The following is a 144,179-nucleotide window of genomic DNA, read 5'->3' as shown; positions in this document are numbered from 1 at the left end:
CTAAATAACTCAATGTAAGCTAATAAAATTAAAAACATAAGTAAAAACTTACCAAAGAAGAAAATCCCAGGTCCTGATGGATTAACAGCTGAATTCTACAAGACATTTAGAGAAGATTTATTGCCAATACTCCTCAAACTCTTCAATAAAATTGAAAGGGAAGCAATTTTCCCTGACTCATTCCTGGAGGCAAGCATTACCCTGAAACCAAAACCAGAGAAAAATCCTACCAATGAGGAGAACTACAGGCCAATCTCCTTAATGAACATAGATACAAAAATCCTTAATAAAATACTAGCAAACAGAATGCAAGAAATCATAAAGAAGATTGTAAACCGTGACCCAGTGGGATTCATTCTAGGAATTCAGGGATTGATCAATATATGCAAATCAATAAATGTAATATGCCATATTGACAGAGCTAAAAAGTCACAAATCATTTCAATAGATGCAGAAAAAGCTTTTGATAAAGTTCAACACTCATTCATAATAAAAATCCTACAGAAAATTGGAATAGTCTTTACCTTAATCTGATAAAAACCATCTATGACAATCCAACAGCCAATATCATACTAAATCCACAACACTGAAAGCTTTCAACCTAAAATCAGGAACAAGGCAAGTATGTTCACTATCACCATTCAATAGAGTTCTAAAAACAGCACAATTACACAAGAGAGAGAAATTAAAGGAATAAAGATGGAAAAGGAAGAATTTAAATTAGCATTATTCATGAACGATATGATACTCTACACAGAGGACTCCAAAAACTCCACCAAATGATTCCTACAGTTAATAACCAAATTCAGTAGCATAGCTGTATATAAAATCTACATTAAAAATAACTAGCATTTTCTGTACATGAATAACAAACTCACTGAGAGAGAAATTAGGGAAACCATACCCTAACAATAACATCAAAAAAATATGAAATACTTAGGACTTAACATCATAAAAGAAGCAAAAGATCTATATTCTGAAAATTACAGTGCTCTGAAAAAAGAAATAGAAGAAGATCTCAGATAATGGAAAGCTATTTCTTGCTTATGGATAGGAAGAACCAATATTGTGAAAATGACCACACTCCCAAAACTGTTATACAGATTTAATGCAAACTCAATCAAAATACCATCAGCATTCCTCACAGATTTAGGGAAAACATTCCTAAAATTAATTTGGAAACAGAAGAGAACTAGAATAGTAAAGGTAATCCTGGGAAACAAAGGCAAAGCAGAAGGCATCACAATTCCTGAGTCGAAATTGTACTACAAAGGTATTGATATAAAATCAGCATAATACTGGCAAAAAATAGACCTGAGGATCAATGGAACAGAATAAAAGATGAAGACACAACTACAAACACACTTAGACACCTTATACATGATAAAGGAGCCAAACATGTTCACCGAAGAAAGCCTCTTTAATAAATGGTGCAGGAAAATCTGTCTCTCTACATGCCAAAAAATTAAAGTAGACCCATGTTTATCACTATGCACTGAACTAAAGTCAAAATGGATCAAAGATCTAAATGTTAAAATAGAAATGGTAAATCTGCTGGAAGACAAAGTGGGTAGAAATCTTGAAGACGTAGGAAGACATAGGAGAGTTCAAGAACATAAACCAAAGTGCAGAGGAAACACTTCAAAGAATCAATAACTGGAATCTCATCTTATTAAAAAGTTTTTTAACCTCAAAACAAATTACCAATAGAGTGAAAAGAAAACCCACAAATTGGGGAAAAAATTAGCCAACTGTCCTTCAGACAAAGGACTCCGATCTAGAACATAAAAAGAATTGAAAAAAATCAGGCCCCCTAAATTCAAAGGCCCAACCCAAACATGGGTATCTAAGATGAATATACACTTCTCAGATGAAGAAATATAAATGACACATAAATATATGAAAAATGTTCAACATCATTGATCATTCAAGAAATGCAAGTTAAAACAACACTGAGATTCCATCTCACCTGAGAAAGAATGGTTATCATCAAGAAATCAACCAATAACAAATGCTGATGGGGTTGTGGGAAAAAGGAACCCTTCTCTGCTATTGGTGGGAGTGTAGACTGGTGCGACCACTGTGGAAATCATTGTGGAGATTCCTCAAAAATGATTAAAAATAAATACAAATGGCAAATAAAAATTTTCAGCATCATTGGTCATTTGAGAAATGCAAATTAAAACAACATTGAGATTCCATCTTACTACAGAAAGAATGGCCAAGATCAAGAAATCAACCAATAACAAATGCTGGAGGAACTGTGGGAAAAAGGAAGTCTTCTCTGCTGTTGGTGGGAGTGCAGACTGATGCAACCACTGTGGAAATCAGTGTGGAGATTCCTCAAAAAGCTAGGATTAGAGGTTCCATTTGACCCATCCATCCTGCTTCTGGGCATTTTCCCAGAAGAATTGAAAACATCATACCACAGAGATATATGTGCACCCATGTTTATGGCAGCATAATTTGTAATAGCCAAGTCTTGGAAACAATGCAAGTGCCCACCAATCAAAGAATGGATAAAAAATATGTGGTATTTTTGTACAATGGAGTAATACTCAGCTATAAAGAAAGACTGCATCAAGGCTTTTATAAGTAAATGGAAATGACTTCAGACTATACTTATAAGTGAAATAAATCAATCTCACATGTATATATACCATATTGTCTCCCTAGTGTAAGAAACTGTAAGAGCAAATAAGATCCAAAATCTACAATAAATATTGGGTTAAGGTAAGAAACTTCTCAAAGAGAAAAAGTAACTGGGATAGAGGAATGGAGGAAAGAAGAAAGGGGAAAGGAAAAAGACATAAATTTGTATAAATATACATAAGATAGCTAAAGTGACTATATTACTAATTGTGTTAGTTCTTGGAAAAGAACAGATAATATTCGTATGATTAGATCAAATTTTGCATATCTATATCTGGTAATCTAAGCAACCCTTTTGAAGGTAACAATATGAAATATTATAACTATTGTTAGATTCTTATCTTATTTTGAAAACCTATACTGTTATTCTTTTGGATTTGTGGTTGTTTGTCTCTTTTGCTTTTTGTTTTTCTGTTCTCTTTTTTGTCATAAGTAAATTCTTTAAAAACTAGGATTAAAGATTCCATTTAACCCAGCTATTTCCCTTCTGGGTATTTTTCCAGAACAGCTGAAAACATCACACCATAGCAAAATATGTGCACCCATGTTTATATCAGCAGATTTTTTTAATAGCTAAATCTTGGGAACAACCCAAGTGCCCATCAGCTGAGGAATGGATAAAAAAGTGTTATTTTTATACAAGGAGGTACTATTCAGCTATAAAAAAGGGCAAAGTGGAGACTTTCATTGGGAAGTGGATACAACATGAGACCATATTAATAAGTGAAAAAAAATCAGACTCGCATGTGTAAACATTATATTGTCCCCCTAGAGTAAAAAGCTGAAATAGTAATATCTAAAATATATAATAGATATTATGAAATGAGAAGAATCTGTTCAAAAGGAAAGAAAAACTGGAATAGGGGAAAGGAGAAAAGGAGGAGAATATATATATCTTTTTAGTTAAGATATTTAGAGTACTATTTGGCATTCATTCACTGAAAAGAAAGGTTTATGCCTATTTTGTTTGATCAATTTTTATGCCTATATCTTAATGAGCAATTACTTTAAGATCACATTATGAAATGCATTAACCATTGTTATTCTCCTATCTTGTTCTGCAATTTTTTTCTTTTTTTTAAATTTTATTTTGAAGGTAGTAAAAATACAACAAAACAAGACAGAACAAAGCCAATCAAGACTATGCAGTGAAATTGGTACAGAACTTCACAGCAGGATACTGGGATAGTAGTAATAGTTACTATAGTATATCTCGTTATCTTCCCAATAGTTGTCCAGTCAATTAGGCATAAAGAAATCAAACCAAAAACAGAACACTATGAAACCAATTGAAAGAGAATATTGAATATAGCAAAAATATTAATCATAACAAAACAGTGAAAACAATATTTACCTTCACAAGGAAGATAGAAGGAAATCCTGCATATTTGCTATATTGCATATGGTCATCCTCCCAAGAGATGCTCAGACTTCTGTCCCCAGTTGCTAACTGGGGTGGGAGAGTGGGAGATGTTTGATTCTCAGACCATTCTCTGGTCGGCTATCAGGAGACACTTATGCCAAGGGCACTTACCAAGCAGGCAGGCGAATTGCTTTCTGGTGCAGCTGCCTAAGTTCCACCATGGCCGGATCTCAGGAGCCACTGGTTGTCCTCCTGGCTCACCCTAGGGGCGCTTACCAAGAGGGAAGGCCTTGTTTTGAAATTTTGTATCATTGTTTTTATTGTTTTTCTCATGCTTAATTTATTTGTATGTCAAATTCTTTATCCATATTTCAGAAGTTTTCTATTATTTCTGTGAAAAGTTTTTTTTTTATGGCATTTGTGCTCTCTCCAGCTTTGTCATTGTTATATGATTCTTATTTGCTTCATCATGTAGCTGTTGGATTGATTTTTCATGGTATGCTGCTATTTTTAAGATATCTTTCTTTTCATAATTACTAGCTGGGTATTTTCCCAGAAGAGTTAAAAACATCATATCACAGCAAAATATGTGCACCCATGTTTATAGCATCACAATTTGTAATAGCTAAATCTTGGAAACAACCCAAACCCCCATCAACTGAGGAATAGATTAAAAAGATGTGATATTTTATACAATGGAGTGTTACTCAGCTGTAAAGAAGGATAAACTTGAGACATTTATAGGGAAATGGAAGCAACTCAGGACCATTAGTGAAATAAATCACTTATATGTGTAAACATTGGATTGTCTCCTTAGTGTAAGAAACTGAAAGAGTAAATAAGATCCAAAATGTACAATAGGTATTGTGAAAGAGAAAGAAACTGTTCAAAAGGAAAGAACTGTGATGTGGGAAAGGCAAAAAGAAGGTATATATATATATATATATATATATATATATATATGCACATAAGATTGCTAATGTAAATTATACTACTCATTCTATTAGTTCATTAAAAAGATCAGTTACTGTTTATATTCTTTGGTCAGTTTTGAACATCTATATCTGGTAATCTGAGTAACTGTTTTGAAAACAATAATATGCAATATAATAATTTTAATTTCCTACCATCTTGTTTTGAAATTCTATATCATTTTCATTTTTAAATTCTCTTTAAAATAGAAAAAGACCTTATATACTGCTATATTTAATTTTGCTGCAGAAGTATTTGTGTATTGGGATTATTACGTGCTTTGCAGTCTACTTGGGTTGTGGCATAGTATGTTTTTTATATATTTGCTTAATTGTTTTTCTTAAATACAAAACATTCTGCCATTTGTCAACTAGTGACTGTCAAAATAGCCTCATCTTTTATCTCATGTTCAGGTGTTTTGTGGAATTAATCAGAATTCCTTTAAAGTATTTCACCTCCAGACTTATAATATTCAATGACATTTTTGGAGGATTTATTTATCACTTGCTGGAAAACAGAGCCAAGTACTTATTTGTTTCCATCTTTATCACCTGGCACAATGCCTGGACCTAACAAATATTCATAATCATAGATCAAAATAATAGAAAATTCAGTGATAGGAAGAGAACTATAGGATTTATAGAAGTCCTGAATTTTAATTTCCACATTATAGTTTCTGGAATAGTTTAATGTGTTTAGAACAAATACATTAAATCTGATTAAAAAGAAAAGTTTTCTTGGTTTACATCCTTATTGTAGGCACATCTATGAAGTACCCAATAATTATATTCATCATGAGGAGTTGATACATGCATACAGTACATCTTAGTTCTTCTTCTATCCTCCACCCCTCCCATCCTTCCCTTCTCCTCCTACTTTTTGGTCCCTTCCCATTTACAAAAGACTAACATTTTTTTCCTTTAATTCTTCCTTTTGCTGTATTTTCTTAAGAGAAATAGATGTAATATGTATATACCATAAAATGAAAGTAATAATAGAGCACAAATGTTACCACTTTTCTTCCAGAAATGGGATTCCAGATGGTTGATGTGCAGATATAGGTATTCAATTGCCAATTCATTCCAGTATTGATTTCCATCTCTGAAGGTTGACACCACTTCATGTCCGATCTGATTGAAAAAGACTATCTTCAATAAATGGTGTTGGGAAAATTAAGTGTCCACATGCATCAGAATGAAATTAGACCTTTGTCTTACATGACATACAAAAAGCCATTCAAAGTGGATTAAAGATGAATGTAAGACCTGATAATGGAAAAGGTCTTGCTATGCTGTAGTTTGTATCTGCAGTGATCCCCATCGGCCCATGTGTTGAAAGCTTGTTCCACATCCTGTGACACTATTGGCAGGTGGAGGGATCCCTGGATCATCAGAAAGATGCACTTGAGCAGGATCCTGGAACCCGCCCCCAAGCTCCACTTTCTTGTTTTCACTTTCAGATCATAAGGTAAATGGTTTTGCCCTGCCACACATTCCCACAATGATATGCTACCAAGGGGCTAATTGATCATGGACTCAAATCTTTTAAAATTGCAAACCAAACAAATGTCTTCTTTAAACTGACTATTTTAGGTATTCATTACAGTAACAGAAAGCTAACACACTGATGTAAAATATCATGGAGTAAAAACTACGTGACATTGACTAGGGTAATGGACTTTTAGATTTGACTCTAAAACCTCAGGCAACAATAGCAAAAACAGATAACTGAGATTACAACAAACTAAAAAGGTTCTATACAGAAAAGGGAAAAAACAGTGTAGCACCCTATGGCACATTTGCTATAGCAGGCTATTTGTATCACTGAAAGTTTGTTTTGTTTTTGGTACTAACAATCAAACTCACAACCTCCCACTTCCAAGCAAATGTTTGTGCCACTGAGCTATATTCACATCCCTGTTTTGTTTGGTTATAAAACAGGGTCTCACTATGCAGATCATTGTGATCCTCCACCATGCCCAGCTCTTCTCCAGTTTATAGCCATTAGATCAAGCCCCTTTTGCCTTATTGTATTTCTCCATAACTAGCTACTCATCATACCTGGCATAAAAATACATTGATTTAACAGTGTCTTTGTCTTAATTTTCTTATCAAGGTTTCCAAGTTATGTAGAACTTAAAGTTGTTTGTTTTCTTCTTGTAAAAAAAAAATTTTAAAGTCTTAACTATCAGGTAAATGTAAATTTTTATCTCTAGCCCTGATATTCATACTCACATGTATACCTCTTCTTCAATGTGTAATATATATCTCAAATATCTCAAATGTAAGATGTCAAAAAGAGCTCTCAATTTAACTTACTCAAATTATTTCTCCTGATTCTCATCACAGTATGCTTGCTACACCTCTGTCCTTGCAGCACCAAAATTATTCCCTCTTCTTCTCACCCTTAAATCAAATTTTCTCAGTTCTACCATTAAAATGTATCCCATATATTTTCATATATTTTCACTCTATTACTATAATGAATAAATGAGATTGGTCAACAGTTTCCTTTTTTGTTCAATATTCATGAGGTTTTGATATAAAGTTACATCATTTTATTCAGTAAGCTATAGATCTTCCACTTCCTCTTGATTTTCAAATGTTGATTCCAAGGGGTCGCATAGATTATTTTGCTAATAAATTATTTTAATCTTTATCACATTTGATAGCTCTTTTATTCCCAATATTGTATGTTTTTTGTATTTAATTGGAGGTTTTATTACCTTTTATTTAAAGATAAAACCCAATAAAACAAAATAATAAATTGGATCAGAACAAAGCAGTGAAACTGGTACAGAACTTCAAAGTAGGATAAAAGGAAAACCACAATGGCTACCACAGTATATCTTGTTATGTTCATAATAGTTGTCCATTCCATCAGATATAGAAAATCAAACCAAAACAAAGCAGAATATTGAATAAAGCAAAACAATAGAACGATATTGGACTTCAGAAACAAGATAGAAGGAAAGGAAATCCCCCATAATTGCTATATTGCATACTGTTATTTTCTCTATAGATGATTAGACCACCAACCCCTGGACTGCAAAATCAACCAAAAAATAAAAGCATTCAGTTGCTTTTTATACTTCAGTTGCTATCAACTTGGCCTGTCTTCTGAACCAGCTGGTTGCTAACAGGGGAGTGGGGGGAGGTTGTTTTAGTGATTCTCAGCCTGTGTGCCAGTAGGCTCACCGGAGGAGGTGCTATCTGATTTTTCTCTTCTTGGGCCCAGTATGGCCTGCGCAGCTTACCAGAAAGGCTGGCTAGTTGGCTTCTTGGTCGGCTCCTCCCAGGCTCTGGGGTGGAAGAGGGGGAAAGGAGTTGTCTGACTTTTCTCTTCCAGGGCCCTGCATGATCTGCCTAATTGGAAGAACATTGACTTTACAAAGAAATAACTTTTGTATTCAGTTTTGTTTGCAATTGTATTAATTTATGATTTTATATTTCTACATTTACCCTCTAATTATTTTTGTTATTTTCCATATTGTTAAGAACTAAATTCTTTTTAAAATTTTCTCTTTTTTAACAATCAAGATGCCTAAAGCTATACATTTTTCTCTTGTGTTTAGCTTTTAGAGGGCTCCATTACCTTTGGCATAAAATTTTCTTTTTCATTAAGTTTATATAGTTAACAGTTTTTCTTTTTACTGTTTCTTCAGCAAAAGGAGTGTATTTTTAAAATTCTAAGTGGTTACAATTTTCATAGCTAACTTCTATTAATTAGTTTTAATTTTTTTGAGTTATAAGAAAATGTAGCCTGTGAAATTCTTTATTTTAGAATTCTGTTAAGGTTTTCTTTGTGGTCATGTACATTATTGCTTTGAACAAGTGAACATTCAAAGTATATGTGTTCACATTATTATGTATTTATTATGCACATTCAAAATTTTTGTCTTTATCTTTTATCTACTGGATCCATCCAACAATAACCCAATAATAATATTTATATTTTTTCACATTTCCCATGTATCTCTACTTATTTTTATTTATATATTTAGCTTAGTATTAGCACCTATATTATTATATGCTAGCCCTTCTTACCCTGAGTAGTCTCCTCATCCTGTTTTTACACTTATATGGTACATTATTAGTTGTCAGTATTGGCACTTTTACCTTGGTTTGGCTTCCACTTGCTTGGTTTCTGTTTGCTTGGCTGAAGTTTTAGGAGTTAACTCATTTAAATAACATTGGCTATCTTATGACAGTCGAGTTTCAACTAGTAATTTTATCATCTTTACTTAATAAAGTTAAAATAACCATTACTCATTTAATACTGTCTATATTACAAAGTAAGGAAAGAACCAAGAATACAACAAGCTTTGAAGAATGCCAATATTTAAGACATGCCTGGAACCCACAAGGTAAAAGTAAAAAGAGCCATATAATAGAGTAACTTTAATAGGAAATATTACTTGCATATTTGGGATCTTACATAATGACTAAATTCATTTAGTTGCTTTAATTATTTAAGGAAAGAGCCACATACTGAATCAAGTAGCCAACCCATGCCTTTCTGTGAGCCAGCCAGTGTGCAGGCTGGGAGACAAGCAGAGCAATGCTCCACCCACCCTCCCTGGTAAGCAACGAGCTGATTAGGAGGAACTCAGGCTGAGATAACAGCAACTGAAATTGAAAAAATGACTTAATACTTGTATTGTTTGGTTGACTTTGTAGGCCTAAAGCTGGTAGTCTGAGCATGTATTTGGAGGATCACAATATGCATTACAGCAACTGTGGGGATTTCTTTGTCTTGTTTTTCAAATCCAGTGTTTCATTGTGTTTATTGTTTTGTTTTATTCCTATATTTAGTAACTGGAGCAACTATTTTGAAGATAACTATATGCAATATAACAACCACTGTTAAATTCCTATCATCTCATTTTGGAAATCCTACATTGCTATTATTTGTTGTTGTTGCTGTTGTTGTCATTTTACTTTTGTTGTTTTTTTTGGGGGGGTTGTTTTATTTGAGGTTTTTTTGGTTTGTTTGCTTCTTGATTTCTCTGTTTTTTCTATTTAAAAAAGGATCCTCATATTACACATATTTATAACAAGTGATTTTTAAACTTGTTACCCTTAAGAGCTCCTTTATTAGTACTTATTTGCTGTCTTTTTAAATAATAAAAACTTACTTGTTGACCACACGTTCTCCAAAGTTAAGATCTATTTCAAAAAAACATAAATTTTATTTTATTTTGTATAACTTTTTTTTCTTTAAAATACATTAAAACATGTTTGAAATATAAATTTTCAAAATAGATGCTTACTTTCTACAAAGCAAGTGTATAGAGTATAGTGTTTGCTATAATTATTCCATCTTACTGTCTGTCTCTCACAGATTTGTGCGCCTCTGAAGGGAATGTTAATTGTGATATGTTACACAGGAGAATCAATTAGAAAATAAGCATAAACCAAACTTATGTCCATATAGTAATGATACATAGATATTCACCCATTACAAACTAACAGGAGTTCAAGTTATTTGGCAAATGAAATAATGATAACTTATGAAGTGATGTCAAATAATTCATTAAGTAAATTTTAATTGAGCACTTGTTACACACCAGACACTGTACTAGATGTAACACAGGCCAAAAATATAAATACCCATGGCTTAAGGTATTTTACATTCTACTGGGGACAGAAAAATAACCAAGAAAAATAAATTTTATTTATTTTGATTTTGTGGTGCTGGGTATCAAACCCAGGGCCTCACTTATGGAAAATAAATTTTATAATATGCTAGATAGCACTAACTGTTAATGAAAAAGACAGCAGAGATATAATATATTCTTGGAAGAGATCTGTCCAATAATGAGAAACTACCAGTATAATGGTATTCTCAATGGTATTACTAATTATATTTGGTTTACCTGTTTAGCTTAGTATATACACTAACTCAAATTTTAAAAGGGAAAGGCTCACTGTGAGAGAAATTTTTAAGTAAGGATTTGAGAGAGTGAACTACCATGATCTAGCAGAAGGAAGTAAGGAGCAAATGTGTTGAGGAAAAGAATGTGCCCAGTTTGTTTAAAGAACAATGAAGATGCCAGTGTGTCTGGATTGAGACCAAAAGGACCAGAAGACGACTGAAGGCTTGGGGAAAGCAGATCCTGAAGGCTCTTGCAAGGAAATGAAATAATTCTTCTGGCTTTTCATTCTGAGTCTTCCAACTCAGGCCAATTTCTATGAGATGAAGAAAGAAAGCCATTGGAGGGATTTGAACAGTTGAGAGACTTTGTATTTTAATGGGCTCATTCTGTTCTATAAAGAATAGATTGGCATAGTAGAAGCAGAGAGATAGCCCAAAAGTTCTTGCAGTAGCATCTGTTGAATTTTTGTTTCTCTGGCTTTCATCACTGTATTGCCAGTGCCAGGCATATAATTGGCAATCATAAGTCAGTAAAACTATGAATATTTGCTTAATAAGGAAATTATGTGCAGCTTTGCAGAGCAACAAGAATACACAAAATATACATTCAAAAATCATAACTGCATATAATGATCTAAATGCAAATATCAGTAGATCACTTTTATAATCTATTCAGTTGTAATGAATTTTTTACTGCTATAAATATAAATAATGTATCATCAATTTTCAACAGATGTCAGAACATTTATATCCAAGAAGTTTATCTTTAAATAATTATTATTTAGAATATAATTTTTTTAAAATCATTATTGTGTATAATATTTTGCTGATGTAAAATATTAACTAATATATTAAAGTTAAAAAATATCTCATATTGGAAAATATCAATCAACTGACTCTCTAAATGAACATTAAGTACTCTCTGTGCAGAACTAAAAATACAGTCAGTAACATGACTCTTGGTCTCATTTTTTTACATTAGCTGGAAATTTAAAACTTTTTGAACATCACAAAAATACAGGATAAATGTATGGAGGACATTTAACTTCATCTAGAGAGTTAATAATGACTCGACTGTGTAGAATTACAGAATCTGAGACTTACAGAATAAAATATAAATTGGACAGGCCATGGGGATTAGGGTCTGAGGAAGGAGAAAAAGGAACCTGAGAATGACTGGGAGGATATTTAAGTGAAACAACTCCAGAATACCAGAGAACTGGGTAAGAATGACACACAAAATTAAGCCTTTGGGCTTTATCTTTGGAAATGGGAGGTCTCTGAAAGATTTTGATAAAGAGAATGGCATGATTATGTTTAAGTTTCTAAATATCACTCTAGTTATAACATGGAGAAGGGATTAGAGGAGAGCAAGGATAGATATATAGGCACCTAGTAAGTGACTAGTATATTTGGAGAGAAAAGTGGCAGTGGTTTTGGTTAGTATTGTGGAGGTTTGGATGCACATAGGTATAGAAAATTGAGAGGTCATTGAAAAGTAGAATAAATAGAATTTGTTGCTGGATTGGAGTAAAGGCACAAAAAATTTTCAAAAACATTACTTGCAAATAGCAACTGAGCACCTGGTGTGGACAGGGGTGTCATTCAAAGGGACAGGATCAAGGCTTGAGAGATGGGAAGTAAACAGTTTCATTTTGGAGAAATTGAGTTTGAGATAACTATACAACATCTAAGGGGAGAAGTCCAGTGAACAGCTAACTACATATGTTTGGAGCTCTAGACAGAAATATAAACCATAATATAAACACAGCTTGTTTTATTAGCATCTTCTGTAATTAATAATAATGCCCAAACCATAGGACTCCGAAAAGTGACAGTAGTCATTCTTCTGGAAAATAAGCAAATGTCTGATGTTTGCTTTATATATGTTTTACTCAAAGGACTTAGTTTCATCATAATTTTGGTTAAAGTCACTCAGAAATGCAGAATATTTATCCAGTGAAAATATAGTCACAAAAGAAAAATAACACTTAAAATATAGTTTAAACTTTTAAGACTAAATTTAATTTAAATATATATAAACTCTATCACATCATAGCTTATTATAACATGAATTTGTGTCTAAAAGAATCAAATGCTATCATTGAAATACAGTAACCCATTAAAATATGGCTTCCTATGAGCAGTCATTTACCAGTAAATGTGTAATACCAACTCTTTAGGTAAAAAAAGGCCCTATTTCTGAGACTTGCCCATTTCTGTGCTGTAAACACACTCATAATGGCCAATTTCACGCTATCAGCAGAACATTAACCACACAGCAAAATTCCTAAAAATTTTATAATTGGTTCTTTTAAGCTGGTATGCAGCAGATTAATCTTAAGGGATTACTAAGAGTTTCCACCTAAATATTGTAAGATACCACACTGTATGTATACATATATGTGTTTGTTTGTAAATTTTACATATTGATAGGTAATCATTTATAGGATATGAAATTCAGAAATTAAAAATGGTATACAGTGGAGACTGTCCCACCCATCTCTTTCCATGAACCACCATATTCTTCTTTTATACAACCAATTTTAATACATTACTTATTATCTTTCCAGAAGTATTCTTTTAGATTTACGTAAGTATTCTTTTTCCATTTCAAAAAAAGCAAAGATGGTGGCATAGTGTAATTTGTTTTACACCTTGCCCATCTGTCATTGAGCAATACAACTTGGAGATGATTCTATATCAGTGTATAAAAACACGCCTCTTATTTCTGGCCATTTTGCAGCACCACAATGCTGCAGTGAATATCTCCACTTACATATCATTTCATAATTGTGAACATATATATATATATGCTTCAGGAAGATTTTGAGCAGTGAGAGAATTAAAAGCCCTAACTCTGTCTTCAATTATTACTGACATAATCATGTCATAATGTCGTATTACCTGTACCTGAAGGTTGGCTTGTTGAGGCTTTCACAACTGGGCCAAATGGGGTGGGTGGAATAAATTCATGCCGGAGACTAAAGAGATCACAAGAAAGACGAGGCACAGTGGAAGATAAATAAAAAGTGGAAGATTTATGTGACCTGAAACACATATATCTTACCTAGTTGAGCATACATGTCTTTGATTCACTCATCTACCAAACTATTTTACTGTGAAAAAATATAGTTAACATTAGTCAATGGATTTATTGGCTAACTTACGAATGAACAATATATGATCTTGTAGAAATACTGAAAAATACAAAAAACACAAAGAAGAAAAATGAAATCAACCATAATTATCCCACTTGGAGATAACCATTGTGAATATTTTAAGGTGATATACCTCAAATTTTGTATTATTCAATTTGTGTGTATATGCATATATACAGAAGTATATGCATGTGTGTATATATATGCATGTACATGTATAGACATGTTTTGAATGTTAGTATGTGTACTGTTATGTAAATGAAAAATTTGCCATGCCATTAAAGAATCTTATATAATACTTATTCTTATTAGAGATGTCCTTATCACAGGGAATCGAATTCCTGAAAAGAAGGTGATATTTCTATCTCAACTTCTGACTTTGAGAATTATCCATTTCAATAAAAGATACTCCTTTGGAAAGAGTGCGGAATCCCACAAAAGATTTACAAATTTGTTACATATCATTTACAATAGGTGGAGTGGATTCCATTGTAGTCACAGGCCTTTATTTAGTCATCTTTTTAAAACATTTAGGCTGAAGGAAACAATTTAGCAGGAAACAAAATTAACCAATACTAAGACATACATTAACTTACCTGTAAGGCGATAAATCGTCATTTTTCTTTTCCAAATAAGTTAAATGCTGTTTTAGTGCTTCAGTTAAACTGTGGGGTGCCTAAAATGTTATTAAAGATTTAGTCCATCAGTGGATACATTCACTCATGAAGTTAGAACCTCACAATCCAATCATTTCCAAAAAATGCATCAGCGACCAACTAAGCTACTAGCACATGGCTTTTGGGGAGAGCATTTATGTTTAAACTGTAAGATATGTTGGTCAGCTTTTTTGCTACTGTCAAAAAACATCCAAGATAATTAACTTAAAAAGAAGAAATGTTTATAATAGTTCCTCATTTCAAAGGTTTTGGTACATGCTCACTTGGTCCTTGGTACTCGTAAGAAAGGTAGTATAATTTTAAGTACATATTGACAAAATTTTCATACAAGACTCTTAGCTTCTCTCTGCTTCCTGGCTGCCATGAGGCAAGCAATTTTTCTTGTACCTTCACTTTATTCCATGATGATCATGCCTCACCATATGTATAAAAGAAACAGACCCAGCCAACCATGGACCAAAACCTCTGAAATCATGATCTAAAAGAAATATTTTAAATTGATTTTCTCAGATATTTTCTCACAGTGAAAAAATAAAAGAAAGAGGAAAGAAAGAAAGAAAGAAAGAAAGAAAGAAAGAAAGAAAGAAAGAGAACCTAAGTCAATACTCTAACTCTTAAAGGTTCCAGCACCTCTCAGTAACATTACACAGAGGACAGACCTCCAGCACAAGAACTTTGGGGGACATACTATGTCTAAACTATATCTAAATCCTAACAGTAACCTAGAATTAGACTCATTCTCTTGAATACAAACTTATGGAATGATAGTAGTAACAACAATAACAGTGATTAACATGTACTGAATTCAAAGTAATGCAGCTAATGAATGGTGGAATCAGAATCCAAACCTAAGCATCTAACTCCAGAATTTGTGGTGTGAACTATAATAGTGCAAAGTTCATGTGAACAATGTTCAATTTTGTTCATGTAACTGGAAAGTTCTATGGATTCAGTTAGGTACAACTAGGTTCAAGAATTCTAATGTTGCCCTTAGCATCTTAGGTTCCTTTTGGTTTCATCGTCAGTAAGGCTTTTATAATATAATAAAGATGGCCAGTGAAAGTTCAAGACTTGCCTTGTTACATTTACAGACAGTGATATCAGCATGGGAGGGAAGCCTCTTTCCCAGTACTTCCTGATGTTTGGTGTGGCAGATAGGGAGGACATAGCATCTGTCTTGCCTAATCCACTTAGAAAAGGGTCCTGGCCCACATGAAAGAAATCTTTTATCAGAAAGAAGAATGGAAAGTACATCCAGGATCCACAAACACAGGCTTCTATAACCAGGTCCTGAGAAAGGCAGACTTGGGCTGCTGCAGGACACCATCAGGATGAGGATGTATGCAGATATTTACTTGAAGTGTGGGTTGGGTTAGGGGTGATTCGGGGAAGATAAATAACATTTGTCAATATTTGAGTGATGTTCGTCGAGAGGGGCTCGCCTGCTCGATCTTCAGATAATTCAGTTAACGATATGCCGAAACGCTGCCAGCCCAGCAGAGCAGCAATGAACCGCAGAAACCTGCTCTGAGCTGCTCTGCCACAGACGTCCCGGGGCCAGGGATCTGGCTATCGCACCTGCCCAACCGAACCCAGTCCAGCCCAGGCGAACCCAGCCCCATCCGAGCCCATCAGAGCCCAGCCCAGCCCAGCGGCGGAAAGAGAAAGAGCCGGGCTGACCTCGCCCCACAGCGGTGGGCGTCCCCCCAACAGGGACGCGGGGAGGGCCACGGGGGAGGGGCGCACACCGCAGCTGCTCAGAGGGAGGCTCTGTCCCTCCCAGGTCAGTCACAGCCAACGCCAGGGCAGCCAGCTCAGAACAGAGTGAGGCTTCCTCCCGCGGAATGCAACCGCAGAGGGCGCGCTCAGGGGCCACGCCCTGGAGCTTTGGTTTGGAGGAGAGCACAGCTCACTGTGGTAGAGGAAGTCACCCCCAACCCCTCCCCAGCCCTTTGCCCCCAGCCCTGTTTCTATTTTTATTTCCAGACAAGGTCTCGCTAAGCCTTCCAGGCTAGGCGCCAGCTTGCAATCCTCCTGCCTCAGCCTCCTAGAGTGCTGGGCATAGGGGTGCAACGCCACCACACCTGGCTATGAAGGAGGACCAAAGCAACATCCGCCCTTTGTGAGACTGGCTCAGAAGGCTCTTTGAAACCGTGCACTGCTTTCTGCAGCGCTCGCGCTCTCTCTCTCTCTCTCTCTCTCTCTCTCTCTCTCTCTCTCTCTCTCTCTCTCTCTCTCTCTCTCTCTGTCTGTCTGTCTCTCTCACGCACGCAAGCACGCACTGCCTGAGTGCAGCAGAGGCGGGGACGACCCCTACCCCATGTGGCAAGAGCGCAGGATTCCCGAGGAAGTGCGTGGCCTCTGAGAACTTCTGCCAGGTGAAGCCCGGACCCTGTGGTAGCTGTGCTGGCTGCGAGCCAGGCCCAGCTGCGCGCTGCCAAGCGGGTTCTTCCTGGAAATGGCTGCTCTGATAGGACTACTCAGGGTACATGCGGGTCAGGTGGCTGAGTGCGCAGCGCAGGGGGGTCGCCAGGGCCCGTCTTGGCCACCTTTGCTGCACTGACACCTTCGAATGAGACCACACTCATGGCCGTGGGGAGATAGATGCCTCAGAGGACCAACTCTCAGCTCATTTGCTTTTCGCAATACTGTTAGCAAACAGGCAATAGCATCACACCCTTTCACAGCTGCACAAATGAGGAAGCAATAATGGAAACCCATTGCTTGAGATCATACAACTAAAAGGTGGAAACGGCAACCCTCAAACCTTTTAATGAATCTAAGTTTATTATTCGAAATATGCATTAACACTGACTTTTTTTTGTCCATTTTAAAAGCAGGATCTAGCTACTTTATACCATGAGACACTGTATGTGAATATGGAAAATGTTACTTATGGGGGGAAGACTATATGACAGAAGATATGGTACATGACAGATGTAGTATGACAAAAAAATGTAGGTGCATGGCAAAAAGATGGATTCTCAGGTGAAGATTAACATAATAAATACAGACACACACATACCAGAAAAAATAATTTAAATAAGTAGGACACTGACCTGAGTAAGATACGGAAGGTTGCTCTGGTAAATTCCAACTTGCTGAATTCACAAAAAAAAAAGGAGAAAAAAGATATACATTACAGCAGGGAATTATACCAAAAATATAACTGTGTGACTACTGTATACATGAAAGAGAAATACTCCAAGAATATGATGTTGTCCTGAGTTAGATCAAGAAAATATGCTAGATAAAATTATGCATTGTACATTTGAGGACCAATTTCTATTCACCCTAAGGACAGACTTTAACACTTGTCAGGAATTTACTCTTTGCTGTTTGGGGAAGAATTAAACTATATTTTAGCTGTCAGACAAATGTGTCCTAATTTTTCAAGTAGTGTAGTCAGAAGTCTATCATTATTCATATTGTTGTTCTCTTCTGGGTAAAATGTCTTTGTTCTCCTTGGTTTTCAGTGGTGTTACTACCACTTGTCTAGGAGTGGTCCTCTATCTTCTTGGGTTCCACTGAGGATAAGGAAAACATGAGGCTCATGTCAGGTATTTCTCTCACTGACTACAGACCTGATCCACCTATTGTCCACTGCCTCAAGACAAGACAGATCATGTACCTTTTAGTATAGTTTGGGAGCTGTTTCTGGTGGGAGAGGAAGCCTGATCCTGTTTATCCTCATGGCTGCAGACAGAGATTTTTGTGAGATTGCTTTTGAGCACAAGTGCATTGGATACTGCCTATGAAGTACCTTATTGTAGTTTTTAGTTTTACTGTCTGCAAAGTAGTCAAAACTACTACAAATTTCTTCTGTGTGATAATAATGTTGAAGAAAAAAGTGTAGTTACATCTGTTGCTAAATTTAAGAGAAATAGCAGAAACTCTTTGGATAGAAGTAGATTTCTTTACCTCTGCAACTTTCAGGAACTGTGTCAATTTGGTTGTTCTTCCAAGGAATTTGATGTAAATATCCAAACTTTCCTTGCATTGGCTTCGCCTCATGTTAAAATACTTGTCTAAATATAGAAAAAAACTACCATAAGATGAAAGTCAGAAAAGTCTTATTTGATTTGGTGAAAATAAGCTTTAATGCATTTTATATAAATGTGGAAATGCATGTTGATTCTCTGGTAATTCCTCAGAAATATCAGTTAGCAGTCACAAAAAATGGAAAAGGTATGTGGCTATTTTTAACTACACAAATAATGTAATATTTCATTGTTTAAAAATATATATTACCCTACAAAGATCTGTTTTGACTCTATATATAGAAATGAAAGCCTTTTACAAATATTTTTTTTACCAAAATTTTATCCTCTTACTTTTAAAGTAAGGTTGTGGTAAGCTGGAGTCATTTTGAGGTAAATGGATGCATCTCAAGACCATAATTTTTTTTGTCTTTTTCCTTTTTATCAGTACTGGGGATCGTAACTCACGACTGCCTGCTTGCAAGGCAGGCGCTTATGCCGCTGAGCTAAATCTCCAGTCCCCAAGGCCATAATTTTAAGTGAAATAAATCAGATACATCAGTTTAGATATTGCATTGTTTCTCTTATGAGTAAAACAGAGTAAATAAGGAGCAGAATGTGGACAGATATTGAGAAGTAGGAAGAATATGTTCAAATGGGGAAAGGAACAAGGGAGGAGGCAGAGGAAGGGAGGAGAGAGAAATGGGATTTTTAAAAGAGAGAACAGAAGGAAAAAATGGAAAGAAAACATTTGTAAATGAGGATAGGAAGAGGGGTTGAAGGGAGAGAAGGTGAATGGGAAGAAAAGAATTAAGATGTATTACACACTCTTACAGATTCCCTATGATGAATGAGATCATTATGTATGGCAAATATGCACCAAGAAAAAATTAAAAATTAAAAAAATAAACAGACTCCCTCTCTGAAGTAATGTTTATGCCTTATCATACCTAGCAGATTAAGGATTCCTTCATTGTAGGCTGCAAAGAGACGAAGAGAATCTTTAAAGAGCAGCATGAAAGCAGCATGTATTATACCATTACTTAGTTCATCTGGATTTGCCTGGAAATTAAAAAGGAAAGCAGTTACTCTAACAGTTAAAAATAAATCCTTCCTCCATCTATAGTTTAATCATGTCATTTATCAATATTTTTAAAAGTTTGTACAAATCTCTTACATTAAAATTAAGAAGAGCATCAAACTGAGTTTGAATAACTGGAAGTGTGTTTAGCAGTTCTTTGGTATTCATAGTTCTCATTACACCATCTGCCCTATAAAAGATGCAAGAAATTCATAAACATCAATAATTAAGGGGTTGTGAATCCCCATGACATTAGCATCTTGAAATAGAGATGTGTTTTGACAGACTATAAAGCAGAACACATGTGTCAATATTCACTTACAAACTAAAGTTTTTGCTTACCCTCTCTTGGTTTTAGTAATGTCAGATGCTATCAATCTATATGCAAGTGACTTTTCATTCAAGTACCTGCTGTATCGTCTGATGAAAGTTGACATAGTATAGCCTAAAAATGAGATGTGTTTATTATGTCCAATGCAACCAAATTAACCAGTTACAATATGTCCACAAATGCAAAGACTTAACAATCCATATTTACCAAGATACTGCTAGAAAATAAAGCACAAAAGCTAGAATGCCTTTATTAGTTACCTAGTTTTATGTCCCTCAAGTATCCAGTTAGAGATAGTTTTATTTTATATCACCTTCTGATGTAGTATTGATGGTAACACTTCTGAATAAGGAAAGCAACTGAACTTCAACAGATCCTTTCATAGGGAATTACTGTAAACTTAGCATTTTCCTTACTACCCCCAGCCCACTATACCACCCCCTCCAATCTCTCCCCATGCAACAAATGAACTTGCTTCCATAAAGCAGAGAAAGACCACAGCAGAAATTCAACATATCATTAGCAACCTTCAAGTGCACTTTGATTCGTTTATTCAATTTATTCATATACTGAACAATTACTGAGCACCTGCTCCAAGCCAGGTCATCTTGTAGGTGCTGGAATTTCAGCAGCAAATGAAGCAAAACAGGGAAAAGTCTGCCCTCGTAGGCCTTATATACCAACAGTGAGCAACAGGAAGTAATGCAAAAGAAAAAAATAAATGGTGAGAAGTGGAAAACGTAAAACTTGGACAGAGAGGTGGCATAAGGATGTGCTTTGATTTTTGATAAGCTACACAAGACCTCACTGAGTAAATACCTAGAGATCTCATTAACATTCCTGTCTCTACCGCACAGTATATTTTGCTATTCCTAATAAGCGTCCGACTATGTATTATATCAATGAATTTAGGAATTATTTCATAAAACGTACATCACACCACACCTTTCATAATTTAGAACCATTTTCTTAACTAAGCATGGTTTCTTTCTTGCCTCATAGAAATGTTCCCATCAAAAACTCATCTTACCTTCTATGACACTGTCATCCAGAAAGTTGTGTAAAGTAAACAAAGAGTTTCGAGATGCAAGGTGTTGGATAAAACGCTGTCAAACAAATGTGCCAAATTCGAAAATTAACTTTTGCATACAAAGAGAGTTCATTAATCAGCATGATCATATATCTATATATCATGGGCTTGCCAACATAAAATAAAACAACTATGGTGTCATGAACTGTCCTCTATTTATAGAAACAACATTAAACACTGAAGCTCATTCAACATGCGCTTTTCCCCCAAGACGTTTTTGGAATTTTGTTAGGTTGTTTGTTTGTTTGTTTGTTTGTTTGTTTGTTTTGAGTGAGAGTCTCATTGTACAGTTCAGGCTGTCCTTGAACTCCTGAAGATCCTTCAGCCTCACCCTCCCAAGTGCTAGTACTATAGGCAGGAACCACTATGACCAGCTCCCCCCAAGACATTTTGCTAGCCATAACCCCCTTTTGAATCACAGCATAATACAAAGTATAATATGATACATCTTTGTTCCCCTCTACCTAAAAATGACAATTGCTTAAATTTTTTACATATTTGCTTCGACTATTTTTAAAATAAAAGTAATAAAATATTACACATAATGCTAAAGACTTACCTTATCCTCAAGATCCATTTCTTCTCCTATCTAGAAGTAACTGGTATCATAATTTTAATGCATTATCTTTACAATCTATTTTCTTTACAAGTCTAAGTATATTTGTTCCATGGAAAAATATTATATTTTATTTTACATAAATGGCACTGTAGTTTAAATGTCATTCTACAATTTGCTCCGCTATCAGCATAGAGACCCAGTCTTGTTGGTACACTCACAATTGAATTTTAGCCTACATATGTCTCTTCTCCAGAGGAAAACCCGCAGCAGCTATTCATTTCTTTCACTCATTAGCTCGTTATTGCCTTTTTGCTTCCAATTATGTATTCTGGTGATTACTTGCTAGTCTGTAATATATATGTTGGAAATAAATTCTTTTAACTTTATGGTATCTTTTCTATCCAAATGTCATAAACATGACACATTTATAGCATACCTGTATTTATAGCAGCACAATTTTTAATAGCTAAATCTTAGAAACAGCCCATGTGTCCATCAACAGATGCATAGGTAAAGAAAAGGTGGTATTTACAAGAGTACTACTCTGCCATAAAGAAGGATAAGTTTGAGTCACAGAAAATTGGATGCACCGTTAGACTATAATCTTAAGTGACATAAATCAGACACACAAGTTTAAATATCACATTTTTCTCTTGAAATAAGAAGCAAAATGGAAGACAGATATGAGGAAGTAGGAAGAACTTGTTCCAATGGGAAGAGAAACGAGACAGGAGCAGGGGGAACGAAGAAAGAAAAAGGTGATTTAAAGAAAAAGAAGAACTGAAGGAAAAAATAGAAACAGTGCTTTTGTAAATGGGGAGGTGACTAAGGGTTGGAGGGGAGGGAAAGGGGACAAAAAAAGAATTAAGATGTGCTATGTACATGTACACATCCTCCATGATGAATATGATCATTATGTACTCAAACATATATGAATAAAAAAATAAAAATAAACATAGTATCTTGCATTTTCTTCAATTTCAAAATTTAGTTTTTCATATTTATGTATTTCATCCATAAGGAAATTTATTCTCATATATGGAGTAAGAAAAGGATTTCATTGTTTTTTTCTGCTGGAATGCCATTTGTGAAGGCTTTATTTTAAAATCTTTCCTCTGTATTTTCCCCATGAATTGTTAATATTACCAATCTCCCATATAAGTATGGTTTTAATTGTGAGCACTGTTACGTTCTAGCTATATGTATGCTCTGTTTTTTAATAATACATACTGTGTATTGTTGCTTTATAAGTTTCCAAATACTCCTATTTCTGCACTTTAATTTTAATGTAAATCTTACTGAGACAAAGTGTGAATTTAAATAGAAAATATTTTAATGTCAGACTATTTCAATTCTGTGAAATATGAGAAGTGTATAATACAATATACTCACCTGTCTAGTCCCCACCCCAGAAAGTAAAGCAGTTATGCAATAATGTATTTGGGGGAGGTGATATAAATTATCTAAGGAGTTATCTAACTATTCTCTGCATTATTTACCAGGGACTGCTCATGTGTAAATAGTATACCCCAAAGCATGCTGACTTCATAGATCTAATAAGTAAAACAAAAACCTTCACTTCTTCCACTTGTTGCTAATGAAACTAAAAGATGGGAAACCCTTGACAAAGCACAACTATTCTGTATTTGTTCACCTATGACCCTTTGCATTAGAAGGACAGAAACAACAGCCACAGGCGTATGCACCACCACACTCACCTCATTTCCATGCACCATAAGGTGATGTATGGTAACCAGGGCTTTGAACACCACCACCCAGCTGCTGCTCCCAGTTTTCTCAGAAAGAATATTAGCCAGGTGTTCAACACTCATATTTGTTTCATTTATGTACTGTGTTAGATCTAAATTAGAGAAAGTGACAAACATTGCGATACAGGCTGAGAATTTTCAATTCACATCATATAACCTCTCCCAAAATTAACATTCATTTAATTTCCTCATCCAACTATCTGCAACATATAAAGGATAAACTTAGGTCATTTGTGGGAAAGTAGATATACCTTGAGACCATGATGCTAATAAACCAAACATATAAGCTTAAATATTGTGAAGTTTCTCTTATATGAGAAACACTAAGTGTAAATAAAGAGCAGAATAAGAGGTGATAGAAAACAGGGAGATGGGTCTTTTGCAAATGGAAAGGAGACAAAGAGATGGAGGAAAGAAGAAATAAGGGAATGAAAAAAGAATGAAGATGTGTTACTACTGCCCCACAATGAACGTAACCATCACAAGTAGCAAACATGTACTAATAAAAAATATGAATTAAAAAAGTAATTATTCCTTATTTTTATCATTTAAAAATCCTGTTTTCAAAACTGTGTAAAGATTCTCATGACAAGATAATTTCATCTATAGCACTTATTCATTTATCAGCATTTTTGTATGCACAGCACTGAGATAAATACCAAAGAGAGTCATTAACAAATATGTTAGTGAACTAGAGCATTACGCTGACCCTAACTGTACACCCAGATTCACTTACTCACCAACAGCATATACTTGGGGTCAATCTTAGTATCTTCTAGCTGCTGTATCATGTTTAAGTGTTTGAAGAATGAAATTCCTTCCTTCATAGTCACCTATAACTCTGCCTTACTTCCTTTTCTGTAAGTTTTCTCTGAAGGCTCTTTGTGTACTTTTCCCCAATTATTTCAGCTTGTATTAAGCCTCAGACTCAAAGGCCCCTTTTCCTTCCTTGTCTCTTCAGATAGCTAATTGTTGTTTGTCCTCTGGGTCCTGAGGACCCAGTTTTGGTACATAATTACATACCTATCCAGGGGTTGGATAGTGTAAATTTTTCCCAGAATGTACTATAAAGACTGCACAGAATAATGCTCAGCATGTTGAAAATTATGAAGGAAATCAATATGTTTAACTCACTGAACTGTTGGTTGTTACAACACATGCACATTATCATAAGATAAAACTTCTGAAGTCAAATGCAGATTAAGTCACTACAAAAATTTCAAGTAAAATAAGGGTGTGATCAGAGGTGTGGCTCAATGTGGAACTCTACAGCAGTAGGATTGCTGTGTATCATTGATAAAGTTACTGTTCAATTCGAACTGGAATAAAAGTAGTCAGGTTAGACTGGAAGTCCCTCCTCTGAGCAACAGTTCACTTTAATAATCAAAAAATTTCGTCTAGAAACACACAGACAGAAATGTTGCTGTGACACTCTAAAAGCTATATAATGGGTGCCCTACTAGGAAGATCTATAAATTGTACTCAGTAGAATTTCTTTATGGTGTTTCTGGAAACTCGTTGAATGTCCCATTTTTAGAAGGGTGGGGTGGGCTTGAGACTTCTAAGCAGCCTGGATTGTTATTCCACCACCTCTGTCTTCTATCTAAATCATGTTAACAACGTCTAGCTCTTTTGGTATTTGGTGTTATAAAAAACGCCGTGCATCTGACTGCTCAATTTAGGGTTGCTTCCTTTAGTACTTCAAATTTTCCCTCTTACATGGGGGCAGTGGGCTCGGGATTGGAGGCCAAGGCGCTGTCCTTAGAGGATCTCCCCTACTCACACCACACTGGTTGTGTGATCCACGACCGGTCTTCCTACTCACCGGCCAGGTGTTTCGCCCCTGGTTCCCTGGGCTCATTGGTGGTGGCCCCAAGGGCAGCCTTGGACGCAGAGGATCCCATGTGTGCGTCGCTGACTGCCAGGCACGAGGGTGATGACTGCGACGTCAGGCCCCAGACCTGCTTCGTGCCCAATGGGGACCCGCGCCTCCAACAGTGGACCACTATTCACCCTTATTACAGATAAGGAGCCCCAGTGATGCAAGAAAGGCCTGACCTGTCAAGTGGCCTGGTGCTTCTCACTAGGCAACCTTTTCTTCATGCAGCATGACGCAGACCCCCCCGCATTGTGAGTTGGAGCCTGAACTTACAAGGTGCTGGGTCTGGTGCCAACACCGGAAAAGGTGGCTGTGAGGTGCAATGAGACCCCTGAGACGATTCTCCGGGTTCGGGTGGGGCATCTCCAGCGGAGCTCTTGCTCAATGCCAAAATTAATTTGTCAAAACAAAATAAAGAATATTAATGATATTTCCTTTTGTAGCGTCTAATCTGCTGTCAGTCCCATCTCGAACATGTGCTGTTTTCATTTCTAAAAGTTCCATTGGGATCTTTTTGTATCTTCCAGTACCCTTTTCATTAGGTTCACATTTTGCTTTAGCCCCCTTAAGATATTTATAATATAGTGGCCATTTAGAAATGTGTACTAATTTATTGTCTTTAACATTTTGTGTTATATTTCTATTGATTTTTTTTCCTTGAGTATCACTCGCATTTTTCTATTGCTTCCTGTGCCCAGAAATTTGTTTCAATGGCAGACATTTTAAATTTTGCTTTGGAAAAATTTTGATTTGGTATTCTGACATACACCTTTGAAGAATGTTGAAATTTGTTTAGAAGGGGGTATGCATTACTTTCAAATCAGTTTTATCCTTCCAACACACGTTTTAACAGCCTTACTGATATTTAATTAATATATTATACTTAATATACCACTTTCCCATTTAGTGTACAAGCACTTATTAATGCATTTATAGAATGGAGCAACCATTGTCAAGCTTAATTTATAATATTTTCATCACTTTCAAAAGAAAATCTTTCCCATTTAGCAGTCCATTTTTCTCTAAGCCTCCTAGCTCTACACAACTAACAATCTGTTCTGTCTCTCTAAATTTGTACATTCTGGGAAATAATACAAATGGAATCATACAATATGTGGCTCTTCATAACATTTTTCACTTAACATAGTATATTCAAGGATCATTCATGTTGTAACACATATCAGTACTTCATCCCTTTTTATGGCTAAATAATGTTCCACTGTATGTGTAGATCACAGTGTTTATCTATGTTTAACTTTGTGAGGAATTGCCAAACTGTTTTTGGAATGAATAACTAGTTAACCATTCGGTATTCCTATCAGCAATAAATGAGAATTGTAATTTCCCCCACATCCTTGCCAACATTTGTTTTAGATAGTAGCCATCCTAGCAGATGAGAGAATCTCAGTGTGGTTTTCATTTGCATTTCTCTGATGACTGATGATTTCAAGAACCTTTACACATGCTCATTAAAAATTTGTGTACTTTTTTGGAAAAATATCTGTTCAAATTCTTTGCTAACTTGGAATTACTTTATCTTATTTTAATTAATATTTTTCAGAGCTTAGGATCAAACCCAGGGCTTTGCACATGGTAGGCAGGCACTCTTACGACTGAGCTACATCCCCTCCCTCCCCTACCTATTTTTAAATTGGGTTCTTTTCCCTCATTCATGACTTCCAAGACTTCTATATGTTCTGAATTCATGTCCCTTATGAAATATGTAATTTGCAAAGATTTTCCTCCACTTTTACTTTTCACTTTTTGTGGTGACCATTGAAATAATTGTTTTTTATTTGACAGAATCTGACTTACCTATTTTTTGGTGTTGTTGCTTATGCTTTTAGCATCATATCTAAAGATCCATTGCCTAATCCTTGGTTATAAGTATTTACTCCGTGTTATTTTCTAAGATTTTTGTAGTTTTAGCTCTTCCATGTAAGTCTATGTCATATTTGAGTGAGTTTTTTGTGTATGATGTTAGAGTAGGGGTCCAATTTCATAGCTTTTGTGTTTGTCCTGAAATTATTTGTTGAACAGACCTTTTTTACTCCTTTGAGTGGCTGTGGCACCCCTATAGGAAACCAATTCACTAAGTCTATAGGTTTATTTCTGGACTTCCAATTTGGTCTAAATGTCTAGCTTATGCCAATATCACACTTTCCTAATTATTTTAGGTTTGTAGTAAGTTTTAAAACCAGGAAATGTTAGTCCTTTTTTTACTGTGTTCTTTTCCAGTATTGTTTTGGCTATTCAGGGGCCCTGGAATCCATATGAATTTGAGGATCAGCTTGTGAATTTCTATAAATAAGGATGCTAGGACTCTGTTAGGAATTCTATTGAACTTATTAATCAATTTGGAAAGTATTGCTATACTAACAACAAATTCTTTAACCAATAAACTTAGGCTATCTTTCTACTTATTTAGTTTTTTTAAAATTACTTTCAAAATTTTGTAGTCTTTACTATGTAAGTCATATTTCTAGAGCTAAACTTTATTCCTATTTTATTATTTTAATGCTATTATAAATAGAACTATCAATTTCATTCTCTGATCATTGCTAGTATAAAGAAATTCAACTTAATTTGTGTATAGATTGTATATTCAACTTTGATGAACTCATTTATTAGCTCTGTTTGTGTGCGCATATTCATTCTTTAGGATTCTCTCTATAATATCATACTGTATACAAATAGATATAGTTTTGCATCTCCTTTTCAATTGGGATTTTTTTTCTTTTTCCTCAACTTCTTTGCTAGAATTCTACTTTCAATAATGAACAGAAGTGACAGGAATGGGCATCCTTGTGTTGACTCTGATCTTATACCATTCAGTTTTTCATCATGAAGTATGTTAGTTGTGGAATATTTGTATATGATTTTCATCTGATTGAGGACATTCCTTTCTCTTCCTAGTGTCCTGAGTGCTTTTTTCATCAAAGGATATTGGCTTTGGTCAAATGTTTATTCTGCATCTGTTGAGTTGATCCTATGCCTTTTGTCCTTTGCTTTTTAAATATGTACATTGTAGTGCATTGTAGTACATATGTATGTACATATGTAGTACATTGTTTCTTGCAGGTTGAACTAATCTTGCACTTAGGATAATACCCACTTGCTGATGGGATATAATTCTTTGTATTTTATTGTTTTGTTTTGGTACTGGGAATCAAACTGAGGATCTTGAGCTTGCCAGGAGACACTGTGGCACTGAGCTATATCCCCACCCCTTATAATTCTTTTCATTTGCTGCGGGATTGTGTTTACTGGATTGTTGTGGAATTTTGCATCAATATTCATAAAGATATTGGTGTCTAGCTTTTCTGGTGATATCTTTGGTTTTGGTATTGGCACAGTAGTGATGAGTTCAATAAGCTGAGTGTTTTTCTGCTTTTGAAGAGTTTGTGAAGGACTACTGTTATTTTTGAATTGGTATTAATTCAAAAGTTTGGTAGAATTCACCAGCAAAGCATCTGGTCCTGGGTGTTTCCTTGTGGAAAGTTTTAAAGTCACTAATTCCACCCCTTTACTTTTAATATGTTTATTTCATGTTTCTCTTATTAGGTCAATCTCAGTGATTTGTGGTCTTATAAAAATTTATGTGCTTCATGTATGTTATCTAATTTGTAAGAATATGATGATTCATGGTTTTCTTTAATAACCTTTTGTCCTTTTTTGCAAGTGTTATCATCTGTTTTACTCCCAATTTTATAAATATGAGTTTCCTTTTGAAAAAAGTCTAGCCTGCAGGCAGGGGTTATAGCTCAGCTGCACAAGTGCCTGCCTCGTGCGTTTGAATCCGGTATCCCCCTCAAAAGAAAAAGTCTAGTTTCAAGATTGTCAATTCTGAGGATCTTTTCAGAGAATCACATTTTTTATTTTACTGCTTTTTCTTTACTGTTTTTCTACTCCGTGTCATGTATAACCACTTTAATATTATAACCTTCTCTCTTCTAACATTGTGTTGAATTTGATCTTTTTCCAGTTCCTTAAGGTGAAAAGTTGAGTTACTAACTGAAATATTTTCTCTTTTGTAATATAGACATTTACAACTATATAGTTTCCCTGGAGCACCATTTTCAATGCATATAATGTTTTTGTATGTGTTAATTTCAATTTTTCTCCAAACAATATTTTCCCTTGTGACTCTTCTTTGACCCAATAGACATTTAACATTGTGTTAATTTCTAATTTGTGAATTCTCCAAATTTCCTTTTGTTAGTTATTCTAATTTTATTCCATCACCATCAAAATATTCTATTTGTTTATGCATCTATTTCCTAAATGATGTAGGATTAAATTGGCACAGAAATAAAACATAGGATCTTTTGTATTTATTAACATAGTTACCTTTAGTATTGACCTTCATTGCCTCATGTGAATTTGTGTTACTGTCTAGTGTCTTTAATTTAAACCTGAAGGTCCTCTTCAGTACTATTTGTAAAATAGATCTACAAAGGTGAATTGTCTGTTTTTCTTTCTGGGAATGTCATTTTTGAAGAATCTTCATTTTTGAAGAATAATTTACTTGGATGCAGATTCATTCACTAACACTTTTTCTTCCAGCATTTTGAATATGTCATTTCTCTGCATTCTGGCCTCCATAGCTTCTGACACATATTCAGCTGTCTTATTGGGGGTTCCTTGTACATCAATTGTTTTTCTGGTTGCAGGATCCTTTCCTTAGCTTTAGATATTTTTACTATGGTGTCTCTAGATGGAGATCCTTTTGGGTTTATCTCATTTAAGATTCTTTTTAAAAATTTTGTTTTAAAGAGGGTAAAATTAAACAGAACAAAACAGATCATAAGAAAACAATGTAATAGACACAGATTTCAAAGCAAGACAACTGGAGATTTTCATTGTCTATCACATTTTCTCTTGTTTTCTTCCAAATAGTTGTCCATATAGTTGCATACAATGAATTCATACAAAGCAAAATAGTATAATCAGTATAGCTAAGATGATCAGAACAGGATGATGAAGGCATTTTAGACAATATGGAAGTCAACAATGGCTATCATAGTGTCTCTCTTTCTCTTCAAAATACCTGTCCATACCTTCACATATGTTGAAATTAAACAAAACAAAACAGACTAAAATCACTCTGAACAAAGGATAATAATATTGCTCGATTTCACATCATGACCCTACAGAATCAGCACTAGGTACCTTAGTGTCTCTTTTTCTTCAAAGTAGCTGTTCGTTTCATCGTGCATTATATAATCGATTTTCATAAACTGTTTAGAAGTTCTACACATGCATGAGTCTCCAAATGTATACCTATCCTTTCTGTATTAGAGAGAAAAACAAGACAAAACAAACAAAACAAAACAATCTCCTAGAAAAATACAAAATCAAAAAGACATATAAACAACAATAGCAAAAATCCCAGAACACTGAGAATATAGGCCTCCAAAACAAGGTCATATGAGCATAACCAGGATTGTTACTTTACATAATGATCTTCAAGAGTTCCCCAGATTACCAAACAATAATTTGCACAATTGTTCCAATCCTATGAATGCTATTTTGTTCCAAGAACTTACAGAATTTGTAGCACAATCATCTTAGCTATACTAAGTGTATTTATATAATTTTATATACTTATCCCTTCCTTTTCCTTTTTCCTCATTTTCCGTGAGATATTATTATTTCCCCTTTAAGCAGATTCTTGCCCTTTCACTGTGTTTATTGAGTTTTTTGTATCTTATGTATTCTTACCATTCCTTACACTAAGGAGACTATAAGGTATTTACACACATGAGTTTGATTTATTTCACTCATGAGTATGGTTTCAAGTTGCATCCATTTACTTATGAATATCTCAATATGATCAGTCTTCATAGCTGAGTAGTACTCCATTGTATAAAAATACCACAACTTTTTTATCCATTCCTCAGTTGATGGACATTTAGGTTGTTTCCAATATCTGGCTATTACAAATTGTGCTGCTACAAACATGGGTGCACATATATCACTGTGGTATGATGTTTTCAGTTCTTCTGGTAATATGCTCAGAGAATATCTGGCTCAAATGTGACTTCCAATCCCAGCTTTTTGAGGAATATCCAGACTGACCTCCACAGTGGTTCAGCCAGTCTACACTCCCACCAATAATGCAAGAGAGTTCCTTTTTCCCCACAGCCTCTCCAGCATTTGTTGTTGGTAGTTTTCTTGATCCTGGCCATTCTTTCTGGAGTGAGATGGAACCTCAGTGCTGTTTCAATTTGCATTGCTCTAATGACCACAGACATTTTTTCATGTATTTATTTGCCATTTGTATTTCTTCATCTGAGAATTGTGTATTCATCTCAGATGCCCATTTTTGGATTCGGTCTTTGAATTTTGGGGATCTGATTTTTTAAAAATTCTTTATATGCTCAGGGAAGAAGTCCTTTGTTTGAGGAACTATTCACTAAGAGTTTTTCCAAGTTTGTGGGTTTTCTTTTCACTATGCAGGAGATTTCTTTTGACATGCAAAACTCTTTAATAAGACTTGATCACAGTTATTGACTCTGGGAAGTATTTTGCGTGCAGTTTGAATTTTGTTCATGAACTTTTTACCTATCCCTATGTCTTCAAGATTTCTATCTACTTTGTCTTCCACAAATTTAGTGTTTCTATTTTAATATTTTGATCTTTGATTCATTTAGACTTTAGTTCAGCACACAGTGATAGGCATGGGTCTAATTTTAATTTTCAGCATATAGAGAGCCAATTTTTCCAACACCATTTATTGAAGACACTATCTTTCTTCCAATGGAGGTGTTTGACCACTTTATCAAAGATAAGGTGGCTGAGTGTGTTTGTTTGTTTCTTGTTTATTGATTTTTTTAAAATTTTATTTAAGGAGAAAAAGAAAAAAAACAGAGAAAGGATACAAGTTACACAGAATTTCAGAAAAATAATAAACAGTAGAAAATCACTAGTTAATGGATTACATACTGTCATCTTAGAAATATTTGTTCAAGTTACAAAATTAAAGCTTATATAGTGGACATTCAAACAGTGAGACCAAACAGTTCTGTTCAATGATCCAACAAAACTCAGTAATATCATTGTCTATCTTATACACTTAAATATACATGCAGTTATATCCTTTAGAGCACTTTCTTTTCCTCTCTTTTGTACAATGACTATTACACATTTTGGGTTTTATTGCTCCCACAGTTCTTATTACTTTTTTTGGAAGAGAGTAAAACCAAATGTAACATAACAGAACAGAGTCGGTCAAATCAAAAAGGTGGGCATAATAGATAATGTAAAACCATAATACAAGGTGATCAACAATGGTTACCATAATGCCTCCCGCTATCTCTAATAGAATTGCCTATATCATCAGTTATAATGAAACTGAACAAAACAGTAAAGAACGAAACCAACAAAACCAAAACATTGGAGACATTACAGGTCTTCAAAAGTAGAGAACAGTCAAGCAGAATGGGCATCATAATGAATCCCACTATCTTCACAGCTGTTGCCTATACTTTCGAACCTGGTACTATCAAGCAAAACAGAATAGAGGAACATCAGTCAAAACAAGATGGTGAGAGCAATACAGGGCTTCAAATCAAGTTAATAGTAAATCAAAGTGGGTTACTATAATACATCCTGTTATTTTTTAAATTTATTTTTCCCTTAATTAAAAGGATAAAAATAAAAAAGTAAATAATAAAATGGAGATTGAGATAAAAGAGGGCATAACAACAAAACAGCACAGAAAAAAACATTGCCATTTAAACAAAAGTGTTTTACCACAAGATAATCCCGACATAAAAGTAGTTACCATATTGTCTCTTTCCTTGAAATCTTTGAGTATAACTTCGTATACTGTAGCATCAAATATATCAAAACAATGTAAAACCATTCAAGAGAATGGCAGTATTACAGGGTATTTAGAATCAACTAACAGAAAATGAACAATGGTTTCTGCATAATCTCCTTGTCTATAAAAGATTTTGTTTATACTATCACATATAATAAAATCCAATAAGATACAACATGCTAAGACCAATGGCGACAGAAGAGCAAAAGCTTGATGAGACTTCAAAACAAGATGATACTAAATCAGCATTACCTATTATGATGTCATTTTCTCCAAAATAGCTGTTCCTATCATCCAGTCTTCTCTGCCTCATTTCTGTTGAGCTCTTTTTCTGTCGTTAGTTGTCAGTTTGTCTTCTTCATTTTGTTTTCTGCTCCATTCATTGGGGCCTCTCTGCCACTATTTCTGGATTCTTCGTATTTTTCTTTTTTTGAATATCCTGCAGTATTCTCTGTAGAGTTGAACTGGTGGTTGCATATTCCCCTAGTTCCTCTTTATCCTGGAAACACCTTGTTTTTCCATCGATTTCCAGGGATAGTTGTGCAGGATATTTCAATCTTGGCTGGAGGTTATTATCTTTCAAAGCTTGAATTATTTCCCCCCACACTCTTCATGATTTGATGGTTTGTGCCGAGAAGTCTGCTGTAATTCTGATGGGTGTTCCCTTGTAAGTGATCTGTGTCTTGTCTCTGACGGCTTTTAATATTCTGTTCTTATATTGGATTTCTGGTACTTTGATTATTATATGTCTGGGTGTAGCTCTGTTTGGGTTGTAGGTGGCTGGGGTCCTGAATGCTTCATACATCTAAGTATCTTTACCTTTTGCTAAATTAGGAAAATTCTCCTGGATTATTTCTGCAAGTAGCTTTTGTAGTTCATTTGTGTGTGTCCCTACTTCTTCTTTTATGTTCTTAATTCTTAAGTTATAGATCCTCTTATCATCTTCTAGTCTTTGTATTATTGCTGTTTGTTTCTTTGTTATTTTTAAGAAGTTTTTCATTTCATGCTCCCATATTACAAATCTGGCCTCCAGTTCAGATAATCTATCCTTAGTTTCTTTCAAGCTGTTATGCCAGTTTTCGATAGTTTTTAGTTTCCTGGTAATCTCTTTGAACCTGCTTCATGTATTCTATGCTTTCTCTATTTTCTTTTTCTTTTTTTTTTTTTATTTAGGAGGAAAAAGAGAAAAACACAAAACAAACCAAAGCGGCGTAAGGGTACACGCAATACAGAACTACAAAACAAAACAAAACAAAACAAAACAAAAAACCATAACAGTAAGAAATTACCTGCTAGTAGATTACACACTATTTTCTTTAAAATAGTTCCTCAAATCACAGTATCAAAGAACACAAGGTGGACATTCAAACAGGGAGACTGCAAACAGCTGTGTTCAATGTTCCAAAAACATTGATAAAGTCAGCTATTTAACACCCCCAAACACACTTGCTGTTATATCCGTTAGAGCTCCTTTTCTTTTTTTTTTTCCCTCTCTTTTTTACAACAAAATTTACACATCTTGGATTTTATTACTCCTTAGTGCTTATTACTTTCTTTGGGGGGGGGAAGAATACAGTCAAATATGGCAAAACAAAGCTGTCAGTCAATACCAAGGATAGACGTAGCACATGGTGTAGAACAGAGTACAAGTTTATCAACAATGGTTATCAACGTTGTCCCTTGTTTCCTTAAAAAGAATTGTCTATCTTATTAGATATTATAAAGTTGGACAAAACAGTAGAGAACAAGACCAATAAAACTTAGGCATTGTAAACATTACAGGACTTCCAAAGAAGACAATAGTCAAACCAGAATGGGTATCTTAGTGAATCTTATTGTCTTCAAAGTAGTTGCCTATGTCTTCAAACTTGATACTATCATATAGAATGGAACAGAGTCTAATCAGTCAAAACAAGATCGTGGGAGTACTACAGGACTTCAAAACAAGTTAATAGGAAATCGAAAAGAGTTACTATTTATATATCCTAATTTTTTTGAATTTTTTCTTTAATTAAGACAAACATAAGAAATGACTAAATAATTTTTTTTGAAACAATAAGGGGGAGATTGAGATAAAACAGGACATAACAATATAACAATAGAGGTCACAGCATGACTGTTTCAATAACCTAGTACTTCACCACCTTATAACCTGACTTAATAGTAGTTACCATAGTGTCTTTACCAGCTTTCTCTATTTTCTCCACCAAACAATTCTCCCCTCTTTTTCTGTTCTTCCATTCCACCATCTGTTTTTTCTTGGGTGGTGCTTAGCATTTCTCTGATCCGGCCTGCAGATCAACATATCCAGAACTCCTGGAGGGGGAATGGGGATTAAATAAAAGACATGGGGGAGACAAAAGAGACGAAGGCAAGTTGAGATAATCCAATCAAGCCTCCAGTTTATTCAGAAAATGATCACACCTTTTATAGGCTAAGGGCGGGAGCTGGGACAGGAAGAAGTTAAACAGATGAATACAACAGGGTCACCATCACACCCGGATATGTGACGTAAGCAGGAGAGGATTATAATTAATATAGGCAGATGCAGTGCCCATAGAAGAGGCATGGAGGCAGCAATGCCTGTCACTCGGCTCCCTACATCTCCTCCCTTTTTATATTATTTAATTAAGAGTATGGCAGGCCCTGTGAGGACACCATCTGTCTTAGGTCAAGGACCTCATTGCATGAACCCAACCAGGCCTTACCCGTCATGGGCTTGCAGAACAGCAGTTGGTCCTGTGCCTGTCTTAGGTGGCCGTTGGAATTAACATGCATGTCCTAGTTGCCCGTCTCTGACTGCCTGTCCATTGCCCCAGGGCAGTTAGGCTGCATCATCATATGGGCCACTCGTGGGAATTACTTCCCTGTAGGTTTGTTGATCTGCCATCTCCAGCTGATGATAGTGTACCTGAATGGGCTTTGCCATAAATGCGTCTATCCTGTTATTAATGAACATCATAATCCTCTGAAAAATACAAGGACTCACAGAAATGAGAACCAATAGGTCAGCTAGGGGACCCAAAAGGGGCATTAGGTAAGGGAAAAACTCCCCCCCCCAAATCGAGGAGAAGGGGTTGACCGCCATTTGTTGGTGTCTCTGTATGAAGTCATTCTCCTATGTCTTGGAGCATGCCTTGCATAACACTGGATGCAGTCTATTTGGCTGGTGTATGTTCCTCCAGACCGAGAAGAGCCTCTTCCGCAGTCATGGGGTTCTGTGCATGGCTGTCAGTAATTGTAGTCAGTTTGGCAGAGGTCAAAATTCACCATGGGTGTGGTGTGGCTCAAGAAGGCTGACTAAGCAGCATAAGGCTCCAGGGAGATGTGTCACCTGTAAGAGAACACAGGGGATTGTGCCTCAGGAAATAACATTATTCCTGGGCGTTACATGGGGTCTTTGAAGAACTGTCTACTTGTTTTATGAGGCGTTCAGGTAGCCATCTAACTTCTCTATCTTGTTGAGAGTAAACACACACTGAATCTCGTCCCCAGATAAGGACTGGGTCAGGGCCATTCCACACATTGGTTAGTGGGTCTCTCCATAAAACAGACGCAAACCGTGTTTGAGTCTGAGTATGCCAAAATCGAGATGCTGCGGAGCAGCCTGAAGCATCCAGGGTCAGAAAATTTAAAATAAAAAGAGCATGTGAAAGGACATTTCTAGGGGACCCCCGGGTGGGGTACCATGTCTCCCTTTTTATTTTATCTATGGTGAATTTAAGGGAACGATGCGCACATTCAACAATGCCTTGTCCCTGAGGATTATAAGGTATACGTGTGGTGTGGAGGATATTAAGGCTCTTGCAAAATTGAGCAAAGGAGGTACTGGTATAGCCAGGGCCATTATCGGTCTTGAGCTGTTGAGGACATCCCAGAACTGAGAAGGCTGACAGCATATGGGCTATAATGTGTTTAGCAGCTTCTCCAGTCTGGAGAGTGGCAAAAATGAAGCCACTATATGTGTCAATAATGACATGTACATATTTTAGATTGCCAAACTCATTGAAATGGGTAACGTCCATTTGCCATAAGGTGTTAGGAATTAAACCTCTAGGGTTGACTCCTAGGTGTTGAACAGGTAAGTGGATAGCACAAGAGGGGCAATTTTTTACAATTTGTCTGGCTTGCTTACGGGTAATTTTGTAGAGGAGGCGGAGGGTGTGAGCATTGAGGTGGTGTAGCTGATGGGCTTGTTGGGCCTTAGACACCTTGGAGTCCTGAGCCATAAAAACCTGTGCTCATACAGCAACATCAGCCAAATGATTTCCTTGGGCAAGAGGCCCTGGGAGGTTGGAATGAGCTCGCAGATGACCGATAAATAACTTATGATGGCGAAGCTGTATGAAGCAATGTAATTGTTTGAACAGATTTGCAGCTGGGGAAGCATGACATATGGTAGCAACAGTCTCTAATAATGGAACAGACTGAGCAAGGTAAGCACTGTCAGTATACAAATTAAATGGTTGGTCAGAGTAAGCAGCAAAGGCTGCAAGAATAGCTTCTAACTCTCCTAATTGTGCAGAGGAAGTGTCTGCCTGGAGGGTAGAAACATTGTCTTGGGATACATAAGCAGCCCTTCCGGAGGATGAGCCATCAGTGAATAACACCAGGGCACCTGGAAGGGGTTGTGAAGCTGTGACTTTAGGGAATATAAATGAGTGATGATTAGCAAAGTCAACTAGCTTATTTGGAGGGTAATGATTGTCAATAGTCCCTGAAAAGGAAGCTAAGGCAATAGGCCACACTTCCGTACTCTGAAGTAGCCAATGTATTTGGTCTTTTGTAAAAGGTTGAATGATAATGTCTGGTTCTTTGCCAAAGTAACAATTTCCTTGCTTTCTACCCTGAATTATTAGGTCTGAGACAGCTTGGAAATAAGGCAAAAGTGTTCTTTTTGGGGAGACTGATAAATGGACCCACATGAGGGGAGCTTGTTGCCAGAACACTGCTGTGAGGCAAAGCTTTGTATTAAAAATGAGAAACTGTAAAGGCTCATTGTAGTCCATAAAGGAAACAGTTTGATGAGCAATAGCCTCTTCTACTTTACTGAGCGCTCTCCTGGCATCAGGTGTAAGCTCTCGGGGGGAAGTTGGATCTATGTCTCCCTGAAGCAGCGCATAAAGGGGCTGTAAATCATGTTTAGTTAGTTTTAAAAATGGTATTGTTAGGTCTGAGAAGAAGGGGGAAGAGGATGGGAGGATGGGAAGAGGGAGAGGAAGAGGTCCGTGGAAGGAGTGGAGTGGACGGCCGTGAAAGTAGTGGGCGGCAGTGGCTTTATTTCAGGAATGCGGGGAGAGACCCCCCCCCCCCGGCCCCGGGGCGCAGCATCTCCGCTGCACCCGGGGCCGTGGTTATTCTGGGAACACGGGGAGAGGAGACTGGCGCACTGGCTGCTGGAATCTGGCGATCTCTCTCTCGGACATGTGGCGGGGGGGGGGGGGGGCGCGGAATATAAATAGCCTAAGCTTAGGGCAGTGCCCTAAGGCCATTAGAGATGTACAGGTATTTCATTGGCACACCTTTTGGCGTGGCGCAGCGACTCTAGATGTGAGCCGCGGCCCTTCCTGTAGATCACCCCCGCCCGTGCCCGGCTCCTCTCCCTCCCCCTTCCCACCGCATTATAGCTCTCTTTGTTTCCCAGCACGGCTCTCTCCTCCCTCTGTCCCCATCCCGCGTGCCCTTCGTTCCAGCTCCCGCGCACAGCCTCAGCACCCATCAGGGGCAGGGGCCACTGGCGGTCTGGCAGTCACAAGTCAATCTCCCGTGGGGCCGGTGATGCCCGGACACCCCAGGGGGGCCGGCGCAGCGACTCTAGATGTGAGCCGCGGCCCTTCCCGCAGATCACCCCGTCCGCGCCCGGCTCCTCTCCCTCCCCCCTCCCACCGCGTTATAGCTCCCTTTGTTTCCCACTTTATGCCAGCCCATCCACCACCGCCGTTCTGCCGAGCTTTAAATGAGACCAGACAATAAGAGATTCACATAAAACTGCTTTAGATTTTAAACAGCTTTTTTTTCTTTTCGCTCTCACATCGTGTTCCAATTCTGTGGGCCCCACAGTTTCGGCCTCTCGCCCAGCCTGTTCCATGTTGCACCGACCCGTGCAGCCGCCCCGGCCCCGCGCCGGCCGCAGCGTCCCTGTGCCGTACCCCACCCGCCGTTGCCGCCCAGGAGCCCCCCGCTTTCACAGCGCGCCCGGGTCTGGAGCGGCCCATGAGCCTTCAGAGCAGAGCCCGCTTAACTTCACGCTGTGCGTCTCCCCCGGCCACAGCATAGTCCTCGCCCCGCCCCTCATGCGGGGTCCCGCGCACAGCAAGCCATGCCCCTGACTGCCCCTGCCACCGCCTCGGCCGCCGCCCCGCCCCTCCGGGGGACCATCAATCTGATGCCAGGCGTCACCTCTGATCACCACTTCAGGCCTCCAAGCCCCACCCCCTTACGCGGTCGCAGCAAAACGACGTCATTTCCCTGCGCCGCTTAGCGTGTCATAGTAAGCCTCTGGTTCTCTGCTTACTGTGCCAGCGTTTGCCCCGCCCACACTACATGTTCCTTGCCAGCCCGCCCCTCCGCGGCACCGGGCACACAGGCTGCCACTGCTGCCCCACGGCACCGGGCACGCGCCGGGCGCATGCCATGGATCTCAGTGTTTCAAGTTGCCTTTAACACTGCACGTTCCCAAAGTCTCACGGCCCTGCCCAAACTTTTTTTGCAGTTCAGTTCCACTCGAGAGAGGCTATATTTTTTCCTTTTTTTCTTACAGTTTTTCTACCATTTGTTCACTATTGCTGGCCACCTGATAATTTTACCAACCTGCCTGCCTTATAATCTTAAATGCCAATATTAAGCTCCTACATACTTACTTAATTCTACAGATAACTTTTACTATAGTCCAGATTTCAAACAACAAGGCAAAACTTGACCTTCAAGCTCCACAGAGACCTTGCTATGGTTGTTCATATTTTAAAATAACACCTACACTTCTGAGACAGACAAATCTACACAAGATTTAGCTACCTGCCCCCCCCCACCATGGGCCTCACTCTAATTCATCAGACATTCTTTGAGACCTTACTCCAGGACTATTTAGGCTATCCTGGCCACCAGAGAGTGGCCTGGCCATCCTACCTGGTAGCCCTCATAGGTCACTGCCAAAATACCTTATTCCACGGCTGTTGGGTTATCCTGGCCACCAGAGAGTGGCCTGGCCACCCTAGCTTGTCACCATCAAAGGTCACAGGGGCCAAGCACCTTGGTAGTGTCTGTCTCAGAATCCAAATCACATTAAAACTCAAGGTAAGACATTCTCTATATTCGTGGACATAAGAGACCACATATACAGAGTTCTTACTGAGTTGTTAACATAATAAATCCTCAATGTCTCATGGAGTATTAAAGGTCAACCTATGCCAGTTACAAATAGGGCCCATTTTTATACAGGTCCCAGTCCTAAATACTAAAATGATTTTATTCCCTTTTAAAGTGCCATTCTGGTTTTACATCACTCAGGCCCTAGATCTAACCATCCTTTTGATACTCATCTCTGCCTTATGACTCACAGGTTGTCATGTTTTGTTGTCCAGTTTGGTTCTTAATTTCTTACATTCTATTAATGATCATTTCTATAGCAGGACCTCTAACACGATTGCCTACAGACTCCAACGTCATATATACCAGAGACAAGCCTTACCTACCTACCTTTTAACTTTTATGCTTTCATATGGGGGAGTAAACACCTCTCATAATTTCACTCCTCCTAATCCCACGTTTAATTTTTCAGAATTCTGCCTTGCCACCTCAACATCATCCTGATAAAATAACAGGTCTAAATCAAAGACACCTTTCCCTCTACCTCACTTGGGTCCATAAATATGACAGTGCCATGTCTCCTCATAACATCTTGTCTCTTTGTTTTTTCCAGTCTAACATACGTGCATTCACCAGTGAAGTTGTCCTGGCTAAAACACCTAACATCAGCGTCTACCTGGGCATCAACCTTCATCCCGTCGACTCCCCTAGACCCCAATACAGCGCCCTCAGCCAGCAGGAAGTAGTTACAGAGAGAAATCTTCGCCCCTTTTCCTAATAATCATAAGACGGGATATGAAGAGTTGCTGGCCCAGACCGGACACTTTAACCAGGAAAAAGCCACAGCCGCTGCCTCCCCCGCCCCTATAGACTTGCCTGTAACCCTATACTCCCATCCCTGTAACTCTGGCACCAAAACGTGTGCCAATGAAATACCTGTACATCTCTAATGGCCTTAGGGCACTGCCCTAGGCTTAGGCTATTTATATTCCCCCACGCCACGTGTCCGAGAGAGAGATCGCCAGATTCCAGTGGCCAGTGTGCCAGTCTCCTCTCTCCCTGTTCCTGGAATAACCACGGCCCCGGGGTGCAGCAGAGATGCTGCACCCCGGGGCCGGGGGGAGGTCTCTCCCCGCATTCCCGAAACAAAGCCACTGCCGCCCACTACTTTCACGGCCATCCACTCCACTCCTTCCACATACCTCTTCCTCTCCCTCTTCCCATCCTCCCATCGTCTTCCCCCTTCTTCTCAGACCTAACAGGTATGAGCCAATTAATGTCTCCCAATAGTTTTTGGAAGTGTTCTGAGGCCATCAAGCCACAGTTGGGGCCTTGAAGAGAGTATTTTAGTGCCACATAATTGAAAACCCAAGTATGTATATGGATCAGTAAGCTGTACTTTATCAGGGGCTATTTGAAGTCCAGCCTCTTGTAAGGCAACCTGTAAGTCCTGGTAGCACCTTAGGGTTTGGTTTTGATCATCTCCTGCCAAGAGGATATCGTCCATATAATGAATAATATAGATATGTGGCCAATGATATCTGACTGGCTGTATTGCAGTGGCTACAAAAGACTGGCATAGTGTGGGAGAATTAGCCATACCTTGCGGCAAAACTCACCATTGAAATCTCTACATAGGGACTTTAAAATTAATTGATGGGAGACTGAAGGCAAAACGCTTTTGGTCCTTTGGATGTAAAGGAATAGAGAAAAAGCAATCTTTGAGATCTATGACAATTTTAAAAAATCCCAAGGGAATGGCACTGGGTGAGGGGAGGCCTGGCTGTAGGGGCCCCATTAAGACCATTGTCTTATTTATGGCCCTAAGGTCTTGTAGCAGCCTCCATTTCCCTGACCTTTTCCGGATAACAAAGATAGGTGTGTTCCAAGGGGAATTACTAGGGACAATGTGGCCTGCATCTAACTGGTCCTGCACCAGTTGCTGTGTGGCTGCAAGCTTTTCAGAGCTAAGGCCACTGATCGACCCATACCGGCTCTTCTGATAGCCATGTAATTTGTTTAGCATGGATCGCAGGAGCGTCAATGGCCCCTAAGAAAAATGGCCTAACCCAACTTTAGCATTGTTAGGGATGGGAATGATGGGATCAGTAATGCCCATGTTATTTTTTCCTAAGCCCTGTTTTGGCAGGTAGCCCTTATTAAGCATTTGCATTGTGACAACATTATTAGGGCTTCCCATAATTAATCCCATTTGGGAGAGTAAGTCCCTACCCCATAAATTAAGAGGCAGACTCTCTATGACATAAGGCTGTAAGTGTCCCTGATTACCTTCTTGATCTCTCCAAACCAGTTGTTTGGAACTGCGTTGTGGATTTTTTGAGTGTCCAATCCCTTGGAGGTGTGTTAAGGTTGTTTCTAAAGGCCAGGCAGTAGGCCACTCCTTCTTTTTGATAATGGAAACATCTGCGCCTGTATCAATGAGGCCTGAGAAACCTTTTCCATCTAAAGATAGAGTCATGAGGGGCTTTTGTTTGGAGATACGTTGGGCTCAATATACATCCGAAGCTCCAGGAAAGGAGTTCCCCCTATAGGGAGTTATGGATTTGTTAGATGTTTGAGCCAACGGCAATAGCAGCAATTGAGCAAAGCGTTGCCCTGTCCTAACTGGTATGACACTGACAAGGGGAGAAACCATGACTTTTATTTCTCCTGTGTAATCACTATCTACTATCCCGGGCAGAACTTGTAATCCTTTAAGCATAGTGCTACTACGTCCAATAATAAGTCCAAAAGTCCCGGGGGGAGGGGGCCCATAGATTCCTGAGGGTATGATCTGAACACCCATGTCAGGGGTTAATACTGTGCTGGAGGTGGAACAGTGGTCCAACCCCGCACTCCCTGGGGTTGCCCTGAAGAGGTCTGAAATGGATGGTGTTTTGCTGGGACAAACCTTGGAGCCCCACGGGTTTGTCCGGAATTGGGGGCCTGGGGCCGGCCCCATAACCCGTTTCCCTGTGGGGGAAGAGGGTTACCGTGAACATCTCTTTTGGATTTGCACTCATTAGCCCAGTGGTCTCCTCACTTACATCTAGGACATAGCCCTGGTTTTTTTGTAGAGGACTGATTTTGATTTTTTCTTTTGCACTCATGAGCCATGTGGCCACTTTGGCCACATTTGAAACAAATGGCATCTTTTTTAGAACAAGAAAGGGGTTGTGTAACTATGCAACCTTGTTGTGTTGCAGCCATGGCTAGGCCTTGATAAACTGGCCCAATATCTGTACATAAGCGGATATAACCAGATAGGTCCTCTTTTTTGAGATGTGGTCGAATTGCAGCCTGACAATCTGAGGTTGCATTTTCATAAGCAAATTGTTTAACCAGGGCAGAATTTGTTTCTGTGGAGCTGAAAAGACGCTCTGTCGCCTGTAAGAGGCGATCAAAAAAGTCTGAAAAGGGCTCCTCAGGCTTTTGTTTTATTTGGGTGAGAGATAAGGTAGGCTCGCCTCCTGAGGGGAGCAGTTTCCATGCTCTAATGGCTGCCATATTAATCTGGGCAAAGAGGCCCGAATCGAACTGCATTTGGGTCTCTTTTGTGGCAAAACATCCTGTTCCTGTAAGCATAGCGAGGGTCCAGGGGTTTGGCTGTGTGGCGTTGTCTCTGGCTATGTCCTCGCATTGATAAAAAAATTCAGATCTCCATAATAGATAATTGCCTCCGGAGAGGGTGACTTTTGCTAAGTCTTTCCACTCATTAGGAATAATCCAACCCTGAGTCAAAGAATCTAGAACTGCAATGGTGTAGGCGGCAGTCGGGCCATATTGAGAGACTGCGGCCTTTAACTCTTTTAAGGCTGCCACGGTGAGAGGTGTGTGTATCCTAACAGCTTGTGGTTCAGTGCCCTCTTCAACATCCCGTGGGGGAGTAAAGGCCTCTGTGACTGGGAAAGCCATTTTAGGCTGGCTGCCAGAGGCAGGCACCATTTTAAGCGCACTACAAGGCATGCTGGAGGCAGACTCCATCTCAGGGACACTATAAAACTGTGTAGCTCGGAGGGCCTGCAATTGAATTGAAAGATTTTGGCATTCTTTTTCTAGCTGTATCTGTTTCAAAAGGTGTGTTTTTCTTTGCTCTAATTCCACTAATGTGCTAGAAGGTTGAGAGCAGATGCTGAGTGCATCATCATAGTCAGGGGACGGCCTAATAGTGGCTGGTGCTGCAACAGGGTTAGGGTGATATGTAGAGGCTTGTTGTGTTGGTTGTTCCCAGTTGACCTCCTGAGAATCAGAAAGGCTGGGGTCTAAAGGCTTATATGATCCCCAATTGGCCATGGAGGCACGGGGAGTGGCAGGCTGCCATCCTGGGACCTGCTGGTCATGTCAACAGGTGGAAGTGGTGGCAGATCACCATGTACGAGGACCTCTAACAGGCCATCATTCTCTGCATCTGAGAAATTAGAGGCTTCAGATTTTTCTGAGGATGGTTTTGAGGTAGATTTAACGGATTCACGCAGGGCAGCCTCACCTAGTGTAACTGTCTCCTCAACCTGAGGGTCTGCATGCCTCTGGGCAAGCAGCTCAGAGATTAAATTCCAGTATGTAAAGGTGGTCACAGGAACCTTTACTGGACCGAAAACTCTATAATAATCTTTTAAAGCATCTCTTACTCTATTCCACTTCTTGGTATCTATAGAACCCTTTAGGGCAAACCTTATGAATAAATTGAAAATACTGCAATAATTTTTTTGTTCCAACCCTTACCCCTCTTGTCTTTAATGCCTTTATAAGACCTCCCACGAACACTTCGTGTTCGCTCAATACTTGACCCATATCTGGGAAGGGAAATGGGGTTGCCGTTCACTCACCGTGACTCGGGCAGGACGTCGGGTAGTCGTCTGCGCAGGTCTCGGCACTTAATTTAATGTCCTGTTGCTTTAAGCTTTAATCCTTGATTCAGTTTACTCACTCCTCGGCCGAGGTCTCTGGTTCAATTTGCTTTCACTTTCAGTTTAAGCCGGCTGTCTCTCTAACGGCTCCCTCATTAACTCCTCCATGCCAGGAGCTCCCACGCTGAGCGCCACTTGATCCGGCCTGCAGATCAACATATCCAGAACTCCTGGAGGGGGAACGGGGATTAAATAAAAGACATGGGGGAGACAAAAGAGACGAAGGCAAGTTGAGATAATCCAATCAAGCCTCTGGTTTATTCAGAAAATGATCACACCTTTTATAGGCTAAGGGCAGGAGCTGGGACAGGAAGAGGTTAAACAGATGAATACAACAGGGTCACCGTCACATCCAGATACGTGACCTAAGCAGGAGAGGATTATGGTTAATGTAGGCAGACGCAGTGCCCATAGGAGAGGCATGGAGGCAGCAATGCCTGTCACTCGGCTCCCTACGTTTCTCTAACTATTCTGCTTATTTCTAGCTTCAGGTCATTAATAACTTCATTTCTGAACTTGTCTATGAGGCTCTGGAGATAGCGCTTTATGTCTATTGGTGCTGTGTCCGCTATTGCCTGTTTCTCAGGATTGGGGGCCGAGGGGCCTTTCTTGTTGCTCCCTCTTCCCATATTCTTTGTTCCTTATATATGCAAGCGTATATAGGAGGCCCAGCTTCCTTCCCTGTTGGCCACAGTCTGATTGAATTGCGCTGGCTAGGTGTTCCCACCCACCGCAGTGCACCAGGGAGTTACGGACCATGCAGGCTATGCGGGGCCTGCCCCTCCAGGTCAACCTACTGAAGGCTTCACCAGCAGGGTTCACCTCCTGGCACTGGGACCTGAGCTGTGCTAGCCTACTGGGTCTCAGCCAGCAGTGTCACGTAGGCTAAGCACTGCTCACCAATCCCGCTTGAGAGGGGGGATATGTGACTGAGGTCACTACAGCGCCCTGTTCTGGCAAGTCTGCCTGGTCCCAGAATGTCCTCTGTTGGAGCCTCCTAGACCTTGGAAGAGTCCCAGTTTCCCTCACTCACCACAGGTTGATGCACAACTCCCCGCCCATCCCGCTCTCAACTCCATTCAACAATTCCCATTCTCAGAGCTTTTGCGTGTCTGTCTCCCTGCCGAGCCGATGCAGACGTAGCTGTGGCAGTAGGAAACCCAAATCGCGGTTTCCAATGGCGCCGGCTCTGCTTCCACGCTGAGGCTTTATGTGTTCCTCTTATAACACCAGGATTGCATTCCCAGTTGGTTTCTCTCAGCCCAGTTCATTCTTGCATCAGCAGGGCATATCTCCTCTCTTGCTTAGGATTCCTCACTCCACACCATTCCTGGATTCTAAGCTGGTCTTTCAGAGAGCTTCCGTAGCTGCTGCTATCTGTCCGCCATGTTCTCCCACAGCTGAGTGTGTTTGTAGTTGTAGTTGTATCTCTTAATCTATTCCATTGAACTTCAGGTCTGTTTCTATTCCACTACCATGCTGATTTTATTACAGCAACTTTGTAGTATGTCTTCAAATCAGGGATTGTGTTGCCTCCTGCCTTGCCTTTGCTGCTTAGAATTGCCTTTGCTACTCTAGGTCTCTTCTGGTTTGAGAAGAATTTTAGGAATTATTTCTCTAGATCTGTGAGGTATGCTAGTGGTATTTTGATTGGGATTGCATTAAATCTGTATAACAATTTTGGGAGAATGGCCATTTTCACAATGTTTGTTCTTCCAATCCATGAACAAGGGATGTGTTTCCACTTTCTGGGATCTTCTTCAATTTCTTTTTTCAGGGTATTATAAGTTTCCCTGAATAGATCTCTTCTTTCTTTTGTTAGTTTAATTCCTAAGTATGTCATCATCTTGGATGCTATTGTAAAGGTTGTGGCTTCTCTTATTTCTCTCTCTGTGGTTTTGTTTTTAGTATATAGGAATACTATTGATTTTTGAGTGTTGACTTTGTATTCAGCTACATTATTGAATTAATTTGTTATGCCTAGGAGTCTTTCAATAGAGTTTTGGGGGTCTTCTATGTACAGTATCATGTCATCTGCAAATAATGATAATTTAACTTCTTTTTTTCCTATCCTTACTCCTTTTATTTCTCTCTCTTGTCTAATTGTTCTAGCTAGTATTTCCAGCACTATATTAAATATGAGTCATCATAATGGACATCCTTGTCTTGTTCTTGATTTTAGGGTAAAGGCTTTTAGTTTTTAGCCATTTAATATGGTGCTGATTGTTAGTTTGTCATAAATGTCTTTTATCATATTGAAGTAAAGACCATCTATTCAAATTTTCTATAAGTTTTCTATCATGAATAAGTGTTGGGCCTTATCAAAAGCTTTTTCTGGATCTATAGAGATGATCATGTGGTTCTTATTTTTGGCTCTATTAACATGGTAGATTACATTTATTGATTTGCATATAGTGAACCATCCTTACACTCCTGGAATGAATCCCACTTGGTCATGATGTATAATCTTCTTGATGATTTGCTGCATCCTGTTTGCCAATATTTTATTGAATTTTTTTGCATCTATGTTCATTAGGGAGATTGGCTTATATTTCTCTTTTTTAGTTGGGTGTTTCTCAGGTTTTGGTATTAGAGTAATGTTTGCTTCCAGGAACGAGGTAAGGAGGATTGTTTCCCTTTCAATTTCACTGAAGAGTTTGAGGAGTGTCAGCATTAAATGTTCTTTGAATTTCTTTTACAATTCTGCAGTGAATCCATCTGGATCTGGTCTATACTTTGTTGGTAGGCATTTAATTACATTTTCAATTTCATTAATTGAAATTGGGTTATTTAGCCATTTTACATCTTCTTGACCCCACTTTGTTACTTCATATATTTCTAGTAATCTGTCCATTTCTTCTGTGTTATCAAGCCTATGAGATTTTCAAAATAGACATGGATGATCTTCTGTATTTCTCAGGGTATGTAGTGTTTTCACCCTTTTAATTCTTTATTGCATGAATTGGAGTTTTTTCTTTCCTTTTTTAAAATAAGGTTGGCTAGAGGCCTGTCAATTTTATTTATACTTTCAAAGAACCAACTGATTCATTGATTCATTGATTATTTGTTTTGTTTTCTTAGTCTCCATTGCATTGATTTCTGTTCTAACCGCTATAATTTCCTCCCTTCTTTTGGGTTTGGACTTGACTTGCTCTTCTTTTTATAGACGTTTGAGGTGTAGCACCAGGTTGTTTATTTGTGTTCATTCTGTTTTCCTGATGTGGAAGCTCACTGCAATAAATTTTCCTCTGAGGACTGCTTTCATTGCATCCCATTGTTTTCCAGTAAGATGTATTTGTATTTTCGTTTGCCTGTAAATGTTAATTTCTTCTTTAATTTCCTCTTTGACCACTGATTGCTCAGGAGTATATTATTCAATTTCCATGTGTTTGTGGGGGTTTTGCAGTTTCTTTTGTCATTAATTTCTAGTTTCATGGCACTATGATCCAATAACAAGCATGGGATAATTTGAATTCTTTTGCATTTACTTAAGCATGTTTTGAGTGCTAGTATATGGTCTATTTTAGAGAAAATTCCATGTCCTACTGAGAAGAATGTATATTTTTATGTTGTTGGGTGGAGCACTCCGTATATGTCTTTGAAGTCCATTTGTTCCCAGGTTTGATTCAGCTCTATCATTTCTTTGCTGATTTCCTGTCTTGTTGATTTGTTCCTTTGTGTCAATGGCATGTTGAGGTCTTCTGTTATAATTGTGTTATTGCTTATTTGATTTTTCATTTCTTTTAATATTTGTTTTGTATAGCTGGGTACTCCCAAATTTGGTGCATATATATTTAAGATTGTCATCTCTTCCTCTTGAAGTTTTCCCCTAACTAGTATGTAGTGGCCCTTTTTATCCCTCTCGGGATCGTTTTTGGTTTGAAGTTCACATTGTCTGCAAACAAAATAGCTACTCCTGCCTTTTTTTGGGGTCCTGTTGCATGGAGTATTGCTTTTTAGCCTTTGACTTTCAGTCTATGAGTTTCCTTTTGGGTTAGATGCGTTATCTGTACACAGCATATGGTTGGGTGTTGTTTCTTGATCCATTCTTCCAGTCTGTTCCTTTTAATTGGTGAATTGAGTCCATTTACCTTAATGGTTATAACTGATATATATTGGTTTATTTTGACATGTTATTTTCTGCTGTTGATTCTTTATCTTTCCACTCTTTAATTGTTTGCCTTGCTTAGTGGTTTTTCCTATGTCTGTCTAGAATGTCTTTAAATATTCTTTGCAGGGTTGGTTTGGTGATCATGAAATTCTTCAGCTGTTCTTTGTTGTGGAAGTATCTTATTTCTCCATCGATTTTGAAGGACAGTTTTTCAGGGTACATCAGTCTGAGTTGGAAGTTGTTTTCCTTTAGGATCTGAAATACTTCACTCCATGCTCTTCTTGACTTCATTGTTTGTGTTGAGAAGCCTGCTGTGACTCTGATAGGTTTTCCTTTATAGGTGATCTTTTCTCTCTAGCAGCTTTTAATATTCTGCTCTTATGTTGGATTTCTGGGATGTTTATTATTATATGTCTGGGTGTACTTTTATTTTGGTTATGGCTATGTGGAGTTCTATCTGCTTCACTGATCTGTATGTCAGTTTCCATTCTCGTGTTTGGGAAATTTTCAGCTATTAACTCTGTAAATAGCCTCTTCATATTGTTTGTGTTGCCAACTTCCTTTTCAAAATACCTATCAATCTTATGTTGTTTTTGTTTGCATCATCTTGTAGTTACTGAATTGTTATTTCGTGGTTCCTTATTATTTTTTAAAAGATCTTTCCTTTCCTGTTCACTAGCTGTAGTCTTATCTTCGAGATCTGAAATTCTATCTTCGTTTTCATTGAGGCAGTTTTGCCAGCTTTTGATGGAATTTTTGACTTCCTATATATCTCTTTGAATCTGCTTCATGCATTCTGTTTGTTTCTTATATTGCTCATTCAGTTTCCATCTTTTTGAATTATTCCTCTTATTTTTTAACTATGTCTTCTTTAGATGTGTTTAGCATTTTTTTCATTACATTTATCATTTCCTCTTTTACCAGCAAGACTATTTCTGATTTGAGTTCTTTTATGGCTTCCTGGAGTTGTTTCTTTACTTCAGTTGGTCTCATTTCAGGAATTTCAGGTGTATGGCTCATATTTTCTTCTGTGTCCATGCCTCCTATGATTGCTTGGGTTGGGCTGGAAATTTAAGAATGCATTTTGCTCTTTTGTTTTTTCATTTTTCTATATTTACAGGTTTTGAGTGATGTTACAAAGCTTTCCCCATGTACTGGGAATCACCTGGGCCACTTTTGGCCTCTGGGGCCGACTGCTGGCAACTGCTAGCCACTTGGAGCTTGCTGGGTATGGGCCAGTTGGTCCAGTGGGGACTCCTCTGTGTCCTCCGGTGATTTCAGATGTGAGGCATAGTCTTACACCCTGGGAGTGAAGTTCCAAGGTTTCCCTGTGTGCTGGGATCCAATCCATGCATGGTCAGGGCCAGGGCTCATTTAAAATTCTTAAAGCTTCTTGAATATTATAAATGCATACCTTTTGTCACATTTGGAATATTTTCCACTATTACTTTTTTTCCCCTTCCTTTCTCATCCTTATGGGTGGAACTACTATTACGTATATGTTGTTATGCTTGGCAATGTTCTGCAGCTCTCTAAAGTTGTGTTCATTTTTATTCTTTTTTCTTTCTGATTTTCAGACCATAACTGACCTATCATGAAGTTCACTGATTTTTTCTCTTTTGCCTGCTCTTCAATTTCTCATACGAACTTTTCATTTCAGTTATACTTTTCATCTGTGAAATCTCCAATTTTGTTCCTTTTGAAACTTTTTGCCTTGTGGTTATTCTCCATTTTGGTGAGACATCATTCTCTTGATTTGCTGTATTTTTTATTCAGGATTTCGTTTTGCTCTTTAAGCACATTTACAACTGTTGATTTAAATTTTGTAGTGAGCTCAAGAGCTAGACTTGTGTGTGACAATTTCTATTAATTTCCTCTTTTTTGTCAGCAAGCCACACTTTCTTTTTCCCTTGAATACATCATAGTTGTTTGTTGAATACTAGACATTTGGAGTGTCCCACGGTAGTGACATTCCAAAGTTCCTCTTCCCAGGGTTTACTAAGTATTTAATGAATGATTGAATACTGCCAACTGATAGAATAGTAACCTACTACTTAAAATGATAACTGTGAAACTCGTAAACAATGTGGATTTTTAAAGATTATGTCCAATGAGTCACATAAAACTGGTAGATGCACTAATGCTAGAACTGAATAAAAATAGCAGCAAAGGGAGAGGAAGGACACATAAAAAGAATTAAGATGTGTTATTTGCATGTATCAGCTCCCCATGATAAATGGAATCATTATTAATAAAATTATAAATAGCAGTAAAGAGAAAATTGGAAGGACTATAAAATTGTAGTTATTATATTACCATAATGATAGCATAGATGAGGTTTCCATTGTTTTTGCCAAATTTCCTTTGTTATGTTAGTTTTGTACCTTTACAAATTGAACATTTTAATTTTGTGTTCAGAAAGTAATACATGTTCATTGTAGAACTTCAAGAACAGCTTAGAGAAGAGTCCAAAATGATAAGACTCTTTCCTCAGCCTCAATCTCAAGAACCACAGGTAGTCAGTTATAATTGCATCATGTCACATTCCTAGATAAATGGGTGCACCTTGACACCATACTCTTAAGTGAAATAAATAGGACACACATGTAATTACCACATTGTTCCTCTGGTGTGAGCAACCAAAAGTGTAAATAATGGCCAAAATATATAATAGGTATTGTGAAAATGAAGAAACATATTCAAATGGGAAAGGGAACTAGAGAGGAGGAGAGGGAAAGGAAGGGAAAAAAATGAGAAAAGAAGGAAACAATGGAAAGAAAACTGTTATAAACAAGGAGGGGAAGTGGAGTTAAAGGAATGGTAGAGAAATGGAGGGAAAAAATCAAGGTATGTCATGTACAGATACAAATTCCCTATGAGGAATGTGATCATTATGTGTACCTAAAGTGTACCAGTAAACTTAAATAATTTTAAAAAAGAATTGTCTCTTGTAGCCTTCCAGATGTCTTATATATATACATCATATTAATTTTTTTAAAATTTTATTTAAGGAGAAAAAGAAAAAAAAAGCAGAAAAAGGATACAAGTTATACAGAATTTCAGAAAAACAATAAACAGTAGAAAATCACTAGTTAATGGATTACATACTGTCATCTTAGAAATATTTGTTCAAGTTACAAAATTAAAGCTTATATAGTGGACATTCAAACAGTGAGACCAAACAGTTCTGTTCAATGATCCAACAAAACTCAGTAATATCATTGTCTATCTTATACACTTAAATATACATGCAGTTATATCCTTTAGAGCACTTTCTTTTCCTCTCTTTTGTACAATGACTATTACACATTTTGGGTTTTATTGCTCCCACAGTTCTTATTACTTTTTTTGGAAGAGAGTAAAACCAAATGTAACATAACAGAACAGAGTCGGTCAAATCAAAAAGGTGGGCATAATAGATAATGTAAAACCATAATACAAGGTGATCAACAATGGTTACCATAATGCCTCCCGCTATCTCTAATAGAATTGCCTATATCATCAGTTATAATGAAACTGAACAAAACAGTAAAGAACGAAACCAACAAAACCAAAACATTGGAGACATTACAGGTCTTCAAAAGTAGAGAACAGTCAAGCAGAATGGGCATCATAATGAATCCCACTATCTTCACAGCTGTTGCCTATACTTTCAAACCTGGTACTATCAAGCAAAACAGAATAGAGGAACATCAGTCAAAACAAGATGGTGAGAGCAATACAGGGCTTCAAATCAAGTTAATAGTAAATCAAAGTGGGTTACTATAATACATCCTGTTATTTTTAAATTTATTTTTCCCTTAATTAAAAGGATAAAAATAAAAAAGTAAATAATAAAATGGAGATTGAGATAAAAGAGGGCATAACAACAAAACAGTGCAGAAAAAATCATTACCATTTAAACAAAATAGTGTTTTACCACAAGATAATCCCGACATAAAAGTAGTTACCATATTGTCTCTTTCCTTGAAATCTTTGAGTATAACTTCGTATACTGTAGCATCAAATATATCAAAACAATGTAAAACCATTCAAGAGAATGGCAGTATTACAGGGTATTTAGAATCAACTAACAGAAAATGAACAATGGTTTCTGCATAATCTCCTTGTCTATAAAAGATTTTGTTTATACTATCACATATAATAAAATCCAATAAGATACAACATGCTAAGACCAATGGCGACAGAAGAGCAAAAGCTTGATGAGACTTCAAAACAAGATGATACTAAATCAGCATTACCTATTATGATGTCATTTTCTCCAAAATAGCTATTCCTATCATCCAGTCTTCTCTGCCTCATTTCTGTTGAGCTCTTTTTCTGTCGTTAGTTGTCAGTTTGTCTTCTTCATTTTGTTTTCTGCTCCATTCATTGGGGCCTCTCTGCCACTATTTCTGGATTCTTCGTATTTTTCTTTTTTTGAATATCCTGCAGTATTCTCTGTAGAGTTGAATTGGTGGTTGCATATTCCCCTAGTTCCTCTTTATCCTGGAAACACCTTGTTTTTCCATCGATTTCCAGGGATAGTTGTGCAGGATATTTCAATCTTGGCTGGAGGTTATTATCTTTCAAAGCTTGAATTATTTCCCCCCACACTCTTCATGATTTGATGGTTTGTGCCGAGAAGTCTGCTGTAATTCTGATGGGTGTTCCCTTGTAAGTGATCTGTGTCTTGTCTCTGATGGCTTTTAATATTGTGTTCTTATATTGGATTTCTTGTATTTTGACTATTATGTGTCTGGGTGTAGCTCTGTTTGGGTTGTAGGTGGCTGGGGTCCGGAAAGCTTCATAAATCTGAGTCTTTACCTTTTGCTAAATTAGGAAAATTCTCCTGGATTATTTCTGCGAGTAGCTTTTGCAGTTCATTTGTTTGGGTCCCTACTTCTTCTTTTATGTTCTTAATTCTTAAGTTATAGATCCTCTTATCATTTTCTTTGTATTATTGCTGTTTGTTTCTTTGTTATTTTTAAGAAGTTTTTCATTTCATGCTCCCATATTACAAATCTGGCCTCCAGTTCAGATAATCTATCCTTAGTTTCTTTCAAGCTGTTATGCCAGTTTTCGATAGTTTTTAGTTTCCTGGTAATCTCTTTGAACCTGCTTCACGTATTCTATGCTTTCTCTATTTTCTCCATCAAACAATTCTCCCCTCTTTTTTCTGTTCTTCCATTCCACCATCTGTTTTTTCTTGGGTGGTGCTTAGCATTTCTCTAACTATTCTGCTTATTTCTAGCTTCAGGTCATTAATAACTTAATTCTGAACTTGTCTATGAGGCTCTGGAGATAGTGCTTTATGTCTATTGGTGCTGTGTCCGCTACTGCCTGTTTCTCGGGATTGGGGGCTGAGGGGCCTTTCTTGTTGCTCCCTCTTCCCATATTCTTTGTTCCTTATATATGCAAGAGTATATAGGAGGCCCAGCTTCCTTCCCTGTTGGCCACAGTCTGATTGAATTGCGCTGGCTAGGTGTTCCCACCCACTGCAGCGCACCAGGGAGTTACGGACCATGCAGGCTATGCGGGGTCTGCCCCTCCAGGTCAACCTACTGAAGGCTTCACCAGCAGGGTGCACCTCGTGGCACTGGAACCTGAGCTGTGCTAGCCTACTGGGTCTCAGCCAGCAGTGTCACGTAGGCTAAGCACTGCTCACCAATCCCGCTTGAGAGGGGGATATGTGGCTGAGGTCACTACAGCGCCCTGTCCTGGCAAGTCTGCCTGGTCCCAGAATGTCCTCTGTTGGAGCCTCCTAGACCTTGGAAGAGTCCCAGTTTCCCTCACTCACCACAGGTCGATGCATAGCTCCTCGCCCGTTCCACCCTCAACTCCGTTCACCGATTCGCATTCTCAGAGCCTTTGCGCGTCTCTCTCCCTGCCGAGCTGATTCAGACACAGCAGTGGCAGTAGGAAACCCAAATCACGTCTTCCAATGGCGCTGGCTCCAGCTTCCACGCTGAGGCTTTATCTGTTCCTGTTACAGCACCAGGATTGCATTCCTAGTTGGTTTCTCTCAGCCCAGTTCGTTCTTGGGTCAGCAGGGTATATCTCCTCTTGCTTAGGATTCTCACTCTGCACCATTCCTGGATTCTAAACTGGGTCTTTCATAGAGCCTCCATAGCTGCTGCTATCTGTCCGCCATCTTCTCCCAGAAGTCCACATCATATTAATTTGACAGTCATTTGCTATAAGTTTATCAAAAAGTTGGAAGTACAGGACACAATGTCAGACTGTTCAGTTGTTACATTTCAATGTGTTTTGTGTGTGTGTGTGTGTGTGTGTGTGTGTGTGTAGCACCATTATCCTTAGGCTTATTCTAAATTATTTAAGAACCAGCTTCAAACATCATATCCCATCACCCATAAGTACTCCGGAGCACCATTCCTAAAAATAAGAATACTCTTTTTTCTGATTACCACACTGTCAAGCAAAAGCAAAACACAAGAGTGACTAGTTCAGTTTATTACCTACACAAAAATCTAGAGGGAAAAGAGCCAAAAGTTGCAATTCCCTGTGTCCTTGTCCCATACACCAGACAAGAAACACTGAAGTAAGAAGGGCTAGATGACTACAGTACCAGGTGTGTAACACTGCATTGCTGAGGAGCTCCTTCAAGACTGCAGTTAGCAGTTTTACACTCTGTAGCTATACTTTGAGTAGGGCAAGGTAAACCTCATAGTTCATAAGAATCCTAAAAGACATAGCCTTCAAGCAGTACTTCATGAACTTCCCATCCTTCTGCATTCCAAGAGGATTACAAGCCATCCTACCAAGAGTCAGGTAAGTTACATCTCAAGCTTTGTTCGCATGGATACATGCATACAAGGTGGCAAGTGCACCATGGCAGACTCATTGTCTTAGTTTTTAAAGTTGAGGTAATTCTCAGCAACATAGGCTGTTCCATCAAATGTACTCTAGTTAAGTGCTTATAGAGGCTTGTACTAAATATTTCCTATTTCTTTAGGTAACATAGGACAAGAATGGTTGTGCCAGTGCCCTGACTTTTGAGGTGCCACCTAGTGTAACATAGACAGTACTGTGAGGACTTCTGTTGTCCTTGGCTTGAAAACTGTCTGAATTTGTCACACAGGAATTTCAAATAATTTTCAATTTTTAGATGCTTTCAAATCTTCTTTTAAAAATACAGTAAAATATTTTAATAAGCTAAAGCCATGTGAAAGTTTTTAAAATGCCTTAACTGTGCCCTCTCTCCAAATGTTATTTTGGTTGACATTGTATTTCACAGAATTTTTAGTTTTTTTTTTAAGAGAATAAAACCAAGCAAAACAAAACAGAACAAAGCCAACCAAAACAAACCAGTGTGACACAAAGACTTCAAAACAATAGGAAATCAACAAAGGTTACTATAATGCCTCCTGCTATCTTCAAAATTGCTGCAGATACCTTCAGACTTGGTAAAAATCAAAACAAAACAGAACAGAAATAGAACCAATAAAAACAAAACAATGAATGCCATAAAGGACCTCAAAACAAGATAACAGTAAATCCAAAGTGACTACCAAAATATATCTGATTACCTTTGAAATAGTTGCTCATGCTATTGGATACAACAAAATCAAACAAAACATACTAGAACAAAACCCAACCCAACAAAACAATGAAAATGATACAGAACCCCAAAGCAAGACAATAGGGAATCACGTATGACCACCACCCTCAGAAGGAGATCCTCCATAGGTGCTAACCTGAGTACTGCCATCCTCTGAATAGATGGTCAGATCACTGGCTTTAGACCTGCAAAGTCAGTGAAGTAGTAAACACTACAAGCATTAAGTTTTATTTCACCTCAAAAGTCATTATCACAACCTGTATTCCTCCAGATCCATTGGTTGCTTACAGCCCACAGGGATGGCACTGGCTCTTCTTGTTTCCCAGACCGTGCGCCAGAAGGAACTGGCATCTGGTTGTTCTCCCCACTGGCCCACACATGGCACCAATTCACAAGGAGGACTTGCTTCCTGGTGACTTTTTGTTCTCTTCCCCCGCAGTTCGTGAGCGGCACTGACTCATGGGAAAAGACTGGCATCTGGCTGACTCCTCAGTGGCCCGTGCATGTGGCCAATTTGCAGGGAGGGTTCTGAAGTTTTAGTTTTGTCCTTATAATTAATCTTGCTTATTTTTCAGATCAAATTACTTAATGAGTATGTTCCCCCTAATTATTTTCTCATTTGCACCATTATTTTATTCAATAAATCTAGTGGGAATTTAAAAATTTTAATATTAAAATCCACCCATCACAGAACTTATTTCATGAGATCATGACTTTTAAGTCACAAATTGCAGATTCAAGCCATTTCTGTATTGTCTTCTGTTTTGACAAAGAATCTCAATTTGTTATTCTGGGAATTTTTCAACTTATTCTTCTGAATTTTTACAATATGTATTATGTCACTATCAACTGGATATGGTTATTTCCCCTAAAAGTCACTAGTAGTTTAAAGTGAAATATAACTACATAGAGTTATTAATTTTTAGGGAAATATTGTTAGCAAAATGCAGGTAGTACATTGTCAAGAAATCTGTACTTCATGGCAATTATTTAGCATGCTCAGTTGCCAATTCTTTTGTCTATAATCTCTCTTCACATGTAATATTTTAGAAACACATTTTCTTCAGTGTATTTTTCTCTTGAAATATACTTTCAGTTTTTAGATTTAGATTTAACCTGTTCAGTTAAACTTCAGTTACCAGTAATCACAAGAGTCATGTTTAACCTTCAACACCAGCCAGTAATGGCTACAGTATAGTGCAGTAGAATGGCCTTCTTGCCATTTGGCTGACATGGGCTTAAGATTGTTAGGGCACTGGAATATACCTGAATTCAAATGTCTCGTCTTTACTCAACAGTCAGCAAGTATTGCTTGTCATGTAACTTTTGGCGCACTGGAATATACCTGATTAAGAGTGATTTCTCAAGCATTCTATCAAAAGCATGTATAAATTCTGTCTGAAACTCCCATACTTCCCCAGTGAGGTCAGAGATGAGGGAGGAAAAAAAACTTTGTAAGACACAGGTTTGGCAGAGTGAAAAAATGCTTTAATGTACACATTAGACTTTTGTAAATATTAAAACTGGCAAGTACAAAGTAGGAAAAAGTATGGTTAAAACATTTGCTCTATAAATTGTCAACCTTTAGGAATATAACAGCTGCTAAAAATAGAGTCCTTACACTAAAGGAAAATTTATGCCATTTTGAAAATGAGATCTTGTTCCATAAATGCAAGTAAACTAAATACAAATGTTATTTCACAAATCAATGCTGTCAGTAGAATAAAACAGAAAAACTTTCAAATAGTTACTTTTCATTCTAAATTACGTAGTATAACCAAATATGATCTACCAGAGACACCTGCAATGGGCTCCAATCTCTAGGTGTTATGGCACATGGTGTGAAAAGCAAGATACAAAACACCGGTGTGGCAGGGATCTGGGATAACCAGTTGTTCACAGGTAACAAAGGGCCATGAGGCAGCCAGAATATCCATATCCATGTAATGATCACTGGGGAAAATGGTATCTAGGTGCACTAGATTAAGTGGCAATGCGGGTAACAGAGGGAACAAAACATTCTTGCAAAAGGGAGGAACAGCCCTATCAAGGTTATGGTTAACAAGTAACCTGCTTTGTAGCCAATTCTGGGGAGGAATTTTCCTCAGGAGTCATGCAGGCCTCAGTGGAATTGCTATCTTATGCTTTCTATCATGAAGACATACACAGCCTCAGCCAGACTCACTACTTAAACTGAATGTCAATTTAGGGCAGTCACTTCTATATGGCCTGTACTGTATTCAAGTAAGCACAGTGACACTTGGGTCCAGGGCAGGGTGACATGATGGTCCTTCACAAAGATCACACATAATTTTTATAATCAACATACTCATATGCTCATATATAACCCAGGTTATATATTCTGGTTGTGTTTTTGAAAAGAAATATTTTAAATTCCACTAATCAACATTTTTTACCAATCATAAATGGACTAAGATTTTCTCATCTCTGAAATTTCTTTATATACTTATTAACAGAGAAACTGCATTGTCTTTGTATATAAATCTACTTCCACCTGAAACGTCACAAGACCTTAGGGATTTTCTTTTATACATATTCTTAGTGGTAATAATGCATGAACTTACTTTATAAACTAAGACTATGTATTTGGCATGCAAAATGTACAGTTTGTCAGTTGTCTCTGTTTTGTTAGCTGTGTCTGAGTTTTCTGGTGCAATAAAGGAGCAGAATATAAGAAAAAATAAAAGTGGTCTTTGCATTTAAAGGACGTGGAGAGGAGCCCACAACCAGCAAGGGTTTGGTTTTTGCTTCTGCCTAGATATAGGAGTGTGGGGTATATATGACCTTTAATCAGACGTGGTGCTTGAGGCGGGCATTGATGACATGAGTAAAGCTGATTGGAATTTTCTTCACATGCACTGGGAAAGGAAGGAGGAAGCTGTAATGGGGGGAGGAAGTGGGCATCAGGGTAAGCATCCCCAATTTGGCCTTCCACCATGTTAAACTACCCCCATAATGTCCTGCAATTTATTCTAGGGCAGAACACTTTCAGTCTCTTAATTTAGCCTATAAATATTTTTGTATAATTTTCTTTAGTCAGAAATACTTGGACTAAGTCATGCCACTTGGGTCAGGGTTTTCTTCAGTGCCATTTATTCAGCAAACTCAGCTGTCTTTTGTTGATGCAATTAATGAAAATTTGTATAATATTACAGAATAAGGTTTGTGCTCTTAACTGCCATGAGTTCTTCTGGAACCCAGTATAGCAAGATTAGATGTAAAGTTATAGATGATTTAAGAGAAAAGGCCAACATTTTGAGGCCAAATAGCTGAATCTACTAAAGGCAGCAAGTAATACCTGCTCTCTCAACTCTCCAAAGTTTGCTATGTTGATAATTCCCTTTGTGCGCATTTGTAGGGTAGCTAAATGAAATTGGGCAGCTAATTTTCAGTTCCATGTGCCTACTATATAGACAAAACTAAGCAGTTACCGTAAATTGACCTGCAGGAAAGTAGGAACTTCCTTGCATGTTGTTTCTGTAAAGAGATGACATTTTCCTGCCAAGCATATGACAGTTTTCTGTCAGTCACACCACTGTATAAAGCAGAAAAACTGAAGGGAAGAAATGGTTGTTGAATGAATTGCTTTGAGTGGTCCCATTTGAGATAACTTACCTAAGAATCTTTACTCATACTTGGAAACAAATAAAAATGGATATATGAAATTTGCACATGAATCTGCCTACATTTTCTCCTGACCTGAGACTCTGCAGGAGTTGGAGAGTTAAGGAAGTAGACTAATTAATCTGACCAACAAAATTTTAAGGCATTCCAACATTCAGGCTGCGGCATGGGTACATTGGGGACTTTTAATCATCTCTGCATTGAAAATCAAGAGTAAATAACACAGCTGACTGACTTAAAAATTTTGAGTTTGGCCAGAAAGCTGCAGTTGGGACATGCAAAGATGGTTGCTGAAAAGATTAGAATTAAAAGGAAACCAGGTACTTTGGATCAGGACAATAGGAAAGGTGACTTGAGGGCTAGAAAGTAACAAAGTTCCGACATTTTCACAGCACATCATTGCAAAAGTTAAAGAACAGCTTTGAGACAAGAGATCCAGAACACTATGCTCAAGAATGGCTGCCTAGGGAATTTATTCCCTGGGATTCAGTTCACAGTGCTCAGCCATTCAAAACCATGACCCAATAGGGTACGGCTACTGCTCAAACTGGTAGCAGACCTTGGCATTATCCATATGATGCTGGTTTTACAGGACTGCAGAATGTAAAAATTGTGGGGGTCAAATCTTCCACACAGATTTCAGAAGTCCTGGAAGGCCAGCCAGTGTACCCCTAAAAGGGCAGTGTGTGAAGCTGTGAGAATAAGATCAAAAGTGCAGTAAAGATCCTAAAAAGTTGGAGAAGCCAGAAATGTGGAATATCTAAGAAAAGCTGCAACGAGTGAGGAGCAAAGCCAGCCCAAGACAGAGGTCCTGAGGGCTACAGGACAATGCTACAGAGGCAGGGTTGCCCAAGTTCACATCTTATCACCATGACTTGCCCCAGGTGCTGGGGATGGACCTAATTTAAATGCTTTCTGTGCTGGGTTTTGGTCTTGTTTTGGTCCCATTCATTTCTATTCCCGTTTCTCACTTTTGGAATTGGAATGTTTACCCTGGGCCATTGTATACTGGCAATATTTAACTTTTTTTCCCCACAGGGGCTCAGTTAACTTTGCTCTAAGTCTTAGAGGAGACTTTGGACTTAGACTTTTCAGCAATGTTGGAACAAATGTATTTTGCATAAAGAGATGGCCGTGAATCTTGGGGGCAGGGACAGAATTTTATAATTTCTATCTAGATACCCTTAAAGCCTCATATGCTCAAAAATGTGACTTTTGAAAGTGATTGAATCATGGGGGTGGTATAACTGAGTTGTTAAAAGGTGGGTCCCTGACAGAGGTAGGTCATGGTCAGTATGACCTGGAAGGGTGTATCTCTCTTCCTGGCTCCTCCCTTGGCTCTCGGCCTCCTGAATGTCATGCTGTGAGAAGCTATGGTCTGCCATGCCTTTCTCCCATGATGTTTCTTCTCTGAAGCCTACCAATCTCAAAATGAAACATGAGCCAAAATCAATCACTCGTTCCTTAAATTGTAGATGTCATGTATTGTGTCCTAGCAATAAGGGAAGTAGGTAAGAAACCCACTCTTATTCTTAAATACAGTAGCCCAGGATCAAAGGTAGAGATGTGTTAAGCATATAGTTTGGATCTCGTTTAGCAAATGTTTCCTCCTTCTCCACTTTATAATGAAATATTCCATCTTAATAGGAAGTATCCTTCTACAGAATTGTAACATTTTCAGTCCAAACTGCTTGTCATAAGAGTAGGCTCTATGGACACTGGCTGTCCAATTGTCTTTTTCCTTTAAGCCCTTGCTGCCTTTTCAAAAGTACCTGTTTCCTGTCCATGAATTCTCTACCTACCTCTATGTCTAAGATTTTTACCTAATTCATTTTCCAACAGACTTAGTGTTTCTGTTTTAATATTCATATCTTTGATCCATTTAGATTTTAGTTTAGTACATGGTGATAGGCATGCGTCTAGTTTTAGTTTTCAGCATACAGAGAGCCAGTTTTTCCAGCACTATTTATTAAAGAGACCGTCATTCTTCCAGGAAACATATTTGACCCCTTTATCAAAGATAAGGTGGTTGAGTGTGTTTGTAGTTGTGGTTGTATCTTCTAATCTATTTCACTTACCTTCAGATCTGTTTTTATTCCAGTACCACGTTGATTTTATTACAGCAGCTTTGTAGTATACCTTCAAGTCAGGGATTGTGATACTTCCTGTCTTGCCTTTGCTATTCTAGGTCTCTTCTGGTTCCAGATGAATTTTAGGAGTGATTTCTCTAGATCTATGAGGTATGTTGATGGTATTTTCATTGGGATTGTATTTAATTTGTATAACAATTTTGGAAGGTTGACCATTTTCTCAATATTTATTCTTCCTATTTGTGAATAAGGGTTGTGTTTACGTTTTCTGAGATCTTCTTCAATTTTTTTCAGGGTATTATAAGTTTCCCTGGATAGAACTTTTACTTTTTTTGTTAGATTAATTCCTAAGTATTTCATTTTTTTTTTTTTTTTGGATACTAGTGTGAAGGATATAGCTTCTCTTATTTCTCTCTCAGTGAAATCAAAACAGAAGCAAGTTTTCCTATGTCATTCGGGAAAGCAAATATTATTTTACTAACAAAACCTGAGAAAGACCCAACTAAAAAAGAGAACTATAGGCCAATCTCCCTAATGAACATAGATGCAAAATTTCTCAATAAAATACTGACATACAGGATGCAGCAAATCATCAAGAAGATTATACACCATGACCAAGTAGGACTCATCCCAGGAATGTAGGGATGGTTCAACATACATAAATCAATAAATGTAACCCACCATATCAATAGAGCCAAAAATAAGAATTGCATGATCATTTCTGTAAATGAAGAAAAAGCCTTTGACAAGGCCCAATACTCATTCATGATAAGAACCTTACAGAAAATTGGAATAGATGGTCTTTACCTCAATATAATAAAGGCCATCTACGACAAACCAACAGCCAGTATCATACTAAATGGCCAAAAATTGAAGGCCTTTACTTTAAAATCAGGCACAAGACAAGGATGTCCTTTATCACCACTCCTATTTAATATAGTACTGGAAGTACTAGCCAGAGCAATTAGACAAGAGAGACAAATAAAAGGGGTAAGGGTAGGAAGAGTAGTTAAATTACCATTGTTTGCAGATGACATGATACTCTACATAGAAGACCCCCAAAACTCCATTGAAAGACTCCTAGATATAATAAATAAATTCAGCAATGTAGCTGGATACAAAATCAATACTCAAAAATCAATAGCATTCCTGTACATTAACAAAATCACTGGGAGAGAAATAAGAGAAGCCACATCCTTCACAATAGCATCCAAAAAAATGAAACACTTAGGAATTAGTATAATGAAAGAAGGAAAAGATCTATAAAGGGAAAATTATAATGCCCTGAAAAAGAAATTGAAGAGGAGCTCAGAAAATGGAAAGACATTCCTTGCTCATGGATAAGAAGAATAAGTTTTGTGAAAATGGCCATTCTCGGGGCTGGGGATTTAGCTCAGCGGCATAAGCGCCTGCCTTGCAAGCAGGCAGTCGTGAGTTCGATCCCTGGTACCGATAAAAACGAAAAAGACCAAAAAAAGAAAGAAAAAAAGAAATGGCCATTCTCCCAAAACTGTTATACAGATTGAATGCAGTCCCAATAAAAATACCATCAACATAGCTCATAGATCTAGAGAAATCACTCCTAAAATTCATCTGGAAACAGAGGAGACTTAGCATAGCAAAGGCAATTCTAAGCAACAAAGGCAAGGCAGGAGGCATCACAATCCCTGACTTGAAGACATAATACAAAGTTGCTGTAATAAAATCAGCATGGTAGTGGAATAGAAACAGACCTGAAGTTCAATGGAATAGATTAAGAGATACAACTACAACTACAAACACACTCAGCCACTTTATCTTTGATAAAGGGGCCAAACATGTTCACTGGAAGAACAGACTCTTTAATAAATGGTGCAGGATAAATTGGCTCTCCATATGCTGAAAACTAAAACTAGCCCCATGCCTATCACCATGTACTAAACTAAAATCTAAATGGATCAAAGATATGAATATTAAAACAGAAACACTAAATCTGTTGAAAGACAAATTAGGTGAAAATCTTGAAGCCATAGGAGTAGGTAGAGAATTCATGAACAGGAATCAACCCGCACGGGAAATAATTCCCAGAATCAATAACTGGGATCACATCTTATTAAAAAGTTTCTGCATGTCAAAAGAAATCTCCAGTATAGTGAAAAGAAAACCCACAAACTGGGAAAAAAATATTAGTGAACTGCCCCTCAGACAAAGGACTTCATATGTCTCAGATGAAGAAATACAAATCGCAAATAAATACATGAAAAAATGTTCATCATCATTCGTCATGAGAGAAATGCAAACTAAAACAACACTGAGATTCCATCTCACTCCAGAAAGCATGGCCAGGATCAAGAAAACTACCAACAACAAATGCTGGAGAGGCTGTGGGGAAAAAGGAACTCCTGCACTGTTGGTTGGTGCAACCACTTTGGAGGTCAGTCTGGAGATTTCTCAAAAAGCTGGGATTGGAAGTCCCATTTGACCCAGATATTCCACTTCTACGCATATTCCCAGAAGAACTGAAAACATCGTACCACAGTGATATATGTGCACCCGTGTTTCTAGCAGCACAATTTGTAATAGCAGATCTTGGAAACAACCTAAGTGTCCATCAATTTAGGAATGAATAAAAAGGTTGTGGTACTTTTATTCAATGGTGTACTACTCAGCTATAAAGAATGATCACATTGAGATATTTATAAATGAATGGATGCAACTTGAGACCATACTCATAAGCAAAATAAATCAAACTCACGTGTATAAATACCGTATAGTCTCCCTAGTGTAAGAAATGGTAAGAGTACATAAGAGTTTATGGTAACCATGATTTCCCATTACATTGCTTTGACGCCTTATCATGATTTTATTCATTAGTTGGAATGGTTTTATTGTTTTGTTTGATTGTATTATCTGTGAATGATATGAACAGCTATTTTGAAGAAAACAAGACATTATGATAGCGATTGTTGATTTAATATCATCTTGCTTTGAGGTCCTACCATGCTTTTGTTCTTCTGTTTCCACTGGCCCTATCGTGCTGTATCTTATTGGATTTTAATATGTGATAGTATAAACAAATTTTTATGGAAAAGGAGATAATATAGTATCCATTGCTTGTTTTCTGTTATTTGGTTCTGAATACCCTTCAATACTAATACTTTCATTCTCTTAAATGGTTTTATACTATTTTATGTTTGATACTATTGTATGTGAAGGTATGCTCAACTATTTCAAAGAAAGGGACATTATGGTAGCTACTGTTGATATCAGGTTGTCTTGTGATGAAGTACTGTGTTGCTTACATTGTTCTGTTCTGATCTGCTTTTTTCTGTCCTCCTTTGTCTTAATCTCTTTAAATAAAAAAAATAAAAAAGTGGTTGTTGCCTGCACTTTTCAACACCTGCTACACTTTTTCACAATACATAAAATTAATTATCTGAAACTCCATTCACAATTTTTAGATTTTAAATCTTCCCTGAAAGTTTTGTCCAAATTCTATAAGGAACTGGGTCATGTTTTATTTTTATTTATTTGTGGTGTTAGGGATTGAACTTAAATCTTCATAGATTTCTCATACTTAAAATGCACTACAACAACTGCTGCCAGCAAGTAAGGAGCCCATCTTATCTCCTTGGCTAGGAGCTAAAAGAGTACTGGGAAAAGTGCAAGAGGCAGCCTGCAGGGTTGCCTAGAGTTGCAGCGAACTTTAGTGATCTATTTCCTTACTTCTTATTTTTTTAAAAAAATTTATTTTAAAGAGAATAAAATGAAACAAAATAAAAGAGAATAAAGCCAACCAAAACAGAGCAGTGAAAATGATACATGACTTCAAATCAAGATAACAGGAAATTAACAATGGCTACTGTAATACACTTGTTTTCTTCAAAATAACTTCCTATACCATCAGACATAATAAAAACAAACAAAACAGAACAGAATAAAATCAATTAAAACAAAAGAATGGAAGTGTTACAGTACTTCAAACCCCAATAATAAGAAATCAACAATGGCTATCATAGTACACCATGTTACCTTCAAAATAGCTGCCCATGTCATCAGACATAATAAAATCAAACAAAACAAGACAGAATAAAACCAAACCTAAAAAACAATGAAAATGATACAGGAATTCAAAACAAGATAACAGAAAATTATCAGTGGTTACCACCTTCCCTTTTTTGATGTCCCCCCCCCCCGCCATTACTGTCATGGTATCTATTGTACATTTTGAATTCCACTAACTCCTTCAGTTTTTTATGCTAGGGAGATAACACAATATTCACTTTTATGAGACAGAACCATTTCACCCATGAGCAAGATCTCAAATTGCATCCATTTACCTACAAGAGCCTCCAGACTATCCTTCTCTATAGCTGAGTAGCTTTCCATTGTATAAAAGTACTGTATCTTTCTTATCCATTCTGTAGTCAATGGAAAAACTACTGCTTTTTTCTGGTTTCCTGTCATATAGAACATGGTTTTCTCCTTTGACTTTTGGTCTACAAATTCCTTTACAAGTTAAATATATTTATTGTACACAGCATGTTAATGGATCTTGTTTCTTGATCCACTCTCCCTGTGTTTCATTTCATTGATGAATTGAGGCCATCTACATTAATGATTATAACTGGAATGCATTAGCTCATCTCTGTATGTTCTCGTCCTATTGTTGGCCACCTAGTTTTCCCCTCTGTTCACCTGTCTGTGCTATTTGGTAATCCCCCTCTGCTGCTGTTCCTGGAATGATGGTCATCTTTATCTCTCTTTAGACTATCCTTTAGGACTCCTTGTAGGGTTGGTTTGGTGGTCATGAATTCCTTCAGTTGTTATCATGGAAGTATCTTACTTTTTCATCAATTTTAAAAGATAGTTTTGCACAGTACATCAATCTGGATTAGAAGTTGTTTTCTTTCAGGATTTGAAACACTTCACTCCAAAGTCTTCTTGACTTGATGGTTTGTGTTGAGAAGTCTGCGTGATCCTGATAGGTTTTCTTTTATAGGTGACCTGTTTCTTTTTTCTAACAGCATTTAATAGTCTGTTCTTGTGCTGAATTTCCAGGATCTTGATTATTATATGTCTGGGTGTAGATTTGTTATGGCTATTTGGAGTTCTATATGCCTTGCTTATCTGTATGCCAGGTCCTTTTACCACATTTGGGAAGTTTTCTGCTATTACTTCTGTAAATAGCCTTTTTATGTCATCTATGTTGACCCCTGCTTTTTCACTGACAACTATCACTATTTTTCTGAGTCATCTTGCAGCCATTCAATTGTTATTTCCTGGTTCCTGTTATTTTTAAGACTTCCTTTCATGATTGCTAACCACAATCCTGTTTTCAAGGTCTGAAAGTTTGTCTTCAGTCTCTTTCAATTTGTTGACTTTTGATGAAGTTTTTAATTTCCTGGATATCTCTCTGAATCTGTTTCACACATTATATAATTCCTTCTTATATTGTTCATTCAAGGTTTCCATCATTTTCCTACGTTTTTTTATCTTTATCTTCTTTAGATATGCTCAGCAATTCTTCCATTACATTTGTAATTTCTTTTACCTGATATTTCTGATCTGATTACTTTTACAGCCTCATGAAGTTGCTTTTTTACTTTGCTATCCTTTGAGAGATTTCAAGTGTGCAACTTCCAGTTTCTGCTGTCTATATCTCCCAGACTTGTTCTGTGTGGGCTGAGGCCTGAGACTGCCTTTTGCTCCTTCATCTTGACGTTTTCTTGAGTCCTTCCTGACAAGCCAGTTGTGGGGTCCCAGGTGCTTCTCATGTTGGCTGTCACCTTCACAATGTAGGGGAATGGGGCAGGGTTCTCCAGACCCACACAGCTTCACTGAGGCTTCTGCAATGGCCATGAGAATGTGGTGGCAGGGCTGCTTCTTCTCTTGCCCTACGTGACTACAATGGGACTCCTCCAATGGTGGAAGTGCACAAGGGCATGTTTGTCTGATTCTCCTGGCTTGTGCTGGCTGCCATGGGAATCCAGAATCTCCAGTGGTGGCCTGAGGGCACATGGGCTTATGTGATTGTTCCTCCTCATCCACACAGATTGCCTACTAGAGGCAAGTATCCTGAAGGCAGTAAACACAGGGGCAGATCTGGCTCTCATTGTGGACATTATCTTAATATCTGCCTCTAAAAGTTTTTGACACATAAAAAACTGTACCTGTTGATGAGGAACCATGTGATGCTTTTATACATTTACATTGTATAATTTTCATATCTGGGCAAGAGTATCTCTTCCAATATGTATTATTTCTTTGTGATAGAAACTTTCAACTTTTGTGTTAATCAATTTTTTAAAAAAATCACTGTCACCAAATGCCTTTGTTTTGCTAACATAAATGCCTTTCGCAAACAGGACAACGTGAATGTGTTGCTAAGGTTCCTTCCACAGCCACAGAAGGAACCCGGGTGAGTCAATGGTGATGCCAAGTAGTGTGGGTGCAGGCTCTGCGGCCCAGCCAGTGGGGTGACACCGTTTTGCAGAAGGCTCTGCTAAGCTGCTGGGCTTCACTCTCCTCCAGAAGCTCCGAGGAGGAAGAATGGCCTCACCATACTGAATGCCAGTACATGGCCAGGAAAAGGTACCAGGGGACTCCTGGCCAATCTCTATGTGGAAGTCCCCATAGGCCCAGTTCTGCCCCCACTTCTCTCTCAGAAGACAAAGGGTTCCAACCCAGCCCTAAGCCCTGCAGGGGATTTCCTTGTTTTAAGAAAATCTTTATTGATACATTATTTTATATATAACATGATTCATCCATTGAAAGTGAAAAATTCAATGTTTTTTAAGAACAGTTACATCACCATGATCGATTTAAAAAGAAACTTTTTAATGTTTTAACCATCATTTTTCTATATTCCCTCCTCCTAAGCCCTGGCAACTGCTGATCACTATGGATTGGTTTATTCTGGACATTTTACATAAATAGAATCATGTATTGTGTAGCATTTTATGTCTAGCTTTTTTGACTGAGCATAATGTTTTTAAGATTCATCCATGTTGAAAAAACATCTCAGGGAAAACAAGGAGAAAGAAAAAGGAAGGGAAAAGAAAAAATATCTGAAATTATATAAACACATATAATCTGAAATTAGTATAGCTCAGATGATTGTGCTACAAATTCTATAAATTTTTGTAACAAAATAGTTAACACTCATAGGATTGGAACAACTGTGCATATTATTGTATGGTGATCTGAGGAACTCTTGAAGATTATTATGTAAAATAACAACCCTAGTTATGTTTACACCACCTTGTTTGGAAGGCCTATATATTCATTGTTCTGCACTCTTTGCCATTGTTGTTTATATGTCTTTTTCGTTTCGTGTTTTTCTAGGAATTTGCTTTGTTTTGTCTTGTTTTTCCCTCTAATATGGAAAGGATAGGTAATCATGTAGAGACTCATGCATGCATAGAACTTCTCCTAAACATTTTATGAGAATCGATTATATAATGCATGACAAAGTGAACAGCTACTTTGAAGAAAAAGAGACACTAAGGTACCCATTTCTGATTCCATAGCATCATGATGTGAAATCCAGCAATACTATTATTATTATACTATTATTCTTTGTTTGGAGTGATTTTGGTGTTTTAACTTCAACATACATGAAGGCATGGACAGCTATTTTGATGAGAACAAGAGACATTATGGCAGCCATTGTTGGTTTTGAAGACCTAAAAATCCTTCATCATCCTGTTCTGTTAAGTTTTATACTATTTTGTTTTATATGAATCCACTGTATATAAGTATATGGACAACCATTTGGAAGAAAACAAGAGACAATATGATAGACAGTGATCTGCAGTTGTCTTGCTTTGAAATCTGTGTCTCTTACATTGTTTTCTTCTGATCTGCTTTGTTCTGTTTTATTTAATTTTATCCTCTTTAAAATAAAATCAAAAAGATTCATCCATACTGTAGTATGAATCAGTACTTCATTTTTATTTATACCTGAATACTATTCCATTATATGCCATACCCCCATATTGTGTTACCAGTTCATCGGCTGATGGTCATGAGGTTGTTTCCCACCTTTTGAGCATCATGTACAAGTTTTTGTCTGAATTTCTATTTTCAGTTTTGTGATCTACACCCCTATAAATGCAACTGCTGCATCCTATCATAATCCTATGTTTAATTCTAGTAAGAACAACCAGTGTACTTTCCAAATTAACTGCACCACTTGATACCCCAACAATTTACAAGAGCTTTGACTTCTCCACATGCCCACCAGCACTTATTATCTTACTTAAGAAACAAACAAACAAACAGTGGGATACCATGTTTCCAGGGCTGGTCTCAAACCACTCAAATCAACAGATCCTCCTACCTCAGAGTCACAAATATCTGTAATTGCAAGTAGGTACTACCACGCTGGAATTTTTTATTATGAGTTGTGAAGTAGTATCTTATGCTTTGGATTTGTATTTCTCCAATGACTAATGATGCTCAGCAAATTTTCATGTGCTACTTGAAAACCAGACACACTCCTCAGAATTGTCTATTCAGACCCCGTCTAATTTCAAATTTTATTTGGTTTTTGTTCTTTTCGGTGTTCTTTGTATAATATGGATACTAGAATCTTAGATATATGATTTGCAAATATTTTGTCTCGTTTTCTGAGTTTTTAATTTTTTGGTGATGTATTTTGATGCGCAAAACTTTTTAAATTAAATGAAATCTAATTTATCTACTCTTTTCTTTGTTGATTGTACTTTCAGTGTTGTATCTAAGAATTTACTTCCAAAAAGCAGGATCATAAAAATTTACTGCCATGTTTTCTTCTAAGGTTTTTGTAGTTTTAAATTCTAATATTTAAGTCTTTGATACATTTTGAATTAATACTCATATATGTTGGGAGGTGAGGGTCCAGTTTCGTTCTTTTGTATGTGGATACTCAATTGTCCAATCAGCAGTTGTTGACAGAACATTTTTTCCTCATTCAATAGTCTTGGCAATTTTATTGACAGTTTACTGTACATTTGGGTTTATTTATGGGCTCCCTTTTTACATGTTTGTAAATAATGTCTGACACTGAAAAACTTATCTCATGGGACTCTACTAGTTTTGCAACTTTTTCAAAGTCTATAATTACTGCGGAATAAACATTTATAAATTTTAAGTAAATAGGGAATAGGGTACTATTTTATGAAATAAAAGGTTGATAAAAAGAACATCTGAGAGGAAATAAATTGATGCATTTTATAGGCCACTCTTGAACACAAGTCCCTTTTTCTTTCTATGCTCTATTATCTTTGTGTAATAAAATGAGATTAGGGTAGATGACAACCAAGATTCCTTTTAGCTCAGTGTTCAGCCTTTTAAAAATGTTGATCATTATGAGGAATGGTAACTGCAACAAGCTGTATTGTTACTCTTGCTCCTTTACCAATTTGTCTTACCTCTATGTAGAGTCCCATGTATTTTTGCCCAGTTTCTTCCAATGATAAGCTCTTCCACAAATGTAGTAAAACTTTCAAGTCAACCAGTGACAATGGTAGAATACTGTTTAGCAGGCTACACACTTTATTCAGTTTCACTGGATTCTACATGCATGCATTTATGTATGTACAGATCATACAGCTTTAGCATAAGTAGAAAATCATGTGTTAACACCATAATTAAGATTAAAAAACTGCTCCATCAGCACAAAGGAACTCCTTGTATTATCTCTGTAGAGTCACACAGAAGCCATGTTCCACCTACTCCCCATCTCTGTCAATCATTAGTCTGGTCTTCATTCCTATAATTTTGATATTTCAAGAATGTTGTAAAAAATGCAGTCATATAATGTGATCTTTTAATATTGTTTTTAAAATAACCATTAATACCCCCAAGGTTTATCTAAGTTGTGTGTAATAATAGTCTGTTCCGCTGGGCTTGTTGGCTCATGCCTGTAATCCCAGCACTCGGGAGGTTGAGGCAGGAAAATCGTTGCAAGTTCAAGACCAGCCTGGGCTACAAAGTGAGCTCAAGTCCGGCCTGAACTGCATAGAGAGATCTTGTCTCAAAAAAAAATAATAGTCTGTTCTTTTCCATTGCAGCATAGTATCTGAGGGTAGAGATGACTTGTTTAGCAAGTATAAATTCATGTGGTCAACACCACAATTAAGACCAAAAAAACCCTACTCCATTAGCTCACAGGAACTCCTTGTGTCACCTGCTGCAGGACATCTGCATTGTTTCCAGGTTTTGAATAAAGCTACTATGAAAACTTTTGTACAAGTTACTATGCCAACAAAGTTTTTCATTTCTCTGGGATAAATGTCCAGAAGTACATTTTCTCGGTTATATAGTATGTTTAATTTTAGAAGACATTTCCCAACTCTTTTCCAGACTAGTTATACCATTTTACATTCTTATCAACACCTCAATCTAGCTTGTATCCTTAACAGCATTTGACATTTCCTCTATTTTTGCATTAACCATTCTGATAAGTCATACTGCATTGTAGATTTATTCTGCAATTCTTGATGGCTTATAAAGTTTAATATCTTTTTAAGTGATTATCTACCATCCATATATCCTCTTCTGTGAAATGCCCTTTCATGCCTTTTGCTCATCTTCTAATTGGATAACATTTTATTGTTGAGTTTGATTTCATTTATTTCCACATTGATCAGATACTCTATGGTTTGCAAATAATTTCATACTGTAGCTTGTCCTTTCCTCTTCTTACATTTTTCTTTAGAGCAATTTTTAAAATTTTGATGAAGCCCAATATATTACCTATTTTCTCATATGAATCATACTTTTGAGTTGAAATCCAATAACTTATCTCCTGAAGATTTTTCTGCTGACTTTTTTCACTAAAAGTTTTATAGCTTTACATCTTACATTTAAGTAAGTGATATATCTTGTAAGTTTTATAGCATGTGTGAGGTTTGAATTTTGTTTTGTTTTTTTGCCTATGCATATTTGATTTCTGCAGCATGATTTTTTGAAAAGTGTATCTTTGCATTAAACTGCTTTTGAATTCTGTCAAAATTAGTTGGGCATATTTATGTGAATCTATTTCTGGGTTCCATCTTCTGTTCCACTGATCTTTGTATCTATCCTTCTGCCAATATCAAGCCATCTTGATTACTGTAGCTTTACAGTAAAAGTGGTGAAGTCAAGTAATGTGAATTCTCCAATTTTTTCTTCATCTAAATTGGCTTATCTTAATTTTACATGAGGTATTTTCATCTGTCCTCTAGGGAGAAAAAATAGAGAACTGTGGCACTGGGAAATTAGGAACAAAACCCACTATTTATATTCCATATGCCCTGGGGCAGTTTTCAAATGGTAAGTGTGCCTCAGAATTGGCATGCAATTCATGCAGATTTCTAGATTACAACAACCCACGGGCCTGAATTTTTTTCTGAAAACACATATTTATTAATTATGACTACGCACACTAGGAATAATGTCATTGAAATTTTAAAGCATGAGTTTTATTACATTCTAAATCCTAAATGTTTTAGAAAACACATTTATATTATAATGGAATTTTCTAGGTAGCTATCTGCTCAATAGGAATTTGCTTCACAGTCAAATAGCTAGAATTCATTTGGTTGGTTAAAAAGGGAACACACTGGGATTTAAGACTGATACTGTCTCAGACTATATACTGAAGAGATCAAGAAGGACCCATGAGACATATGCTTCTCAATAAGAGCAAAAAATAGAGGGGAGGTGTCGAAGAGCCCTCTACACTTCCTTACACTAAACCTCATGTCCTTAATTTGTCTAATATAAGCATCATAACTACAAGTAGAAACATAAAATATGCTTATTTCTTTAGTTTCATGTGGAGGGTGGATACAACTGAAAATGGAAATAAAGACTTACAAGTTTAAGAAGGGAAAATAGCATTTAGAATATACTTCAGAGACATTTCATTACAAGACAGACTTGTCAATGTACCTTTGATAGCCTTTAAAAAATAAATTTTATATACTACTTAATGCATCTGCTGTGGTAGGTATAGTAGTAGAAGGGTTCAATAATCTCTTGAGTAATTTTTAGGAAGAGCATCTTGTGTATTTGCATATATAAAGCAATATAAAATTACTGCCCTACTGCCTGCCTTACACCAAAGTTGTGTGCAATTGTGAGCCATATTTGGTATATAAATTTTTTAAAATACCCTCTTTTGTCAGGTGCTTCAGTCTAAGGAAGAAAGTTCTTGCAGAAGCTCTTCCTTTTCTTGTTGTAACTCCTGCAAATGCTGTTGATTTTGCTCCAGTCTGTCTTCCAACCACTGCAGGAGAGGCCCGCTGACTGCCGACATTTGACTGCACAGATTCTTGGTAAACACTTCAAAGGGAGAAACATAGATGAGCTCACCACCAATAGTGCCTCAATTGTGAGCACAGACAAAGGGGTTGGAGTAGGAAGTAGAAAAAGTGCAACAAATATGTCTGGTAAGTGATTTTCTGTGGCCAGCTAGGGGAAAGACAGAAAAGCTGAGCAAAGAAGACACCTGTTCTGAGGCATCTGAATTCCTTCTAAGTCCATGAGATAGAGAAGAGCGTTTGGCTATGTGGAAAGCAAAAAGACAGCTTTTTATTCCTTTTGGTAAAAGGACTAAAAGAAGAATAAAGAAGTGCTGCCTTCCCAGCCCTTCAGACATTCCTACACTGTAAATGACTCCTAAAGAGCTATAACTCTGCCTTTGAAAGTTCGATTTCAGAAACACTATGGGAAACATTAATTCTACTCACCTGAGAAGTTCTCTTTTCCCCTACATAACAGTGTATCATAGACATCTTTCTGTGTCAATGAAAAAAATCTAGCTCTCTCTTTTGCTTTTTTTTGCACTTATACTAAGGATTGAGCCCAGGACCTTCACACTGAACTATGTCTCCACACTTTTCTATATTTTATTCTGAGACAGGATCACATTAAATCACTAAGCCCTACAGACAGGGCCCAAACTTGCAATCTTCTTGCCTCAGCCTCCCATAGTACGAAGATTACAAACATTCACCACTACAGCTGGGTTCCAGAGTTCCTTCTTAAAGGCTGCAAAATATTCATCTGAATGGCTGTACCAATTTAATAAGTCCCTTATTGACTGATTCTCAGTGATATTTAACTGTGTGCTAATATGTGGATTGTGTTTAAGTGGAATTGCTATATATAAATCAGAATGTATTTTAAAACTTAAGTATTTTCCATATCATACCAAATTGTATACCTCCAGGGATAGGATTCCTGGAACAGGTATAGGGTTCACTCTAACCCTAACCCTTATTTCCTTATCTGATTATTTCTCTATTTAATCTTTGCCAAAGGACAAAAAACTGCTAACTTTATCTTAATCTATACTTCTTTTAAAGATTGTAATTAATCTTTTAATTTTTCTGCAGGAGTTTATAAAAGCTTTTACTATTTAGTCAATGTTTTATGAGTATGTAATTTCAGATTATCCTTAAGTGTTAGTCTCCCTAGAGTTTGAAAAACATACTCATATTTTCTCCTGTTTTTTCACTTTATGATGAGCTTTACTGGGTTCTAATTTACAGGCAATAAAATAAGTCAATTTAAAGCATACAGTACAATGAATTTTGACAACTTTATAGCCCATGTCACCACCCTTAGTCAAAACGTCTTTTTTCCTCCCCTACTCTAGGTTGTATTTCCAAGATTTGATGACCTACAGGGTTAAAAGAAATGCCAAGAGTAAAGACAACTTGTACTCTTCACTTCAACTAAATTTGCTTCTGTTGGGAGAGTATTTCAGAGGTCAAGAAAAAAATCTTACCTGAGCCATTATGGATTTTGGTTACTGAGTCCAGGTGTGTAAGGCTAAAAGGATAAAACAGCTTAGGTTAGTAGCAAAGCAGCACTGAAAGGAAAACCGAATGGTCATGGTCTGTAACAAAAATGATAAACTACATTAGACAAAATTGTATGATTTAATTCCCCTTAATATTATTTTTTAAATTTTAAGACAGGGTCTTAATTTGTTGTCAGGTTGACTACCAATCTGTAATCTTTTTGCCTCAGCCTCCCAAGTAGCTGGGATTATAAGTGTGTGCCACTATGCCTAGTTTCCATTATTGTGAATTTTTAAAAAATTTTCTCTAAAAATTCAAGAGGCAATTCAAAGATGTAATTTTGAAATTACTGTCTCTTACTGAAACCTTGATACAGTACAGTTTTATTGGGCAATACCTAGGGTTTGGTAACTGGGCTACTAAGATGTTATGGTTTATCTTATTTTCATAATCTAAAAAAAAATATCCTCTCCCTTGAAGTACAGAACCTGTATCAAGAGAGAAAAATATATTAAAGAGACTGTTATCAAGTGTAAAAAAAAGTCACAATTAAAGACTGCAATAATGCTTTCTTGCAGATGAAAGGAAAGGGGGCTCCAGACGTGAGCCGCTACAGACAAAAGTACTGGGCTCTGAGAAATAGAGAAGAGGACAATAGGGTCTCCACCTGTGAATCCTCCGATAGGCATCTTGCTCCTCCTGGCACAGGATCTTGGGAAGCTCTACTGCTGATTCAAGACACACTTTCCCAATGGTGACATGAGGTATGATATGGATTGGAATTTCAATTCTCTCATATCTGCAAGGCAACCAGGACAGAGGTCAGCTTGGAGTCTTTAGTTGTAATCAGGAATTGCCTATAATTTTAACTGGAACTCCAGGGTATGGCATACTTCAAAAACCAAACATTCCTGTAATTCATTAACTGATTAAAATTCAAAGTGGCTAGAGTTCAAACTGTGTTCATCTAGGCAACAAATTGGGAGCCCATTTGCAGAGTAGTATTGACTAGTTCCATACACAATATGAATCCACTTCTGAAAACTTGACACAAGCCTTTAGGAATTCAAGGTCCTTATTGCCTATTACCCAGAAAAAGGAAATAACTGAACATTATTCTCAGCCAGGAGCACTGCCAGTGAGGTTGAACAAATTGATCACAAAGCCTGGGGAAGAGGAAGTGAAGACTTTTCAGTGACTCCATCAAATTCATTATACAGAACTTGATCACCAGTAGCCCTTATTTCCCATTCTCTCCCTTGAGAAGAAATTCTCATAAATTTGCACTTTCATGCGAGAGTGGGAGAAACAGATGTCCTTATAACTGAAGCTATACACTTCTCATTCAGAGACACCTAAACTCCACCTGGAGTGGGTCCACTGAAAAATCCAAGTTCAGGATCCTTGGCACCATGATGTCTCATTGGCACATGACAGTAAAACAAAATAAGGTCTGGTTCCCTGTTCTCTCTTCTCTACCCAGCAGAGTACTGTCTAGGCCCCCTGGTAAAGCCTAGATGGAATACAAATGATGGTGAATTATAACCACCCCTCCCTTCAGCCTACCTAAGATCCCAAAGAAGGACTCACGAAAGAATGTACCATAAATGCTAGGTTGCTTGAAGAAAGCCCTTTTGAGTAATACACAATAACTATTATTACTGATGGTCCCACATACATTGAAAAAGTCAATCTGCTGCTACTGGTTTACTTACCAAGGTTTGTCATGAGCAGAAATGGTTCCATGGTCTACTGTATTGGGGTTGGACATGTATCTCTACAAATTCTTAGCAGGAATTCCTAGAGCTTCTGTCAGTTTATTCAAAAACTACAATTGTAGGACAAAAGTAGACAGAGATATAATACTTAGGAAGAGATTCTGCTTCTGTTAATGAAATAGATAGTCAAAACCAATGATGTAACTAGAATAGCTGGGGGTAAGAGGGAGTGAGAGAAGGAGAGAAAGGAAAGGAAAGGAAAGGAAAGGGACAAACAGGGACAGAGAGGGAAAGAGGGAGAGAAATAGAGGGAAGCAGAGAGAGAAAAAGAGAGAGAAAATTGCTAAGAACTCACTGGAGAGCTACTCATATGAGTAATTACAGGGTCAACAACTGGGAAAGGAGAAAAAATCCAAAGAGATGAGCCTAACAGGGACAATTTTTTCTGGAAAGAACTCTTCTGATTCCAGAGGAGGAAACATATAGGATAAAAAATTGAAGAGAGTTTTCAAAGGACTTACGGGTCTAGGTTCAGGAAGAGCAGGCAGAGATACCCTGGTAAATTGTTCAATAGTATACACACACACACACACACACACACACACACACACACGCACACACACACACATATTAGGAGTAAAAACAGATTAGACTATACAAGGACTGAAAGCTCAACTCTGAATAATCTCAGTGCTTAACTAAATTACGGTGATCTTAGGTAATTCTATTACAAGAATCTCACCAACAATCATTTCTTTAATCATAAAACAAGAACAGATTTTTTTAAAAAAATGAACCATCAGAGAATACAAAGGTTAAGTTTAAATGAATTATATTCTAGAGAGGAATAAGCAGATGAGTTACAGACCAGTGGCCATTCTTCTCCCCAAAAGTATCTGTCTTATCTAGGGGGATAGACAGATACAGGATTGTGCTTGCCATACTAGTTGAACTTTGCTGGGATAAAGAGAAACTAATAGCACTTATAACAATCATGTGAGACTATGTGACAGAATGTAATTTGCAGGTGCCTTAAAAATAGACATAATTCCCCTCTCCTGCCAATTTTAATCCACAGAACTTGCTAAGACTATGAAAGCACAGGAAGCTGAGATTTGAGCTAGAAACTAGAAAGAGAGCTCTTCACTATGTCATGTATTTGCTAGGAGGCAGGAAATGGAATAATCATAAGGCAAGACATTTCCAATACCATTATCCCTGTAAACAAGAGTAAACCAGAAAATAAATAAAATAGCAGCAGTTCTAATGTATATGCTTCTGATGGGATGGAAGCCTCCTATGCCAGCAGGCTGATTCATGAAAGGGCATGCTCTCTCTGGAGAATAATACTGAGCCTGATGTCTACAATTCACTCTATAACTCTGCCACACAAGAAAAAGTATAACAGATGATCAAGAGAAAAACTCAGTAGAAAAACACTTACAGATGACACAAATACTGGAATTAGTAAGAAATTTGCACTATTAAAATGATTTTTATGAATCTCGGCTATTATAAAACTTTTGCACATCAAAAGAAACCACCAAACAGCGTGAAAAGACAACTCACAAAGAGGGAAAATATTTTAGGCAAGTATCCCTCGGACAAAGGACTTCTATCTAGAGGATATAAACAACTGAAAAAAATCATACACCCCAAATTCAAAGATGCAACTGAGATGACTATACATTTCTCAGATGAAGAAATACAAATGGTAAATAAATATATGAGAGTCAGTGGCAGCCATGCAGACCAGGAAAAGAATCAAGAAGCCAACCTGCTTCTGTGAACCAGAGACAGGCATATATATATGAAAAAAAGTTCAACATTGTTCATTCGAGAGATGCAAACTAAAACAATACTGAGATTCTGTTTCGCTTCAAAAAAGAACAGCTAGCATCAAGAAATTAACCAATAACAAATGCTGGTGGGGCTCTGGGAAAAAGGAATCCTTCTGCAATGTTGGTGAGAGTGTAGACTGGTGCAACCACTGTGGAAATCAGTGTAGAGATTTCTCAAAAACTAGGGTTTGAGGTTCTGTTTGACCAAGCTATTCTCCTTCTACGTATCTTCTCCTAAGAGTTAAAAATGTCATGCCTCAGTGATATATGTGCAACCATGTTTACAACAGCACAATTTGTAATAGCTAAATCTTGGAAACAACACAAATGTCCATCAATGGAGGAATGGATAAAAAAAGATGTGGTATTTTTATATAATGGAACACCCTCAGCTATAAAGCATAAACTTGAGACTTTTATTGGGAAATGCATACAACTTGAGACCATACTCTTAAGTGAAATCAAATTCATGTATAAACAATGTATTGTCTCCCAGTGTAAGAAACTGAAAGGGTAAATAAGATCCAAAATGTACAATAGATATTGTGAAATAGGAAGAAATTGTTCAAAAGGAAAAGGTATTAGGAAAGGGGAAAGGATGAAGGGGAAAAGGAAAAAATGCAAGTAAATTATACTATTAATATCTCTGAGCTCACTGAAAATGAAGGTTTGTACTAATATCAACTAAAGAAATTTTTATGTCTATATCTTATATTCTGAACAACTACTTTAAAGATAACATGCAATGTATTATTTTCCTACTATTCTTATGAAATTTAAAAATTAAATAAAATCATTAAAAAGTTGAGTAAAGATAGACAAAATGGATGAAAACATGGAGAATTACTATAATTAACAGTTATATAATCTCTCCAAAATGAACCAAATAAGGTAACTTAAGCAAGATGGCAGGCTAAAAGGTTTTAGGACCTTGGTCTTTCAAAGACACTGAGTTACTAACAAAAGCATACAGACTGGAATATCTTTGTAAGAATATTTGTAGAAGGCAGGTACAAATTTCTAACACCCTGTCTTGGTTACTTTTTCTCATTGCTGAGACAAAACACTTAACACTAAAGTAAAAGGTTTCTTTGGCTCACACTTTGTAGAGGTTTTAATCCATAGTTGGCTAGCTCCAGCCCGGGGTAGCATGGTAGAGGGGCACTGCAAAAGACAAACAGTTGACGGTTGGCAGAAGGCAGCAAAATGGCAAAGTAGGAAGCAACAAGCAATACTCACGAAAAACAGCTGCCCTCTTTAGGTCTTGACATTCTATCCTCTTTCTGTGTCTTACATTCTCTCCAAGCTACACGACCTTAGGGCAGATAGCATTCACACCCAGGGTGGGGCTCCCTTAGTCCTAGCACCATGTACTCTACTTGCAGCCACCTTCTAAAAGCTCCAACTATGACCACATGAGGCTATGGAGGAACATTTAGATATAAGCCATAACATACCCAGATCAATATAAAACCAAAAAGTGATTCTAGTGAAAGTGGTAGAAAAATTTGCAGCACTCTGTGTGCCTGTCTACTTCCCTCCTTACTTGACCCTATCATAATAATAATGGGGAGACACCCTAGCACACTAGGGGTCCTGCCTTGGGCTGCAAAAAGAATATACTGAGAGTCTAAAATTCTTGGTATTCTAGTGACTGCCTGAGGGTCTAGATTTGTCTCACCTGACTTGGGAGTGCTGACAGTAATGGGAGCCTGGTTTGAAAACTGATAGCAGATAAACTCACATATTAAAGACTCGGTTTTGTGGACAGCCACCAGAGTAAAAGATTATGGGCTTCTGGGAAGAAACAGGGACAAATTGCTTAGAGAAAATGCAATAATTAAAAGCACATGCACATTCTCAGAAAAGGTTTAAGAGGTCTTAGAATATCTATTTGCACTGATCAGCAAAACTCTCTAAAGATTTGTAGAGGTTGTTTTTTCAAATGTTCAAGTCTCAACAAGAACAACAACAAAAAATCACAAGGCATACAAAGAAACAAACACAACCCATCAAAACACAAAATATAATTCCAGAAACCAACCCTATCAAAACACAGATCTATGATTGTTTAACAAAGAATTTAAAATAATTGCCATAAAAATGCTCAGTAGACTAGAAATAGACATACAATAAGTAAAATCAGGCAAATGATATATAAACAGATGGTACGAACAAAACTAAAAAGGAACCAAGTAGAAATTCTGGGGCTAAAAAACACAATAACCCAACTGAAAATGGTACTATGAAGTTTACCAGAGATTTTGTCAAGCAGAAGAAAGAATAATCAAGCTTCAAGGCCAGTCATTTGAAAGCAAAGCAGAGGAGCAAAATGAAAAAAGAAAGAACAACAACAACAACAACAACAAAAGATTTATGGGATATTAGCAAGTGGATCAATTTATACATTGTAGAAATTCAAGAAAAAAAAGAGACCAAAAAAGGAGCAGAAAATGTATGTGGAGACACAATGATAAAAAACATCTCAAATCTGAAAAAACAAATGGATACACAAATTTGAGAAGGCCAAAAACTCCAATTAGAATAAGTACAAAGACATTTAACACCAAAGCACATTATACTTCTGGAAACATTACCTAGAGCAATTAGATAAGAAAAAGAAATGAAATGAATAAAGATATGGAAAGAATAACTTAAATTATCTTCACTTGCAAAAACTCCACCAATAGACTTCTAGATTTAATAACCAGATTTATTCATGTAGATGGATAAAAAGTTGACATTCAAAAATCAATTACATTTCTGTACATAAATAACAAACTCATTGTGAGACAAATTAGGGAAACCACATCTTTCACAATAGCATCAAAAGAAGTATTCAGTAATCAATTTAACAAAGGATGTAAAGAACTCTACATTGAAAACTACAGCACTCTGAAAAAGGAGAGACTATCAGAAAATGGAAAGATTTCTTGCTCTTGGGTAGGAAAAATCAATATAGTAAAAATGGCTTGACTCCCAAATTTGCCATACAGATTCAATGCAATCCCAATCAAAATGTGATCAGCATACCTCACAGTACTAGAGCAAACATTCTGAAAATTCATTTGGAACCAGAAGAGAACTAGAATAGCAAAGAATAATTCTGGGCAACAAAGGCAAAGCAGGGGGCATCACAATCCCTGACTTGAAATTATACTACAAAGTTACTGTGATTTAAAAAAAAAAAAAAAAAAACCACAGTAATGGCAAAACAAACAAACAAAAAACCCAAATAAGACAAAACAAAAAACACACACCTGAAGATCAGTGGAACAGATTAGAAGATGCAGAAATAACTTCAAACATACTCAGCCACCTTATTTTGACAAAGGTGCCAAACACATTTACTGGAAGAAGATAACCTCTTTAATAAAATGGTGCTGGAAAAACTGGCTCTACACATGCTAAAAATTAAAACTAGCCCCATCTATATGACAAGCACTAAACTAAAATACAAATGAATCAAAGATCTAAATATTAAAAACACTAAATCTGTTGGAAGATAGACTACATAGAACTTTTGAAGATACAGATGTAACCAAAGACTTCACGAAGAAAACACTGATGGCATGGGAAATACTACAAAGAATGAACAAGTAGAACTTCATCTTATTAAAAAGCTTTTGCACAGCAAAAGAAATCACCACAGAGTGAAAAGACAATCCACAGAGTGGGAAAAAAATCTTAGCCAGTTGTTCTTCAGTTAAAGACTAATATCTAGAAATATGAAGAACTAAAAAAAATCAGACCCTCCAATATAAAAATTCAGTCCAAAAATGGCATCTGAAATAAACAGACACTTCTCAGAAACACAAGCTGCAAATAAATACATAAAAACATGCTCAACATCAGTAAGCATCCGAGAGATACAAATTAAAAACAATGCTGAGAATCCATCTCACTCAAGAAAGAATAGCTATTATCAGCAAATGAACCTATAACAAATGCTGGCAGGGTTGTGGGAAAAAGGAACCCTTCTCCGTTGTTGGTGCAACCAACAGTGACAGGTGAGCTACCATGGAAATCAGTGTAGACATTCCTCAAAAAACTAGGACTAGAGGTTCCATTTGACTCAGCTATTCTACTTTTTGGTATATTCTCAAAAGACTTTAAACACCATACCACAGCAATTCATGTTTACTCAAGTGTATAGCAGCATAGCTTACACTATATAAATCTTGGAAACAACATAAATGCCCATCACCTGAAGAATAGATAAAAAGATGAGGTTCTAAAAATTACAGTAGAGTACTACACAGGCATAAAAAGGACAAACTTGAAGCATTTATAGCTAAATGGATGGACCTTGAAACCACACTCTTTATGTGAAATAAATTGGACACACATATGTAAATATCACATTGTCTCTGCAGTATATAAAACAAAGTGTAAATAAAAGCAAACATGTATAATAGATATTATGAAATAGGAAGTAATTATTCAAGGGAAAGCGGAACTGGAGTAGGGGTGGGAAAAAAAGATAAAATGTAAAAGCTTTGTAAAGAAGGAGGGCAAGAAGGGTTAAAGACTGGAGGAAAATCGGAGGAAAACAAGGAACTAAGATATATTCTGTACAGGTATAGTGATGAATGTGATCATTACGTATATCTAAATTATACCAATAAACTTAATTTAAAAAAGAAATTAAGGGAAAGTGTTTCCTTATGGACAAAGGAGCACAAGTTTATCAGTGGATTTCTCAGCAGAAAACTTGTGGGCTACAAAGAATTGAGATAACAGATTCAAAGTTCTGAAAAAAATAATAATTACGCCAGAAAAGAATACTATATCTGGCAAAACTGTCCTCGAAAAACAAAGTTAGTCAGGTGTTGTAGTGCACATCTGTAATTCCAGCATTCTTTTTTTTTTTTTTTTTTTTTAATTTTATTTAAGGAGAAAAGAAAAAAAACAGAGAAAGGGTACAAGTTATACAGATTTGCAGAAAAAAAAATGAACAGTAGGAAATTACTAGTTAATGGATTACATATTGTCATCTTAGAAATAATTGTTCAAGTCACAAAATTAAAGCTTGTAAAGTGGACATTCCATCAATGATACTGCAAACAGTTCTGTTCAATGATCCAATAAAACTCTGTGATATCATTTTCTATCTTATACACTTAAATATACATGCAGTTATATAGTACAGAGCACTTTCTTTTCCTCTCTTTTGTACAATGACTATTACACATTTTGGGTTTCATTGCTCCCATGGTTCTTATTACTTTTTTGGAAGAGAGTAAAACCAAATGTGACATAACAGAACAGAATCGGTCAAGTCAAAAGGGTGGACATAATAGATAATGTGAAAACATAATACAAGGTGATCAACAATGGTTACCATAATGCCTCCCGCTATCTCTAATAGAATTGCCTATATTGTTAGTTACAATACAATTGAACAAAACTGTAAAGAATAAAACCGACAAAACCAAAACATTGGAGACATTGTAGGTCTTCAAAAATAGATAAAAGTCAATGAGAATGGGCGTCATAATGAATCTCATTATCTTCACAGCTGATGCCTAAATTTTCGAACCTGATACTATCCAGCAAAACAGAATGGGGGAACATCAGTTAAAAACCAGATGGTGAGAGTAATACAGGGCTTTAAATCGAGGTAATGGAAAGTCAAAGTGGGTTACTATAATATATCCTGCTATTTTTTTCCTTTAATTAAAAGGATAAAAATAAAAAAGTAAATAATGGAGTGGAGATTGAGATAAAAGAGGGCATAACAACGAAACAGCACAGTTCAAAACATAACCATTTAAGCAGAATAGTGTTTCACCACCAGATAATCCTGACCTAAAAGTAGTTACCATATTATCTCTTTCCTTGAAATCCTTGAGTACAACTTCGTATACTGTAGCATTAAGTATATCAAAACAATGTAAAACCATTCAAGAGAATGACAGCATTACAGAGTATTTAGAATCGACTAACAGAAAATGAACAATGGTTTCTGTATAATCTCCTTGTCTTTAAAAGGTTTTTGCTTATACTATCATACATAATAAAATCCAGTAAGATACAACCTATTTGGACCATTGGAGACAGAAGGACAAAAGCTAGATGAGACTTCAAAACAAGATGATACTAAATCAGTATTACCTATTAAGATGTCATTTTCTCCAAAATAGCTGTTCCTATCATCCAATCTTCTCTGCCTCATTTCTGTTGAGCTCTTATTCTGTCAGTAGCTGTCAGTTTGTCTTCTTCACTTTGTTCTCTGCTCCATTCGTTGTGGCCTCCATTATTTCTGGATTCTTTGTATTTTTCTTTTTTTAGAATATCCTGCAATACTCTCTGTAGAGTTGAATTGGTGGTTGCAAATTCCCCCAGTTCCTCTTTATCCTGGAAGCACCTTGTTTTTCCATCAATTTCGAGGGACAGTTGTGCAGGATATCTCAATCTTGGCTGGAGATTATTATCTTTCAAAGCTTGAATTATTTCCCCCCAAGCTCTTCGTGATTTGATGGTTTGTGCAGAGAAATCTGCTGTAATTCTGATGGGTGCTCCCTTGTAAGTGGTCTGCTTCTTGTCTCTGACAGCTTTTAATATTCTGTTCTTGTATTGAATTTCTGGAATTTTTATTATTATATGCCTGGGTGTTGCTCTGTTTGGGTTGTAGGTAGCTGGGGTCCTGTATGCCTCATACATCTGAGTATCTTTACCTTTTGCTAAATTAGGAAAATTCTCCTGGATTATTTCTGTGAGTAGCTTTTGTAGTTCATTTGTTTGTGTCCCTACTTCTTCTTTTATGTTCTTAATCCTTAAGTTATGGCTCCTCTTATCATCTTCTTGTCTTTGTATTATTGCTGTTTGTTTCTTTGTTATTTTTAAGAAGTTTTTCATTTCATTCTCCCATATTACAATTCTGCCCTCCAGTTCAGATAGTCTGTCCTTAGTTTCTTTCAAGCTGTTATGCCAGTCTTCGATAGACTTCTTAGTTTCTTGGTAGTCCCTTTGAACCTGCTTCACGTATTCTATGCTTTCCCTGTTTTCTCCATCAAACACTTCTCCCCTCTTTTTCTGTTCTTCCATTCCACCATCTGTTTTTTCTTGGGTGGTGCTTAGTATTTCTCTAACTATTTTGCATACTTCTAGCTTCAGGTCGTTGATAACTTCATTCCTGAATTGGTCTATGAGGCTCTCTATATGGCGCCTTATGTGTAATGGTGCGGTGTCTGTTATTGCCTGTTTCTCAGAATTGGGGGCCGAGGAGCCTTTCTTGTTGCTGCCTCTTCCCATATTCTCTGTTCCTTATGTATGCAAGCTTATATGAGAGGCCTAGCTTCTCTCTCTGTCAGCCACAGCCTGATCGAATTGCGCCGGTTAGGTGTTTCCACTCACTGCTGCACACCAGGCAGCCTACGCGGGGGCCCGCCCCTCCCGGCCTCCGTCAGGCTCTGGGATCTGGGTTGGGCCAGCCTACGGGGTCCGCCGGCAGCGTCACGCAGGCCAGGCACTTTTCATCAATCCCGCCCGACAGGGGAATGTGTGGCTGGAGTCGCCAGCGCGCCCTGCTCCCGCAGGACTGCCCGGGCCCAGAAAGTCCGCTGGAGTCAAACTGTGGTGGAGTGTCAGTTTCTCTCACTCACCTCGCCACAAGTCAGAACATGCCTCCCTGCCTGTCCTGTTTTCGACTCCGTTCACAGACTCCCGTTCTCAGAGTTTCCGTGCGTCTCTCTCCTTGCCGAGCCGATGTAGAGGCAGCCAGCCACCGCGCGGCGGGAAACCCAAATGGTGTGGGGTCCAGCCTCAGCAGCGAGGCTTTTCTGTTCCTGTTTTAGCACCAGGACTGCATTCCGAGTTGGTTTCTCTCAGCCGAGTTCGTTCCTGAGTCAGCAGAGCATAACTCCACCTGCTTATGTCTCTTTAGTCCGCACCATACCTGGCTTCTGAGCCTAGTTTTCAGAGAGCCTCCGGTAGTTGCTGTTATCTGTCCGCCATGTTCTCCCGGAAGTCCAATTCCAGCATTCTTAAACTTAGCCTGAGCAATGTAGTGAGACTTTGTCTCAAAGATTAAACAAGCAAATAAATAAATAAAACTGGGATGCAGCTCAGTGCAAAGACCCTGAGTTCAATTTCCAATACTGATTAAGCAAGCAAGCAAACAAACAATTCATGAAGGGGCAATTAACACTTTATCGAATAACAAAAGCTGAGGTTGTTCCTTACCACTAGACAAGAAACATTAAAGGTTTAGAGGATGTTCTTCAAGTTGAAAGGGAAATTAGAAACACAAAACCACGTGAAAATAGAAAGACTTCTAAAAAGATAAACATGTAGCCAAAAATAAAGATCTATATTAAGGTAATTTTAGTTCATAAATTTATTTTAAATTGTCATATAAAATTTATGTTTGTTTTTTATCAGTATATGTTTAAATCACAAAACTTTTTAAAAATATAAACCTATGTTACTAATGCACAATACATAAAGATGCAGTTTGTGAAACTAATATGAGGAAGGAAATTATAAAGAGCAGAAATTAACACATTGCAGACTAAAAAAAAAAGAACCAATGAATTCAAGAGTTATTTCTTTGAAAGATTAAATAAAATAATAAACTCTTAGCCAGCCTTATCAAAAAAAGGAAAGAAATGACTCAAATACATGCAATTAGGAATGAAAAGAATGAAATCACATTGGACCCTGCAGAAATCCAGATTATCTACACTTGCTTTGAAAACACCTAGTAAGATGGAAAATGCAGAAGAAATGCACAGATTTCTAGACACAAGAATTACCAAACCTGAACCAAAAAGACATAAAAATCCTAAATAAATCAGTATCAACCATGAAATAAAAAATGTAATTAAAAACCTACCAACAAAGAAAATCTAGACCCTGATTGATTCACTTCAGAATTCTACATGAAATTTAGAAAAGGCCTCAACACCACTACTTCTCAAACTCTAATGAAATTGAAAGGGAAGCAATACTCCCAAGTTCATTCCTGGAAGCAAGCATTACCCTGATATCAAAACTAGAGAAGAACCCAACTAAGAAACAAAATTACAGGCCAACCTCCCTAATGAACACTGATGCAAAAATCCTCAGTAAGATACTGGCAAACAAAGTGCAGCAAGTTGTCAAAAAGATTGTACACCATGACTAAGTGGGATTTATCCCAGTGATGCAGGGATAATTCAACATCTGCAAATCCATAAACGTAATACACCATAATAACAAAGCCGGGGACAAAAATCATATGATTGTCTCAGTAGTTGCAAAAAAAGCTTTTGACAAAGTCCAGCATCCATTCATGACAAAAACCCTACAGAACATTGGAATAGATGGTCTTTATCTCATTTTGATAAAAGCCATTTATAAGAAACCAACAACCAGTATCATACTAAATGAACAAAAACTGAAAGCTTTCACGCTAAAATCAGGAACAAGACTAGGATGGTCACTGTCTCCATTCTTATTCAACATAGTCTTGGAAAGTTTAGCCAGAGCAATTAGACAAAAGAAAGAAATAAAAGGAATAATGATAGGCAAAGATGAAGTTAAACTGTCATTATTTGCAGATTGGATGATACTCTCCATGGAAACTCCACCAAAAGACTACTAGATTTAATAAGCAAATTCAGTCATGTAGCTGGTTACAAAATCAACACTCAAAAATCAACAGTCTTCTTGTACACAAATAATAAATACACTAAGAGAGAAATCAGGGAAACAATACCTTTTGCAAGAACATCCAAAAAATGAAATACCTAGCAATCAATCTAACAAAGGATTGAAAACTATAGTACATTGAAAACTATAGTACTCTGAAAAAGGACATTGAAGAGGATATTAGAAAATAGAGATATCCCATGCTCTTGTGAAGGAAGAACCAATATAGTGAAAATGGCCATACTTCCAAAATTGTCATACAGATTCAATGCAATCCCAATCAAAATTCCAATACCATACCTTAGAGAACTAGAAAAAACAATCCTAAAATTCATCTGGAACCAGAAGAGACCTAGAATAGCAAAGATGATCTTGGGCAACAAAGACAAGATAGTAGGCATCACAATCCCTGACTTGAAATTACACTGAATACTACTGTGATAAAAACAGTGTGGTACTGGCACAAAAAACAGACCTGAAGATCAATGGACTAGATTACAAGATGCAGCAACAATTGCAAATGCACTAAGCTACCTTATCTTTGACAAAGACGCCAAACACATTCACTGGAAGAAAGATAGCCTCTTTAATAAATAGTGTTGGAAAAACTGGCTTTCTACATGCCGAAGATTAAAACTGGACCCATAATCATTCACCATGCACTAAGCTAAAATCAGAATGAATTAAAGATCTTAATGTTAAAACAGAAACATTAAATCTGCTGGAAGATTGAGTAGGTAAAACTCTTGAAGATGTTGATGTAGGCAAAGATTTTACAAATAAAACCCAGATTGCACAGGGCTTATTGCAAAGAATCAACAAATGAGATCTCACTCTATCAAAAAAACTTTTGCATAGCAAGAGAAACCACCAACAGATGGAAGAGACAACCCACAATGTGGAAGAAAATGTTTACTAGCTGTTTCTCAGACAAAGGATTACTACTGAGAACATATAAAGAACTAAAAAAAAAATCAGTCCTCCTAGATTTACACATACCTGAGATGAACACACATTTCTCAAATGAAGAAGTACAAACAGCAAATAAACATGTGAATAAATGTTCAACAGCATTGGTCATTTGAGAGATGCAAATTAAAACAACACTGAGATTTCACCTCACACCAGAAAGAATGGCTATCATCAAGAAATCAACCAATAACAAATACTGGAGGGCTGTAAGGAAAAAGGAATCCTTCTCCACTGTTGGGAATGCAGACTGGTACAACCACTGTGGAAAGCAGTGTGAAGATTTCCTCAAAAAAAAACCTAGGATTGGAGTTCCATTCTACCCAGCTATTGCCCTTCTGGGTATCTTCCGAAGAGAATTAAAAACATTACACCACAGCGATATATATGCACCCATGTTTATAGCAGCTCAGTTTATAATAGCCAGATACTGGAAACAACCTAAATGGCCACTGACTGAGAAATAGATAAAAAAGATGTGGTATTTCTATACAACAGAATACTACTCAGCCATAAAGTATGATAAATTGGACACTTTTATTGGTAAATGCATGCACCTTGAGGATATACTTATTAGTGAAATAAATCAGACACATGTGTAAACATCATATTGCTTCATTAGTGTGACAAGCTAAAAGAAACATTTATCTGTTTATGTATATACAAAATAGTTAAGACAGGTAAAAAAAAAAGAATAAGAAGCATAACGGTCTCCTTTGTTACCCATATGGCCTGTTTGGAAGCAAATTCAAAGCCTCCCTTCACTGAACACCTCTGTAGGTACTGCCTTCTCTTCTATACCTTGTCCTAGTTTTTTTCTCCCAGAAAGAATGACCTCAGCCAAAGCAATGACTCAGGTCACACCTGCCTTTAACTAACCCACTATGAGTCATTTTGAGTTAACTTTTGGATGTCTTAAGAAATTTTTGATGTAGTATAAGGTTTGGGATTTTGCATGTGGATATCCCGTTGTTCCAGTATATTTATTGAGGGTACAATCCTTTCTCCACTTAATTGCTTCTGCATCCTTGCCAGAAATCAACTGTCTGTTAAGTGGGTATCTATTTTGGGACTTCATATTGGTACCTTGGGGGTTTGCCTATCTTGATATCAACGCTATTTTGTCATAATTGGTGTAACTTTGTGATAAGTTGTAGGACCGGGAAGAGTTGGAGCTCTAATTTTGTTCCTTTATTAAAGCTGTTTAGACTATTCTGAGTCTTTTGTATTTCTACAGAAATGTAAGAATCATAAAAAAAGAAAGAAATGCAAAATATAAATGCATAGAAATGTATAGAAAAGAATTGGAGTCCATATAAAAGTTCCAAACAGAAATCTAGGAGATTAAAAATGCAATTGAAAGTATATGCAGTAGAAGTGACCAATAAACAGACAGCATGTAAGATACAGAAAACCTGTTGAGGCAGCTGATCAATTAATGAGATACCCTACAAACAACAAGAGAACATGAAAAATGGATCCACAGCTGCTAGAAGACTAAGTTGAGCAATTGGAATTAGTGAAAAATCAGAAGACAGCACAAAGATCCTACAAGAATCTGTTTACAGAAGTAATAGCAAAAATCTTTCCAGACATAGAAAATAGAATTTAATATACAGATAAGTGAGGCACGGAGTAATCACCAAAAGAAGAAAAAAAAACACTCTAGGGTCTGGGATGTAGCTCAGTGGCACAATGCCTGCCTGGCAAGTGTGAAGTTGTGAGTTTGATTCCTGGTACAGAAGAAGAAGAAAGAAGAAAGAAGAAGCAGAGGCAGAAACAGAAGAAGAAGCAGAAGCAGAAAAAGAAGAAGCAGAAGCAGAAGAAGCAGTAGCAGCAGCAGAAGAAGCAGAAGCAGATGAAGAAGCAGAAGAGAAGAAATGCAAAGAAAAAACCCACTCTATGCCACATAATTAAAATACCAAAAATCCAACACAAGAACAGAATCTTAAAAATCATTAGAAAAAAGCAACAAATCACTTATAAAGGAAAATCCATCATAATTACAGGAGGTTTCACAACACAAACATTATAAGAAAGAGCTTGAAATGAAGCATTTCAGTCCTTAAAAGAAAACAACTTCCAACCCAGACAGATATATCCAGCAAAATTATCTTTCAGAGTTGATGGAGAAATAAGATATTTCCATGATAAAGAACACCAAAGAAATTCATGACCACCAAAACAGCATTCTGAAAAATTGTCAAGGATATCCTAGAAAGAGACAATGATGCTAACAATGTCAAAAAGTTCAACAGAATAAATGTACTAGTAGGTCAATTAAGCAGATGGGAAACAAAGGAAAACAATATCTAGAAATGAACACAATGACAGGAGAAAATGGATACCTATCAGTTATAACTATCAATGTGTATGGTCTTAATTAACTAATCAAAAGACACAGATTAGCAGTATGGATAAAGAAACAAAATCCCACAGTACACTAGAAACACATTTAACCCAAAAAGAAATTCATGGAGTAAAAATTAAAAGCTAGAAAACAATATTCCATGCAAAGGAAGTCCTAAAACAAGTAGGAATAGCTATCCTATTTAATATAAGATTATTTTAAGCCAAATCTGGACAAAAGACACAAAGAATTACACTATATAATAGTTAATGGAACTATTCAATAGGAAGAGATAATGATTATAAACATATATGCATCAAAACCCAAAATGTACCAAACTTCCTAAAACACACACTACTGAACATAAAAAATCAGATAAGTATCAATACAATTATAGTGGGGAACCTCAATCTATCAGAAATAGATCAAGGAGACAAAAAATCAACACAGAAATATCAGAGTTGAACCAAACCTTTCAAAAAATGGAACTAATCGGCATTTACAGTGTACCTGAGAACTGCAAAATACAGTGGGTCCTTGAGTTATGACCAGCCTGACATATGAACAACGTGGGCTATTCCAGAATTTTAGTTTTAACTGACAACCAAAGTCTTAGTTATGTCCTGAATGCCAGCTGCTTGTGCTTCCTGATGGTCTCAGTTACAGATTTAACCTTTAAAGAGTTCTGGAAGGAGCATTACAGCATCCTTTCCTATATGAGATTAATTGAGAAATCCTGGGCCAGTGTCTAAGGACACTAAGATCTGCCTGTATTCAGGAGAGAAATTCTGAAGACTGTGTAGAGAAGCCTGAGTCTTCAACTGATTACTGAAGTTACAACCAGTCCTTGGGAACCAATTGATTTCAAAAGTCAAAGGTTCCCTGTACACATCTTTTGGGCAGCACACAGAACTTTCTTCAAAATGGACCACATATTAGTTACTAAAGCATGCTTAAGTAAATGTAAAAGAATCAGAAATGTATAATACCTGTTATCGGATCACAGTGCAATGAAACTAGAATCAATGGCAAAAGAAACCAAAGATATTATGCAAATGTATGGAAATTAACACACTGCTGAATAATCAATGAGTCACAGAAGAAATTAAGGAAGAAATAAGATAGTTCCTAGAATCAAATGATAATGTGAATACATCATACTAGAATTTATAGGACACAATGAAAGCAGTTCTAAGGGAGAAGTTCATAGCTATGAATGCCCACATTCGAAAAATAGTGAGCCCAAGTAAATAATCTAATCATGTACTTTAAAGTAATAAATATAAGAGCTTGTACAATGAAGGAAATTATAATGTTCAAAGCAAAATCAATGAAATGGAGACTTAAAAAAATACAAAGAATCAATGAGTCAGAGCTGGTTCTTTGAAAGAATAAACAGATAAACACATAATTTTACCACAAATAAAAAAGGAAAAAGAAAAGACACAAATCAAGTCAATTATAAATGAAAAGGTGAAATCACAGTGGATAGTCCTGAAATCCAGATTACCAACAGTTTTTTCACAAATCTGTGCACCAAAGAATTAAAGAATTCAGAAGAAATGAAGAAATTCCAAGATACATGTGAATTACCAAACTGAATCAAGGAGACATAAACATCCTGAACAATGCAATGACAGGTAATTATACTGAGGCAGTAATCAACATATGCAAATCAATAAATGTAATACACAGAATATACATATAATATACATGAACAGAAACAAGGGCAAAAATTACATGATCATTGGGAGGCTGAGGCAGGAGGATTGTTATGAGTTCAAGACCATCCTGGGCTATAATTTGAGCTGAAGGCCAAGCTGAACTGCATAGTGAAACTCTTGTCTCAAAAAGACAAAAACATATGATCATCTCAATAGATGCAGGGACAACAGCCTTTGACAAAATCCAACATCTATTCATGATTAAAAAAAAAAACTTTGAAGAAAACAGGCATAGAAGGACCTGTCTCAATCTCATAAAAGCCATTTATGACATACTTACTCCAACATCACAATAAATGGGGAAAAACTGAAAGCTTTTCCTCTAAACTCAGGAAAAAGTTAAGGATGTCCACTATTATTGCTTCAATTCAACATAGTCCTTGAAATATTAGCTAGAGAAATCAGCTATCATAAAGAAATAAAAAAGGATATGTATAAGATGATATCAAAATATCATTATTTGTAGACATGATGTTCTATTTAAAGACACAAAAACTTCATTGAAGTTATAGCAGGATACAAAAATCAACACACACAAAAATAAAATGTTTATTTACACTAACAATCAACTCATTTAAAAACAAATAAAAATAACAATAGTATTCATAATAGCATGAAGAAAATTTAAATACTTTATAATTAACCTAATTAAGGAAGTAAAAGACCTCAACAATGAAAATTACCTTACTCTGAAGAAGTATATTAAGGAAGACACCAGGAAATGGAAGGATATCTCATTACTGGATAGGTAGAATCAATATAATCAAAATGGCTATACTTCTAAAACTGATAGTCAGATTTGATGGAATCCCAATCAAAATAAGAACAACACTTCTCACAGACTTACGAGAAAACAATCCTAAAATCCATATGGAACCAGAAGCAACCCACTATAGCAAAAGCAAACCTGAGCAACAAAATCAAAGCAAGTAACATCACAATCCCAGATTTGAAGCTATACTATAAAGCTACAGTTGGTACTGGCACAAAAAACGGACATGGACTGATGGAACAGAATAAAGAACACAGAAACAGCCCCCACCATATTCAGCTATTTGATCGTTTTTGACAAAGGGGCTAAAAAGATACATTGAAGGAAAGATAGCCTCTTTAATAAATAGTACTAGAAAAACTAGACATCCTTATGGAAAAGATTCAATCTAGGCCTATATATCTCACGATGTACTAAGCTAAAATCAAAATAATCAAAGATCTAAAGGTCAAAACAGAAAAACTGCTAGAAAATAAACTATGAACAACTCTTGAAGACACAGGCATTGGCAAAGGATTTCTAAGCAGAACTCCAATGGCACAAGAAATAATACCAAGAATCCACAAGTAGGATCATATCAAATTCAAAAGCTTTTGCACAGTAAAAACAAAACAAAACAAAACAAAACAAAACACCAACAGCGTGAAGAGACAGCTTACACAGTGGGAAAAAAGTTTTTCTTGTTATTCCTTGGACTAACATGTAGAATTGAAGAGTTAAAACATTTAGGAAACCCCTCTTGCCTTGTCACACGGTCAGAACAACCAGATGTTCTGGCCTGGTAAGGAAGTTGTGGTCCAACGTCCCCAAAAATAAGAGCACCATAAACTATCGACCCTGCCAGACAGGATATGAGTTTTCACAAACATCAGGCCACCTGCAGCTGATAGCTCCCCCACCAATAAGCAAATGACACGAACCCTATTAACCAATGCCATCTGCTTCTGTAACCGACGCTTGCTTTGCGATTTTCAGCTTTATATACTGTGCACTTCCCAACCCGGGCACTCTCTCTTCCCTCTCCCCACCGGAGTGCAGTCAGAGAGTCCCTCGCATGTGCGGATAATAAAAAGCCCTTGATTTTTCATGAGAGCTGGTCCCTTGGGATCTTCTTCGCGACGGTGATCTTACAGAATATATAAAGAACTCATAAAAATTAGACTCCTTAAAATAAATGTATCAAAAAATGAGCAAGTAAACATACACATCTTAGAAGAAGTACAAATGGTCAAAAAATTCATGTAAAAATCATTCATCATTAGCCCTTAGAGAAATGCAAATTAAAACAATATTGAGATACCAGCTTACTCCAAAAAGAATGATATTATCAAGGAATTCAAATAATAACAAATGGTGATGATGTGGAGAAGAAAGGAACTCTTCTTTGTTGATGGTGGGAATATAAACTAGCATAACCACTATGGAAATCAGTATGAAGACTCCTCAGAAAACTAAAAATAGAAATTTCATTTAACCCAGCTCTTCTCTTTGTACGTATCTCCCCAAAAGACTTTAAGTCATCATATTACAGGGATACAATATGGTGTACAGTACAATTTACAGTAGCAAAATCTTGGAAGCAGCCTATATGTCCCACAACAGATGAATGAATAAAGAAAACGTGGTATTTATACATGATGGAGTAATACTTTGCCATAAAGAAAGATAAAGCTGAAGCATTTATAGGTAAATGGATGCAACTTGAAACATAATGCTAAGTACAGTAAGTCACACCAGCTTAAATATTGCATAGTTTTTCTTATATGAAAAATTTAACTCTCTCCCTCCCTCCTTTTCTCTCTCTATATAACGAACTATACATGTAAATGTACGATATATATATAATACAAAATAAGTAGGAAGTAGGAAGATCTTTTTCAAGTCAATGGAAAAGTAAGAGATGGAGGGAAGAGAGAAAAAGAATGAAAAAAAGCATTAAAGGAAAATGATAAAAAATAGAGCTTTTGCAAATGGGAAGGTGTCTTACTTTTTACTTGTTGCTGAGACAAAATACCTGAAGCCCAAAGTTGGGAAAGGAAAGGTTTATTTCTTACAGTTTTTAGAGGTTTCAATCCATACTCAGTTGGCTCCAAGGCAGGGTGGCATGGCCGGGCCGCAGTTCATGGCAGCTGCAAACAGCAAAGCAGAAACCAGCAAAAGAAGGAGACACATCTTCTTCCTGCCATTACATTACATCATGGCTCTACCCCTAGACCGGTGTAGCACTCACATCCCCAATCCAAGTGCTAAACAATGAACCAATCACAAATACATAATGCAAATGCATTAGGCCTGGGGGCCACCAGCATAAACCATGACAGAAGGGGACCAAGAGTTAGAAAGAGCATAGAGGGAAGGGAGAGGTAGGGGACAAAAAAAGAGAATTAAAATGCATTATGTACATGTATCAAGTCCCCATGTTAAATGTAATCATTATGCATTGCAAAGAAGTACTAATAAAGAGAAAAATAAAATAGAAATAAGAGAAAGTCAAATTATCTGCTCGCAGAGATGTAATTCCATATATAGAAAAACCAAATTCAAAAAGTTGCAGGGTACAAAGACAACCTACAAAATGATAACCATCAAAACATAAAATACCAGGAAATAACTTTAACCAAAACATAAAATACATCAAAACATAAAATACCAGGAAATAACTTTAACCAAAGAACTAAAAGCTCTGCCATGAAAACTGTTAAAATACTAATGAGAAAAGTATATATGGAAAATTAAAAGAACTTCCCAAGCTCACAGTTTGCAAGAATATTATTAAAACATCCATACATCCCAAAGTGATTCTCAGATTCAATGCAATCCTTATCCAAATACTAATGATATCCTTTTTTTAAAATCGGTACCAGGGATCGAACTCACAACCATCTGCTTGCAAGGTAGGCGCTTATGCCACTGAGCTAAATCCCCAGCCCTAATACTAATGATATTCTTCACAGACATAGAAAAGAAAAAACCCACCATTCACAAAGAAGCACAGAAGACACCAAATAGCCAAAACAGTCTTGAACAAAAAAGAATAAAAGTAAAAGTATCACATTATTTGACTTCAAAATATAATATAAAGTTGTATTAGTCACAGCACTGTGGTGGTAGCAGACCAATGGAACAGACACAGACCAATGGAACAGAATCAAGTGTCTAAAAATAATTCCATGCATCTGGAGCTGACTGATTTTCAACAAAGGTGCTAAGAACAGGTGCTGGAGAAAGAACAATTGTTTTATCATGCTGGAAAAGTTGAGTTTCCACACACAGAAGAATAAAAATGAAACTATTTCTTACCAGTTATAAAATAAACTCAAAAAGGGTTAAGACCTGCAACTATGAAACTACTAGAAGACAAAAGAGAAAATGCTTTATCACACTGAAATGAGATTTTTTTGGATAAGACCTCAAAAGCACAGGAAACAAAATGAAATATAGACCTATGGGATTGTATCAAATCAAAAGGCTTCTGTACATCAAAGGCAACAATCCTCAACACTGAGGATATGGCACATCCATAGCTTGCCTAGGATGTGCAAGGCCCTAGGTTCCATTCCTACGATGGGAAAGGGGTTGCATTATCAGAGTGAATAAACAACCTACAGAACAGGAGAAAATGTGTGACAAAGGATTAATATCCAAAGTATTTAGGCAACTCCAAAAACTCCACACAAAAGCCAAGTAACTGTATTTTAAAATAGGGAATAAAACTAAATAGACATTTTCCTAAAAAGACACAGAAATGGCCCAAGAAGTATATGAAAACTTCACTAATCATCAGAACATTAAAACCACAGTGCACTATTACCAGACTCCATTAAGAACTGCTCTTATTGAAAAGTCAAATGATAATAAGGCTGGTAAGGATTTGAAGAAAAGGGAACCCATGTACACTGTTGTGGAGAATGTAAACTAGTACAGCCACTATGGAAAACTGCATGAAGGTTGTTCAAAAATTTAAAATTAGGATCTGGAAAAATGGTGACTTGCTAGGGGGCTGGGTGCAGAGCCTCTGCGGAGAAATCAGATTAGATACTAGAATATGACAACATGGAGAGAGAGGGCCAGATGAATGGATAATGATCCTTATTAAACAAGGTGGTAACCGAAGGGAAAAATAAAACTAGGAAGAGGAAGAAAAGCATGGTGGAGAGCTGAAGCCCGATGTACTCACTGAGCCCTGTTCCGTGGTGTACTAGGCACGCTCAGAGGATCTAAGGTTGTGCTGAGAACACGGCCGATAACGAGAGTCTACGAATCCCACACCCTTAATGGGAGGACACGGCACAGTAAGCAGTGGATCCAAGGGGAAAAGCTGTATTGGCTCTTGGTGACTGTTGGAAATTAAGACCTGGGACCCCGCGAAGCAGCCAAAGCCACCTGGCTGCGCCAGAGGAGACTGCAAGAAGCTCCGGAGCTCCGAAGCCAGACACTGCACAGTTTTCTGACAGATCCACTCTGTGCTGGGAACGCAGTGAAGAAAAGCAGTGCAGTGTGCAATGGACCCAAGAGGAAGATCTGCATTGAGTCCTGGTGAGGACTAGGGACTGGGTCCCACAGCTGCTGTTACTGGCTGGAGGACATCTTGGAATTGGGAAGAGCCCGGCGCCACGGTGGCATCAGTGACACAGAGAGGACTGGTGGAGGATATCTTGGAGTTGGGCAGAGCCCGCGCCGTGGTGACATCAGATAGTCGCCCCTGGTGCAGAGAGGTCTGGTGGAGGACATCTTGAAATTGGGCAGAGCCTGGCATTGTGACGGCGTCAGTGACACAGAGAGGACTGGTGGAGGACATCTTGGAATTGGGCAGACCTGGCGCTGTGGTTGTTGGGAGCCGCGGCCGACACTGGTCGCCTTACTTGGCGGACGTAGGGCCTGTGGGTGGGAGCGGAGCCTGAGCTAGGTTGCCCCTCCCATCGAGTGAGTCAAGTTGGCGCCTGCTTCCTGCCCCCTGATTGCGCTGGCGACTTAAACAACCCGCTCTGTAAGATAGTCTGCCTAGCAACAGCTGATGTTAGCCAGTCAGCCCGCATCGCGCGCTTTGAACTGATTGGCTACTGTTGCCCTATAAAAGTGAATGCCTCTCCCGCCACAGAGGAAGCACAGAGAGAGATAGAGAAAGTCCACCGGCGAGAAAGGGCTGGTGACAGAGCGGAGGCCTCGCGGGGCCCACGCGGAGATAAATAAAGGCAAGATTGCACACCGCCAGACTTTGTCGTGTGTCTTTCCTGCCGGCCGGGAGCGACCCCGACATTTGGTGGCCCGCACGGGGACTGATCAACCCCGAGACACGGCGGTGGTGTGCAACACTCCAGCGTGGTGCTGCCGGACAGGTGAGTTGGGGATAAGCCTGGGCTCTGGGTGGCGCGCACCTACAGGACTTTTAGACTCCCCTCAGGCTCACGCGTAGGTGACGGGTTCTTTAAGTCACACGCGGTGAGTAACAGCCCTTAGAGGTTGAGAATGGGTAATTTACCAAGCGCGGAGGCGCAGCCCTTGGTAAAGGCCCTTAGGAAGCTTTTAAAAGCTAGAGACCTCAGGGTAGGTCAAAAAACACTAGAACTATTCATAGCAGAGGTAGATAGGGTGGCTCCCTGGTTTTTACCCACAGGGCATTCAAACCTGCCGTCATGGGAGAAGTTAGGCGGGGACCTCGCCTCGGCGGAATTGGGAGGCGATATTTCGCTGGCTATTCGCCCCCTGTGGGAAATGATACATGCGTGCCTTGACTCCTATGCCGAGTTGCGCCGCGAATTGTGTGCGTGCGCCGCTCGAAAAAAGCAGAGAGAGGAAAAAGGGCCCCCGAGAGCCCTCTGGCGGGGAGGAGATAGAGAGCCATCCGCTCCGCCCTGGAACTCTTCTCCAGAAGCGGCTCCCCGCCGAGAGGCCGCTACAGGGAACCCTCCCTTCTCTCAGCCGGCACAGGAAGTGACGCCCCGTTCCACTCTGTCGCGACCGCCGTCCTATGACGTTGCGCCGCGGGGCGGACGGTATTTTCATGGGCGGCTACTCTGCCGAGCAGGCTGAGAAAAACGCCGGTTGAGGAAACGGGGGCTGGGGATTTAGCTTAGCGGCATAAGCGCCTGCCTTGTAAGCAGGCAATCGCGAGTTCGATCCCTGGTACCGATTAAAAAAAAAAAAAAAAACGAAAAAGACCAAAAATTAAAAAAATAAAAAATAAAAAATAAAAAGGGGGAGTAAGCCAAGGCCTGCCTCCAAAGGCGCGGTTATCTATGGCATGACAATGGATGGGCCCGGATCCGGTGGTTAGCTGGAACCGAGGCGCGGTTTGTGTTTTTCCGCAGGAACCGGGACGAAAACCACTGTGGGTCCCAGAGAGGTTGACGCGACAAGTCCCTCGACTGAAGATCAGGCCTGTTCCACCAGGGGCCAACCGCAGGCCCAACAACAAGATGAGCCCTAAAAGAACTGCAGGACAATCCCTTTTTGGGGAGCCTGGAATGGCTTGCTCCCCTATGTTTTACCATTGTTAGGTCCCCTGTGCTCCTTGCTTCTGCTCTTACTTGTAGGACCATTCTTGCTCCAATGGGTTACATCATTTATTAATGGGCGCCTTGCGGCGGCCCGGCGTCAAGTACGCCTGGTTGCCCGTGCGGCCCTGGCAGCAGCCCGTGATGGGCACAATGACCCCCAGGCCTACGCATGGCTCGCTCGACTGGCCTACGACCGGGTCTAGGTGTGGCGGGTCTTCCGCATTCCTTCCCTAATGACACCACACAGCAGGGTAGGTGAGTCAATGACGGGTAAGAGCGTGCCTCCCCAGCACGACTCGACCTAAGCCAGGCCCTACCCCATGGCGCACGAAAGCCGCTGGATTACTAGAATCTGACCAGATCTAGATGCCTCTCCGAGGGGATCACACGGAGGGGCATGAGTGCATGTTTGTGCATCCAGGTTCCGTCCAGTTCACTCCTGGCCCTGGAAAAAGGACGAGGGTCTCAAGGCCTTGGTGGACCCGGGGACGGCCGACCAGGGTCCAAGCCAAGGGCCTACGGTGGGCCTCAACACAGGGCATAAGCCTCTGCACTCGATCCAGGGCGGGCTGCGATGCATACATTCATTCAAAGTAAATAAAATAGGGGGAGATGTTGGGAGCCGCGGCCGACACTGGTCGCCTTACTTGGCGGACGTAGGGCCTGTGGGTGGGAGCGGAGCCTGAGCTAGATTGCCCCTCCCATCGAGTGAGTCAAGTTGGCGCCTGCTTCCTGCCCCCTGATTGTGCTGGCGACTTAAACAACCCGCTCTGTAAGATAGTCTGCCTAGCAACAGCTGATGTTAGCCAGTCAGCCCGCATCGCGCGCTTTGAACTGATTGGCTACTGTTGCCCTATAAAAGTGAATGCCTCTCCCGCCACAGAGGAAGCACAGAGAGAGATAGAGAAAGTCCACCGGCGAGAAAGGGCTGGTGACAGAGCGGAGGCCTCGTGGGGCCCACGCGGAGATAAATAAAGGCAAGATTGCACACCGCCAGACTTTGTCGTGTGTCTTTCCTGCCGGCCGGGAGCGACCCCGACATGTGGTGACATCAGATAGTCACCCCAGGCACAGAGAGGTCTAGTAGAGGACAGATGGGATTTGGGCAGAGCCCTGCACCGTGGTGACATCAGTCAGGCGCTTCTGACTCACAGAGAACTGGCAGGGTCTGCTAGGGCTGAACCATGCCTCTGGTTGGGACTCAATAAGCAGACACAAAATAGTCGTGACTCTGTGACATCCACAAGGTACAGCCTAACTTGTGGATTGACTGGCACAGAAGTTAGAGGCCAGCTTGCACCGTCCCTGAATCCCTGCCTACCTTAGATAAAAGCAATTGGGGAGGGCAGCAAAAACTCCAGTCAATATGCTTCGGAAAGGCCCTAAGCAATACAGAAAGGGCCAGAGACCCCCAGGACACACCAGTCTGAAAGAAACCAGAAACATGACAAGAGACAGAAATAAAAAAAAATCTCCAGCTGCCGAACCTGGGAAAATAAGCCCAGGAAAAGTAAACACAGAAGAGAACCAGCACAGTAACCATCCAATACTAGACACAGCATCAGCGGACATAAAGAAATACCTTCACAACCTCATGGAAGAATTTAAAACTTTACTTCTGATCCAAGTGAGGCAAGATATAAAAAGATTAATTAAAGAAATGATAAGCCCCTCCCAAGAGAACACAGATGGAAGAATGGAGGAACTCAGAAAAGAAAGAGAAACCTGAAGAAGATAACCTAGAATACATGAAAGAGATCCAAAGAGATTACCAGGAAACTAAAAACTCCATTGAAAACTGGCAAAATGCCTTGACAGAAACTAAAGTTAGCCTTTTGAAACTTGAAGAGAGATTTATGATATATGATCACGAAAGAAAAGACCTCTTAAAAATAATGAAGCAGAAAGAAACAATTCAAAGGCTAGAAGACGACAAAAGGATACATAACTTAAGAATAAAGCACTTGAGCGAGGAAGCAGGAATAACCAAAAATGAACTACGAAGAATATTCACAGATATATTAAAGGAAAACTTCCCAAGCATAGGAAAAAGAAATGATATCCAGATAAATGAGGCATATAGAACTCCAGCCACCTACAACCAAAACAGATCTACACCCAGACATATAACAAGATTCCAGAAACCCACCAAAAGAACAGAATACTAAAAGCAGCCAGGGAAAAGAAGCAGATTACCTACGACAGAAAATGATCAAAATAACAACAGACTTATCAACAGAAACTCTCAAATCAAGAAGGGCCAGAGGGGGGAAATAGTCCAAGCCCTAAAAGAAAATAATTTGCAACCAAGACTGGTACCCAGAAAACTCTTTCAAAATTAATGGAGAAATAATATATTTACAAGACAAGGAGGAACTGTGGGAGTTCATGGCCACCAACCCAACCCTACAAAAAATACTGAAGGACATTCCAGAGAGAGAGAGGAAGGGATACCAGGATTTCAGCAACATTGGCAGAGAGGCCTCAATGAACTGGGCAGACAGTGGAATGAAGGCGTAAGGTGGAAAATTATAGCAGTAAAGTGGAATAGCAGACATGAGGCAGAGACGGTAAGCTATAATCTTTAGTATAGATAGCTTTGATACACTATAAAAAAGCAGAGGTCATTGTTAGTAGTGTATCAGGATTTAAAAGTCACAGTCTTATTGCTCTGTTTAGTCTGAATTTAATTTGTTCCGGTCTGTCCACTCCCATCAGATTTGAGGGCACAGACATCTGACTCAAAAATAGCAGGTTACACCATGGTAACTATCCTTAATTTCCTATTAACTTAAACTGAAACCCTCTACTGCTTACATTGCCTTACTATAACTGATCTTATTTGAATATGATTTGTTAGACCGCGGTTTTGCCTTGGCTGATTTTATTTGAATTTGGTATGCTTTATAGTATCAAGTTTAAAAGTAGAGACAACTACTCTGAAGATGATAAGATGTAAAAGATATCCATACCAGTTTTGATTATTCACAGCTCTCAAGTCCTACAATGTTTTCAAAGTTGTTTTTATAAAAATAGCTATGTAATACTATGCTTAACTATATTAAGCCTGATGATGTGAACAAGTCTATTGAAAATAACAAGAGAAAGCATAGTAACTATGGTAGATCACCTAATATTGTAGTCATATGTGTATTTTTCATTGCATGTTTTTCTAGGAATTTGTTTTGCTGTCTTGTTATGATCTGTTTTTCCCTATAATACAGAGAGGATAGATACACATTTAGAAATTCACACATGGGAAGAATTTTTTAAACTATTTACGGGAACAGATTATATAATGCAAGATGTAATGAACAGACACACTGAAGAAGAGACACTAAGAAACCCAATGCTAATTCTGCAGCATTATGATATAAAATCTAGCAATACTATTATTCACTGTTCAGAGTGATATTAGTCTAGTCTCTTAAGTTCAATTTCAGCATACTTAAAGATAAGGACAGCTACTACGAAGAGAATGAGAGACACTATGGTAGTCATTATTGTCTTCCTCAATGTTAGATCTTGAAGACCTAAAAAGCCTTCATCATCCTGTAATGATTTGATTAGTTTTATAATATGCAGTATGTATTTAATGTGTGTGAAGATGGGGACAACTATTTGGAAGAAAACTAGAGACAATAAGATAAGCAGTGAAGATCTCCAGTGGACTTGCTTTGAAATCTGCATTTCTTTAAATTGCTTATTTTTGAATTGTTTTGATATGTTTAATCTTACCCTCTTTAAAATAAAAAACAAGTGTGTAGGACTGATAACCATATTACTAAGTTTTTGTTGGATCATTGAGCAGAAATGTTGTCAGTGTCAGTATTTGAATGTCACTTTACATACTTTAATTTTGTAACCTGAACAACTATTTCTAAGATGACAGTATGTAACTTATCAACTGGTGATTCCTTACTGTTTATTTTTCTGTAATTCTGTATTATTTCTACCCTTTTTTCTGCATTTTTTCGTTTCTTTTTCTTTAAATAAATAGAAAATTAGAACAACTTTGATCCAGCAAACCCAGTACTTGCTATATATCCAAATGAAATAAAATCAATATGTCAGAGGCTTCTGGACACCAATGTGCACTACAGCACTGTTTACCACTATCAATTGAAATTTCGACCTAATCAATGCATAAAGACAAGATGATGCACATACATAATACAGCACTATTCAGCCATAAAGAACAATTAAATTTTGTCATTTGTGGTAACAAAGATGGAAATGAAGATCATGGTATTAGGTAAAACAAGCCAGCAACAAGAAGACAAGTACCACATTATCTCTCTCATATGTGGAATCTAAAAAAGTTTATCTCATAGAAGTTGAGAGTAAAATGCTGGGTACCAGAGGCTGGGGGCAATAGGAGGGAGACATTATGGTGTGCTACTGCTTAACAGGGTCACTGTAGATAATAATTATGTATTGTGTACTCCAGAAGCTAGAAAAAAAGATCTTGAATGTTTTCACCATGTAGTTGTTTGAGGAAATAGATAAGTTTAACTTGACTTATGCATTAAACAATGGATGGATGGATGGATGGATGGATCAAAACATCATAGTTGGCCCCATTAATATGCATAACCTGGGGCCCCATGAATGCCATGGAAACACTCTGCCATAGAGATGTATGTCCACTGCACTTTTGGGTTTTTGCTGTTGCTGTTTTGACATAAGATCTCTTACGTTGCCTAGGTTATCCCAGAACTCTTAGGTTTAAGTGATTTCCTGTCTTAGCCTCCCAAGCAACTAGGACTGGCGCCAGCTAATGCGCATAATTTGCACGTGTTTATGTATCAGTTTAAAAAATAAAGATATACAATGTTACTAGAAAAACTGGTGACATTTAAAACCACCTATGGATTACCTAACAGTATTTTATGGATTTTAATTTTTTCCTATTATCAATTATATTCTAACTGTGTAAAAGAATGCTCTTGTTCTTAAAGGGAATGCCAAAAAAATACCTACTGAAGGAGCATCGTGTGTATAATTACTGTCAAATGGTTAGGAAAAAATATCCACGCATACAAAAAGAAAAGATGGTAATATAAATGTGATAAAATTTTGACACTTTAGGAATCTGGGTAAAGAATATACAGAAATCTTTTGTACTATTCTTGCAACTTTCCTGTAAATTTGAAATCATTTCACAATAGAATGTTAAAAAACACTAGAGCTACTAAATAAAAGAATCAAGACAGGGACAATATCTAAAACTCAGAAAATCAGGTAACAGGAAACCCAATCAACAAACAAGTGACAGGAAAAGGGAAAAGAAAGAATGGCAAATAGCAAAAGCATAATAATGGCAGAAATAATACTGCCACACAAATTATAGAACAATATTAAAATGATTATATTATGCTCACAGATTAACAGGTGTTCAAATTGTTTAAAACTGAATAACTCAAGATCTTGCTATATTTTAAAAGACATATACCTGAAATAAAATAAATGAGGAAGGTTGAAAATAAAGGAATAAAATAAGTTGTAGCAAACAAACATGTTAATCACAAGAATGATACACATCAGGCAGTGGCAGAAAATGCTGGCTGCCTATTCCAAATATTCACTCTCTTCTCTTCCCACTTGGGTTTAATGCCAACCTGTATCCTAGACACAGATCTCTGAAAGAAAAAAGTAGGCTTTTAGCCTCCTGGTTGCTTAAGCATTAACACTGAACTATGGTCCAGCAAACAGATGGAAATGCTTGTTTTCTGGGACCTCTAGCAAGGTCACTTACTGGAAATTAGCTGAGTGGGGATGGTACAGCCTTCCTCTTGTTTCTGGCCCTCAAAGGATATACTGGCTAGAGCACCATGAGGGTATCTTAAGATGGAAACCATATCAAGATGCTGAGGCAAAAGAGAGAAGCTAGACAAGAACTGAATCAAATTTCCCCATGGAGTCAACACTGAACCTGACCACTGAATTGGATTCGGTTCTCATCCAGTTTAGTTCATGACCAGAATCACGGGAAAAATCAAGTTCATGAACTGAGGTAGCACATATGCTGCTGAGTCGCATCCTGACAAGAATAATTATGTTCCTTACAAAGAAGTCAAGATATAAATAAACAGGACAAAGAGGCTATTTCATATTATTCAAAAAAACACAGCAAAAAGATATAATAGTTATGAGTTTATAAACTCTTTATACCCTAATAAAACAAAAGATATAAATCGGACTAAATTTAAGTGAACAAATTTAGGTGGGATGGGAGATTTACACAAACCTCTGAGATAGCTAAAATGAAAACCACAAACAATGAGGAAGGCTATAAAGATTGATATAACACAAACTTATTGTAACAGGATATAAGGAACTTGTACCTGAGGAAAAAATACATGTATTTTCAAGCCACATAAAAACACAAATATAGATTATTTTTTACAGTCAGAGGTCAGAAAACTTTTTTGGAAAAGATAAAACAGCAAATATTTTAAACTGTAGGCCACAGGCTCTCTGTTACAACCAGTCAGCTCTGGAACTGTAGCTGGAAAGTAGTCATCAATAATATCCAGACAAACAAAACATTTTACCAATATAGTCAACCTGGCCAGCAGCTACCTACCTGCTGTAGGTAACAATGGAGAAAAATATACACACAAACCATGAAGCTATCACACAGACCACAATCAATTACCATAATATAGCATTAAAATTAACAAAATAATCCCAGTACTTAGGAGGCTGAGGCAGGAAGATTACCATGAGGCAAGCCTGAGTTACAAAGTGAGTTCAAGATCAGCCTGAAATACATAGTGAAACCATCTCCAAAAGATAAAAAAAAATTATGCCCCTCAATCCCTCAATGTATATACCTGGATATTTTAAAATGTTCCTGGGTTTAAAAAATTTAAATTTAAAAATAACTCGAGTTGAAGAGAAAACAAAAGTAGAAAATACAATTTATAAGTAAACAATCAAAAAACTTTGGGACTATTATATATCAAAACACATCAGGCAAAACTGAGGAAGAAAATTTGTGGCTTAAATACATTTGTTAGAAACGAAGAGGACATAAAATTAACTTAGTTTTCACCTCAAGAATTTAAAATGCATTAAGAACAATATTCCACTGTACACTGTTGTACTCTAAGAAAACAGCTTCGTTATATGTGTATTATAACAAAACCTGTAACATGGGCTTACTGTATGTATTTTCCTTCTTATGTCTTTGGATGACCTAATTGACATATTAAGCAATGCTCTCCTCTGTAAAGAATTGTAAAACCTTACCTAATTGATATGTTAACCATTGTTGCCCTCTACAAACAACAGAAGTGGTGCTAAAACAAGCTAACAAGTGTTGTTAATCACTGTTAGGCGTCTCTATTCTCCATTAAAGAGCTAAAGAAAACTAGGATGGCCCTCTAATTTACACTTGTTTGAAGTAACTTGCTTGTGTGCAGGGAGATTTGCTTATTAGTATAACCCTTTACCTGACCTTGATCCCCCTCCCCAGAAAGAAAGAAAAACATAACCGCCGTTTTCTGTTCTGTATGGTGCCTTATTGCCTCCCCTCTCCCCTTACCTATCTCTCTAGGCTAGGCCATAAAGATTTTGGGTTTCTGGTGACCTCTTCCCGACCTGGTGGTGATCTGTCATAAAATGAGCCTGCTCTGTTTTTAAGAACTGCTTAGCTTCAAAGAAATTACAGGAAAATATTGTGGCTTAACCCTAATGCACCAAAAGGGTTAAGTTCCAAATCCTTGTAAAGGCTTAAGTTTCAGCTTCTTGTAACTTTGGACCCCTTGCCACCTGTTAGTGTAGCTGTCCTGAGATAATTAGCTTTCTACTTTCTTCTCCAAATGTTAGTACAGATAATTCTTATCTGCAGGATGGGAGTAACTCAAAAGGCGCCAAAGGCTCCCGAGGTTGTCAGAACTAAGTGGACAGCTATACAGTTTCCAGATTCGGGTCAACAAGTTTGATGGTTCTGCAGGTTTCTTTGTTTCCCCCATCCCCTCTTTGCCTCCAGCCTCTTTTTAAAGTCCTCCCTTCAGTCTCTGGCACTCAGTCTCCAAATAGGCTCCCGGAGACTCGTCACCAGGCCTGGCCTAATAAAGCCTTTGCTCCCCAAATTTCAGTCTCTTGCTTCCCTGGATTTTATACCGGGGTCCAAGTCATTACAACACACATCACATTTTGTTTATCCATGCATGTGTTAATGGATACTTGGTTTACTTCCTTTTAGCTACTGTGAGTAATGCTGCTATGAACTTGGAGGTACAGATGTTTACTAAGACCCTGCCTGCTTTCAATTCAAAACATACATACCCAGAAGTCAATTGGCTGCACCATACAGCATCAATAATTGCCATTCCGATTAACAGTATACAAGTGTTCTCCACATCTTTGCCAACACCTGATATTTTCCAGTGTTTAATAGTAACCATCCTAACAAATATGGGATAGTATCTCACTGTTCTTTTTATTTGCATTTCTCTAATGATTCATGATGCTTTTATCTTTTGAGGGGCTTACTGGTCATTTTTGTTTTGGGTTTTTTGTTTTTGTTTTGGTGGCTTTTTGTTTGTTTTTGAGACAGATTCTCATTACGTAGTCCAGGCTGTCCTTGAACTCACTATGTAGCCCAGGCCAGCCTTGAACTCATGGTGATCCTCCTACCTCAGCCTCCCAAGTGCTGGGATTAAAGGTATATACCACTGCACACACCATTTTGTGTATCTTCTAGAGAAATGTCTATTTAAGTTTTTGTTCATTTTTCCCCCCAGGATTTTTTTTTTTTTAATTTTTGGTCTTTTTCATTTTTATCGGTACCAGGGATCGAACTCACGATTGCCTACTTGCAAGGCAGGTGCTTATGCTGCTGAGCTAAATCCCCAGCCCTCCCCCCAGGATTTTTAAGAGTGTGACAAAACTGTACATATGTAAAATATACAGCCTGAAATTTTGTTATAAATAAATTTATACTGTGAAGTGGTTATCAAAAATGTCGATCATTTCACAGAATTGTATTTTGTATGTGTGTTCGGTTAAAAAATTCTCCACTCTAATGTGTTATTAGCCATAGTTACCATATTGCAAATTAGATCTCCAGAATTTATTTATTGCCTGAAAGTCCACATCCTTTAATCAAGCATGAAGGCATACATCTGTAATCCAAGTACTCTATGATGCTGAGGCAGGAGGACTACAAATATGAGTTCAGTCTGAGCAACTTAGCAATTTAGTGAACTCTGTCTCAAAAAGAACTGAGGATGTACCTCAGTGAGAAGGTCCTGGTTCAATTCCCAATACTGTAAAAAAAAAAAGTTCATAATGTTTAACTAAAATGTTACCCCACCGCATCCCACAAGGATTTTTTGTACTGAGTCTGACTTCTTTAGATTCTATCCATAAGTGAGATGATGCAGTGTTTGTCTCTTTTATCTGGCTTATTTCACTTAACATAATTGTTCTCTAAGTTTACCCATGTTGTTGTAAATGGTAAGGTTTTCTTTTGCAGGCTGAATAATAGTGTACATCTATATCACATATATATCTATATATCTATATGTATCTATATATATGTGTGTGTGTGTGTGTGTGTGTGTGTGTGTGATTTTCATTATCTATTCATCTGCCAATGGACAGTTTTTGGCCATATCTTGGCTACATGACACTGCAGTGAACATGACAGTACAAAAAATCTTTCAAGACATGACTTTAATTCCATTGGATATAATACCCAAAACATCATTGTTAGATCATACAGGAATTCTACCTTTTTCGAACTCTGCCTATTGTTTTCCATAAGATTTCTACCCACCAACAGTGTCCCAGGGTTCCCTTTTATTGACATCCTTACCAACACTTGTAATCACTTGACTTTTTCATAATTTGTCATTCTGACATACGTGCGATGGTGTCTTGTGACTTTGACTTGCTTTTCCCTGATTATTAGTTATGCTGAACATCTGTACATATTTTGTTGGCCCTTTTTTATGGCTTATATCTAAACGTCCACCCAGAGTCTCATATGCTCATAGGTGGGGCTTTTTGAAACTGGTCAAATCTAAAGTAGTGGTGTCGAACCTATGGCACATGTACCACAGTGGGCAGGCAGAGCCCTCTCTGTCATCACAAGCCAAGTAGCTGAGCATCAGATAATGGTGGGTTTTTTTTTTAAACTAAAACCTAAGTATTCAGGTTTAATTGCACTATTTACACTTTGCAATAAATAAGTGGGTTTTGGGTTGCAGTTGGGTACTTGGTTTCCAAAAGGTTTGCCATCACTGATTTAGGATGTGTGACACTAGGATTAAGAGTGTGTAGTATAAATTAGTCCAATGATTGGAATTAGCAGTTCTTGATGTGGATGAATGGATTTCTTGAAGACAGAAGTCCCATTCTAGGTGTATCAGGCACCACCAAAAAAGGCTTGTAACTTGAATGGGATAAAATAGAAAGGCAAACTTATTGCTGAAGTAGAATTGTACTCCAATTTTATTTGCATTTTCCAAATGACAGATATTGCTGAGCATCTTTTTATTTGTTTTCTGGACATTTGTATCACTTGTATGTGTGTGGGGGGGTAACTGGGGATATGTATCCTTTTTTAGAGAAAAATATAATCAAATTTTCACTAGTTTGCAATTGGGTTATCTTTTGTTGTTGATTGTAAGATTATTTTCATATAATTTTGATACTATAACCTTATCAGATATATAATTTGCAAATATTTTCTATTTTCTGAGCTCTCTTCTCACTTTCCTTGTTATCCCCCTACCAAATAAGTATGTCTTCTTACTTTTTTGACATGCTTTGTTTTAAATTTTATAAAGTCTAATTTAGATATTTTTCTTTTTGTTATTCATGCCTTTGGTGTCAAATGTAAGAAAACACTGCTAAGTCCAACACCATAAAGATTTTCTTTTAAATGTTCATGTACTTAGCACTTAAATTTAGGTCACTGATTCATTTTTAGTGAGGTAGATAGAAGTCACTTTCACTCTTGTATATGGGTACTCAATTGTCAAAGTACAATTTGTTGAAGAAACTATTCTTTATTCATTCAATGACAATAGTATCCTTGTTGAAAATCAAATGGCCACATAATAGGTGAGTTTACTTTTGGGCTTTTGATTCATTCCTTTGGTCTATATATCTATATTTATGCCATTTTTTACTATTTTGGTTACTGAAGCTTTGAATAAGTTTGAAATCTGGAAGTATGATTTCTCCAATTTTATTCTTTTTTCCTCATTGTTAGCTATTCAGTAATCCCCTATGATTCTGTATTCATAAAGAATAGTAGTTTGTAATTTTGCCTTTTTGCCATGTTTTAATTGAGCTTCAATATCAGAGTAATGCCAGTCTTAATACACTGCTTAAAGAAGTGTCCCTCCCTCTTCTATGTTTTGGAAGAACTTAAGAAAGACTGTTATTAATTTCCCCTAAAATGTGTGGCAGAATTACCCTATATAGCCATCTGTTCTTGCATTTTTCTTTTAGGGAAGTTTTAGATTTCTGTCAGTTGCTTCATATATTTTGAGAACTGTTTGACATTAAGATGTGTTTTGTACATCTATCAATTTTCCGTGATAAGTGTAATCATTATGTACTGCAAATATGTAATGGTACAAAATTTTAAAAGTATACAATTACCATAGCTTCTTGTTGGAGTGACACTTTTATCACTATATACATTAGTTCCCATTTTATCTGTGGGGGATACACTCCAGGATCCCTGGTGGATGCCTGAAATTGCAGAGAATATCAAATCTGATATATACTGTTTTCTCCTAAACAAACATGCAAAAGTTTAAGATCTTTTCCTTCTTAACGGAGTACTTTTCATACATCATGGCTATAATTTTTGCAAATTGAGGCACAACAAAATTAACACTAATTTCTTCTCCACAATTTGCCAGATAAAAGAAGATTCATTCTTACCATAGATCTTAGGAACCTGAGGGAAGACTTTTTTTCTTTCCCTATTTTCCTTACTGGATATTTCTTGTGTGTGCGCCACCTAGTGGTGTCAGTAATGAACCTAAGTGGTAATCTATTGATTCACTCCGCTCTCAATTATGCTAATTAGAATCATACCTATGCACACAAGGTTGAATCCAGAAACTTATAAACAACTTTATGAAGTTGTTCTATCAACATCATCATTAACAACAATAGCAGCACCACAGAGTTTTCTAAATAATAGTGAATATTAACAATGAACTGACTGCCTGGAAAGAAGTATGATGCAATTGATATTTGGTATCAAAAACAAAATCAAACAAACAAAAAACCTAGGGGCCAGGGATTTGGCTCAGTGGCATAAGTGCCTGCCTGACGAGCGCAAGGTCGTGAGTTCAATTCCCCCATACCAAAAGAAAAGACCTTGAAAGAGAACTTCCCAGTACTAGATGTACCTATAGTATGAATAATATCTACATCCTGAAAGTTGCCAGAAGAAAGAGAAATTTCTAAAAGCTGTCAGAGGGAGGGAAATAGTATCCTCCAAAAAAGAACTGAACTGGCAAAAGACTGACCAATAACACTGGATGATTAATCACAACAAAAGAATACCTTCAAAGTTCTGAGGGGAGCCACATATAGTGGTGTATGGCTATAAACCCAGCACTTAGGAAGCTGAGGCAGGAGGACTGCCTCAAGTTCAAGGCCAGCCTGAACTACATAGTGAAAACTTTTTTCTCCTCAAAAAAAAAAAAATTCTGAAGGGGATAATGTCATTTAGAGTTCTTTACCTATTGAGGCTATCATTAAGAATAAAAACAGTGACAAATAGGACTGACACATTAGCCCAAATGGACACCATTCTTAGGAAGTTACCAGAGGATCTCCTCCAGCAAAATGATAGAGTAAACTAAGAATCTAGACCACAATGGATCCAACTCAGAAGCACAATGCAGGAAAGTTCCAGGATGTCAGTACCCAAGGAAGAAAGTGAAATCATAGTATAGCAATATGCACTGTTCTGTTGCACAGGGAGCAATATTTACATAATTATAATGATACAAATGCTTTATTTTCCATTCTTAGAATTAAAAATTTAGAAAATCAGGGTTAAAACTGGGCAAACATATAGATGTTTACATCTTTAAAAATGTAAAGACTTACAGTAAAACTGCAAGCAATACTAGTGACCCAGAAGGTACTATTTATTGTCAATTGTTGCTAGAATGAATAAAGAGATTAGAAAGTAACCAGCAAAAGGATGATAAAAAGTAATGTAATAACTTTGGAGAAAATGGAGATGGAGTAGTGTAAATGAACTAAATCTTCATTTGTGAGAACAAGACAACACAATAAGAACAGATTTTATCTAAATTTGGTAGATTAAGATAGTGTATAAGCGTATTTACAGATATCAAAGTAAATATCAGAAAACTAAAAACAAAGTTAGGGAATGGAAGTGATTCTTTGTGAGGAATGAGACTTACAAACCATTCAATACCATTTTATGCATTATGTATCTATTAGTTTGGTAAAAAATTTAAAATTTGAATAGGAAACACTTTCTTATGATTCACCATATTCCAAAGCTACACAGAGGATCCAGTGAAGTCTCAGTACCCTTTGGTCCCTCACATCCACTTACTGCCTCCTGAAGTGCCCGATGTGTTCCCTTCCAGATACTTCCATATTTACAAGCAAATACTCAGCTGTATCTTTACTCTTCCGTACCTTTGCACAAATGGCAGCATGCTATGTATACTGTCTTTTAAAAAATACTGACTCCTAACAATTGTTTATTAAGGCTGTGTATTACTCCATTATATGAATTTCTTATAACTCATTTATTTAGTTTTGTACTGATGAACATCTAAATTTTTCCCCAGTACTATGTTATTTCAAATAATGCTATAATAAATCAACCAACATTATTAAAAAAATAAATGTTTAAGATAGCTTGCCTCCATTTCTCAATTCTACAAGGAGCTTGGCTTTCATCTCTTCAGTGCCTATCACAGATGCTGGCATACAGAAAGCACTCAATTATGATTTGTTAACTTAAGTTGAATTGTACTGAAGAAATTAACCTAGCCAAACATCTCAATGAAATACTATAATTCTGAAGTTCATGGCCCAGCAAAGAATCTATAAAAACCTGTAACACTCTGCATATTCAGTCTCTACATTTCAGTTCATCAGAAAGAAAATCTAGCAGTGCAAATCAGTTTAGGATATGTGGAACAATAATGTGATGTCATTATAGTGAAGAGACTACTTATACGATCTTAGCCCTACACCCTGAATATCTAAGCTGCCATAAAGATTCTAATTCTTTATACAGCTGTCAGTGGTATACTTAGAAATACAGAGTTGCTAGTGTCTTACAAGTAACAGGAATAAAATGAAACAAAACAATCAACTCCTCTGACCAAAAATCACCCAATCACCCTACACATGTCTTTGTCATACTTACTCTGAGCTCTTTTGGGCCTGTATGGATTGGAAGCAAGTGTATAGTACCCGGCCAGTCTATTTAAAAAAAGAAAACAAATGTTACACAAATGATTAATTTTTGGTGTTGTTTTAAAACTATTAAGATACAATATTTGTACATCTTTATGGAATGTATTATAGTAATTCAACATATGTATAATAATGAAATCAGAATTTCTATCTCTTCAACCATTATTCATTGCCATGTGTTAGAAATTCAATAGTAACTTAGTAGTCCCTAAAACCCACAGGCCCTTCTGAAAGTGGAAAGTTAAAGGAGATTCTAAAGATAAAATATGGCGCAATCAATTTCTGTAAGAAGGATTAACACAAGATGTTCACAGTGATATATATCTGCTCATGTGACAGAACACCTAGCAAATGTAAGAACCACAGCATTCAAACTGGTATGTTGGAAGCTGACAAACTCATTTAACAACTACTTGCGATAATAAAATAAATAAAATTATGATGACAAGGCAGAAAGTATTTTAAATAAAATATAAAGTTTAAAATATTAAACTTCAATGTTTCTGGAAGATAGAGAATATTCATTAGCAACATAGATTCTAAAAATGTAACTAATCTGACAATTGATCATTTCTACTTCCACCACTGTGGTCAAACTTCAAACAACTCTTACCTAGATTACCACCTCATTACTTCCTCAGTGGTTTCACTGATGCCATGAACCCTATCCCTACCCACCCCCTTCCAGTCTGTTACCAATACAAAAGCCACAGGGATCACATGAAAATATAAAGTCACTCTCTAGTGGTTTCCCAACTCCAGAGCCAAAGCCAAGGACGACCCTGTAAAATCTCGAACTCATTATCTTCTGGACCCCATTTAGGATGAACAAATGAGTTAACATCCCATCAGGGAGACTGCCAAGAGGGAAGGTGGATAATGAAACAGGACACTGGGACAACAGTGTTCCCTTAACATGCCACATTTATTTGGGGTCATTGCACTGGCTATTTCCTTTGCCTGGAATACTGTTGTGCTCAGAAATGCTCAAGACTTACTCCCTCACTTTCTTTGGATACTGACTCAACAGTCCTTCTCACTGATACATTCCCCGGTCATACCATTAAATTGCAAGAGATTTTTCTCTACTCTGTGTGTAAACACACACACACACACACACACACACACACACACACACACACACACACAAACGTGCTACCTTTGTGTTTTTATCCTCTATGAAACAGGAAAAAATAAGACCCACAAAGCCCTGATCCATCATCTGGTACATGGCTTGTGTTCGAACATCTGAAAATAAAAATAAAAATAAAAACATTCTGTTAGTAAACTGTATTTTGCATGCTTGATTTAAAGATATAGTGGCATACAGACCTTCCAAAATTCAAGTTCTATACAGGGATATATCATAAGGCCAATATAATTGCCAAAGTACAAACATTTTGCTAGGTTAAGAAAATATTATGAAAAGTTTGCTATTAGGTAATAAAGTATTTGTAACTGTAGGCTGCCTAGAGTAGCCTTGCTATGAAATGTAGCACTAAAACAGAAACTGAAAACTTTAACAGACTCCCTCCTGCCAATTTGATAATTTCCTCCAAAGGGGACTGAAAGAGACAGAAAGGCTTTGAAAGGAGATAAAAATATTACCTGGGTAGAAAACAAAGTCTTTTAATGAGTAGCTTCTAGGAAAATGACTACACTTGTTACTAAAGAATAGAAGTATGGAGCGCTGGGTATGGTGGCACACATCTCTAAACCCAGCATTCAGGAGGCTGAGGCAGGAAGATCATTGTGAGCTCAAGACCAACCTGGGTTACAAAGTGAGCTCAAGCCCAGCCTGAACAGTATAGCAAGAGCCTGTCTCAAAAAAAGACAAAAAAAGGAGGAGGAGGAGGAAGAGGACAAAGAGGAGGAGAAGTATTTTGGAGTACATTCTTAGAGGAAGCCTCTACATAGAACTGACTGCAATATAATTGAATACGACAACCCCAAAAAAGAAATAAAAACCCACTATTTAAAAGCTACTCAGTTTTCAGAAAGGAGATTAAAAAGTAAGCATCAAATAGCAACATTTGAAATGATTCAACTGGGTGGTCTTAAAACAGTGCTACACAGAAGAGCAGGTCAGTGAACATTTTACTACCTACTGTTCGTACAGAGATTCGGAGCTTAAACTAGAATGCAAATTAGTGGAATTTCATCACACAGAAAGCCTATTGATGGAAAAAAAAAGTTGACCTAAACAATGTGCTTAGTGACATAGACAATATAGGTTCAAACCTCAGCTCTGCCACTTATGTAAGCCTCTGTGGGAAGATCTGTAATCCACATCCCACAGGTTACTATAAAGATCAGAGGAAACATTTGTAAACCAGTACCACATAGTTAACAATCAGTGCTCACAAAGGTAAAATAAATTAATTCTCCTCAAGCACAGTTATTTTGCTTTTTTTCTTGAAAGGCAGGTAGAGAAAAAAAAAAAAAATCAACCATGATTCTCAAAAAAGGTTACAGAAAGAAAAAACAGCTTAGTTACATTGTATTGATTAGAGGGACAAAGATGTGCTAAAATGAATTATGAGAGCCACAACAGCTAAACTGAATTATGTATAAACAGATTATAAAAACCAATTTTGCAAAATTCACCCTTACTCTTTTGAGTCTGCAGAATAGACATGCACTGGACAGTAGTGGTATTTAGCAATCAGTAATTTTCAGTAACTTTAATTATTTTTGGATGTCAGCTGGTTGTCAGGCTTTGAGTCCTAATTCCCTAAATAGTCAAAACTGGATGCTAAAATTTTATTGTTCACTCTTAAGAATAATGTGACACAAATTATTACTTTTAAAACATGACAACATAAATCAAAATGACATTTAAGGACAATCAAATTTTGGTTTAAAATAATCATGGCCTATATAATGGAAAAGGAAAAAGAATATTCATTTCTGAGGCTAATCTACATTGCAACTTACCAACATGTGAAGGCCAAACAGTTATATGAGGGTGGGAATGATACCAGCCCACAACTCTCATGGGGCGACCTGTTAGTTCTGCCAACCTGTGTGTCTGTCAAGGCATTTTCAAAGTGTTTTAATAAGGGCTCAGAAAGCATCCTGAAATTTAAAATAAAGCTATTACAATTTAATAACATAATGAGATAAAGTTGATGCTCAGAATTTCTCCTAACTGCTGAAAGTTTTTTTGTAATAGAATCTATATGGTTCCCAGTAATGTACAATAATTGTATTACAATTGGGATTATAATTATGTAAATATACATAATACTCTTAATCCAGTTTAGGGCATGTTTGATCATTCAAATGCTGACCACTATTTACCTACAAAGAAGCCTGTTAAAACCCTCGGAACTTACTGGCGTTATCAACTTGAGAATTTTCTGTCCTCTATAACTTCAGTCTTAATCACTTATGGAAAAAGAAATATAAGATTATTTTGCTCTTTATTATGTATTTATTTTTGGTGTTGAGGATTGAACTCAGGGCCTCACAGATGCTAGCCAAGTGTTATACCACTGAACGGTAACCCCTAGCCCCAAGAATTTTTGTCTTCATTTTTCTTTGGCAGGTTCTCAGTGTCAACAACAGCAAATGATATGGTTTCAGTGACCAAATGAACAAACACCTCCTGTTTAGTCACCCCATTTGTCTAGAAATATGAAAGATATTTTCCTCTTTTGCTGTAGAAATAAAAATTTCCAGTAACTATCTTAGGCTAGAATTTGAGAGTATTACCCAAAGACAGCTTCTGCTAGCCTAGAAGATGCTGGTTAGCTTTCCTACCAATTACTTACATTAAAACGTAGTAATCCTTTGTGTAAGATTAAGTCTGAAGAACAATACCTTTTAAATGTATTTTTAAATGCTCAAATGCCAAGAGAAGTTACTTAACTTCTCTTAGCCTATTTCTTCAGTTGCCTGACACAGCCGTGAACAGTAAATGACATGAGTCACACAGCTGTGTGGTCGTTAAGTGCGGAAGAAATGGCAACTGTACTGTCTGAAAATGGACTAGCTTCAGTTTGAGACTACAATATGTAATCCAAATAATAAACATTTTTCTATAGTTACATCCTGGGAAGTTTATTTGAGAAAGTATATTTGCTTTGTAAGCATCAATGGATGGGCTTTCTGCTTTTGGCCAAGACAGATAAAAAAGGATGATAACAAAGCAATTAGACAAAATACACAAAGCAACAATTTGCATGGACATTGGTCATCATGTAAGGAAGACCACTACTAGATGGGAAACAAGGTGAGTTCTTGAGACTTCCAGCCCACAGATTAGGGAAGTGTGTTAGTCACCCTTCTTCACTGAGACAAAATACCTGAGGTAAACAATTTAAAAGGAGCAGACAGCTGAGCCTGGTGTGCACTCCTGTAATCTCAGCACTCTGGGGGAGGCCAAACCAGAATGATTTCAAATTTTAGCCCAGCATAGGCAACTTAGCAAGACCTTGTCTCAAAATAAAAAAGGGCTGAGGATGTAGCTCGGTGGAAATAGCTGAGGTTCATCTTCAGTACCACAAAAATAGAAAAAGGGCGAAGATTTATTTTGACTCACAGGCCTGAGGCAAGGTTAACCATCACGGCAGAGAGCCTATGGTAAGCAAAGTTACTCTTCTCATGGCAGCTGGGAAGGAAAAAAAGAAAAGAAAAGAGAGAGAGGAAGAAAGCGCAAGAATGAGAGCAAGACCAAGAGAGATGCCAAGAGTTCAGGACATGACATAGCACCAGCTGAGTTTGTGTGGCTGGTGTTTTCATGGTAGGGGACCAGACAGGACAGTGCTGCAGAGGGAGCAAACCTTGGATATCCCCAGTGAGACTTGTTCAGGAATGCAGCAGATCAGAGGTAAGGACAAGCATATGAAGTAACTCCCTGTGGCCTGGAAAAGACACTGCCCCTTAAAGAAGATGAAAAGTAACTGTCTCTGCTCCAGAAGGAGAGTTTAGCAGGTCCTACTGGGCCATCAGAGACCATCACCCAGAGCAGGGCACTACTCTCAGGAAGGTCTGGCCTAAGGGCTGCGGACCTCACTACACACCAGGCTATTCCAGAGAGCACAGCTCACCCTTAAGGTAAGACTCAAAGGGCTTAGCCTGCCCCCAGGACACAAACACACCTGGAATACCATTGGTGCATGGATCAGTTCAAAACTAGAGAAAGAGCCAGCCATCAAGAAAAAAGGACAAGGGTAAAAAACAATACCAGGGATAAAAAGCAGTAGCAAAACGTAACCCTTAATGAAGAAACAAAGATCAGATTAGTGGTTGCCAGAAGCCAAGGTCAGTAAAACTGAGGAGGTAGATGTGATTATGAAAAGAAGCAAGAAGAAGGTCTTTATAAAGAACAACTTTGTGTCCTTACTGATGTGGTCACTGTAACTTCACATGTGAGAAAACAACACTGAACTATACACATTGTAGCAACATCAATTTCCTGGTTTTCCCATTGGGCCATAATTGGGTAACATGTAACCATTAAGGGAAACTGGATTAAAACCATAGACTGTCCTGTCCGCGAATCTGTAATTATTTCAAAATAGTTTAAAAAAACAAGATGCAAAAGATATACACTAGAGATTGATAAATCTGACTACATAAAAAAATGTAAAAAGAACAGCTTATTAAGGAATAACCACACAGACATAAACTGGAAAAATCACTATCCTTATTACATAAGGCCTTCTTACATAAGTACTTATAAGTTATTAAGAAAAAGATTATCAAATCAATAGAAAAATGAAGAAAGGAAGTAAACAGGTAATTCAGAGAAAAATACAAATGATTCTTAAAAATGAAAAGTGCATCAAGTTTACATACAATAAGATACAAATTAAAATTACAAGAAACAAAACAGCTTTTACTGTTTTACTTAATCAGATTGGCAACATTACAAAATTCTACTAAGGCTAGAGTCTCATGAGGAGCCATGGCATTGTGGGAAAGGGATGCTGTCATGTGACCCAGGCCCCAGCTCTGCACATGGATGGAGTCAGAAGCATAAAAGCTTCCAGGCTGTGGGGCTTGCAGCTTCTTCACAAATAAATGCCAGCATCTGCAGCCAGGCTTATGCTTTCTACTAAGATGACTGCATGCCTGGGATTCAGTAGAACAAGCCTTTATTCTACATGTTACCAAATCATTCAAAGGTGCAACTGGTAAAGATTCATCCGATGAAGAGACACCTCAGTAACTAAATCAACTGAGTTCATTTCTTCAGGAATGATGTGATGTGGTGAAATATGTCAGTAGACAAGATGAAATCAGGAGGCTCCACTAGAGAAAAGTGCTTTTTCCCCTATGCTGCTACAAGATTTTGAGTGGTACTTAAGGCTTGAACTTTCTTTCATTTTCTTTTTGCTTTCTTTCTTTCTTTCTTTCTTTTTTTTTTGTCTTTTTGAGAAGCAGTTAGGGCAGGCCTTGAGCTCACTTTCTAGCCCACGATCTTGAACTCACAACGATTCTTTTGCCTCAGCCTCCTGAGTGCTGGGATTACAGGCGTGAGCCACCATGCCCGGCTAAAGCTTGTACTTTCTAGTGACAAAATTGCCATGTAACAAATGCTACTATTAAACCTTCATCTAGGCGGAAAAGAAAATGAACTAAAATCATATTCTCTTAAAATCTATACAGAGCTCCTTAGAAACAGTTAAGAAGGAGGGCCTGCAATTGTTACGAATGATGACTTCCTGCCTTACTAGATTTTACTGCTACAACTGGTATGGCAGAATGGACACTGTATTTACAAACCCTGTGATGTACTGACTGTTACATCAGCCTGAAAGGCAGCCAAGTTGAGACTACAAAGATAAAATCATGCAGAACAGGAAATTACACAAAATTACTCAAAAGATATAAAGTGAAAATGTTACAGTAGATGTATATTTCCATGGCTGCCATTATTAAATATTTGCAAAATCTCTATAGTTTTATTGAAAGCTCAAAAGTAGGTTCTAAAGTAAACACAAAAGATAAGTATATTTGAATATTGCTTAAAGAATTATCTGAATAGCAGGGATATGTATTATGGATATAATTAATTTATAATATTGTTAACATTTTAAAGACACTCAGGAGATTCCACATCTTTTTTATATTTCTAAGAAAAGATTTTAAATATAAAGTTTCTTGGAGCAAAGCACTCACCAGACATAAAGAAATACTCTGTTAGTGGTGGTGAACCTATGGCACACTTGCTGTAACAGGCTTTTTATTATCACTGAAAGCTCTAAAAGGTTTACCATCACTGTCCACATGAATTTTGAGTCTATCAATTCTAGAAACTAAAATCTAGGACATGAGAAGTGAAAACAACATTGTTCCTTCTACATGTCCATGTCTGATTGGGATAAAAAAGATAAAAAGAATAGACAGATGTATGACAATTGATGCTTTGATAAAAGAATAGATGTCATAGTAAAGTGCTCATATTATCAGATAGAACTACCTACGGGTCCATTTTTTTGTTATAAATTTCTAATAATGAATTTAACATGTGTGGATGTTAACAACTTATTGGAAAACTAAGGATTTTTAACCTCAACTAACTTTAAAATAAGCATTCTGAATAAAAAAAATGCCCTGCTTCTAGGAATTCATCCTACATATCAGCACACATTGCAAAATGCAACAGCATACAAGTTTACAAATGACTTAAACATTTGCACAAGGACAAGAGAAGTAAGCAAGTTATGCATCAGGGTAAGGAAGCTCTCTACATTGAAGCAGACAAATTACAAGAAACACTGTTAGGTGAAAAATATGGGTACTGTATGTAAGAAGGTATTCAATACATTTTTCAGAGAACATTCCTATATGTATTTACAGAATCCATTTGTAAGGATATATGCAAAACTGATATCCAGGTATCAGGAATTAGGGAAGAACTGGGCCACAGAATTTGAAGAAATACCTATTTCTTTATACCGTTTTGTACTTTGTAAAAGTGTCTTACTATATCTGGGTTCTACGTACTTTAAAATCTATTTCTAGTTGTCTACAAGACCAACTTAATCCAAGATAGCAATAAAGTTTTAAAAGTACTGATGCACATTTACTTGCTATAGGTGAGGTACAGAGAGTACATCCTACTCAACCATCCTTTGGATTATTTATCATGGAATACTGCATTCATTTCTCAACACTACCTTTTTTTTTGAGGAGAAGACTCCAAAGCAAATCTCTCAAAAGGGTAGAGATCAAGATAGTGAGTGACCTAAAAATTAATTACATAATTTTAGGAAAAATGGAAGGGACAGAAAAGAATGGAGAAGGGAAGAGTAGGGTACATGGAACTGCAAGAAAATTTACAGCAAGCAGTCGGCATAGTGGCACACTTCTGTAATCCCAGATTCACAGGAGGCTGAGGCAGGCCAATCATTGCAAGTTAGAGACCAGCCTGGGCTACAAAGTGAGTTCAAAGCCAGTCTGAACTGCCATGATGAGACCCCATCTCAAAGGGACCAAAAAAAAAAAAAAAAGAGAGAAAAGAAAAGAAAGAAAAAAAATTTACAGCAAGCAGATCAATGCAGCCCCAAAGCCCCAGAGCAATATAAGCTTCTTATTGATCAATAAGGATATCTCTGCTTCTGTTGAGGCTGCAGACAGTTGCTCAGGAGAGATTTCTACCCGGTCTTTCCTCTTATCAGAACGTCGGAGGATGATGACAGAATGAATGTGAACAATTCTGACGGTGTCAACCTAAAGGAAAATCCACAGAAATGGTTACTATCTCTCACTTACAATGCTTTTCTCTAATATTTACTGGTAATTATAGGATTGCACTTTACTAGAGTATCTGGTTAAAGACTTCATTTTAGAAAACTGATACTTTTTGCATGAATAATGAAATGTTTCAAATGAAAGAAATTGAAAAAATATAAAAGTTAGTATTTAGATAAAGGAACACCTTTTTGACTGTTTAATAATTATTCAGGTAACAACTATGCGCAAGACACTGTCACATAAAGGAATATAAGTCAGAGTGCCGACGAAGTGTTCAAAACATTAATGATATGGCTAAGGAGCAATCATACATGAAACAATGCTAATGATGCAACAAATCAATTCTAGGGAGCTCACAGGAAAAGAACCATTTAGACAAAAACCTTCATAGAAAGGGTAGGCAAGTGTATCTGCTCATTGATTGGTCTCTGTGTGTATGTGTGCTCACAGAATTTCTACATGCATGTCAAATGGGTATATGCACTAGTAAAGTATACACGAAGAGTCTGAGAGACAACCTGGCTAATGTATTTACACACAGAGCTTAAGGTTTAACACAAACGGTAAGTCAAAGAAGGAAGGTTGCAGTGTAAATGTACAAGATATCTAGTAACAAGCTGTGATTTTCAAGATAAACCAGAAAGAATTATTTCAGACAACCTATACATTAAATAATGATAAAGTACTGGATTAAGGAGATGGCAGAGACAGAAAAAACAGATTTGAGGCCCATTAAAAAGAATCATGATCTGGTAGCTTATGAACCATAGACACAGGACAGAAAAACACTAATGATGATTCTCAAGTTTAAAGTCTGAGATTAGATGGAGTAAGGGAGGCAGATTTAAGCCTAGAAATGGTCAGAAATAGAGAAATGAGCTCATTTTCAGATGAGCTGATCTGGGATGAGATAATGTACAATACGGTCATGATTAACAGGCAGGTGGATGAGTGGTAAAATTTTATGAGTGAATAAAAAAGGTGGGAGAAAGGAAGCAAAGGTCTAAATCAAAAGGGGTACCTATATTTTTGATAAGCTAGAATAGAACAAGGGGTAAGACGCAGAAGGCAAAATCAGAACAGTGCAATAGTCAAGTTTCAGGGAAAAGACGGGCTTGCACTGCACGACACAGAAGGGACAAGGATGAAAAACCTAAAAAGCTTTTGAAGTAAGCTGTAGAACCACACCATGAAACACAAGAGCCATGGCTGCTGAGCCCCTAAAATGTGGCAAGTCTGATTTCAAACCCACAAATATGAAATGTGATCAAAAATAGAAGGAATGTTTACAAAAACTTTTCCAAAAAACTGTGTTACAGTAAAAGATATATTTGCCATCAATCTCCCTCACAATACTCCCTCTTGCTTTGAACATACTGATCTCATGTTCCTTACCACTTTTTATTTCTTTGTACCGGAGATCGAACTCATGACCATGCGCTGCAAGGCAGGCGCTTATGCCACTGAGCTAAATCTCTGGCCCCTCACCACTTTCATAAGCAGGATGGAAGTCCTCTTTTCTGGGTGTCATTAATTGCACTGTCATGGCTGCCTCAATGTCCTAAATTGTTCCAAAATATTTACTTTTCATAGACGCAATGGGGAAGAGGCCAAAGTCACAAGGTGCCAGATGCAGTGAGTAGGGATGGTGACAACACATCATGTTTTTATCTGACAGAAACTGCCGCAAATGGTTGATCAATGAGGGGTGATCATAAAATAGAAAGAATGTTTTAATAAGTTCTTTTCAAATCCAAACATGCACCCTATTTTTATCACCCCATGTATCATTCCATCATGCAGATGGAACCCAAGGCATTATGCATGCTAGACAAGTGTTCTACCTACTGAGCTACATGGCCAGCCCAAGATTATATTTCTAATAGACAGACAAAAAAAATTTATCTCTTTTTGGTATTCTGTTACAAATACGTGGGCCAAGATTTTATTTGTTTTTATATTCAGCTTGCAATTTTAATCTTGTTTTCAAACAAGAAAGCTATTTAACCAATTCAGCTTTTCAATTTCTACTATCTTAAGAGAGCTAACGGTATGGTAGAACTGATTTTCAAAACAAAGGATCCTTTGATACTAAATGCTATTTTTATAACCGTATTTCCACTTTCTTCAATAAACAAAAAGCTGTCCAAGCGATGTCCTTTCGAAAAGCATGTATGAGTACCTTTGCATAGTTCTCTGGCATTATCAGGTCGTTTGTAGCTTCCCAGATACCTGTCCTAACTATGGGGTGCTTCCCAGCCTTTTTTTTTTTCCTTTTTTCACATGGCAGACTCTTTCATATCCTTTAAATCGCCTGATCACTCTATCAAAAGTAATCATTTTCTTCTGCATATAACTTCTTTTATAATATGTACTCACTTATACCTGTTAGAATACATACTGTTATATTTATTTCACGCAATTTTATCTACATTAAAGTTTAAGCTCCTTAAGAGCAGGGACTTTATTTGTTTTTATTGCCAGCAACCAGTACAATGCCTGATAGGCATTAAGAAAACAAAAGCAGAAATAGACAGATGCATAGCCTTTCAAGGAAAGACAAATGCCTGGCTTTTCAATGGAAACGATGAAAGCCCAAGGGCTGAGGATATAGCTCAGCGGCATTTGTGCCTGTCTGGCAAGCACAATGTCAAGAGTTGGATCCTTGGTAACAAAAATAAATAAATAAAGCCAAAATAGAATGAGATGCTAAAAAAATACTTGTCAACCATGACTTCTATATTGAAAAAAAATATATCCTTCAAAATTAAGGCAAAATAAAGAGATTTTTCAGATGCACAATGAAGGAAATTCATTATCAGCACAGAAAACCCCCCAAATGAAGAAAGGAGTGGCAAGGACCATAGAGATTAAGTATTTGGATAAAAATAATGAATTATTAACTGCAGAAAACTTAATGATGTCATGTGAGTAATCACAGAATTAAAATGTCAACAATAACCCAAAAGGTGGGAAGGAATAAATGGAAACAAAACGTTCTAATGTTCTAGTACAGATGGTCCCTAATTTATCATAGTATGAAAGCAACAGGCATTCACTGGAAACTACACTTTGATTTTTTATCTTTTCCCGGATTAGTGATATATGAGGTATAGTATGATATTTCCTCACAGTCCTGGGTAGTAGCAGGGAGCTGCAGCTCAGTTATCCACATAAACATGAAGGAAAACAATCAATATTATACAGTGTATTGTCTGTCTTACTAATCTATGATGTCTGGTGAGTTGGACATATCAAATGCAATTTTAGCTTATAAAATTTTCAGTCTAATGTCCCAATATTAAACTCACTGGATTTGCTGGGACATAACCAAATTGTAAGTTGAAAAGCATCTATATTATTCGGGAAATGGTAAAAATAACCATTTGTATCAGACTGTAATAAATCAGGAATTCACACTACACTATGTAGGATAGTCACTAAAAGAATAATAAAAGAATGTTATAACTAATGGAGAGTTGAAGTGAAATTAGTAAAACATATTTGAAAGCATGTTTCCCAGGGCGATGGCTGGTATGGCTATAGGATCTCCAACTGCTTGCAAGAGTAACCTGGAGAGACTTTGACAGTTCAGGTCAACCCAATACCTGTGGCTGCCACTCACCTTTCCTATAAGATAAACAAAACAAAACAAAATAAAACAACAACCATTTGATTAACCCAAAAGAAAGCAAGAAAACAAAGAAAATATAAAACCAAAAGTGGGTCAAATAGAAAACAAAATGATGGCAATTGTAACCAATATATATTAGTAATTATATTAAATGTAACTGGAGTAAATAATCAAAAAGATTATCAGACTGCATTATTAAAAATGATATGAGATAGAACTGAGACATTTTAAGCATTAGTCCATAGAAAGACTAAAAACAAAAGGATAAAAAATAGCATACTTACACTAATTAAAAAGCTTGCTGAACTCATAAAATTTAATATCTAATTTAGACAATACAAATTTATATAAAATTCAAGATAAAGATATAAACTCAAAAAATTATATCATTAAGTTTCAGCATATATATTTAGCAGTTGATACTCAGGGTAAACTCTTTATCTCTATTTCTATCTCTCTCTCTCTCTCTCTCTCTCTCTCTCTCACACACACACACACACACACACACACACACTAGAGGTTTCAGTGCCCAAATGACATTTAAGGTACAGACAGAGAAACAAGAGTTTATAAAGGATATGGGGGAAAGGAGAGGAATAAAAGAAGCATAACCCCCCAAAATCCCAGGGAAGCTCAGAGTTTCAGGGAAAAAGATAAACATCAATGAGGTGGCTGGAGAGTAGAATCAGCAGCAGCTTTGAGAGGAAGATACCTTTTCTGATATGGGAAGAAAAGACACTAAGTGATTAAGATGGAAAGGTCTGTGTATAAGGATATGTAAGTAGAGTTGCTGCCTAAGAGCTTGGAGGAAGGGGAGGAAGTAATTCATTTTTACTGCATTTTACAAAGGTATTTGTGATGTATTGGGAGAAAAATTCACCAGGATTATACCACAATTAGGCTATCACATACCATAAAAAGGTGGGGTGGAAATGCAGACAGGAGAAAAGCCAAAGTGGTCTAAGAACTATGCTAATACAGACAGTTTGCAAGAGAAAGGCTACATGAGTAGCTGCCAAGACTCAGGATACAGAGGTGACAACACAATGAATCAGATGTCAAAGTCTCAAGGGAAGGGAGAGAAGGGTTAGAAAAAGGCAGTGATGGATCTGGGCGGGGGGGAGAAGAGAGTGATAGTGATTACTCATTTTGATCAAGGACAAATAGCTTAAAAGAAGAAAAAATTAGATCCCATTTCTAGTGGGTAGATTTCTCTTCTAAATTTACTGGAACCAGCACCCTCCCCAGCCACAGAAAGGGCTGCTAATCTGGTTGAGGTCATCAAAGTTCAGAAACCCCTTCCCAGCTGCAAGTTGCCAACATGCAGAATTCCAGCACACATACCTTTTCAGCAACTGTGCGCATTTCATTTCCAGTATAGGCAAATTTGGAGTCACTCCTATTGGAGATAAATTTGGGGGAAAGGGGAACTTGGATTTGGAATAGCAAAAGGAGTTAAAGCAAAATAACCGGATTAACAGTTTTTGCAATGTAACTTTAGCAGGAACAAAAACGGGAGGGAAAGTGCTGGGGGCTGGAGCTGCTAGACAGTACTTCTAGGTATTATGGAGGTCTGTTGAGAAATACAGTAAGCTATGCTTTGAAATTTAAGTAAAAGTTACCCAAATGGTTGACCCTCGACCATGTAAGTTACTGGGGATCTCTGGAATCACACAGGGTCCAGCAAGGGAGAAGGCAAAAAAGCCACTGTTTTTATACAAGAGCGGATCAATAGGAGGAAGCCTCTGAATGTATACATTATCTCCCACGATGAAAATTACTGCTATCTCACTGACATTTTAGGAAACAGGGAACATAAAACACATCATGCAAGAAAAAAATAATAGCACTAAATGTGAAACATATTGGTAGTCTTTTCAACATGCTGCCTTTATTACCGTCAATAAAATTCTAAGAGCCTCACCAGGTTCACTTATGATCCTGTTACTCTAATCATATTTTTCACATAAGATCATATGTATCTCAAGTGAAATTCCTATTAAATTAGGCAGAAATAAACTTTCAGGGTTGGTGTGGAACTCAAACTGTAGACCTAAAGGTATTCTGAAGTTGTAATGGTAATTTAACACAGAATCCTTACACAATGATATCAAACGTCATAATTTTAAAAATAACTTAGGAATCAAAGATATGAGTAAATAAATGTAGTCTTACCTTGTATCATCATTCAACTAGAGTGGGAAGGAACAGAAAACATTATTGATCAAAGGACACTTAATTTGACTACAGAGATGCAGACAATATGAAAATTAGTTCATATGTTCACTGATACTACTATTAAAGACCGGAGAATTTTTAGATTATAAATAACTAAATTGTACTTCCTCATCCACTTTCGCCCCTCGGCAAGCCAATGCGATGGGAACTTTCAGGTCCACGAAACCCTTCTTGTCTCTTACCATCTTTGCTAAGCTTTCCAACGCTTTGGAGCCACCTCGCTTCCAGAGAGCGAAGGCTGGAGGCGAGGCTTTAGTTGTACTTCCTTGCTTTCTCACACCTCGATGTCCTCATTCTGTAACTGCTTTTAGCCCTAACTTGTACTTTTGGACACTTGGGGTGACAACCTCAGCAGCAAGGCTCTCCGTGGGTCTATGCAGATCGCTGGAGAGTTGCGGGAGAATAAGAGGGCCAGGGCCGGAGAAAAAGGCCCCGCAAGACAGCCTTCCAGAGAATATCCAAGTATCGGGGTCGCAGGTTCTTGTGGCCTCCCAGCCGCCCCGGGAACTACTCGGTACTACTCAGCGAGCTTCCAGTCAGACTGACCTACTCACCTCCCCTATACACAGTCCCATCACCTCCTCCTTTTCTGTGCTCAGAGCATGGTTGAGACAAACTAGGAAAGCGTCAGACTCCAGATGAACCGCCTGCACCGCCTGCACCACCTGCACCGCCATCTTGCTCCGACCCCGCTCACGTCCTCGTCAGGCCCTCCGGCTTGACCAACCAGCTGCTCAGGCGCCGCTTCCCTTACACCCAGCACTCCGAGCCCCGCCCAGGCCTGGCCTCTACTCGCCTTCTGCGGGGGCGGGGTAGGGCAGGACTAGGGCGGGGCCCGGGGCGGGGCCCGGGACAGAGGCGGGGCCGGCCCAGCAGCACCTGGAAAGCTCTGCGCCGGTTGGGGCAGGCGTGGCGGTCGTGGCGGAGGGCGGTGGCGGGCGGAGGTCGGAGCTGCAGCTGGGCGGCCGGGGCTGCGAGGGTGGAGGGTGGCGGGGGCAGCCAGGCTGGCGAGGAGGCGGTGCTCTCGGCCTCCGCCGAGGTAGACAGTCTATGTGCGGCGCCCTGGCGCCGGGGCGGGCAGGCGCCTTCCGAGCGACGGCGCCCATTTTGCCCGCCTGAAGAGAGCTGTGCGCGGCCTACGCTCTTTGGGGACAGCCCTTTGAGGCGACGTCGCTACGAACGCCGGCCTCTTGAGCCAGGGAGACTTTCTGTTGAAAGTCGGTCCCAAAACAGTTAAGGTTTTATTTTCTTTTGTTTTATTTTAAGTCACAGCCCCTGAATCTCGTACAACTCTCCCTGGATCACTTCCGGTTACCGTCTCGCAACTTCGGTTCTGGTGACCTCGGCCCGGGCTGCCCCTCGGCTCGCCCCGGCTCCTGTCGCGAACTGGCTTGAGCGGCTCAGGGTGGGAGACCTGGAAGCGTTAGCCTAGCTGTTCTCGAGGCGGAGTAATTAGCCCAAGAAACATTATATTCATGTGAGTAACCTTTTGCAGAAGCAGTGCTATACTGGATCCGAGAAAGTATCACTCGAGCTTGGCTACTGCTGCTCCCTAGCAGGGCTTTTAGATAACCATTCTTTCGGTACAAGGAAGGGGAGTTGGGGGACTTCAGTTTTCAAAGTTCAGGTGCTCACGTCAGCTATCCAGAAGAGTTTCCTCAGCTCTTTTTTCCATGATGCTGTCAGACATGGTGAAATTGTATGTAAAAGTAATTTTATTTAAGGTACGTCGACGTGCCAAGGCTTAAATGTACAGAACTCCCAACTCAAGTTGACGAATCCCACGAGAATTTTAGGAGCGATTCTAAAGCAGACAAATATGAATGCTGTGCTGCCTCCACGGCCCGTCCGAGTTTGTCTCTGTTTTTGTATCCATGTGTAGTTTTGAAGCCAGGCATATATGGCAGTACTGGAAAGGGAACATACCCTAGTTGCTACTTGAAGAAAGTGTTGATGCTTTGCTCTTTTCTCCCAAGTCAGTTCCAACCCAAGTCTTCCAGCGAATAGGGCCTCAAACCCAGTGGAAACGTTTGTAATGTATATGCCGGCAACCTCTGTTTTTACCTGATGTTTAGGGATCACGCGGCACATCTTTCCATGATTGAGTTTGGTTACAATGAAGGCTGGAAATTTTTCAAATGTACATTGGACCTATCTGTAATCTCTAAGTTTTGATTTTATGTCACATTATATTTTCATTTGCTGTTCATGGCTACTGTGCCCTTTCATTATATTTCAGTTTTATAAAGTTCCTTTAGACATCTTTAAGAGGAAAAACATCTTTTGCCTTGCTTTTCTCACCTTTAAGTGAGGGTAACAATAGTGCCCACTTAATAGCACCTCATGAGACCATGCAAATTAAATGAATTGATGTATGTAACCTTATGTAAAGCACAAAACTGCTTCATAAGTACTGTTGATTAATATAGCCTTTAATTCTCATTTTATGCCTCAGGAATGAGGTAGAAAAAAGTGAACTTGTTCAAGGTCACAAAGCTCATTAAGTGGTAGAATCAAGATTCATAAGCAGGCTAGATTGATTCCAGGGACCGTATTATTGGCAGCTTCACCCTTTGTAAGTGGATGAGTTTACTAAATGACTTCAAATAAAGTAAGTGTATTCAACTGATCAATATTTAAAAACTATTCAAACACCTGGAGATTAAATAAATCATACTTTTATTAAAAAAGACAATTGTTCATTTGGTAAAGGAAAAATGATGTGATGGATGAAACCCTATGCTGTATGCTATCTATTTAGAACCTAATTTTCAAAATGCCTAAAAAGAATTTTTGTCAATATGGTCTCATGTCAAGGTGACCCCCACTGGGATGATCTCTTTTAGTGAATGATACATCTATAAAGTTATCTAAACATTTTTTGGAATCTATTTGTATTTGCATCTGGTAATATTCTTTGGATTACGTAGGATTATATTATGTGTATTGTATTGTACCTTGTACGTGAGTTTATTTTGAGGTTTTAAGAGACCCATTTTACATCAAGGAGCTGTGAATTTTGTGAACAAGTGTCATGCGAAAATAAGGTTCTCTGGTCAAATACATTTAGGAAACATTGTTAAACAGCATAAAGTTTCTTTATTGCACAACTTGCCAGAACTTTTGCTATGCTACTATGCTTTATAATTCAAGATTCCTAAATTTATTTGACCAAGAAAAATGATGGAAACAAGTGCTTTATGACTCATCACATTCAGGGGAATGGTGGCCCATTCAACAACTTGTAGTTTTTGACTTTGAATCATCTTGCTCACTCTTTGCTTTTCTGTGCTGAGAATGTTGTTAGTCAAGAATATTTGTGTGGTGATTTCTCTAGAGCCACTTGATCACTGTAGTACTCTTAACTAGGCCTTCATGCTGTCTGAATGGTAGCACACACAAGTCCAAAGTAAGGGGCTGGGGATTGTCCTCAGGTTCATTTAGCTGATGATAGCATGTTAACCTTTGAGGCAGAGCAGCACAAACCATTGCCCTTCAGAGAATATTTTGTAGTGACTCATAGGAACTCCAAACATCATCTCCATTCTGCCTGCCCTCTCTTCTGTATGAATTATTTCATTTTAATATAAAGAATAAAACTTTTTTATTCAAAAGAAATTAAATATCAACATATTAGTTGTTGCTAAGACCTATGTATAAAGTTGAAATAGTCCTAAAACCCTTAACACTTGGCTTCTATTTTTTTTTAAAATTGTTGGCTACAACTATACTTGTGCTCAAAATCAATATATTTATTTGATATAAACTAATTTTGTATAAATTTATACATTAATACATAACTTAATATACTTTTGATTAATGTATTTCATATTTATTTTCATATATTTAATATAGTATTTTTTATATTAGGATTTACTGGATTTTTGTTTGCCATCACTTCTTTCCAAAGCTCAGGGAAGAAGGAGGTGGAACAGTGACATCTGTTAAATGGAAAAAATGCCTTAAAATAATATAGCTAGAGACTTATGCATTTTAGACAAGTGAAAAAGCAGGGGGGAAAAGTATGAAGCATGAAACGAGCCTGGTATTTGGGGGAAGTTTACTTTCAATATAGTGGTAGTGGAGGTTCTTGCTGGAATTGATGATAGGGTGTTGCATATGAAGAAAAAGAAGAAATCCAAGATAGTTCCTAAGTTTTGAGTGTGTAGAATCAGAAGAGGGTTTGGCTAAGGATGAGTTTGAAATGAGAGTACACCCATGGGGAAACAGGTGCCTACACCAGGGCCACTCGGTAGAACAAGGGAAGCAAATGTGATACTCTTAAATTATTCACAAAGTGAGACCACTTTAAGCTTTAAGAATTTTTTTCATACTTTCCTTTTAGAGAAGGCAAACTAGTTGCAAAATTATCAGACTCAGGTTGTTATACCTGAGAAAAAAGGACTTAGTTTTGTTTGATTTGTATCTTGCTTTTTCCTGTTCTGTCTCCTGGTTCAGGCATGGGATTTGCTCTGTACAGTCTCACTTTGAGGGGTCTGCCAACCTCCCTAGATATGCTGCATTTTCTTTTCGACCCAATGTCTACCTGATGGGACTAGGAAGCCTGTGTTTTGAGAGGCAGAGACCCCATTGGCATGTTTGTCTCTTTGAAAGATAGAAATACGTGAAACCACAGGGCCACAGGCACAAAAGATTAACTCATGCAAAGAGTATGTCAAGTTATTGTGAGATTAGGGGCTGGATAGAGGTGTGTTTCCTTTACACCACTCAAAAGGTAGAGGGGCTTTTTCTGGCTTGGGAAATAAAAATTTAAACCTATGTATGGGACAATGAGCTCCTGCAACATCCTGTAGCATTATTAAAATAAAACAAAGATCTAGATAGACAATTATCATTTGTTGTCACTCAGTTTAGAATCACCATGACCCCCACATTGCTTATAGCTCAGAAATTCCATAAAGCTGCCCTAAATATTTTTCCTAACATGAAAATCCCCTTTTGGAAATGTCTCACTGCCATAAGTAACCTTACTTAGATCTCTTACTTAGAGCCTTTAAGAGCCTTCCTCTTTTGCCTTTAAATTCTGATTCAGTTTAGAAAACCATGCAGAGGACTCAGAATATTTAAAAAAATGGAAGCTTCTCAAAAGTGGCTTTTACTTGGGGAAAATGGAATACATATCTATTTTATTGCCTTCCTGGCAAAACAGTGTGTCCTTAGTCATGTTCCTGTGCATTTTTTATCGCTAAGTACATTTTGCCAGATATTGTTTTGTGACTGCAAAGAATGGGTGAGACTAGTACCCAGCCTCTTGTAGTGTTTGTCCTATACTTCCACAGAACTTAGCCTGAATAAGTGTTTTGTAGTCCTTAGCATTACCTTGAGGCTCTGCCTGAGTGTCACTTCATTGTTACTTTCAGCTTTGCAGAAAGCTTCAGATGTCCTTGGTTCTGATCAGGCTGTGCAAATAGACATGTATGAGTTTTGGTTCTGGTTAGTGGTTGCTAGTCCCAGGTTACCTTGCTCAGTGGTGAGTTCATTCAAACCCAGAAAGTCACACCTGTGTCCTGTGCGCGGGTGCTGCAGGCTTAGGTGGAGAAAAGCAGGGATAAAGTTGGAACCCAAAGCCCAGAATGGCAGGAGAGGATGTGGGGGCTCCACCCGATCACCTCTGGGTTCACCAAGAGGGTATCTACCGCGACGAATACCAGCGTACATGGGTGGCCGTCGTGGAAGAGGTAATTGTTTTCATTTTATTTCTTTGATTTTACTTTCAAGTAACTTTGATTTCTATCCATTGTCAACATTCTGAAGTCTTTGGTTTTGTTTTCCATTAGGAGACGAGTTTCCTAAGGGCACGAGTCCAGCAAGTTCAGGTTCCCTTAGGTGATGCAGTTAGGCCAAGTCACCTTCTAACCTCCCAGTTACCTCTCATGTGGCAACTCTACCCAGAGGAGCGCTACATGGATAACAACTCTCGCTTGTGGCAGATACAACATCATTTAATGGTACACATGTTGCTTGATCATTTTCCATTGTATTGGGACTGTTACAACAGAGTACTGTATAAACTTTTATTTTTCTGACAGGTCAGGGGAGTACAGGAGCTGTTGCTTAAGCTTTTGCCTGATGATTAACTTGGTATGTATTTCTATTTATCCTCCTTCCTCCCTTCTTCATTTTCACTCTATTCAGTTGTGGTGATTTTAATGATTTTTTTTTCCAGGTGCTGGGATTCTAGGAAGATATGCTCCTCTGTTCTGTTCAGTATATGGCAATCTCTTCATCCACCACTGCAGTGCACCCACTCTTGGGCCAGGGGGGAGGGAGTGGGTTGAAAAACTGCTTGAGAACATAGATGTTTAGGAAGGGTCATGAAAAACAAGTGACACTGCAGACAGAATTACACAGGCAGAGAGTGAGTCAACAAAAGCACTTAGTCAGGATACTTAACTTGAAGTTGACTCCTTTGGAAATTGCTGTAGAACCTTTAATGGACATCACCGGCTGGAACCTGGGGTCTGATGAATCCCACAAAAGTCAGCACGTGCTACAGAACAGATGCCCTGATCACCAAGGACTTGGTACTGATTTAGAGAGAAGAGAGCAGCTCCTAGAAGCATCAACATCTATTTGTCGTTTATTTGCCCTGCAGAAATTCACCTGCCTTTCCTTCTCCCACCCTGTAAATATCCTAGGTTTTGCTCCAGTGTTTCCCATCCCAGTACTGACCTAATTTGGATCTATTGAGAATTTAGGGGTTTATCAAGGGGAAAGGGCTATAGTGAATGAAATTAGTTACAAAGGCTCCTAGGCCTCTTTTCTTCCTGAAAAATGTGTCTTCAGATTATTATAAGTTGTTGATCAAAATTGTGGGCACTTAATTTTTTTTTGGTACTGGTAATTGAACTTAGGACCTTGCACTTGCCAGGTAGGCGCAATACTGCTGAGCTATATGCCTAGCCCCTAAATTTCTTTTCTGGTAACAATACTTCAAGTAATCTGGTCTTCATAAGAGCTCTTAAAATTATTCTAGCCACTTAGCTGGTACCTTCTCAAGAAGTAACATCACCAAGTATTGTTGACTCCTAGGAAAGCATTTTACTACCTGTGAAGTTTTCTGATTTAACCATAACAGTTTATATACTTTAAGCTTTTTACTTTTTAAAATGTCAAGCTAGGCATAGTAAACTGTAGTCCTAGCTACTTGGGAGGCTGAAGTAAGAGTGTTGCTTGACCCCGTAAGTCCTGGACCAACCTGGTATATATACATAGTAAGACCTCATTTTAAAAATGTCTTGAGAATAACAGTTTCCATGTATTGAGTCCTTACTGCCTTCCAGGCACTGTACGACACACTTCTTATACTTTTTCACATTTAATCCTTCCATCAAGGCTTTGAGGTAGGTATGACTCACATTTTATACACAAATGGTAAAGAAAAAGGCTCAAAGAATTGAATCACTTTACAAGTTTCCTCATGAGTCATAGACCTGTACAGTGGGCCAGGCCCTGTGAGCGGCAGCATCAGTTCATGTAGCCCAGCATTGCTTTACAATGTTCAAGATAAGCAGATCAAATGTAAGGTTTTTTTTCTCTCATGTAAATCTCTCTCTTCCAAACTTAACAAAATGGACATTATGAAAAATACAGTTGGTTCATCATACAAATGGGAATAATATTTTTAGTGTAATTATTTTTCAGCATTTGTAAGGGTATACTACTTTTCTCAGAAGAAAATTCCATGCAGTGAAGCTTTATAGTATTTATGAAAAAAAGCAAAATAATCATTTTTCTTGTTTTAGATTTCTGGAAATGCCACAAAAGGATCCGTGCCAGAAACAAGCCTGTGAAATACAGAAATGTTTACAAGGTAGTATGTAACATACTTTTTAAATATATGCCAACTTTACCTGTGAACTAATTATAAAGGCTAATTATCAGCAGCCTACATTCTTTTCTCAGATTGTAACACTTCTATGATTTATCCTGAAAATTTCTCCCATTGTAATGCCAAAGATAGAGATAAAAAGTAATGTGATCCAAGCCAGAGGTTCTCAATCTTAGGTGTACATTAGAATCACCTGAAGTTATCTAGAACAATTAAATCAGATTTTCTTGGGCTGGTGCCTGGGTAGAAATCATTCTAGAAAGTTAATGATTTAATTGCATAGCCAAGTTGAAAACTGTTAAACTGATCAAGTCATTTTATAAAGACTAGTTTTAAAATTAGTCTTCAGGGGCTGGGGATGCAGCTGCTTGGTTAAGTAATTGCCCAGCATCCTCAAGGCCCTGGATTTGATCCCTAGCACTGCCAAAAACCAAACAAAATAAGTCTTCACTGCAGCTGACAGCTCACTTTTTAAAAGCATTCTGATAGGAGGGGTTTGAAAATGCAAGTAGAATTTGTTGCCAGTCAGCAACTCTAAATGGCAAAAGTTTTGATGTAATTTTTCCATTAGATTTTAAATCATATTTATGTTTGACCAAATATTAGAGGACTATTTTTAATCAGCAAATGATTATTGCCAGAAAAACAAATAACAAAAACTAGAATACTAAGTGGCTTTTGCAGTTTTCCTATTATTACAGTAAGAGGTGGATGCTCATGAAAATATAGAAAGGTGCAAAGGAAAAATGGTCAAGGTTCCTCCAAATAATTACCACCAGAAAAAAAACTTTGTGTATTTCATTTAATGTAACTTTCATTCTTAGTTCATTTTATGATATAAATATTTTATAAAATCTTTTATTCTAAAACATTCATGTATAATACCACTTCAGTTTTACTCTTCTACCCTTTAATTCTTAAAGGAAAACATTATTTTGCATTTAATTCTTCTAAATAAAACCTTACCTGAAGTAGCAACTGAGAGCTAAAGGGGAATGTATCAAATTAAAAAGCTAGTACAGTGTTTGAGAACTGGAAAGACTAAATGCTTAGTAGATGACAAATGCTTTACACACTTACCTTTTTATCCAGGATGCTTCTATGGCCACCATTTTATAGATAGAAAAACAGACACATTGTATAACTTATCTGGAGTCCTGTAACTATTAAGAGCTGTGGCTAATTCCCATGCACCCTGTCACATCCCCTGGAATCTGCTGCAAATGTTTTTGGTAAAGGGCCAAAAAGGTGATATTTTAGGCTGTGAAGGTTGTAAGGTCTTTGTTGTATATTCCATGTTTTTATAAAAACCAAATTATTCTTACATATATGGGTTCTGTACATTTTTCTAATTCGTCAAATTACCAAAAGGAGTAGTGAACCTTTTTAAAAAGACACATTAAGCTATTAATCTGACTTTAAAAGAATTATAAATTAAAATTGTCATCTTTGTAAATTATACTTTTCTTCCTAATTGACCTGTTGATAGGTCTGAGAAAAAATCCAGTGGACTTGACTCTGTCTACTTGCTTTGTTTCATATGTACTGAAAATGAAAAGGGGTGGAAAGTGCTGATCGAAACCTTGCTGTATAGTCAGTCTGAAGAGATCATGACTAGGGTCTGCCTGTTTTTCAGCCAACAATTACATGGAATCAAAGTGTCAGACTGTCATTGAAGAACTGCGTAAGTGTTGTGCTAAATATCCCAAGGGAAGATCTCCTGTCTGCTCAGGATTTGAAAAAGAAGAGGAAGACAAGCTGACACTGTGGTCTCCATCAAAGTAAAGTTCTGCTGAGAAGTTAAATGCTGCTTCATTTCCACCAAGAACATTTCATTTATCCTCGTGACTTCTTTCAGGCCAGGTAGCAGCAAATCGCTAATGAAATGTCAAATACAAGAGTTAATGAATATGCCATCTATGCAGAATACAGAAACAGAAATGTATTAAAAGAAAAATACGTAAAATGTAAAAATTGAGCTGCTAAAATAAAGCTGTTTAAGAATTTTGGTTTAGTACTTTATATATTTTAAGGGTATTAGATACAACTATTAAGCAATTCTCTTTAGCACTTGCGTTTACTATTGCCATTCATAAAACTGAAGTAATGGAAGCAGGTAGGGTGAAGACTTATGTCTCCTTTCCTAGATTACATGCTAAATGAATTCAAAACTTTAGCCCACCTCCATACTTGTTGTACTTCCTTAGTGCATCCTTCCAGATGCCCATAGGAGCATTTATCTCTGTTTTACATTCCCACTACAGTGCCTAGCCAGAAGCTGCTTAATTTTTGTTCAGTTAGTGGTAGGAAAGGCATATAAATGATTCTTATAATGTTGTGTGATTCCATGTTGTAAAGAAACAACACATTTAATTGGAATTCAGACAGGCAGCAATAGAATGAAAATGTTAAGTAGTTTATTCTTTATGTCCTTATAATCAAAAGCTGTTACAGTAGATTCATATTAATATTGAACTACACAGGGAAGCTTGGCAGTTTGCAGCTACTTTATGGCCATTTGCTTTTCTCCATTAGGTGCTAGATCCTTCATTGCCCCTCTTCCCCAAAAGAAAAAGATGACTTTTGAATAAATGAAAGATAAAGATGACTATCAGAATAAAAGCAGGTGCAATTTTGATAAGTTCTTAATGTCCAAATACCATTATTGTTTGAGGCAGTATTCCCCAGTTTCTAGGACTTGTTTAGGCAAAAAAAAAAAAAAAAAAGAAAAGAAAACTTCTGTAGTATTGGGTATTTGGGGAGTGCTGGCTTAGACATAAGTAAACAGGTTACTTTCCTGCCATGCTTTAGTTTTTTGTATGCTGATATAAATGATTTCTTTGGAAAAGGAATATATTGCCAAGTGAACCTGTTTTTGAAGACAATTTCTTTGGGCAACCATTTTCCTGAGACTTGGAAAAATACTGCCTTGGGGACACTGGTACATAAACCAGGGCTAACTGCTAAATTCCCATGAAATAATTTAAATGAACTCTTTTTACTAGTAAAACAATTTAACGAGGTGTTTTACATCTATCTATACTTGTATCATCTCAATCTAAATTACTTAAAATTGATGGGACTTAATTAGTATTATAAAACATTTTGTTTTATTACAAAATTTTACTGAGTTTGAAGCTATTTTAAATGGTTTTTCCTAAGGTACAGACTTTTGAGTTTGAAAGCATCAACTGTTCCTTTAAACTGCCCTAAGTCAAAAGAGCTCTTGAAAGACAATCACTTAAATCTTATTCTCTTTAGCTATTACAGTCTACAGAAAAATAAGACAGCCATCAGAGCAGACTAACATTTGCCAAGTGCTTTTTATTTGATAGGGATTGAGACTAGCACTGAAATAGACTTCACAAACTCTTAATGGGTGAGAAGTTATGTTCTCACCTCCATTTTATTTTTGTTTTTTGAGACAAGATCTCCCTTTGCAATTTAGGCTGGCCTTGAACTCACTATGTAGAGGCAAGCTGACCTCAAAATCGTGGGGATCCTCCTGCCTCAGCCATTCAAGTGCTATGATTACAGGCATGTGCCACCACACCATGCATTCATCCCCCATTTTAAAGCAGAGAATTGAAGCTGATGACTTGGTGGATGGAGCAGAGGGCAGTACTTTTTTTTCCCTACAGATCTGGAATTCCAGATTTTCTCAAACACTGATAATACTCAGAAATTTTAAACTTACCCTTACACCATTTTTCCAAGCAAAGTTTTATGGTATTTTCCCAAACTGTGTGAAAGTAAAATTTTCAAATAAGAGCGCAGCCACTAGTTAGGCCTGCCTTTCTGGCAAATGTCCAACAAAAGGATGGTACAGAGAACATTCTTAAGAGTAGTCAATATACAGAACTCTGCCTTTGGAAACCACACGCACCTGCCTTAGGAACATGTTAGCTAGAATCATGTAGAGTTCATTCGTCATAGAATCCAGTCCTATGAGAATCATATGTGAGCCAAGCATAGTGGTGCATGTCTGTAATCCCAGCACTCCTTGGGAGGCTGAGGCAGGAGAATCACTGCAAGTTCTAGACCAGCCTGGGATAGGTAGTGAGTTCAAGGCCTAAACTACATATTGACACCCTGTTTCAAAAATGAAAATTAAAGGCACATCTGGTCATTTGCTAGAATTCATGCAGTACTGCCCATATCAGTCAGGCACAAAGAGCTCTCTTGCAAGTAATGGGCTGAGCAAACCAGGGGCTACCTGGATGAAGGCGTTTGGTTAGCACATTAGCACAATGCCAGTAGCATTCATGGGCTCAGGGTCAGCAGTGAGGACACCAAGTCTTGGAAAGACAGGAAACACTGGCGTCCATCCATTGATGCCCAGCAGGAAAGGGAACTGCTCTTGCACACTTTACTCACTGCCCCATGCAAGGGAGAACTTCAGCACTCATCTAACTCCATTGCTGGCTCAAAGGGTTGCCCAGAGTGGCAAGCATGCAGGGTGAAGCCTCAGTGGCCCAAGAGGGAACACAAGAGCCCTGGGAAGGCGCTGCTGAGTGCAGGAGAGGAAAAAGTACAAATTCCTGCCGTATAGCTTTTGGTAATGAAGGTCTCTTGCTGTAGAAACTGGGGAGTGCAGCGTCACCACTACTCGCCAGCAGGGGGCACCATAACCTAGAACACATTCTAAGTAGTTTTTCTGGACCACGCATACAGACAACGCATAAGGTTAATTAACCACTTCATCTCAAGCAAGGCCCCTGGCATGAGGCCTCAGCCTACTTCAATGAAGGCTCTGCTAAACTGAACTGAGAGGTTTTACTCCTCAGTTCGGCACAATTCAAAGTGATCAGCGCTCAAGGCCACTTTTGTAGTATCAGGATGAAGCCAATGTGCAACATGTATCTCCCTAGGTCCTTGGGTCTCAACAACAGCCAGCTGGAAATAATACTTCAGGAAGGACATACAGACCTCATTTCAGAAAACCTGTATGCAGTCTGAAGACAGACTGTTACAACCTTCTCAAGGAAGTTTAGGTTGACCTAATTTCTGCTGTGTTTGGCAACAAACACAGAGATGGACCAAAAGGCAGCAAACCTCCACCTCACAGGAGAGGTCTTTGGTGGCTACCCCCTCATCTGTGCAACCCAAAAGGACACTCCTTTTAGGTCCCCTTCCCCCACAAACATCTTGCTATGTAGTTCAGGCCAGTCTTGAACT

At 37.7% G+C, this 144,179-nt stretch overlaps 4 protein-coding genes and 1 non-coding gene across 10 annotated transcripts; 3 read left to right on the top strand and 2 right to left on the bottom strand.

Annotated features, from left to right (window-relative positions):
* Positions 1 to 5,645: 5,645 nt before the first annotated feature.
* LOC134475403 (phosphatidylinositol-binding clathrin assembly protein-like) lies at positions 5,646 to 25,496 on the bottom strand. Its single transcript, XM_063245676.1, has 11 exons — positions 25,338 to 25,496; positions 23,462 to 23,604; positions 21,125 to 21,200; positions 20,106 to 20,208; positions 19,860 to 19,953; positions 19,633 to 19,744; positions 18,624 to 18,730; positions 17,762 to 17,803; positions 14,622 to 14,701; positions 13,772 to 13,848; positions 5,646 to 6,117 (listed from the first exon to the last, which is right to left on the bottom strand). Exons 1-11 carry the CDS (start codon positions 25,414 to 25,416, stop codon positions 6,107 to 6,109), a joined length of 924 nt encoding a protein of 307 aa, XP_063101746.1. The 5' UTR covers positions 25,417 to 25,496; the 3' UTR covers positions 5,646 to 6,106.
* Positions 25,497 to 72,334: 46,838 nt separating this feature from the next.
* On the bottom strand, positions 72,335 to 131,941 carry Brcc3 (BRCA1/BRCA2-containing complex subunit 3). 5 transcript variants are annotated; one of them, XM_063246633.1, is made up of 11 exons: positions 131,704 to 131,927; positions 131,087 to 131,103; positions 130,256 to 130,310; positions 125,134 to 125,253; positions 119,506 to 119,593; positions 117,728 to 117,816; positions 116,519 to 116,574; positions 77,266 to 77,397; positions 76,583 to 76,626; positions 74,963 to 75,132; positions 72,335 to 72,574 (listed from the first exon to the last, which is right to left on the bottom strand). In XM_063246633.1, the coding sequence occupies exons 1-10, from the start codon at positions 131,824 to 131,826 to the stop codon at positions 74,981 to 74,983; spliced, it is 876 nt and encodes a 291-aa protein (XP_063102703.1). In that variant the 5' UTR covers positions 131,827 to 131,927; the 3' UTR covers positions 72,335 to 72,574; positions 74,963 to 74,980. The 5 variants fall into 5 exon arrangements, with proteins under 5 accessions (XP_063102703.1, XP_063102705.1, XP_012996676.1 ...); XM_063246635.1 differs by lacking the exon at positions 74,963 to 75,132 and having other exon boundaries at positions 131,704 to 131,941; XM_013141222.3 differs by having other exon boundaries at positions 72,335 to 75,132; positions 131,704 to 131,925.
* Positions 128,786 to 128,915, top strand: LOC111753820 (small nucleolar RNA SNORA44). The gene has a single exon (XR_002788596.1). It is a non-coding gene; the product is annotated as a small nucleolar RNA SNORA44 (small nucleolar RNA).
* Positions 131,942 to 132,453: 512 nt separating the features above from the next.
* On the top strand, positions 132,454 to 140,747 carry Mtcp1 (mature T cell proliferation 1). Of its 2 annotated transcripts, XR_010046701.1 has the most exons (6): positions 132,454 to 132,626; positions 136,697 to 136,848; positions 136,948 to 137,118; positions 137,200 to 137,251; positions 138,916 to 138,983; positions 140,638 to 140,747. XR_010046701.1 is itself a non-coding variant. In XM_013141241.2 (5 exons), the coding sequence occupies exons 2-4, from the start codon at positions 136,744 to 136,746 to the stop codon at positions 137,245 to 137,247; spliced, it is 324 nt and encodes a 107-aa protein (XP_012996695.1). In that variant the 5' UTR covers positions 132,454 to 132,626; positions 136,697 to 136,743; the 3' UTR covers positions 137,248 to 137,251; positions 137,337 to 137,523. The 2 variants fall into 2 exon arrangements, 1 of the variants encoding a protein (XP_012996695.1); XM_013141241.2 differs by lacking the exons at positions 138,916 to 138,983; positions 140,638 to 140,747 and adding an exon at positions 137,337 to 137,523.
* Cmc4 (C-X9-C motif containing 4) lies at positions 132,505 to 141,007 on the top strand. The gene is made up of 3 exons (XM_003462124.4): positions 132,505 to 132,626; positions 138,916 to 138,983; positions 140,638 to 141,007. The coding sequence occupies exons 2-3, from the start codon at positions 138,926 to 138,928 to the stop codon at positions 140,784 to 140,786; spliced, it is 207 nt and encodes a 68-aa protein (XP_003462172.1). The 5' UTR covers positions 132,505 to 132,626; positions 138,916 to 138,925; the 3' UTR covers positions 140,787 to 141,007.
* The last annotated feature ends 3,172 nt before the right edge of the window (positions 141,008 to 144,179 follow it).

Source organism: Cavia porcellus, unplaced genomic scaffold (assembly GCF_034190915.1).
Source record: "Cavia porcellus strain 051 isolate PalLab524CR breed Dunkin Hartley unplaced genomic scaffold, mCavPor4.1 scaffold_3, whole genome shotgun sequence".
Taxonomy (NCBI): domain Eukaryota; kingdom Metazoa; phylum Chordata; class Mammalia; order Rodentia; family Caviidae; genus Cavia; species Cavia porcellus.
The sequence above is the reverse complement of the archived record's forward strand: the minus strand, read 5'-3'. Positions and strand labels throughout refer to the sequence as shown.

Coding starts and splice junctions, on each gene's coding strand:
- Brcc3 (XM_063246633.1), bottom strand. CDS start 131,826: ATGGCGGTGCAGGTGGTGCAGGCGGTGCAGGCGGTTCATCTGGAGTCT. Junction 125,254..130,255: donor TGCGCACAGTTGCTGAAAAG/GTATGTGTGCTG, acceptor ATTTTCCTTTAG/GTTGACACCGTCAGAATTGT. Junction 116,575..117,727: donor TAGAGGATAAAAACACAAAG/GTAGCACGTTTG, acceptor TTTTTTAAATAG/ACTGGCCGGGTACTATACAC.
- Mtcp1 (XM_013141241.2), top strand. CDS start 136,744: ATGGCAGGAGAGGATGTGGGGGCTCCACCCGATCACCTCTGGGTTCAC. Junction 136,849..136,947: donor GGGTGGCCGTCGTGGAAGAG/GTAATTGTTTTC, acceptor GTTTTCCATTAG/GAGACGAGTTTCCTAAGGGC. Junction 137,119..137,199: donor AGATACAACATCATTTAATG/GTACACATGTTG, acceptor TTTTTCTGACAG/GTCAGGGGAGTACAGGAGCT.
- Cmc4 (XM_003462124.4), top strand. CDS start 138,926: ATGCCACAAAAGGATCCGTGCCAGAAACAAGCCTGTGAAATACAGAAA. Junction 138,984..140,637: donor AATACAGAAATGTTTACAAG/GTAGTATGTAAC, acceptor CCTGTTTTTCAG/CCAACAATTACATGGAATCA.
- LOC134475403 (XM_063245676.1), bottom strand. CDS start 25,416: ATGGGATCCTCTGCGTCCAAGGCTGCCCTTGGGGCCACCACCAATGAG. Junction 23,605..25,337: donor AGGGGCGAAACACCTGGCCG/GTGAGTAGGAAG, acceptor TCTCTAATTTAG/ATCTAACACAGTACATAAAT. Junction 19,745..19,859: donor ATGCTCTTCTTAATTTTAAT/GTAAGAGATTTG, acceptor TTTAATTTCCAG/GCAAATCCAGATGAACTAAG.